The sequence below is a fragment of the Adiantum capillus-veneris genome, chromosome 22 (assembly GCF_014529385.1).
Source record: "Adiantum capillus-veneris isolate H3 chromosome 22, ASM1452938v2, whole genome shotgun sequence".
Taxonomy (NCBI): domain Eukaryota; kingdom Viridiplantae; phylum Streptophyta; class Polypodiopsida; order Polypodiales; family Pteridaceae; genus Adiantum; species Adiantum capillus-veneris.
In genome coordinates this window covers 57,290,480-57,434,658 of record NC_140952.1, presented here as the reverse complement: position 1 = coordinate 57,434,658, position 144,179 = coordinate 57,290,480, and the positions used below count along the sequence as shown (strand labels likewise).

The following is a 144,179-nucleotide window of genomic DNA, read 5'->3' as shown; positions in this document are numbered from 1 at the left end:
GCTAGCTACACCCTCCTTTTATAGCAATTTTGAAGGCTAGGGTTACTCCTCTAATCATGGTTGGGTTAGATTTTCAGCAATTTACCTAATTTCTTTTGCTTGGAATTATCAAGAAGTTGGTGGGGAAAGAGAGAGGAGAGAAATGGAGGTGATAGGACTTTTCATAGTGGGTTAGTGTTAGTAGAGTTAGTATTAATTTACAAATGGAATTGGATATTTACAATGGGAGTATCCATGTAGGATACAAATAAGGAAGAAAAGCTCTTAAGAGGTAAGAAAAGGTGGATTTCTTACAAGGTTGATGCTCCAAGTGTCTTGAGTAGGGCCAATTTTGACGCTTGTTGACGGTCCACTAGCTTTGACGGTACATTTTTTCTCCACTCTTGACCTTCCTTGAGAGACAAGGTAATTGAAGCTGAGTAATCAACCACCATGATGCTGTCTTTTAAGAGAAGAGGCTGAATTTTGTGGTTTTTTGATAGATATGGGTAATTTGGAGGAGGAAAAATGAGACTAGGTGGTCAATTTTGGAATGGAATTGTGTGTGGGAGGTATGAGTTCACCATGGTTTCTCTTATTCTTCAAGGTTGAGGAGAAGGTGAGTAGGGTGCAGAGAGGAGTGGTGAGAGAGGTGGGGATGATGAGTGGAGAAGTGTGTGTGAAAGAGGAAAATGATAAAGTGGAAGAGAGAGTGTGGCTGCATAGCATGGGAAAAATGGGGTCCACTAATAAAATCATAGCTCACAGCTCGTAGCTCAAAAAAATATGAAAAAATTTGAGGCAAAACTTCAGCCCACGAGCTACAAATTTTGTTTGTATCACCTTTTCAAATTCGGAGAACAAGTGAACTTTAACAATTCAGCAAAACCGACCGTTTTTTTCCACTGCACAAAGTCCTTGTGGGGTCCTTCTTTGGATGATTCTTTTGAATACCTCCAAGAGTGAGCCCTCCATAGTGCATGTATGCATGCCACCTACCCTTGACCTTATTTGTTAGGTCTATAATTGAAGATATTGTTGAGATCATGATATAAGTGAATAGTACAACTAAGAAAATCAAATATTGAGGGGTCTAAAAAATATGTACATGTCAAATATAAATAATATAAGTGGAAAAAATATAAAGGGGTCAAAAGAAATCTCTCTCATTATGAGGCTACCATAAAAAGATAAATATTTTTGGTGTTCTAATTTTTTAGAAAAAAAACAAAATAGATGTAGGAAGGGAAAAATCACAATAGTGAAAAAATATACACATAAATAAAACTAGTTTTTTTGGATTTTTGTTGGGGTGGAGTTACACCAAATATAAGAGAAGCTTACATGAAAATATTTCTATATGGAACAAAGAGTATGAAAAATGGTAAGAAAAATTGTGGTAATGGTGAGGCAATGTACAGAGCATAAATAGCACACACCTAAGTAGAAATATTTAAATAAATACCAAAATAATTATGAAAAAATATTTTATTTAGGCCCTATATACAAAGAAATATTTACATACGCATGGGCCATAATATACTTATTTTTTTTATTTTTTTTATTTTTTTGGCTCAACTAGCCCAATGACTAGCTAATTGAGGGTTTTTTATTTCAGTAAGGAGATATGGGAAAAGTCCCCTAACTCACACGCACCTATATACAGTGAAAGGGTGAGGGTAACCAGAGTGTTTGAGTGATTTGATAGGGTGAGATAACTCACTATGGCAATTACAGAGAGCCGAAAAACGGCTATCACCAGCATATTTCAATTTCTTCTTTTCATTACGTACCCCGTACATAAGAACTTTATCACCAACCTTGATGTCTTTATCCTTTAAATGGCTATCAAACCACTTCTTTCTCCTATCCTTCTTCACTAGAGCATTTCACACAGCTAATTGCCTCTCTTCATCTAGCCTTTCCAGGATATATAATCGCTCAACTAAGGGGTTACCATCCCAACGTTCTTGAGAAGCTACTCGAAGACTAGGAATGACAAACTCCCATGGCATAACTGCTTCTTGGCCATACACCATCTTAAACAGTGTGCAATTAATAGCAACTTTATACGCAGTACGATAAGCCCATAAAGCTGATGTAAGCTTTAGGTCCCAATCAGTGCGATGAGCCTCCACTGTCTTTGTCAAAATGGACATGAGAGTTTTGTTGGTACTCTCAGCTTGGCCATTTGCTTGGGGATAATAGGGTGTAGACTTGTGGTGAGATATCATGAAGTTTGATGTGAGTTCTTTTATTACTTCATTTATAAAATGAGTTCCATTGTCGCTCACAAGTTCAAAGGGGCATCCAAAACGTGTGATAATGTTATCAAAGAGAAACTTAGCTGTTGTTTTTACATCCGCCTTTTGTGTTGCTTTTGCTTCAGCCCATTTGGTTACATAGTCGGTAGCCACAATGATATATCGTGATTGCGTGTTACAGTAGTCGGACTAATCGGTCCTACAAAGTCTAAGCCCCACTGTTCAAATGGTTGGGTTACCTTGATGGGATGTAGAGGCATCCTATCCCTTCTTTGTGGCTTCTTGAAGCGTTGGCATTCATCACATCCCTTTGCAAAAAGTGATGCATCCTTAAACAGAGTGGGCCACCAATAGCCTGACTGTAAGATCTTTCGGGAAGTCAACTTTCCTGAAAAGTGACCACCAGCTACGCCCATGTGTGCCTCTTGTAGAATATATAAATACTCATCCTCGCGGGCACAGCGTCTAAGAACATCATCTTTTCCTCTCTTATAGAGAGTTCCAGCCAGTAAGCAATAGGGTTCGCATTCCTTGATTAATTTTCGAGCTATATCTTTTCACAGCTCTTTGGGTGGAAAACCATTAACTAAGAAGTTAACAATCTTTTCTCTCCATTCAGGCATTGTCTCAACAATGAACAAAGGAGTATCGGGCAATTCATCATCAACCCCCGTAGGAGCTTCGCCATTAGGGATACGAGATAAATGATCCACCATGACATGTTTCCTCCCAGGCCTCACAACAACAGTGAAGTCAAACTCAAGAAGAATTAACAACCATCGTGTAATTCGACCTGTGGAACACGGCTTGTTTACCAAATATAGCAATGCTTGATGATCAACATAAAACACAAACTTGGTAGCAAGAAGGTAATAGCGAAATTTCTTTACTGCGTAAATCATAGCTAGACCTTTGCGCTCTGTAGTAGTGTAGTTGATCTCCGCATCATTTAATTGGCGACTTGCAAAGCTAATAGGATAGTCCAATTTATGTTCTCTTGGTTGAGTTAGAACACACCCAATAGCAAATTTTGATGCATCAATATGCACATGAAAAGGTACATTCCAATCAGGTGTTCGCAGGATTGGAGCACTTGTTAGGGCCTTCTTTAATAACTCATAAGATTGATGACATTCTTACGTCCAGTGAAACTCAATAAGAAGCTTGTACAATGGACATCATCTGTGGATATCTCGTTCTTGGATACTCTCATCTGTGGATATCTCGTTCTTGGACACTATATGCCCTAGAATGACTCCATGCTTAACCCAAAATTGGCATTTGAAAGGGTTCAATGAGATGCGATAAAATCTGCACCTTTCAAATATTTTTCGTAGATATAACAAATGCTTCTCCCAAGAAGAATAAACACAAAGGTCGTCTAGGAAAGCTTCCCAAAACTCCCTTAGAAATTCTTTAAACGCAGTGTTTATTAATCGTTGGAATGTAGCAGGGGCATTTGTTAAGCCAAAAGCCATAACACGAAATGCAAACACTCCAAACTCTGTGATAAAAGCAGTTTTAGCTTGGTCCTCTAATGCAATTGTGATTTGATTGTAACCAGAGTACCCATCTAAAAAGCTATAAGCTTCCTTGCCCGCAACTCTTTCAAGCACATGTTCTGAATATGGCAAGGGATAATGATCTCTCCTAGTAGCTGCATTAACTTTCTTGAGGTCCACACACACTCTTAGTTTCCCATTCTTTTTTGGCACAATGACTATTGGAGAAGCCCATTCTGAGTGCTCAATAGGGTATATGAATCCACATTGGATAAGTTTTTCAATCTCCTCTTGTACAATTTTGGCGTACTTAGGATTCACTGGATAGGGTCATTGCTGGACGGGTTTAGCAATGTTGATCATGGGAATTGTATGTTGCGCCACAGAAGGTGGAACGCCCTTCATGTCATGATATGTCCAAGCAAAGATATCCTTGTATTCCTTGAGAAGCTCCTTAAGTACAGCCTCTTCAGTTTCGGTAAGGTCTTGAGCAATAAAGACTGGTTTAGACTCCTCACCTGGTTCTGCTAATTCTATCTCTTTAACTACCGTTGGACCATCATAGACTCCACTGCTTCCATTGGTAGGTATTCGTTGGGCTTTGGCATACACAACCTTTCGCTCCCCCGTGGTATAAGATTTAGAATGTTCAGGAGTCGTATGTAAGTCAGCAGGCTCTTGTCCTGACAGAGACCTTTCTTTTAGTTCTGCCTCCTTTTGTTGTTGTGCTAACTCTCGGTTTTGACATCTTCCTATAGTTCGACTCAATTTCGGCTCTGTAACCTCCAATTGAGCGAGGTCAATGGGTCGCAGGCTGCACCACATGACGCTCTGGAGATGTTCACCCCAATTGTCTACTAGCTTTCGATGAGCATCACATGCCCCTAGATAGCTAAGCCATTCTGCAGTAGATCTTTCCTTGTTTATCCTAGCTCTCACATTTTCTCGATATCGTCGTCTCTTATATCACCTTTGTTTCTTGTTAAGGTTTTGATTTTGGTAAATGTTTGAACTCGACTCGCCTGATAGGTCTTCGCTTGTATCTTCTTCACTCTCATATAAATTACCATAGATGGTCGTACTAGGCCTTGAGTGTTTAGTTTCTATACTTGGTTCACTCGATGTTTCCTCAGGTTCTGAATCCATTTCTCCTTGAGATTCCGTTTCTGATGTGTATTGGCCTGAAGCCTTTGAGGAATCATCGGTTTCACTCTCAGGTATGTGTGCCTCTTTCTTATCATCGGATGTTACATGCGCTACACCTAACATGTTTACTGGTGCAATGTGTGGTATCTCTTCCCCATCTGGTGTTACCCAGGTTGTTCCTCTAGCTCCCCATGTATCTATAGTTGCCGCTAGGTGTACCCAATCGACATTGTCTGACTCAGCCATTCCGGGTAGGATATCCATATAAGGAGAGTTCTCCCCAATATCCATGTCTTCGTTACACGTGTAACAATACTGTAATGGAGCTAAGTATATTGTTGTGTCTGATCGATTATCAATGATGAATTTATTTCCTAGAGGATGCGTTAGACCACTTAAAAGATCAACTCGAATGACAGAGTCTTGGAACTGTAAGTAGACGTGGTTTTTGGACCAGTCATGCACCATTTTTGCTTCCCTCATGAATGGACACCCTAAGATCATCTCAAATGACATAGGATGCTTGGAAAAATCCATAACAATGAAAGTCTGCCTTACCTTGTGTCCCAAGACCTTGATCCTGAGATCCTTTAGCATTCCAATAGGCGTAACAATAGATCCATTATCCATTTTTACCACTACGCTTGTGGCTTCAAGGTGAGGTCTCCCCATAGACTCCCAACAACTCTTTGTCATCATGCTGACTCCCGCACCACCGTCAAGGACCCCCTTTACAGTTAATCCTTTAGTAGTGATTGGTAGAGTAGCATTAGATTCATCACCTTCAAAGTATTGCCCCAACTTGTTTACGGGTATTTCAATTACAGATTCATGTCCCGCTAGGTTAGATGGTGGTGCTAAATGTTCCTCATCATTCATTACCGAGTCAGGTTTGTTCATATGTGCAAACTGTGGTAATCCAGCTTGTAATTCTCCATTGAGGAAGGCTCGAAGAGCTGAGACTAGCTCGGGGTCTTTATATAGTTTGGACATGATGGTGGTTCTAACTTCTGAAGACATGAAATCCATCAATTTGGCAATGTTTAACGTCACCTTTTGGCCTTGAGTCCCTTGACGTGGGGAAGATGGGATCTCCATTTCTTTGATAGGATCAGGTAGTCCCTCTGTAAACATTCTTTCCATCAAGAAGTGAGTACGCCCACTTTCCCATGACTTTAAGTCACTTTCTTCTTGGATGACACTATGTATGTCCAAGGGTCTATGGACTTATTGAGGTTGTTGTTGTGTAGGGAACACGGTGTCTGTAATCTGGATCTTCCTAGGTGCTGGTTCTAGATCCCTTTGGGTATCTTCTACCAAACTCCTTAAATGCTTGACTCGCTCAATCTCCTCTGTAGGGTTTGGGTAAGTTCCTATCTTCTTTTTGGATCCTGGCCATTGTGGCTCATGAAGATCTTCCTTGTTGGTTTCTATGTTAGTGGTCGTTTTGGTCTCCATGCTTTCACCTGAATAAGAATCTTCTTCAGCGTCGTTCATATATACGGGGTCATCACCAGCCCCTATGTTGGTCTTTGAGCTGGGGTCTGACTTCGCTGCTTTTTGCGATCTCTTTCTTCGTGTTTTCTTCTTTTTCTAAGATTGGGCAATTGATGCCGTGTCTCTTTCCTCAAGAATATAATTTTGTTTTTGGAGCATCGATCGTGTGAGTGCGTTTACTAGTACTATGTTTATAGTTGGTGGTGTCCCATCAACAATCTCTATTAAGTTCAATGGTGTGATTTTCGGTACGTTTGGATTGTTAGGACACTGTGCGATCAAATGATCTATGCCACAACGATTACAAGTGAGTATTGGCATTGTCAATGCACTCCCTTGACTTGTTTGCATTAGTGCAGCATTCTTTTGCATTCTAATGGGGCACTCAGCTACTCGATGTGGTCCACCACATTCGTAGCACTGAAGAGGTGGTCTCCTGGCAAAACTATTAATGTTTTGGCCTCTTGTTGCTAGCGCAGTAGCTTGATATACTGGTTTGATTTGTCCCCAATGGTCTTCCATATAGTACATGGGACACTCCTCAAGCATGTCGACTCCATAGGTGATACTAGAGTCTATGTCCTCTTCGCAATCTACATAAGTACTAGATGACTCGCAACCTATTTGGTTCATAGGTGTAACTCTTGGATGAGGGGGTTGCGGTCCTAGCACTGGAGGTGGCAACGGTGTGGTTTGGACCACATTTTGGGTTCTAGGGACCATGTGCTGTAATGGCAACCGTTGCTCCATGGGTGGGGTAGGCATCAATGCAGGAACTCGAGGTGAGTGTGCCCAAGCTATAGGCGGACTATTTTCCATGATGCGTTTAAGCATTAGGCAATCCTTCGCTTGATGGCCATACCTACCACACGCGTTACAAGTCCCGTTCAACTTTACTCTGAAAGTAGGGAATTCACTCGTAGTATGTGGGCCCAAGCAAATTGAGCACCATTGTTGCTCCCTTCTTGGATACATATGAGTGTTTTGTGGAGCACGATTACCCCTAAGGCTTTCTTGGATGGCCTTGGTGAGATCTGCTAAAGTCATCTCAGATATCGTTTGCTCTTTCACGATTGGCTTTATCTTCATTGGCTCATGCCCTGACGCTTGCGAGCTACTAGACTTCGGCTCGACAGACACACTTTCTCCTGCAATCATTAAATTATCCTCCAATTGGATTGCATTCATGGTGACTGCTTCCCAAGTAGTGACACCTCTAATGACTAGGCCATTATAAATACTTTCATGTCGTAGTCCCCTAATGAATCTATCGAGCAATTGGTTGTTGTTGAATCGCTCGTTTGGATTGCATCGAGAATTCAAATTCTTTAGGCGACTAATGAAGTCTCTCACGGATTCACCTTCTTCTCGTTGGGCTTTCTAGAGCTGAGAGGCTACACCCCAAAGTACTCCCTCTCGTATGTGCTCTTTCAAGAACAATCTCCTAAGAGTAGAGTAGATCGTTTTCTCTTCTACTCTTAAGGTTCTATACCAATCTCCAGCCTTTCCGCTTAGGGTCAAACTCAAAGCCTTACACTTATGTAGCTCATTGTGCCCTTCCAAGGAATCGCACACACGTTCAAAGACTTCCATATGCTTTCTAGCATCTCCGTCTCCACTGAATTTTTGTGTGAGCTTAGCTACTTGAACTGCCTTGCTCCTAGGCTCTCTATCAGGTGCACTACGCATGGTTTCCGCAATAGAGCGACCGATAGTTTGAGCAAATGCTGCGAAGTCTCCTATTTGAGCAGGTATAATGGGTGTATGTGCTCCTGGAGCCACATGTGAGATGGGAGTTGGCCTTGGCCTTGGCATACGCATGGCTCTTGGGTCCCATATTTCGTATGGTGGTGTACCAGACGGTGGTCCAAAGTTTACAGGCGTGGCCCTAGGCATAGGGGGTGCCTGATATGGCATGTTATTATTAAATGGCATGGCTCCACTTGTATAAGAGCTTGGATAATGCCATTGTGGATTGTAAGCTCTTGGAATATTCGGAGGTGTAGGAGCTACATGAGGCTGAGGTACGACAGGTGCACATGATTGATACATACATGTAGGTATAGTTGGGGGCACTGTGCTACTAGGCATCGGCGCAGTGTTAACAAATCAACTCCATGGTGTACTTCTTGTCATGCTCACCACTGGGATATGCATGGTAGCCGTAGTGTCATTAAGAGAAAGATGAGCTAGATCTGGGAAGGTAAAGTTGCCACTTGTGGGCTCAGATTGTACTGAGGCTCCTGGCAAAACAACATATGGAGGATCAATGGGGCTCACTGAGGGAGTCTCCGTTTGTGACAGGTTTGGTTGGTTGGCCTTTCCCATATCCAAGAATCTCATTAGGCCTGTTGAAGGCATGTTGATCCCTGTGTTCTGTCTTTCTAACTCGACAATCCTATGGAGGACATCACAGACTTTCTGTTGTTGCTCATCTATGCTAGTAGCACCCGATGTGGATTGTAGAAAATCTAACCAACCCACATGATAGGTGTGTCCTGTGTACCGATCAGTTAAAGCTTCTGCTTGTAGGTCATACTCCCAATTTTCGTTTAGGAATATCCCATCTACGCCTGGCGTGCTGGAGGTATCCCTCGAAGTGGAAGCATTATTTCTCCCCATTGCTTGCCCCTACGTGACTGCTACCTTGGGAGCACTCGGTTGCTCGGCTGGCATAATTGTTGTCATAGGAGCCTTTGCTTTTAGGGCTCGACTTTGTTCTAGCCTTCGTAGGTTCTCAATTTCCCTCTCCCTTGTTGCTTGCATATAGCGTTCGATCTCTTGTACTTCGGCAAGACTCCTACCAACGGGTAGTAAAACCTCAGAGAGAGATAGTCCTAAAGGATCAGGAGGTACAGTGGATGGAACATTCACATGCACACTCTCAAGAAGCATAGGGTCTATTTTTGGCATGAATGAAGAATTTACTTCCCCACTCCCTTCATTTATTTTATTAATCGCATGATCGGAGCGAGTAGCCCTACTAAGGGTCTCTTTTAAGCGCCTAAACACGCTGGACCCGGGCCGTGGGCCCATGGCATGCATGTCTTGACTTGAACTATCAGGGTTTGGTGTGGGATACCCCTCCATGACTTCGTAGTCAGAGGAAGAATCACTAGACGCGATATGAGGATCTTGGGTCGCGCTACCTTGAGTCCCGGCCGAAGGTCCAGAACCTAGTGTGGAGGAATAATGGGTGCCCGCGTAAATGGAGGCACTACCAATATGATCGTGCTCTAACACTCGTCCAGATTGTAGGTTCATATGACTTGGATCCCCTAGAAGTGTCAGTGAGTGCCCGTGAAGGCTGCTCACCTAGTATTTTTGGGTGTTTTGCAACGCAAGTATTTTCTTTTTTTTCTTTTTTTTGGTCCTTTTTTTCTGACCCAGCTATAGAATAGAACGTATGATAGCTCAAAACGAGCGTCTCGGTCATAGGGACGTGCCGTGCTTTACAGCCCTCCGTTTGGTTACTTTATGCCCTCGGAATCCCTAAAACTGTCAATTTCTAGTAGGGGACTAGGCCCAAATTAGAAAGTCTAAGGGTGCAAGTGGGAAGAGAAGGGAGGAGAGTGGAGGACTTGCCCCACATGCTCTCATTCCCTCTTGAGGGGGTAGGTTATATATATAAGAGTGAGTCTAGTATATATCATAAGATTGAGGACTGAGGCCTGGGCCTGGGCTTGGGCTTGGGGAAATGATCCCGATCAAAATTTTAGTGTAGCCCCCCAGTCACTCACGCTTAAATATTTTCGGTTTTTGTTTTTTGTTTTTTGTTTTTTTGTTTTTTTTAAAGGCCACGATCGCGCGCGGTTTAGGTGACCCTTTCTTGGCCACACACACTGTCAACACCTACCTAACCTCTCTGTCAACAGCTCAGAGCTCACTACCTTATCTACTTACTAACAGTGCTGCTAACCACTAACTAATCTACTAACTAATCTGTTAACCACTCTGCTAACTGCTTACTGACAGTGAGCTAACTGTCCACCTACTTCCTCTCTCACTACCTTACTGTGCAAAGACTGTGTGCAGGCAAACCTTAACAGAAAACTGTGTACAGACTGTGCGGAAACAGAAATTGCTAACTGTCTACCTTCTTATTCATTCACTGCGAACAAGCTAACGACTACTAATTGTGCAAAGACTGTGTGCAAACAGAAAACACAAGATTATGCAGAAATCACAGAACTTGCAGACAATACACAAATTAACAACTTGCCAAAAAAATAACTCATTCCTCTTCCTCTTCTTTCCTACTACAAACACCTCATAGAAGAAGCACAAAGTGTCTCTTGGGCTTAGTGCAGGGCGATTCCCCGGCAGCGGCGCCAAAAATGTGCGCTCCTTGCCGCACTGTCAAAGCAAGGGACTTGCCTAACACTGTGTGCGAGCCACAGACGGCTCCAAGCACACAACTAGCTTAACTAGTAAGCTCAAAAGAGGGCAATGGTGTGTCACTCACCGCTCTATGCTCCTGCCGTGGAGGATTCCTCACCGCAAAGAAGAAGGAGACGCCGCTACGCCGCGCTCAACTGCTTCACCGCCGTCGTGCCTTCGTAATGCTCGATTGCACACACACACACACACTCTCTCTCTCTCACATACACACACACACAAGGAGGTGAAGAAGAAGAAGATGGAGATGGAGATGGAGATGGAGCAAGAGCACTCTTCTATTGCACAAATGAGAGAATGAGTGAATTTTAGGTTTAGTTGACTTTTATATGAGCTCACCCCATTCACACTTGGGCGCCCATGCTTAGCCAACTAATCCCTTGAATGTCCCAGTTAGAGTTCGCCTCTCATCAGCGATCACTCTTACCCTTTTCTTATTGGACCGACAAGCCTGGTACCTGACTCTACCAAATAAATAATACAATGTCCGCCGTAGGTTACAACGTCCGTCGTAGGTAATAGGGTGTCCGTGAGCCGTGAGGGTTAACAGCATGGTAGAGGAGATGAGCATGCCATTGAATCTTGGCTCTTGGTTGGATTTGCATTCCATAGCCAAGAGTTGTTGGTGTAGGCCTCTACTTCACAATGCTTGGAGAAGGAGATAAAGTTCTACAACACATAACTTGTGTGTGTGTGTGTGTGTATGTGTAGCAAAGTGTGAAAGACTAAAAAGGTCAAGCTTTCTCTCTCTTGGTCGACCCCTCTTGTTTTTTGCTCATGCTGACCTCTCATTGGCTCTTGCAAAGCCTAGCCAATCACAAATTAGAAGCATAATTGATAGCCTTGTTACATGTGTCCCCCTTTTCCCTTTTGTGAGAGATTTAGGTAATTAAATAATTCATCTAAACTCTCATTGGACGTTTTTGTCTTCTGGCCAATAGGAATCAGGCAAGCCATTGGGATGCTGGATGCTCATTGGACCCCTTGGTAGATTGTCCAATAGTCTTCTAGAAAGATTAATTTCTATTGGTTCTTTTATCAAGCATTTTTAAATTGATTAGACTATATTTACTCTAGCCTAATTCTCATTAGTCCTCTATGGCCATGAGGGGAGATTGGTAGCACTTGGGCTAGGAGCCTGACATGTGTCTTGTATTCCCTTTGTGTAAAGGGGGAGCTTTGGAGAGAGAGTGTGTGTGTGTGTGTGTGTTTCTCTCTCATCCCCTACAGTAAGGGCTCGCCCCCTCCTTCCTAGGGATGTGGGAATACTTTTTAGTCTTCCCATGACCATCCAATATTTCCCCTACTTTGGCCTTTGGACAATACAATTAAAACTAGGAGCTTTAGCATATGGAAGTCTTAATGGGGTTGAACCTTAGGTCTTTTAAGCCCCATTGAAGCACATTGCTCTCTTGCAGACTGTCCCCCTTTGGATCCCTATTTTCCCTCCTTCTAATCCCTGACAAAGACCAGTCTGGCAACCTTACCAATATTCTAGGTTTTACTCCCCTGGTACTTCCCCATATTAAATGATCAGTTTAACATGAGAAAATCATTTGGGAGTATTAGATATAAGTTTTTATGACATAGCTTATCATGCTTTAAGCAAAAAATTTAGATAGATTATCACACTTGACAATGTGTATATAGTGAGAAGAAGAAAAAGAGAAGAGAAATTGTAATCTCTTAAGCAAGATATTTAGATAGATTATCACACTTGAAGAAAAAGAGAAGAGAAATTGTAATCTCGAGAGGCCTTGAAGATCTATCCGATGAGCCTTGAACTTAGGACCTGATATTCTAGAGGGAACATGGATAACCAATCTACCACATTTGAGTGAATAGAAAGAGCAAAGAAGAAGAGAAGAGAAGAGAAATTGCAATTCCAAGAGGCCTCAAAGAGACGAGTCTTGAAGTCAAAACTTGATATTCTAGAGGGAACTTGGATAACCAATCTACCACACTTGAGTGAATAGAAAGGTTGAGTAAGATACACATTATTAATATGCAACACACGCTTTTGAGAAAATGGTCAATCACAAAGGAATTTCCCAATGTACAAAGTCAATAAACAACACGGTGATGATCCGATAGTTGCAAGGTGTAGTCCATCATACAAAATCATCATACTGCTATCAATTGAGCACATACCAGCGACCCAGACGTGTGAGATAAGAGGAACGAGTAGCATGCTAAAATGTAAATCTTGAGACATCTGGATGCAGATAGCACCATAAATCAAGCATGTGTGCAGAAGCAAGAAGATGATCCTATGCTTGCCTCTCTGCGAGCAACATGTGTGAATTGCATGTGGTGATGTCATGCATATTTGGAGTATTATTGAAATCACCACAAAGGAATGCATTGGAGATCCAGGGATAAGAAGGGATGTCTCGCCATAAGGTGCCCCTTTTTGTGGAGGCTATGTATGCATAGATGCCTCCAAATTCATAGATTTGACCATTCAACAAGCATTGCAAAATCATCCAATGGCCACATGGATCGTTACTCACAAGAACTGGTTGAAGCTCATGAGGAACCATCATCAATAATCTCGAGTAACCATGCAAGCTAGCATACACAATCCATTAAACTGCAAAATAGGAACAATGACTAGCAAACTCATGCTAATTGTGTTCTTGAAAAAGAACTATATTTTTCCTACATGTATTTACATAGTGCCAGATTAGTCTCCATTTATCAAGGTTACATAACCCATGCACATATATTGTATAAGATGCATTTAATGTGATTTTTCATGGGAGATCATATGTACAAGTGGCAAGAGAACGTAAGGAATTAAGTAGAAGTGCCCATGGGCACATCTTTATCCACCACATCCGTGCTAGATCTGATCCATTGATACAGTGCAGGGAATTTCCATAAAATTTACATGAGAGGTGGAAGCCTTACCAATGAGTACATCCTTGTAGGAATGCATCACTTTTTTGCGTGTGTCAATCAACGTGCTATTGTCATTAATGGAAGTTTCTTGAACGATGCATTCTTATTAGCATTGACAAGTGGATCATAATTACGAGAGGAGGGTAGTGCAAATATTCACTGTCTTTTTAGCTCTCAAAGACCGTGTTTCGCACAACGTTTGGTCTTTATGAATATCTAGTCATGTCTTTTGGCTTGACTAATGCACCAGCTACGTTCAATCGTCTAATGGAGAAATTTTTTAGACCTTATCATAAATTCATTGGAGTGTTCTTTGATGATATCATCATCTACTCCAAGTCTTTGGAGGAACATAAATAACATCTCCAAGTGATTTTTCAAGCGTTGAGGGAAAACAAGCTTTATCTCAACCAAAAGAAAAGCGAATTTTTTCTTCAAGAGATTCAATACCTAGGTCATATTATCTCTCAAGATGGTATTTGTATGGATCTATCAAAGTTAAGAGGTAATAAAATAATGGCCTAATCCAAGGAATCTACATGAGCTAAGAAGCTTTATTGGTATATGTGCATACTATAGATGCTTCATAGCAAAATTCTCACAAATAGCAGGAACACTACATGACTTAACTAAGAAGAACGTTAAGTATGTATGGACTGCTAAGGAGAAAAATGATTTTGATAAGCTCAAGGAGAAGCTTACCTCCCAACCAGTTATCATGCTTCTAGATCTCTTAAAGCCATTTGAGGCCCAATGTATGCATGTGGTGACTGCCTTGGAGCAGTTTTGCTTCAAGAAGGGCATGCCATATATGGCCTATGAGAGACGAAGGCTAAATACGGATGAACGATTCTTGGGCATTTATGAGAAAGAGCTTTTAGCTGTTCTACATGCCCTAGACACATGGAAGCACTACCTATTGGGGACTCCATTCATTCTACGCATTGACCACCAAAGTGGGACAACCGTTCTTGCTAAGTTTCAAATATGTAGGCAATGGAATACTCAAAGTCTTCCCCTTATGCATGTGAAACGATCAAGAACTTTTTGCACATAAGTTACCACCAAGCAACCACCTTTTATGTAGCCATGGACCGGGCTTTTCAGACCCTCTAGTAGTGTATTATGTTATTGGCTGGGCTTGTTGGTTAGGTAGGAATGGTTAAGAGTGATCGCCGATGAGAGGTGCACTCTAAAACTAGAACCTATAATGTCTGGGTAATATTGGCTAAGTGGGGGCGCCCAAATGTGAATGGGCAAGCCCGTATAAAAGTCAATCTAAACCTAAAATACCTTATTCTCTCATTTGTGCAATGCAAGAAGAGTGCTCTTCCTCCATCTCCTTCTCCGTCTCCTTCGTGTACTAGTGTGTGTGTGTGTGCTTGAGAGAGAGAGAGAGAGAGAGAGAGAGAGAGAGAGAGAGAGAGAGAGTCATCAAGCATTACTGCGACACGACATCAGCGAGGTGGTTGAGCGCGGCGCAGTGGTGGCTCCCTCTTCTTCGCAGCAAGGAATCCTCCACGATAGCAAGCATAGAGTGGTGAGTGACACACCATTGTCATCTTTGAGCTTACTAGTTTCGTCTAGTTGCATGCTTGGAGCCATCTGTGGCTCGTACACAGTGTTAGGCAAGTCCCTTGCTTCAATACGTGTGGAAGAAGCCCACATTTTTTGCACCACTGCTGGGGAATCGCCCTGCACTAAGCTCAAGAGGCACTCTGTGCTTCTTCTGTGAGTGTTTGTGCTAGGAAGGAAGAGGAGGAAGAAGAAGTTTTTTTCTGCAAGTTTTTATTTCCTGTAGACCAAGAGCGACTAGCAATGAGAGAGCACCCTATCAGATCCTACACATAAGTCCAAATTCACCATGTCACATGAAGTAGCACAAAAAAACAACTCTTATGTTTTAAGGACCTAACCAAATCTATCTGTATTCTCAGAGATGGCTAGTTCACCAAAGGCATGCGCTTCTATTTTTTATGAAAGGTACCCTTTTTATTTTTCTCAAGTGTTTCACATCTGCTACCCCGTACTTTCTTGCAAATGGGATTTGGTAGAGAGACTTGCATGTGAGAGAAATTTTGAGGAGTTAGAATGGATGATAAGTCTATGGTTAACTAGTGATCCCTACCCAGTAGCAAATGTTTCTCCAATGGCACATGCTTATTCTTTTGCACAAGATGAGTATCCACTCATAGCAAGGTTTTTAATTAATACGCTTGCCCAAGAGGATGATGAAGAAGAAATAATAGAGACTGAGGAAGACTATGGCCTCACAAAAAATGATTTCGTTTATCTAGATGATGAGGATAGAGGCCTAGCCTTAGGGATGGAGAGACTTGCCCATCTTTAGGCTTTCCCAGGATTCCCAAACGTGCATGTTAGAATTGTCCCTCTAAATTTCATTTTGAATTGGAACAACACCGCTTCTCTGAAATTGAAGTTTGTCCAGTGTCGGGGGATATGTGTTCGCTACGAGAGCCGGGCAGGCGTCGGGCCTCTGGCTGTGGGAGGTGTGAAAGAGAGAGAACAAGAGACACTGACAGCTCTGACAATCAGCGCAATCATCAATTAATTGAATATTACTTTGGGTACAACTTAGTCCTTAGCCAAGGTAGGTTGTTAATAGCACCATCACTTGGATCATCTGCTTACTAGGAGTTTAAGCTCTCGCTTACAGGATTAACCTGGCCGTTAACGACACCGGACTTAACAAAATTCAATCTCTAATGGATGACGGTGATGGAAATTCCCTCATGTCGCTTCATCTGCTTTGGTTGCCCCGTGGATCCTGCAGGCTTCAATTCCTTACTTGCTTTAATCCTTGACAAGCTTCTTCTCAAGCTTCGACCTCCATCTTCCTTTCTCGACCAAGCTCGTCCGGTGAATCTCCTTCTTCTCCTTTGCCAAGCTTGTTCAAGCTTGAGAGCACCAGAACTTGGAGCTATTGTCCTCCTTTGATCGTTTGAGCACGAGGGAGAGAGAGCAAGGTAGCCCCTTGTGAAAACTTGAGAGAGAGAGAGAGAGAGTTCTTGCTTAATTCGAGAGACAGAAGCTTTGCCTTGTTTACCTTGCCGAGCATGAGAGCGAGAGAGAGGGAGCTTGCTCCTCGCTACGACCCCTCTCCCCCTTCCTCTTCTTTGCCTTTCGACTCCCCTTGAGCTTTTCCGCCTCTTTCACATTTTTCTTCCCTTCTTTATCTTGCCCTCGTTGATCTACAATTCCCTTTCTTGCATGCCATGGAATCCTTCTTGCCCTTCGACTCCCCTCCTTGCTTACTCGTTCTCCTCCTGTAAACCCTTCAAGAGCTTTCAATTATCCTCCTCAAGGTCGAGATTGAGAGAGAGAGAGAGAGAGAGAGAGAGAGAGAGAGAGAGAGAGAGAGAGAGAGAGAGAGAGAGAGAGAGAGAGAGAGAGAGAGAGATGCTTGCCCTTTCGGTATGCAAGCCCTCTTCCTTACCCTCCTCTCCTCACAACCCTACTCGTCAAAAACGTTGCATCCTTCTCCTTCCACGCTGCCGCTGCTCGCTGCTCTCCATACTTCTCTTTTTTATTTGCTTGCTTAAACACTAAAGCCTTATGGGCGGTCACTTCCTTACCCAATTAAGCGGCCACTAGTCGGGCGGCCTTTGAGCCTCATTGTGGGCGGGCTGCCTTTGTAAGGGCATCACATTTGGGCATACATGCAGGCCAAGGAAATACCAAGCACAACATTTTTCTCCAGCAAGCCTTGACTAACAATATCTTTGTGAATCTTATTGCCCATATTAGCATCCCGATTAATGCCAAAATTACCCAGCTCGCAGTGCCGACAATTGTCATTGGCCTCAAGCCTTATTATCTGATTAAGCGGAAATCTGTCTGACGAGCCGTAAATCCCTGTAGACCTCTCAAGCTGCATAAAATGCATACAAACCCTGCTGAGGCTATAAAGTTCCCGTATGGCACTCCAATCGAGCGGACGGAACTGGTGCGGAGCCGGCCCCTAGTGAATCTTTAACAGCTAATATCTTGGCGACCGAGATTCCGATCACTGATCTAAAAAGATCGACGCGCTCCACGAAGTGAGCACTTCAGGCCCGTGCATTCGTTTCAATTCTGGCACCTCAGCTGCAGTTGCCCAATCCGGTACGGATCTGCAATCGATTTGAACTTTAAAGTGCCATAACTTCTTCACCGTAGCTCCAATCGACGAGCCATAAAGACAGGCCGGTAGAGCACTTCAAGCACTGCAGTTTTAGGTCATAATATACGATCTATGCTCACCCTAAGCATAATCGTTTTTGGCATCATTAAGGCATCAGTTGGCCCTTTAAAGACGCATCTAGCATACATTTATAATTAAACTTGGTCTTTTAACAAGCCCTCATTACTGACCATTAATCAAGTAGGCTTTCAATAAGATTCATATGCATCTTCTTGGCATATTTCTTAGCATGGGAGCGGAGCTGCATGACATCCACCCCCTCTGAACCTGCACAGCCTCTGGTCTGTGCCAGCAGCACTTCAATCTGCATTTGCTAAAAGTACCTTAGGCTCTTCCCATCATCAGACTCATGTAACTAGTAACTATATGAAAAATAAATAAAGGCTTATACCCTATAATCAATGTTTTAGCTAAATCATTAGATAGCTGCCCATCAGAAATCTTTGAACTATATCTACCGTATCTCCAAGGCACTCAATTATGGAAACCTGTTTAGTGAACCCCGCCAGACCCAAGTGCTCCAGTTAATGATGCACACGGCTTGACCATTAAGCTCTCTTTAAGGAACCCTGTCAAGCTCAAGTATGTCTTACTCTATCTGCACACAGAATGGCCGTCAAGTCCTTAGTACCTCAAGTTCTGGTAATAGAATCAACTCAAAACATGTGAAGACACTTCATCAATTGTCCAAAGAAGTCAGTTGGAAGCCAGCCATGTAATCTTATTGAATGCATAACCAAAACTATTCTGACTTAGCATAATCTAGAAAACAAAACCTTGTACCATGCAACCTGCTACATCAGATAGCTGGTACTCTTCAAATCTGCAACTGGTAATTTAGTAGCCCCCAGGATCAAACGGAAACCCAATCATCTGCCCCACTGTGTGTAAAGAAAGAGGATGCAAGACAGCTACACAAGACAAGCACAAAGCACACAGAGATGGAAAGCTTCTTCTTCTTCTCACAGAAAAGAGAGTACAAAATGACTAAGTGCTAAAACTGAAAAGTAGCACATATGTACATGCGGTCACTAAGTGTGAACTCGCTAGAAGCGTACTAGGCTGGCACTATAAGTGTAGTACAGTTGTAGAATCACTGGCAGAGATCCTCCGTGTCGGTCACCTAACGCGCCAGTGAGTAAATGCCGTAAGCGGCCAAGACCCATAGTGGATGCCAGCTCAAGATGTAGAGCTCGACATCTCAACACTCCCCCTCGAGCTCTGCATGTCGCAGAGTCCAAGCATAGTCCGGAAACGTCGAAGCTTCTCAGCTCCGAGGGCCTTGGTAAAGATATCCGCTATCTGCTCCTCTGTGTTGACGTAGACCAAGTCGATGTCGCCCGCCAACACTCGCTCTCGAACGTAGTGGTAATGGACCTCTATGTGCTTGGTCCTGGCATGGAACACTGGGTTCCTAGCCAACTGCATGCTGCTGAGGTTGTCACAATGGATGACAATCTGATGATCCACCTACACTCCCAAGTCCTCAAGTAATGTGCGTAGCCAAGCTACCTCGCACGCCGCAACTGTTGCACCTCTATACTCGGCCTCTGTGCTCGATAAAGCAACCGTAGGTTGCTTTTTGCTGCTCCAAGTAACAGCAACACTCCCAAAAGATAACATGAAGCCACTCGTAGATCTCCTATCAACAATGCTACCTGCCCAATCTGTATCTATATACCCATACAATGCTAATGGGGCATCTGCTGCATAGAACAATGCATAGTCAAGAGTCCCTTGCACATACCGAAGTGTGCATCGTACTCCATCCAAATGTGGCTTCCTCGGAAGCTGCATGAACTGACTCTCCAAGCCTACTGTGTAGCTCAAGTCTGGCCTCGTGATAGTCAAGTATATTAGACTACCCACAATCTTCCTGTACATCTTGACATCCTCAACAACATCACCCTTCTCTGCACTCAGCTTTGCATTCACATCCAAGGGAATAGAAATTGGCTTACAATCAGCCATACCATACTTTGACAACATGTCCAAATCATATTGTCTCTGTGACAGCCATACACCCTCTGGAGTCCTGATCACCTCAATGCCAAGAAAGTAGCGCAACTCGCCCAAATCTTTCATTTCAAACTCCTGTTTGAGAAGACCCTTCACATGGTCAATCTCCATAGCATTGTCACCCACAATAATAAGGTCATCTACATATATGGTAATGACCACAATCCCCACATCACTCTCACGTACATAGAGTGCATGATCATCATGAGCTCTCCTAAAACCAATACTGACAAGATACTTGGCAATCCTGTCATACCATGCTCTAGAGCCCTGCTTCAAACCATACAAAGCTTTGAGAAGCCTGCATACATAATCTGGGTAACCTGGATCGACATAACCAGGTGGTTGATCCATATACACTTCCTCTTGCAACTCACCATTCAAGAAGGAATTCTTTACATCCATTTGATGCATAATCCATCCTCTAGATGCAGCCACTGCTATGACAGCTCTCACAGTCATCATCTTTGCCACTGGAGCAAAGGTCTCCTCATAGTCTATGCCATACGTCTGTGCATAACCCTTTGCGACCAGCCTTGCCTTGTGATGCTCAATGTTACCATCAGCCTTATGCTTGGTTTTATACACCCATTTACAGCCAATAGCTTTCTTGCCACTTGGCAATGGCACCAACTCCCATGTGTCGTTTGCTTCCAATGCAACCATCTCTTCATTAGCAAAAAATCTGAAAAATCATTGGAGAAGTACTCTCCTCCTCCATCTGACCTCAATGTCTTGATTTGCATATCTGTCTCCTTCTCAATCATGACTTTGAAGTCCGGAAAGTGACCAAAGACTTCACTTTTGTTACGCATGAAGTAGACCCATACTTTCCTTGTATGGTCATCAATGAAAGAGACATAATACCTGCAACCATGTATACTTGCAGTATCGATTGGACCCCAAACATCTGTGTGCACCACCTCAAGTGGCTTTTTACATACATTGCGTTCATGTGGAAATGAGCCCTTTTACTGTTTTCCAAACTGGCATGCGGCACACACTTTATGCATACCATCCACCTTGAATTTGGGAAAACCTTTTACAATCTATTTTGATTGCATGCTGCGCAATCTCTGCTCATTGACATGGCCAATGCGTTTGTGCCAAATGTCAACATCAGCCACAACACCTGTGCCTTGTGCAAATAATGCAGCTTTTACCTCAGGCATGTCTACATTCAACGTAAACATTCAGCCCACACATTTGCCCTCTGTGATCAACTTACAGCCATTCTGGAAATCTTCTACATAACAACCATTTGGATTGAAGCGAACCTGCAAACCCTGCTCAACCATTTGTCCAACAGAAACAAGATTCTTTGTAATGTTTGGGACATGAAGTACATCTGCTAAGTACTTTGATTCCCCACTCTTCGTATTTAGAGGTATGTCCCCTACATGAGCAATGGGGTGAGATGTGTCATCTCCTGTCTGCACATAGCCTGACACATCTGGTTTGCGTATATCTCTAAACCACTCGCCACGAGACGTCATGTGATTAGAGGCACCTGAATCCACATACCAAACATCATCTTGGGTGGAATTCTCTGCAGTCATTGTATTCATTACATGCTGCATAACAAACATGCGCTCGTTTTTGTTGTCATCTGTATCTCTGCTAGTAGATGCATAGTTGCCCTGTTCTCTCTTTCCACTTGCTTTTCCCTTTGGACAGTCACGTGACATGTGACCTCTTTCACCACAAGTCCAACATTCTCTGCTATCTGGAGTATGTTGCTGCCTACATGATCCTGCACCACGACCTCTTTGACTCCCCCTGCCTTGAGACTGGTTTCCCCTGCCACTTGTATTGTTTTGATTTGGTTGACCTTCTTGAAATTGGCCCCTGCAACCACTTGGGTCTCAACCATGACCTCTACCTCTACCTCTACCTTTGCTGGAGTTAGAATAGAAGGCCTGTTCAGACCTATTTCTGCCACGAGAAGAAGATGTGTCAAGATCAAGGTTCTTCTCCTCAAGAATAAGCATAGAAATCAAATCTTGGAACATGGGGATGTCGTCTCTTGTATTCATGGAAGACCTGAAATGTACATACTCATCTCCTAGACCATCCAAGCATGCACGGACAATGTCATCGTCTTCCACTGAGACTTTAATAGATCCAAGAGCCTCAATGATACTCTTGATCTTCAAGGCATAATCATTGATGGAGAGGTTGTTCCTCTTAACCTGATTTGGCTCCGACTTTAGTTGAAGCTTCGTGGCCTTGGTGTTCACCTCGAACACTCTACCTAAGTTTTTCCATGCAATGGCGGGGGTTTCAGCATCCTGTAGATAGCCCATCATGCCATCTGTGATGCTCATAGAAATCCAATACATCACTTTGCTCTGGCCTTGTTGCCAGTCCCTCAAAGATTTTCTTTGTTCTGTTGTAGCATTTGCCTCGGGAATCTCTGGTTCCCTTTCATTGTCTCCTTCTACATAGTCCCAATAAGCTTTTCCTTTTAGGAAATTTGTTATTATGAACTTCCATGCAGGGTAGTTATTTTTCTCAAGATTCTCAGTGACAATCTGACTGAAACCGTCAGATATCTTGAAGCACTAAGACAAAATAGTTGCAATCTGCAAAAATCTACAAATCTGTTGAACCTGCTATCGTGGTACCTGTAACGCTTTCTACACTCAACGAGTGTCCACAATCAATCATACATACAACCACTGTACTTGTACAGTAAATCTCTGTGTACTGCACTTTGGAGACCTGTTCAGAAACTTGTATGAAAAACCCCTAAAAAATTTTCCGTTGCGCGGGGCCCCTTCGGCTACTGGTCGTGGATTGCGAACGAAGGGATTGTGATGCTCTTTCTCTCTTAGCCTCTCTTGCCTGCACCAGGCTCTGATACCATGTAAAGAAAGAGGATGCAAGAGAGCTACACAAGACAAGCACAAAGCACACAGAGATGGAAAGCTTCTTCTTCTTCTCACAGAAAAGAGAGTACAAAATGACTAAGTGCTAAAACTGAAAAGTAGCACATATGAACATGCGGTCACTAAGTGTGAACTCGCTAGAAGCGTACTAGGCTGGCACTATAAGTGTAGTCCAGCTGTAGAATCACTGGCAGAGATCCTCCGTGTCGGTCACCTAACGCGCCAGTGAGTAAATGCCGTAAGCGGCCAAGACCCGTAGTGGATGCCAGCTCAAGATGTAGAGCTCGACATCTCAACACTGTGATCATTCCTTTAAAAAAATTTGCACCATCCTCTAGGATCATAGGGAAAATACAATAATTTCCAAGCATTACAGCATAAACATAGATTAGTCCACAAATCTTCGTACAAACCGCCTGGATCATATGGTATATAAGTCAATTGCCTAGGACCATATGGTATATAAGTCAATTGCCTAGGACCATGCATATATATGTCACCTCCTGGATCAAAAGCTAGCTCAAAATCCCCTACATCATAGGGTAGCATCAGATTCCATATAGCATCATGTAGCACCAGATACTGCCATATCCCCTGTGCAACTGGCTCATCCAATTGTCGATCATCAATCATCACAGGTAAAATCATTGGCAGTGCACCTTCACTCTCACTAGTATTGAAATTCCGATCATGCATATCTGAATACATCAAGTCTCTGATAAAATCCTCTTCATTAGGCTCAAAAGATGCATCTGAAAACATTTCTCTATCTCGTAGAGGCTCAAAATCAAGTAGTGCATCATCTAACAACTACATAAGTTCATCGTCTGCTGAATCTGAACAAACTTGCTCATGCATGATTCTGAATTGATTGGTATCCTTAGCATCTGTGTTTGAGAACCCTTCCAAATCTTCATCCAATAAGAACATAAGATCTAGGTCCACCGCTTGAGAAGGTCCCTCCATCTTGCACATCTCAGGCTGCTCTAAACTAAGATTTCCATATGTGACATGCATATTAAATGCTTATGCTGTAAATTTCTCTTTAAGTCTTTCACCCTCATCCGGATATCTTTGCACTTCTGTAGCACAAAGTTCAGCATGCACATTGAAAATTTCATCTACTGCTCTCTCTGTATCATCGGCACAATGAAACCAATCATATTCATCAACAAGAGATTGCACTTCACTATGCACCCCCTCTGAATCAGCATCATCAAGTTCATGATTATTCTCCCATAGTGTGAGCCTTGTGCCAGAAATTCTCAATAGAGAAGAAGTTTGCTCCTTCTCTAAATCACCATCATCAAATTCAGGATTAGGCTGCCAGATTGGTAGCTCTAGGTCACAGAAGCGTGTCAAAGGAGTCTGCACCCCCTCTGATTCATTATCATCGCATTCAATATCAATTTTCCACTTTTGTAGCTATGCTTCACAAAAACTTGTCAATGAAGGAGTCTGCACCCCCTTTGAATCAACATTTTGCAGATCTTCAAGCACGTACTCTTGCTTAGTCAAGTCCTCAAAATCTGGTACATCCAAATTCGGTAAATTTGGCATACCAAAATCCATGGTCCTGTTGCTCTCAACAGCAGCCCTGCTTTGACCTATGGCATCTGTATCATTAATCAACTCTTTGGCAAAATCTGTACCAGTACCATCAATCAACTCTATGGTAGAATCTGTACCAGAAAAATTTTGCTCTAATTCTGGTTCAGTAGCAAAAGTATCAACTTCAATTGAATCTTCCCGCATGTCTACCTGAATACGATTGCACTCATTCACCTGCACATCTTCCTGAGCTTTAGCCAATTTATTGTCTTGATCCCATGATTTCTTTTCTTCATGTACTGCATGTATAGGTTCTTTGCAAAATTTACCATGTATATCTTGAAGCTGTAAAGCCTCACCTTCAAAGACTTCTACTTCATGCAAGGTATCTACAAACCCCAACTTTTCATACACAGCTTTGACTATGTCTTCATCATTAGCATGTAAGAAGGTAGCATCCTGCACAATAAACTCATCAATCACAGCTTCTAACTTTGATCGTACTTGTCCTCGAATATCTGCGTAGTCTGGTAGACTTGAACTTTGTTCTTGATAGCTTTCATATTGCTCATAACGTACTTGCACAATAGCTTCTTTGAAATACTCCCAGTCATCGTTGCAAGCTTTGGTAACTTCTTGAATCTGCTCCTTCACATCTGAACTCACTAACTGCTCAAAAGATTTGATCATCAATTCTTCTGGTATCCCTCTTACCTTGGTCTCCAGCTCATAGCACTCTAGGTAGCCCTCTGGATCGTATCCATCAAAAAGTCGTCTCTCGTCGTATACTGCATCTAAAGCTACATCCAAAGCTTCATCCATTTGATTTTTCTTCTTTATGGTCTCTATTTCAAGTAGTGATCCTTGAACCAATTGAAGCATCTTCGAAAAATCTGGAACTGTTGACTTGTCATCAAAAACGTTTGCACTTAATTCTGCAATCATCTTCATCATCTGCTCTAAATTCTCCATCTTTACCTCCCACCCTGGCTCATTTTGCGTCGGGTTCACCAAAGATGTCGGGGGATATGTGTTCACTACGTGAGCCGTGCAGCCGTCGGGCCTCTAGCTGTGGGAGGTGTGAAAGAGAGAGAACAAGAGACACTGATAGCTCTGGCAATCAGTGCAATCATCAATTAATTGAATATTACTTTGGGTACAACTTAGTCCTTAGCCAAGGCATGCTGTTAACAACACCATCACTTGGATCATCTGCTTACTAGGAGTTTAAGCTCCCGCTTACAGGATTAACCAGGCCGTTAACGACACCGGACTTAACAAAATTCAATCTCTAATGGATGACGGTGATGGAAATTCCCTCATGTCGCTTCATCTGCTTTGGTTGCCCCGTGGATCCTGCAGGCTTCAGTTCCTTACTTGCTTTAATCCTTGACAAGCTTCTTCTCAAGATTCGACCTCCATCTTCCTTTCTCAACCAAGCTCGTCCGGTGAATCTCCTTCTTCTCCTTTGCCAATCTTGCCCTTGTTCAAGCTTGAGAGCACCAGAATTTGGAGCTATTTTCCTCCTTTGATCGATTGAGCACGAGGGAGAGAGAGCAAGGTTGCCCCTTGTGAAAACTTGAGAGAGAGAGAGAGAGAGAGAGAGAGAGAGTTCTTTCTTCAGTCGCAAGACAGAAGCTTTGCCATGTTTACCTTGCTGAGCATGAGAGCGAGAAAGAGGGAGCTTGCTCCTCGCTACGACCCCTCTCCGTCTTCCTCTTCTTTGCCTTTCGACTCCCCTTGAGCTCTTCTGCCTCTTTCACGTTTTTCTTCCCTCGACGCGGTGACTAATGTGGCATGAGAAGCTATACTTAATGACGTGGTAGCGACGGACGCAACTGCACCAAATCTGGCGAGTATGGAGCCAAATTTGAACGCCTCCGGCTACTGAGAATTTTTGTCTTCTTGGTCTGGCTCATTCGAGCTACCTACAGCGCACCGCGAGTGCATCCTTCTCCTTCCACACTGCCGCTGCTCGCTACTCTCCATGCTTCTCTTTTTTATTTCCTTACTACAAACTAAAGCCCTATGGACGGCCACTTCCTTACCCAATTAAGCGGCCACTAGTCGGGCAGCCTTAGAGCCTCATTGTGGGCGGGCTGCCTTTGTAAGGGCATCACATTTGGGCATACATGCTGGCCAAGGCAATACCAAGCACAACATTTTTCTCCAACAAGCCTTGACTAACAATATCTTTGTGAATCTTATTGCCCATAATAGCATCCCGATTAATGCCAAAATTACCCAGCTCACACTGCCGACAATTGTCATTGGCCTCAAGCCTTATTATCTGATTAAGCGGGACTCTGTCTAACAAGCCGTAAATCCTTGTAGACCTCTCAAGCTGTATAAAATGCATACAAACCCTGCTGAGGCTATAAAAATCCCAGATGGCACTCCGATCGCGTAGACCAAACTGGTACGGAGCCGGCCCCCGGTGAATCTTTAACGGCTAATATCTTGGCGATCGGGACTCCGATCACTGATCTGAAAAGACCGACGCGCTCCACAAAGTGAGCACTTCAGGCCCGTGCATTCGTTTCAATTCTGTCACCTCAGTTGCAGTTGCCCAATCTGGTACGGATCCGCAATCGACTTGAACTTTAAAGTGCCATAACTTCTTCACCGTAGCTCCAATCGACGAGCCGTAAAGACAGGCTGGTAGAGCACTTCAAGCACTGCAGTTTTAGGTCATAATATACCATTTATGCTCACTCTAAGAATACTCCTTTTTGGCATCATTAAGGCATCAGTTGGCCCTTTAAAGCCTCCTCTTGCATACATTTATAGTTAAACTTGGCCTGTTAACAAGCCCTCATCACTGACCATTAATCAAGGAGGCTTTCAATAAGCTTCACATGCATCTTCTTGGCATATTTCTTAGCATGGGAGCGGAGCTGCACGACACCAGGTTTTATATTCATGCAGATAGAAAGGGTGGATATTTCTCTGTAAAAGCTTGGAACTCGCTTGGCCCAAAAGTAATTGTTGGTAAAGGCTCTGAGGATTCATTTTGCTGATAGTTTCTTTGATAGGTATTCAAGGTTTAGAATGCCTAGTCCTCCTGTCTCTTTGGAAGACAACATGTGTCCCAGTTCACCTTGGAGAGTCTTGTTCTGTTCTCATCTCAAAGGAATCCCGTTGCTAGCTCGAGGAATTTTTTAATCTTTGTTTTGGATGGTTTCCAACATGCCAAGAAATATATCAAAGAAGACAAAAGGTAGTGGTTAAGTACAAAGACTCTAGCAAAGAGATTAGGTAGCATGTTTTTCCAAAGAAAAAATTCATATCTGAGTCTATTGATCATCAAGTCAAATCTTTGGGATAGGCTTACCTAGAAACCCATGGGGATGCCCAGGAGTATACAGATCTTTCCATTTTCAAGTTGTTTACATCCAGCCTGTCTCACCAGTGGGGTATGGAGTTGTTGCTAGTTTTGAATCCTATTTTTTCATGATTGATATGGGAGCCACTTGCTAGGTAGAATTCATTAAGACAGTTCCAAAAATTCTTGATGGATTCCTCCTCATTCCTGAGAAGACTATCGGTGCCATATGCAAATTGTGAAGACAGAGCTCGTCCATGCCACGTATTGAGATTCCTTTAATGAGTTTTTTGCTTAACCCATCTTGAACTAGCCATCCAAGAGCATCATATGTTATAGCAAAGAGCAAGATAAATGAGATCTCCATTTAGTGAAATTTTTGCTACTACATTTCCAAAAGGCACATGCACAAATCTGCTGAATGTGTCAGCCAAAGATTGAAGAATGAACTCCCACTCCATCCTGTCATAGTCCTTATCGAAATCAATTTTAAAGAAAATAAAGTCATGTCTTGTTTCAATTATAGCATGTTCAATGGCTTCCCATAAAGTGATTATAGCATCTAGAATGTATCTTCCCTTAATGAAACCCTTTTGTTCCTAAAGAATAATTTTCTCCATGTGTGGGCTGATCCTTCTAGCTATGGATAATGCAAAGATCTTGTATGCTGAAGTCAAACAGGAGATAGGTCTCCAATTAGGCAGATCCTCCTTAGGTCCCCTTTAATGGAATAGCTTAATGACCCCTGTGTTTATGTTGGTAGGAAGAGCTCCTAGTCTAACAGCTTATTGCCAGAATTTGAGAAGTAGGAGATGATAAAATCCTAATATGATTCGAAAAACTCATTGGGAATACTATCTATTCCTGGAGTTTTTCCATCTTTGAAAGCCTTAGTGGTCTCTCTGAGCTCCCCTTTTGAAATAGTGTATCCATACTTCTGGCCAGATCCTTATGTAAGTTTTTCTTCTTGATCTGAGTTTTTTGAGCTGTAGCATTCCTTGTAGCCTCATTTCTCAAGGGGGAGCCAAAGAATACATGAGCCAATTCCAGATTTTCTTTATGGTTAGAAGCGTTTGTCCCTGTTGGACTGTAATGGAAATGGCCTATGAACTTTGAGAGTAGCGGAATTAGGAAATTAGATAAAGCACTTTTGTGAGATTACTTTTGTGAGCATAGCGGGTGAACTTAATTGATGGTAGCAACATAAACAGGGTACTTAGTTAACTTGGCATGAACAATACTTTTTCAAGAGAGAGATTTTAGAGACCATGCCAACAATTGAGGACCGGATTCATACGGAGCCAGTCCCCCCTCCAATAGGCATTTGTATTATAGTTTCTCCCATCAAGAGAGACTTGGTACAATACAATCTTTGTGTTCCTTGTGACCTTGGTGATGCAATGAATATGGAAAGCTTCATGTATCACAAGCATAAGATAAACTTTGTAGAAAGCATTAACTATCCCAAGCCTCGTTCCCAAGTCCTCAAACACCTTCGAAGGTGGAGAGAGCTAGCGGGGAATGAGGATAGGGAAGAGGAAGAAGAAACATTCCATATGAGAAAGAAATAGTTCCTCACTTATCAACACTCTTCTTGTTAGCATACATAATAGCACAGTAATGAAGATGGAGAAGATGGCAAGCTTAATCATTGAAGCATGGCTCTTGGTTGGATTTGTATTCCATAGCCAAGAGTGTTGGTGTAGGCTCTTACTTCTCACAAGCTTGGAGAAGGAGGTGGAGTTCCTCAACTTTCACCAACTGAGAATGAATCCACAAAATGAGTGTGTGTGTGTGTGTGTGTGTGTGTATCGCCCTAGCACCCCCCTTGCTTGCTTGGGCAATTTGTAACTTTTCCACATGCTGCAAGCTCATTGGACCCCTCTCCCTCTAGCCAATCACATGCTGCATGCACATGGGTAGTCTTTTGACAAGTGTCCTCCTTACCCCTTAGAGAGAGAGAGAGAGAGAGAGAGAGAGCTTGAAAATATCTAGATATTTTTTGTATGGACTAGAAGCTCATTGGACCCCTCTTTACCCCAACCAATAGCATTCAAGCACACCATGTGGTTAAGCATAGAGAGAGTCTGACATGTGTCCATGTGCCTTTTGAAAAAGGGGTGTCCTTTGGGAGAGTGGAAAGCTAAGTCAAAGATTTTCCTAACTTTGGGACTTTCATGCATAGGAAGCTTCTCAAGCACCTTCCTCATTAAGTTTGTAGGGCCTCTTTTTGACTCAAGCACCTTAACCCCCATTAAGTATGACAAGCACCTCAAGTACCTTAGTCATCACCCATGACAAGCACCTCAAGCACCTTAGTCATCAAGCACGCACCTTAGTCATCAAGCACGACAAGCACCTCAAGCTTAGGTCGGGTTCCCACCTCAAGCTCAGCCCTAGCGTGCCGAAGGTCAAAGGACTTTTAACACTAACCATTGGAGGTCTTTAATGAAGCTAACCCTAAGGTCTTTTAAGCTCCATTAGATGCACATTGCTCTTTGATAGACTACCTCCTTTTCGACCCTTATTGAGATGTAACCATCTCTCCTCTTGGTCCCCTGTTGAGGTAAGTCTAGAAGCACTTATTGCACATTGCTCTTTGATAGACCATCTCCTTTTGGACCCCTATTGAGATGCAACCATCTCTCCTTTTGGTCCCGTGTTGAGATAGGTCTAGAAGCACATGTCTCTATTCTAACTCTTGTTCCCGTTTATTCTCCCACATTAAATGATCAGTTTAATATGAGAAAATCATTTGGTAAAGTTAGATATTATATTTTATGACATGGACTATTGAGAAAAGTTATGAAATCTCTGGCTTTTTTCTTTTTGGGCAGATTGAACTTGTTACACTTATAAATCTTTCCAGCCCAAAAGTTTCTAGTCTAAGCTAGGGAACTGTTAGCAACAAGGAGCTCTTCTTGCCTAAGGGACTCTTTGAGGTCTATAAGTTCTTGGGAGGAGGATCTGAAGGGGATAATTTATTCTCTAGAAATGATATTTTGTCCCTAATCTTCAGTCTTCTACAACATCTAATTCCCTAGCCCTTTTTCTACAGTCAGTGAAAAGTCTTTGCAATTTTCCGACTGATGTGTCCCAAACCTTGAAGCTGGAAGCTTCTTTCTCAAAAGATTCTTGTAGAACTTCTTTAACCTTGTTTTGAACTAACTGAAGCTTAAGCAAAGATTGATCTAGGTGAGCCCATCCTCCTTTATATTCACAATCACACTCATCCAAAGTAGCAATGATAGGCATGTGATCATAAAGAAGAATAGAATTTTCTGTTTGAAATTAATGAACCGATGAAGTTGCATTAGATCAACAGACATAAAAAGCCTATCCAATCTAGTTGCTCTCTAGCACTTACTTGACTATTTTTTATTCCAAGAGAATCTTGTGGTTTCAGAGATGTCTAAGATTCTCCACCATACTATCCCATTGGATTTTTTTCTTTTCCACACATTATTTGTCCTTGGCTTTTGTATCTATCCTACAGAGATTTTACATTATTGAAGTCACCAGTCAACAAAACAAGGTTAGTCAAAAGACTCATTTCTTCCCAGGTACTAGCTCTCTCAGAAATGGAATTGGTAACATAGAGGCTGATAACTGCACAATTGAAAATATCAAAGACCTCTATACCAACCCAACTACCTCTTGGAGAATGAAGGATTTGATTGACACAACCAAAATATTTTTCATGGATTCCAATGGCAGCTCCTGCTTTGCCTTGTTGATGATTTGTGGTAAACCAAGTAAATTCACATCCCAACCTTTTAAAATTAAATTACAGATCATTTTCTACGCTTAGACAGCAGAGGTGGAGGCACGGAGAGCCCTGCAAAATATACAAATAGCACATAATCGACAATAAATTCAATGGATCCACATACCTACACAATCGTGTATGCAAGGAATCCATAGCAAGTTTGGTGAGAGAGAGAGAGAGAGAGAGAGAGAGAGAGAGAGAGAGAGAGAGAGAGAGAGAGAGAGAGAGAGAGAGAGAGAGAGAGAGAGAGAGCAAGTGCAGATGCACCTCCTAGAGCGGAGTGCTACACCGACACGACGAGGATCGAAAGAAGAGAGGAGAAGAGAGAAGAATAGACATGTGCACTGGGTGCAATCTCCCCCCATGCAAGAGTGAGCATTTTCCTCTTACACGTATTTATTTATAGATTTTTTGAATGCTCAAAGTGAGTACAGATTGCCTGACCAGACACAATAATGTTTATATCTTATAAAGAGCACTTGAATAATAAAATGTATATTCATTTGCATAGTACATAGCTTGGTTAGCTTTTACCACCTATCAATTGTAGGAAATATCAATATATCAATATTCATTACATACATCTTCCTTAGAAAGCAATTGTCCTTAATTGCAAAGATAAGAATCTGCAAACCATACTTGCCAAAAACAATGGTTAGTATTTTATATCAAAAGTATCATATGTTAAAAAAATTCAAAAATTTAAACAGCAATGCTTATGCTTTCCATCATCCACATACTGCATATTCTAATGTCCCATACCATTAGAATAAGCAGTATATGTCATACCCTGATGAATCAGGATATCATTGGTCACACTCATTGTTCAATAAATCAATTCTCATAAATCTCTACTCCATTTTCATAAGGACTGTCGCGACAAGAAATCACCATTCACCAATTCCAAATCCAAAATATAAAACCAAATCCAAATATCTTTCATTTTATATACCCAGGTAACAAAATTATCATAGGGGAAGTAGTGGCCAACCACTACAACATGATTTTGTGATCGGTGTTGCTTAAATTGGCGAATCTACACCAATAAGATGTGTTATCTAAAGCAGAAAATTTGCACTAATGATGTCTACACCGGCGAATAGCATTGTTTAGAATAGTGAATCTATAGTTTGTTGGTATGCTACCTAAATCGGCGAATCTATACTCATGCTACCTAAATTAATGTATATGCACGTAGGAAAATCTACACCAGAATGAGTATGGACACACCGCCTAAATCGGTAAATCTATGAGTATGTGACCAATGGACGAGACAAAACATTAAAAAAAACCAAAAAATTTGGTACCATAGTGGAATAGGGTAGAATGTTGAAGCATATACCAAATGTTGACGATTATCCCCAAATCAACTAAGCTCATAAAAGTAGTTGTATGACAAGTTATCTCATTAAAGATTCCAAGCAAAGTAAGTAAAATCCATGAAGTTAGAAACGATGGATTTTTCAACACAATGTAAACAAGTTAAAGAAGTTTTGTCTAAAAGTATCTGGCTGTTAACCCTCATGCACATTCCTATCACCTACGACGGACGCTGTAGTATTTATTTGGTAAAGTCGGGTACCGGGCTTGTCGGTCCAATAGGAAAAGGATAAGAGTGATAGCCAATGAGAGGTGCACTCTAACTGGAACATTCAAGGGATTAGTTGGCTAAGCATGGGTGCCCAAGTGGGAATGGGGCGAGCTCATATAAAAGTCAACTAAACCTAAAATTCACTCATTCTCTCATTTGTGCAATTGAAGAGTGCTCTTGCTCCATCTCCATCTTCTTCTTCTTCATCTCCTTGTGTGTGTGTATGTGTGTATACGTGAGAGAGAGAGAGAGAGAGAGTGCGATCGAGTATTGCGGTGGCACAACGGCGGCGAGGCGGTTGAGTGCGGCATAGCGGCGTCTCCCTCTTCTTCGCGACGAGGAATCCACCATGACAGCAAGCGTAGAGCGGTGAATGACACACCATCGTCTTCTTTGAGCTTACTAGTTTATGCTAGTTGCATGCTTGGAGCCATCTGTGGCTCGCACACAGTGTATTGGCAAGTTCCTTGCATTGACATGTGCGACAGACGTGCATATTTTTGGCACTGTTGCTGGGGAATGCCATACACTAAGCTTGAATGGCACTCTGTGCTTATTTTGTGGTGCAATTTCAATTGTAGGAAAGGTGTGTGTGTTGAGAAGAAGGATTTTGTTTTTGCTACTATGTGTTTCTATGTTAATGAAGTTTTGAAAGGTATTGTGTTTTGTTTTCTCTGTGATAAGGTCTTAGTATTAAGGTTGTTAGTTCTGTGTAATGTAAAGTACAGTAAGTAGGAAGTAAATCTGTGAGAGCTAATGAAGTGTGTTAGTGTGTAACAGTAGGTGTATTAGTTGTAAGTAGGTAGGTAGAGTGTGTGTGTGTGTACTCACGCGCAGGCCGCGGCGACCTTATCCCAAAAAAGAAAACCAAAAAAAAAAGGTAGGACCGGGATCGGGAATATCTCCCAGACCCAAGCCTAGACCCAAGCCCAAGCTCACGCTCAGGCTCAGGCCTCAATCGCCCTTTAAAATTACTGAGGGATTAACTAAGAAGGGAATCCTTGATGGTGGCACAATTTGTTCCACCTAGCTCAGGAACAGGGAAATCAAATGAAGCTTCTTGCTCTTCGTGTAGTTCCTATACGGAAATAGAAGCTTCGACACAACCTCCACCTACCATTGTACATATCCATACAAGCAAGAAAGAGTTTTCATCTCCCGTTGTAAGTTCACCACCTAAAACAATGTTACAAATAAATCATGGGAGAGTACCTTACCACCCTTGCAACTAGATGAAACACATAGGGCGGTCGAAAACTATTGGTTAAAGCCTTCACCCATAACAACTTGGAACAATTGGTTGCAAAAGGTGACGACATCATTCCAAAAGGTATGATCTACCCAAGGAAGGGGGGATTGTTTGCTGACATCCATCATTCACTTGCTTCCCTCTCAACCTTCCTCCCTGACCTCTTAATCTCCAATCTTAGGGAATGTATATATAAAGCCTTATACTCACAAAAACAATATTAAAAAGTAAAAGAGCAAGAGCCATAACACAAAAACATAAAAACACATTATGCACAAGAACACGACCCTTATAATATTTGCACTCTAACCATCATCTATTTGTGTGTACAGATATGGCTAGTACACTAGAGTCATCCACTCCTGCCTTGGGTGAGAGGTACCCTCGTTACTTTTCACAAATTTTTCACATGGTCTTTCCGGTGCTTGCCTGTGAATGGGATTTGGTAGGTACGCTATCATGTGAGAGAAATTTCGAGGAGTTACAATGGCTGATACGTTTCTTGACCACAACTGATCCATACTTAGTAGAGAGTGTATCTCCCATTGCACAAGCCTATTCTTTTGACCAAGATGACTATAGGCGTCTAGTTACCTTCTTAGTAAACATTGGTGCCTCTGATGATGAAGAAGCCTATTTACATGATTATACGGATGGCACATATGGTCTCACGGATGATGACTTTGTTTTTCTCGACGACGAGGATAGGGGTTTAGCCCTAGGGTTTCCCCCCAATATCTACAATATCCTATTTCCTTGACTCTCTAGAGGGAGTGCAAATAATTAGGTTAGGGTTCCTTATGTTCTTTTAATTGTGTTCAATAAGTGTTGGTACCTTTTCCCACTGATGTGCCTCCTAGAGGTATTCTTTGTGTTTCCTCGTGTGTACAGGAACGTGTTGCTATGGTTAGGATTTGGACCTTCATGGAATCTTTCTCTCATCCACTTTTCAAATCAAGCACGACCATCAACACAAACAGGTGTTTCTTGTCCATTAGCATTGCCCCCTTATCTTTTTGCATCTATGTTTGTCTGCTTTAATTGTGATTGATAGCATAATATTCAACACATTTGCTTAGTATCAAACATTAAATTCAATGTAATTTTTTGTCATAATCACTTGTCTAGGTTTAAAAATCAAGCAGTCTAACTAAGCTAGTTTGACCAAGCTAGGCGTTAGAGATCTTCTCTTAATACCATGGGGAATGCCTTCCTAATTATCAATGGTTACTTAGGTTCTTAATCCGATTTAAGCAACATTGTATGAAATGTACTAGGGCTTTCTAGTGGGCTTAGTCCCTATTGACCTTTAGCTTAAGTATTATAAAGGGATTTTAATAGCGTGATAAGCCTGGGGAGGGTAACAATGTTATATGACCTCCCAAAGTTACAAAATTAAAATACTGAAAACGTACAAAAAATAAAATAAAAATCAAAGTGCCACAATGTAAAATCTTAAGCTGGAAGAGAAATCTCAGCTTGATTTGGTACTCCACTCACATGTATCGCCTATGGTACTAGAGCCCTAGAGGTTCCCAGTGTGGGCGCTTTTCCTTGAAAAGCAAAAAATCCAAGGCATACAAAATAAGCACACAACATCAAAATTGAAACAATGTGAAAAGACTTTGGGGGGTAAAAGAAAAGGAAATAAGTCAGCGATGATTTCATGAGAAATTCCTTTTATCATAGCTTAACTACAAGGTCTTTTAGGTGTAGCCTCTAGTCAGCCCTCAAACATGGAATACTTGGCTCTCGCGATTAAACAACTTAATTGACCAGAGAAAATTAAGAAGCTTACCCATGGTATTAATAGTCGATCTTTAGTGCCTTTCGATCGTTGAATTAGTTGTTAAGTATGGAGCCTGATTTACCCTTGTAATTTTCTGTGGTAAAAGTGCACATTTGTAAGGCCCCCATTATGAGAAGAAGCCATCGTGCGTGAAGGAAAATCACTCACCGAAAACCAAAATTTTCACGGACAAGAATCAGGGGCAACTTTAAAGGCCGGAATATTATGGCCGGACGGCGGCCGGAAAGTGGTCGGAAAACAACCGGTCGGTTGGCCGGTGGCCGGTAGTCAATGGCCGATGGCCGGTGGTCGGAAGTCAATGGCCGGTGGCCGATAGTCAATGGCCGAATTCAAAAGCGGACTTGTCTTCTCAAGGGCGGCCACACATGGGCGGATTGGAGGGTCCGATTTGGACTTATTCGTACAAGGGCGGCTACACATGGCTTTCTCTCATAAGAGAGAGCAGCCCTTTTGGCCTATAAAAGGAGGCCATTTCTACACATATTTCATAGTGTGAAGTTGATGCAACAAGGTGAGTGTGAGGTGGTGAGAGTGAAGCAAGGCGGGAGCTCCATTAAGGGTATAATCCCTTTGTAAACTACTTCTTGTTTTGAAGTACTAAAGCCATTGAGTGGCTGCTTTCCCGTGGACGTAGCCCACATTGGGTGAACCGCGTATATCGTGTGTACTCTCTCTCTCTCTCTCTCTCTCTCTCTCTCTCTCTCTCTCTCTCTCTCTCTCTCTCTCTACTCTACTCTATAATCTCGTGTATATAAATCTGTCTCTCTCCATTAAGTAATCTACTCAATTATCTATTTAGCTACGTCTTATTTTCTTAACATTAGCGACCCCAAACTTGTTTAGTTTTTTACCTTCCCAACTGTTTATACATTTGATTATATTGCAATTTAATGTTCATTGCTGACAAATGGTTTAGAATTATGCTACCAATCAATTTGTCTGCCTAAAACTACATATGCTTTTTAATTGTATATGAGAATGCAATTACTGTGCCAATGTTGTTTGATTTTGCAATGACTGAAGAAGGCTAAGGACATTCATCTCAAATTCTCTTCCACCTCAACAAACGAGCTTCAACTCAATAGCTTCCGAGGACGGAATCTACATCAGGAAGAGGGGCATGTTAATCCTCACGCACATTCCTATCACCTACGACGGACGCTGTAGTATTTATTTGGTAGAGTCAGGTATCGGACTTGTCGGTCCAATAGGAAAAGGGTAAGAGTGATCGCCGATGAGAGGCGCACTCTGACTGGAACATTCAAGGGATTATTTGGCTAAGCATGGGCGCCCAAGTGTAAATGGGGCGAGCTCATATGAAAGTCAACTAAACCTAAAATTCACTCATTCTCTCATGTGTGCAATTGAAGAGTGCTCTTGCTCCATCTCCATCTTCTTCTTCTTCATCTCCTTGTGTGTGTGTGTGTGTGTGTGTGTGTGTGTGTGTGTGTGTGTGTGTGTGTGTGTGTGTGTGTGTGTGTGTATGCGTGAGAGAGAGAGAGAGTGCAATCGAGCATTGCGATGGCACGACGGCGGCGAGGCGGTTGAGCACAGTGTAGCAGCGTCTCCCTGTTCTTTGCGGTGAGGAATCGTCCACGACAGCAAGCGTAGAGCGGTGAGTGACACACCATCGTCTTCTTTGAGCTTACTAGTTTAGGCTAGTTGCGTGCTTGGAGCCATCTGTGGCTCGCACACACTGTATTGGCAAGTTCCTTGCATTGACACGTGCAACAGACGCGCACACTGGCATAAGTCTTGCCTGCTACAAAGTTTCTTGGGTATAGCCTTGTGAAAATATCTGGAGGGGGTCTCTTAGTGTTTCTTAAAGACAAATCTCTATAGATGATTTTTTTTCTTTTTAGTGAATTTCGACAACAATTTAGCTACACACTAAATACATTAACACTTTAAAAGTTTGTCATGACAAAATTGTTGATAAGTTGGGGTTAATCATGCTAAAAAATAGTACTAATAATAATAGTGGTTAAATTTGAATTAGAAATATAGAGAGTTGTTTGCAAGGCAGGGAGGGTGGTCAGTAGAGATCAGTGTTGTGTAAAAGCAATACAAAGGTCGAATGATAATTAAAAATGAAAAACTAATCATGGTCTTTGTATTTAAACAATTGCCCAAAAAAAATTCATTCCTAGTACATAACCTTATATTCATAATGAAAACCTTAGCCATCTATAGCAGACTATGAGAAACAATAGCAAAAATGTCAGGCGAGAGAGAAGAGAGGAAAAGTGAGAAGAATAGACACAGGCACTGGGTGCAATCTCCTCCCGTGCAAGAGCAAGCATTTTTCTCTTGCACGTATTTATTTATAGATTTCCTGAATGCTCAAAGTGAGTACAGGTTTTTCGATCGAACACAATAATGTTCACAGCTCACAAAGAGCACTTGAATAATAAAATGTACATAAAATGTATATCCATTTACATAGTCCATAGCTTGGTCATTTTTTTCCACCTGTCAGCTGTAGGAAATAACAATATATCAATATTCATTACATAGACATATAATATCAGCATATAAAGAAATGTCATGCATCCATTCCTTGATACCTGTAGGTTTAGAGGGATCAGTTATCCCTATGCAATCGTAACCTAGAACTGTTTATTTTTCGAATCTTTATTTTTTACTAGATGTAGCTAGTTTGGAAAGGACAACAAAAGCTTTGTTAAGATCAAGGTTTTTCTCTTTCTTTCTCTTGGATTTACCTTTGTCTTGGGTGGGAAGGGTTTCTTCTTCAATTGTTGTCATATCAGTGTCCTCAGAAGGGCCAGGAGAGCTAGCAAGCTTGGTCTTCTCCTTGTTTCCTCTATTTCTAGCTCTCTTTCAAAAGTTGATTGAGATTCTTCCACGTGTATCACTAGTATTTTGGTATTAGGGATGGCCTCCTCTTCACTTTCAGAGGAGGAGTCTTGTGAGGCTATACCCCTACTCAAGTCTCCAGGGCTTGGGGGCAGTTCTTGATCCATTGGAACATTCAAATCCTGACTGTGAAGGTGAGTTTGGTTACCCTTTTCTTCATCAAGCTATGGGGACTCGGGGTTTCTTGATCTAGCATTTCCTTGTTGTTGACAAGAATGTCATAGTTAAAAGGGTCAAAAACATCTTCCAGTAGAGCATGGAAAGCTTGGGAGGTCTATAGGAGGGTTTTTTTGGACTTGTTGGAAAGGCTTCTCCACTTCATTTGGGTTAGCTTTCTCAGGTTCTTTTGGAGCTAGATCTAGGTAGTTCTTTATCAAATGGCCATGCTTCATTCAGAGGAAGCAAGCATTAGAAAGATTCATGTAGAAGACCCTCTGGTTTCCTGTGAAGTCTTTGATAGGGATTTCAAACATGAGCTCCTGTTTAGTGTCTACTTCAATAAGAAGTTGAGGATCCCATTTAGGGATCATAGGGGCAAAGAGAGAGAGAGAGAGAGAGAGAGAGAGAGAGGTCAAGGGAGGGTGGAGAGTCCACAGAGTAGGCTGCCAAGAGGGCTATTGCACAGAGGGCAGAGGGGACCATAGAGGGCACGAAGGGAGTGATAATTGTTTAATATTTGGCATTTCAGTAGTGTTGGGTGAAGGCCATGCTAGGAGAAGTAAGCGAGGAAGGCTAAGAGTGGACATGGCAGCCTGTCGCGCAGGAGGTCAAGGGATAACGGGTGCGACAGAGAGGGTATGAGGGTGATGCCCTGCCTTTGGCATGTAATGGGTTGCATTTTCTTGCGAGCATTGATAGAGCAGAAGAATAAAAGATTTTTTAAGGAATCTTTGAATTAGGAACACCTTTTAATAATTTTGAAGCCATTAGGAATACCTTTTATTATTTGTTTATGGAATATATAAGCAATATGAAAAGGAAATCACAAAATCGAAAGTAAAAATTTGCTTTCTAAAAAACTCTTAATCTACTCTGTATATGTATGAATCAATTCTAATCTTTTTGTGTGATGTTTCAACGTAAGCAAACAATTTATAAAAGAGCTTTTCTATCCAATCTTGGATCTACGTTTTACATATAAATTAAACCTTTTATGCTACACAAAAACAATTAACGTCTCTTATGTGATTAGGGACCTTATGTCATACAAACAAATCAAACTTTTTTGTTATACAAAAACCAAAGGGTCCACTTTTCAAAAATACCTATAGCATCCGCGTGGGTTCAAGAGGCATCTAAAAACCCACTACACACACAAGCACATTTTATGAATCAAAGATCCTTTTTGTTTCATAAATTTGTATCCTTTTTTATAACTTTTATTTTTTGCTCCGTTTTGTACATATAATTCTATCACCCTTCAAAATATTGAAAACCCCTTTGGGTGAACCCATGGGCTATACTTTTACGTTTTGAGGTGGATCCCCAGAGCACAAAAAGTAGTAGCATCTCTTATGAAATTTGGAATTTATGTTAAATATGCAAATGAAACTTTTTTCTGTTACATGAAAAAAAAATTGGATATTCAAACCCCAAAAAGATAGCTTATATGAATCTTAATATATTTTCTACATAAAGATTTCTCATGTGTAGCATCAATCTACTTTATATATATATATATATATATATATATATATATCTATATATATATATGTGTGTGTGTGTGTGTGTGTGTATATCTACTAACATAATATGACGGAAGCACTAACCCTTTACACGTGTCCGCATATCTGAGCTTGAGCTTTTGGGGGGAGAGAGAGAGAGAGAGAGAGAGAGATGCGACAAAATGTGGGGGACTGGTTTGCTGGCCCAGTTGTCAGAAGTTCGCGTTGGGCACTTGCAGAGAGGTTCGAATCATTTTCTCTCTCTCTCTCTCTCTCTCTCTCTCTCTCTCTCTCTCTCTCTCCTTCGAGCTGCACAGTGCAACCTCCCTCTTTGAGCTCTCTCTCTCTCTCTCCCTCCTGCGAGTTGCACAATGCAACCTCTCTCTCTCTCTCTCTCTCTCTCTCTCTCTCTCTCTCTCTCTCAACCTATGCGGTGGCTAGCTGCCAACCCGTCTCCGCCCTTCAACCTGTGCGATGGCTCTCTCTTTGGGATAGTTTCCTACGGTCATGCGAGCTTCACAGTGCAACCTCTCTCTCTCTCTCTCTCTCTCTCTCTCTCTCTCTCTCTCTCTCTCTCTCTCTCTCTCCGACCTGTGCGGTGGCTAGTTGCCAACCCTTCTCCCGTCAACCTGTGCGATGGCTCTCTCTCTTGGGATAGTTTCCTAAGAGGTTAAAACTCTCTTCTTCTTCCTCTCTCTCTCTCTCTCTCTCTCTCTCTCTCTCTCTCTCTCTCTCTCTCTCTCTCTCTCTCTCAGTGCAGCCGTTTTTTGACCTAGTAGACAGCAGTCCACTCTTTTGATCATAACTTCTTCATCCGAACTCCGATTTGGGTGATCTATAGCCTCAATTGAAGAGCACGAAGTCCTCTACGCATTGATGTAAAGATAGAAATTTTCAGAGTTATGGAAGGCGTTTCTGTAGCAGCATTTCCAAAGTGAACAGGTTCAACAAAATTGATTCTCATCTCCTATTTTACATACAATGTCTTCCGGCACTCGCAAGGGTTCTTCTTCTTCAACAAGGTCCACAACCATTGTGGAAAATGATCCAAAATCTCCTAAGTGTGGAGATAGCAACACAACCACCCAACCAACGACATCGAAAACCATGATCATGGCGTACTTGGTATCATTGCAAGAGACCGTAAACAAACAAGGCGAAGACTTACGAGCACTTGCAATGGAGAATGGCACACTAAGGGTACTTGTGGTTGAGAATGAGAATCTCAAAAGGACACTTGAGATGCAAACAACACGTTTGATGCAACTTGAAGAGGAAGTCAAGGAATGTAAACGCTCTCTTGTGGACTTGAATGCTTTGAAGGAGCGGATGAGCAAAGTAGAGCATGACCATGTATTGAAAGAGGAGAAATTTGACACTATGAGTCGGGATGTATGCGACATGAAAAATGTATGCACAAACAAGTCTTGGGCTGATGTATGTGGTAGCAATGTGGTTTCTAATTCCTCACTCATGCAAGCTATGGTTCAAACAAAGAATGTTGAGAATGTGGATGTAGAGGAGTTGAAGGAACGGGAGCGACGTTCCAAGAACATTGTTATTCGTGGAATTCCCGAAGAGAAGTTAGAGACACCTCCTTCTCTTGCCATTGTTATTGAAGATTTCTTCAAAACCCACTTTGGCATGTCCGGAGTTATGGTCTATGGAGCACATAGAGTGGGGAAGCAAGGAGCTCCTCGCTCGGGAGAACGGCCAATTGTATGCACCATGCCGGATGAGACCAAGAGAAAGATTATCCTTGATAATAGTTGGATCTATTTGAGGGATACAAAATGTTTTCTATGTGAAGATCGCACTATTAAGCAACAAAATATGCGTCGCAAGGCATATGAGGAAAAGAATAATAAAAACAAGGAGATCTCTCATGAAGAAAATGTGCCCAAGGAGGAGGCAAGTCTCTCAAGCAAATAGGGATACGTGACCTATGAGACCGAGTTACAATTGAAAATATGCTTTTGGAATTGTAATGGATACCCATGGAATGCGGGGGTTGGCATTGATGAACTAACAAGCAAAGCGGATGTTGTACTTCTTGTTGAAACTTGGGAGCATGATACACAAAGGATTAACGGCTTGGAGGATTACAATGTACATTCATTGATGTGGTCAAAGAATCTCAAGCAACGAAGAGGACAAGGAGGGTTAGCATGTATGGTTAAGAAAGGATTGGAAGATTTTGTATCAATTGTGAAAGATGACAAGTACAAACGTTATGTATGGCTGAAAATTATGACACCAAAAAGAGCACCCATTTTTGTAGCCGGTTGCTACATTCCTCATCATGATTCTCCCTTTTATGCTTGCATGGATAGAGATCAACCATTTTCTGATTTGGAAGAGGACATTGCTTATTTCAAAGGTGAAGGTGATGTTATTGTATTTGGGGATATGAATGCTCGCACAAAAACATTGCAACATGATACTCAACAATTTGATATGCCATACATTTCAAGGGAGTTGGAGGAAGTTCACTTGTATGATCGTACTTCAATGGATGAGAAAGAGCCGGATCACTATGGAAAGTTACTTTTACACATGTGTAATAGCACGGGTATGCTCATTGCCAATGGTGTATCTTTGTGGAGTGGAACCAATGGATTTACATGTAGAAGACATAATGGGGATAGTGTGATTGACTATATGCTACTCTCTGAAGCCATCATGTATCGCATAAAGAGTTTTATGTTTGGTCAATGGACCCCGGAATCCGACCATCGCACCTTATGTATTGACCTTTCATGTGGAGAAGCAACTAAGCATGATAATCTCAGCCAAAGGAAAGAGAAGTTATCACTATGTATGGATTTCAAACGGGCACCAATGTACATTGAAATGGTTGAGCAAAAATTATAAATGACAAAGCTTCAATGTGATGCACCATTGGAAACTAAATGGGAAGCCTTCAAGAAAGCTATTTGTTCTTGTGCGGAAGAATGCTTTGCCATAAAGCATCTCCATGGTATCAACAAAGATAGATTACGCAAAAGGTGGTTTGATAACGAATGTCAAGATGCTCGAAAGTCGTTGATAAAGCTTGATGCAACTATGGACAAAGACAACTATCAAAGTCATTTGCATACATACAAGGCATTGATTCAAAAGAAGAGAAGAAGATGGGAAGTAAAGCAACAAGAATTTCAAGTCCAAGAAAAGGCACATGCATGTGGAAGATTTTGGAGAAACTTGAGAGGCAAGCGGGTTGAGAATTTTGGTAACTTGAGTCTAGTGGATATGTACACACATTGTAGGCAATTATATGAGCAAGAAAATACTGAAAAAATGCCATTTTATGGTTCACTCCCATGTATGCCATCTTTTTTTACTATTGAGGATGTATGCGGTGGGCTTGAAAAGCTGGCCACTCGCAAAGCGGGAGATCTTCAAGGTATCAAGCCGGAGATGATCAAATGGACGGGAGATTTTACCCATGAGTGGATGTGTGATATGTTCAACCTTGCACTTCAACATGGTATGCCTTATGATTGGAGTACTAATTGGGTTAAGCCTTTGCATAAAGGAGGGGATGTAAAGAATGTAAGCAACTACCGGACTATAATGATTGGGTCTCTTCTGGCAAAGTTGTTTGGGTGCATAATGGAGATGAAATTGAGTGATTGGGCTGAAGAGAATGACAAGCGAGCAAAGGGACAAGCGGGTTTTCGTCGATGCCATAGCACCATTGATCATCTTGTCACTCTTCGTGTTCTCATGGAGGAAAGTCGGTTGAAAGACAAGCGATTGTATTGTTGTTATGTAGACTTTAAGAAAGCCTTTGATATGATTCCACGTAACAATTTGTGGAGAAGGATGGAAGAACTCCAAGTGCCAAGTGAGTTTATGCTTGCGGTTTCTCGAATCTATGAGAAGGTGATTTGTCAATTGCGCATGGGAAGAGAAATTTCAGAAATTTTTGTAAGCACTATTGGGGTTAAACAAGGATGTCCATTGTCACCAACTCTCTTTGGTCTATGCATCGATCAATTGGAACAAATGGTACTTGACTTTATGCAAGAAGAAGGCATTGAAGAGGTCACTATTTGCAATGCGGTAATCATGCTTTTGTTGTATGCGGATGATGTAGTGCTTCTAGCACACACTTTAGAAGATGCACAAAAGCTTATGGTTGTCCTTGAGAACTTTTGCTTGCATAGTGGGCTGATTGTAAATGAATCCAAAACAAAGGTTATGCTTGTGAAAACCAACCATAAGGAGAAGCCATGCATTGTGTACAACAACGAGACACTTGAAGTTGTTGAGAGCTTTAAGTACCTTGGCCTTGAGGTTCCATCCAATCACAAGTGGCATGAATGTGCTATGAGTCGTTTGGAAGCGGGAAAGAGAGCATATTATGCATTTGAGAACATGTGTAATGCGGGAAACATCAAGTGTTGGGTTCTCAAGAAGTATCTTTTTGATGCATTGGTGACACCGGTTCTTCTTTATGGAGTTGAAGTGTGGGGCGGGAGCATCTCAAAGTCTACTTGGAAAGAGTTTGAGAATGTCCAAAAGCGTTTTCTTACAAACTTTCTCCAAGTTAAGACACAAACACCATATATGCTCCTACTTCTTGAGTCGGGATCTCTTCCAATTGAGGTTATGGGCATGGAAAGGGTTGTGGAGTACATGATAAAGATGCGTCAAAACCCCTCACATCGACTTCCTACAATTGCATGGGAAGCAAGCAAAAAAGTTCAAAAGACACATAAAAGCAAGATCTTGAGCACGGGATGGATGCAAGACATAAAGAAGTGGTTTGGGAGATGGGATGCATTACACTTGCTACATGATGCTTCAATTGACTCTCAAGTGAATGAAGCTTTTCTACAACGCCAATGTATTACGGCTTGGGAGAAATCCGGTGGGTCACGCTTCATACATTACACCACCTATATTGCCCCCAACTACAAAACCATGTTCTTCGCTGAGAGAGGAAACCGTACTCACACTTACATGCTTGAGCCTATTCCCTTGTCCGCGATACGCACTATCGCAGCAATTCGGCTTAGCTCCCATTTCCTTCGATGCGAGATAGGGCGTTGGGGCAATGGAGAAGAGTCAAATCGATTGTGCACATTATGCTCACTGCAAGTTCGAGAGTCTGAGTACCACACACTACTAGAGTGCTCAGCTTTTGATCACATCCGAACTTGCTTCTCTCACATTTTCAGCCATAACTTAGACCTACACACTTTCCTCTCCCAGCCAAAGTGTGGGCTCTCCATTGCGACTCTCATCACTACAATTTTGGAGCATCGAGAGTCACTCATCAGTCATACACATACTACATCACATGTAACTTTGGTCCCATAGGTCATATTTGACCTCCGAGGACGATAATAAAATCTATCTATCTATCTATCTCTCTCTCTCTCTCTCTCTCTCTCTCTCTCTCTCTCTCTCTCTCTCTCTCTCTCTCTCTCTCTCTCTCTCTCTCTCTCTAAACCTGTAGAGCAGCAACACCTTCGTTTCGATAGCGCTGCTGCATTTGATAAGCTTAATTAAGGTTTTAGTTTGCCTTCGTTTTGAGCATAATTAAGTTTCTAAGATGAAGCTCTATATTGTTTTCAGCTTTCCAAATTCCTATGGAGCCAAGTCATGCAAGCAGAGGTAAAGAGAGAGAGAGAGAGAGAGAGAGAGAGAGAGAGAGAGAGAGAGATTAATCATTTCTTTTTTGATCCTTGGAGATTTTGAACTTTTTTCCTTGGAAGATTCGTCAGCTGGTGAAGTAGCCTTGCCTCCTCGGGCTACAGTTTTCCTCCTTGCGAAGTGGGCAAAGCTTCCCTGCCTCGAGATGTAGGTGCTTGCGCTCCCATGAATGGGTAGAAAGAAAGCCTTCGTACCTTCCCTTGCTTGCTCACAATATGTGGATTGCCGCAGCACATGCAAAATTCTCTCTCTCTCTCTCTCTCTCTCTCTCTCTCTCTCTCTCTCTCTCTCTCTCTCTCTCTCTCTCTCTCTCTCTCTCACACACACACACACACACACACACAACTAGCTCCTCTGCACCCCCTTCTTGCTATTGAGCCCCTTCCCCTGCTTGCTCGCAGGTGGACTGCCTTAGAAGGTAAAAAATTTACAGGTTTCGGCCGCTTTGATGGAGGTAGAGAGGCAGCAAATGTTATTGATGTTGAGGGCACGCAGTACGAAGCCCACCATACATGGATTGGGATTCCGTTTTGGATGCATCAAAGGGCTTGGGTTTGAGAAAGACTTCACTCGAACTAGGCAGGATGTGCCGACACTGCTGTCATTCCGAGGTGATGCAGCTTTATATGGAAACAATTCTGGAAAGTTGTTCAATCTCGCAGTTGACTCCCACACACACAACTAGCTCCTTAGCATCCCCTTCTCAGAGCCCACATGGGTGCCAGTTTCTTGCACTGGCTACTATCAACACTTGGCTTTTCTGGCATCCCCAACAAGCGAGGTAGTGCTATTGAGGTATAGTAGTTGGACAGTTACACAATTAACGTTCATTAATTCTTTTGTAATTCTTACCATTAGAGCTCTCATTTATAGCAAAAACGACGATGGTTTATTGCCGCAAAGTCGCAGCACGATGAAAAGGCGGCTATGGTGTATTAGTCCGATGCAGCCACCCGAAGTCATTCCCCAACATAGCCACCATAAAATAGTACCATTATTATACTTTGTATTATATGATACAACACAGCTAGAGCTACAGACATGGTTGGGGTTCTATGTATTTTAAATAATTCAGAGTGCCTTCATTATTGTATTGGAATGTCATCGATGCCTCTACAAGCAATTGAGAAAGTGTTTGACCATTTTGGAGTTTCTGTTTGTGTGTGTGTGTGTGTGTGTGTGTGTGTGTGTGTGTGTGTGTGTGTGTGTGTGTGTGTGTGTGTGTGTGTGTGTGTGTGTGTGTGAGAGAGAGAGAGAGAGAGAGAGAGAGAGAGAGATTATCCAACTATAGTGAGCAAGTAACAGGTTATGTGAGGGTCGTACCCAAAACAATTCTATGCTTTAAATTCTCGAAATTTCCAGGAGCTTTTGGGTCAATTATAACATTTTTGCTTCATTCAACTTGATGGGTGTTTATCTTTGATTGTCATTTTGTATCTCATTAAGTACAAATATTTCGCTTAAGGCCTCAATTTACACTTTGACTCATCCCATTGTTTTTTTTGGGGTGCAAAAGCAAGATCCAACTTTGACTGAGGGTTTATGTAGATAGTGTTGGCAATCTCGGGTTTATGTAGATAGTGTTGCAATCTCTGTTGCATCCGGTGCCTTTAGGGGTGTGCATTAGACACGGCGAGACAGTGAGTCCGGTACCTTCAGGGAAGTGTATTGTACACACACACACACACACACAGAGTTTCTCAATGGCCACATGTCTAGGTTTCCTTGCATGTGCTTGGGAGAGGTGAGAGAGAGTTGCACGCAACGGAAACTGTGCGGATTGCCAAGTTGCAGAAGGCAGGCCATCCCCAACGGTCAATAGAGGGAGAGAGTCTGAATTTTGAACTAAAATAGATCTGCAAGTGGTCGCAGCTATCACTCATCTCCTCTCACTCTTCTGACCACACACACACACACACACACACACACACATGACACTTAGAGCTCGGTTGGCCTGCAACGAAGGTGCACAAGCAAAATTGATGTGTGTGTGTGTGTGTGATGAGAGAGAGAAAAAGGTGCGTGTTGGAGGTTTTTGTGTTTTTTTTTCGGGGCGAGTGGGGGGGGGGGGGGGGGGGGGGGAGGTGTTATAAAATGTGTGGTGGGGGGATGGCAATAGCACAGAGAAAGCCAACTAGACGGGGTTGACACGCAGGGACAGGCTGCCAATCTCGATAGATCCCATGAGGGGAGTGAGAGAAAATCCAAGGAAATGGGAAGGCAAGGGGCGTGTGCTTTCTGGCCCTAGGCAAGAGAAAATGAGAGGCGGGGCCTGGGCGGGATCTTGAGGAGGAATCCAAGTTGAGGGGATTCATGTTGAGCAAGACGAACATGCCAGTGCAGGGAACATGATAGTTGCAGGTGATTATATGGGAGGATTGGAATTTTTTTGTTGTATGTGGGCTACTGCAGGAAGCAATGATCTCTCTCTCTCTCTCTCTCTCTCTCTCTCTCTCTCTCTCTCTCTCTCTCTCTGTGTACATCTCTGTGTCGAGAGGGTGGACTGACGTCAACAGGAGTTGGAAGTGGGGCATAGATTTTTTGTGCAGCAATGCATGAGGAGAAGTAAGTTTTTTATTGTTGTGGTCGACGTTAGTGCGCTGCTCTATTCCCAACTGCAATCACGATGTCCCTCGACTTGCACCGCTGGAGGCAAAAGCACGAAGGGATGCACAAGAAGGGCAGGAGGTGGAGCGTGTGAGCAAGACGTAAGGCTCCGTGTTCTCTCTCTCTCTCTCTCTCTCTCTCTCTCTCTCTCTCTCTCTCTCTCTCTCTCTCTCTCTCTTCCCGTCGCAATGATAACAACAAGGAAGGGTTGGGAGCGATGGACACAAGGGGTGCAGGGACGTGGCGGAGGCGTGCAGGGGGGGGGGGGGGTAGGAGCATACACTTGCACCTTCAATACACAAGATTTTTTGTGTAGCAATGCATGAGGAGAAGCAATTTTTTTATTGTTGTGGTCGACGTTAGTGCGTTGCTCTATTCATATCTGCAATCACGGTGTCCCTCGACTTGCGTCATTGGAGAAAAAAGCACGGAGGGCTGCACGGGAGGGCAGGAGGTGGAGCATTTGTGCAAGACGTAAAAAGCCCTGTTCTCTCTCTCTCTCTCTCTCTCTCTCTCTCTTCGCGTTGCAATGATGACAACAGGGGAGGGTTGGGAGCGATGGACACGAGGGGTGCAGGGATGGGGCGGGGGGGCGGTAGGAGCACCACTAGAGGTGCCACCGCCGAAGGCAACGCCATTGTACATGGGTCAAAAAGTATCCATAGGTTATTGGTGATAGTGTTGATCGTGTGTGTGTCGTTTTAAGAGCGAACGAAACCCGCCGATAGGCGTCGCGCGAGCTAGTATATATATATATGTATATAGACTAAACGTCATGAGTCAGATATAAAAATTAAACTTTATGTAACGCATAAAACGCAATTGGAAGAGTTAGAATTAAAACCTCTCTTTTTCACATTCCAACTACTTTATATATACAACACAAAAAGAAATTTGAAGATTCACAACAAGAAATACAAGAATTTATAGAGATGAAACCACTTGTATTTTGCTTTTTTTGTTTTGATACGTACATAAATAATCAACAATTCATCGTATATCACTACAAAGAGTTCCATGCATCTATCATAACAAACAGCTCGAGAATGCCCCTAAACCTTAAGAATGCCTCTCCAAACACTTAATATTAGTCTCTATCATAAAGTTATGCGATTTACGTCTTACTCAATTGCATATGTGAAAAGCCGCATGAGGCCAAAACACCATATTTTTATGAAGAAGAGGGGACCTAGAGGCTATTAATAAAGCAATTGTGTATATAGCTTAAGAGAAAGTACTCCCTTGTAAAGTTACAAGGTTGAGAGTGTGGTAGTTACTACACCAAGACAAGCCCTGCAACGTAGTCATCACTATCAATCTAGTAGCGACTTTCCTCTTGATCAAACTGGCATCTCTACTAGTAGTAGCTACCATGTGATCACTCCTCAAGCGGCTTGGTCATTGATTTTCTTGATCAATGGCATATGCCTGACCCTTCGAGATTTCACACCATTGCAATGTGAGAGACCATTTGTTCATGACATCAATGCCTCCTTAAGAGTAACCGTCTTTCACATGTGCCTCTTCTTTATCATAATCCTTACAATTGAATGAAACTACTTTGAATTGCATCAAGTACACCTCATCCCACCAGCCATGGAATCGAGCGCACGATTGGGCTGCAATCTCGAGGAGATCAAATGGCGACCAAAAATCAAGAGAGAGAGAGAGAGAGAGAGAGAGAGAGAGAGAGAAGAAAGCGAAATGAAAGGAATACCCATACAAGCACATAGGGGGTAGTTGTTCCATTAGTATTTGAGCTTATCGACTTCATGACACCAATCTTGATTGGTACTAAAGATGCAGAAACCAGCTCCAAGATAAAGCCTAATTGATGAGAGTTATATTCTAATTGAAAACATACCCACATCGGGTAGCTTATGCTCTTTTTAAAGTGCCTCCACACTGATTTTTACTCATTGACATGTATACTACTCATTGACAATTGGAGAGGATAAAAAGATACTCCTTGTGGGTGGTGTTACTCTTATTCCAAGCCTGCTTAGAGGCACTGGTGAAGGAAGCACTTAAACAACTGGTTTGGAAGACGTCACAGTTGACATTGGAGCTATATTCTCCACTAGGGGTACATATAGTTGCGGCGCTGTCTTGCCCGGAGAAGACAAAAACGGCGTGGAAGTTCTCCCCTAGTGAAAGAGAATACTGTTTCTTGCTTTGTAAAAGATTGCTATCGGTAAAATGTATGAAATTGTGTGCATGATTCAGTCGAAGTGGCTAGCAACATGGATCTCTTTCGTGGTAGCCATTAGTCACAATTAAGGATGCATTATTTACACAGAATTAAGGATTAGTCTGATTTGAGATCCATATGCCACTCCGCACGCCACCTCTCTGGCACCATGTGGATTCTGTTCACATTCCATCCTGAAGCATGGAGCTTTGAAGGCACACAAATACCCATATCTCAATGTCACCTCCTTAGCTAATCAACGGACGAAAATTGATGCACATTACCTCAGATAAGAAGACAGGATAGTTGCTCTCCATCCAGACACAGCTGCTATTCTCTGACTCATCGGCATCAAAACTTTGCAGAAGACTTGCAGCAACAAGCGCATGTACGTAAGATTTCAAATGATCCTCTCTTGTCGCATACCGATGTAAAATCACAAAAATTATTCCTCTATGTGGGTAAATCATATAACTTCCTGTAAGCAGACAAGATCAACCAAAAAGGGTTCATTTTGTGTTGGAAGCAAGGCTCAGGAAAAATATTTCTAGAGCCAATTTTAGATCCGTCTCACTCACACATGAGCAGGTTAATTGCAATGTTGAGAAGGAAAATTACAAATAAATTAAAGACATGTATATCTAAAGCAAGCATCATTTGAACCAATTTTTGTTCCTTCTCACCCAAATTTAAGCCGACCATGTCTTATGTTGAATAGGCTTTGGATGAAGCAAACCTATCTTTTCCTGAGCACTGGTTGGAAGAGGAGACCGAGGATGTTTATCTTGTTACCACGAACTACCTCCTTTACTCACCCTCTGACAATTCCTTTCCCCTCTTTCCTTAAAAACTCATCATTCCACAGCTCAACCTCACAGAGTGCAAGCAGCCTAAACTCCTTAACACATTCCATATGACTAAAGAAGAGGAGACCGAGGATGTTTATTCCTGTTACCGCGAACTACCTCCTTCACCCTCTGACAATTCATTTCCCCTCTTTCCTTAAAAACTCATCATTCCACAGCTCAGCCTCACAGAGTTCAAGCAGCTTAAATCCTTAACACATTCCATATGACTAAAAATTTCAAACACGAGAAGTTCTTACGCTTGCCTGTGCTTTCACTGAATGAACATTAACCCTTCCCTATGCTTTCGTAATGGGTCTCTTGAGTACCATAAATATGTACATTCATAAATGGTATAAAATAGGATAAAATAATCCTGACATGATTCAGAGCGAAAAGTTTCCACCTGAAAACATTGGCCTTTTTGTTTTGGTCACAATCTTTTAAAGGAGGGAATAACAGGTAAGCAGGATTGTTGACTGGGCCACATTTAATTTGGCAGGCATCGTTAGGTATCAACATTGATAAGGGAACGTATGGAGGCGCCTAATTGCTGCAATGAGGGACTTACTCGCTTGAGCTCATTAGCTGCAGCTTGAATCTCTAGTTTAAAAAAGAGCTAACTGAATGTAGAGCAGGCTGACAAAAAAACCCTGAAGTCTTTGAACCACTGGACATACGACTCTAGCAAACAGAAAACCGTTTCGCTTTAAGCTCTTGGGGTCACATATTCTGAGAAGCAAGGGTGACAGGGCCAAAGTTTTTCTCAAGCTGATTCTTGAACCAACAAGGACAAAACAGGCACTGCGGCAATTTTGAGGAGGAAAATAAGACTGGACAGAATTCTTTTAATGATGTTTTCCTTCATTTCTGGTATGTTTGTGTTCTGTATAATGATTAGAGCTAAGAAGTTCAATGCCTGTGGGTTTCCTAATGTAAGTGTTTGTTCTCAAATAGTGCTTGTTCTTAAACAAGATCTGCATGTGTACAATTATCACCCTAGTGCTATAGGCAAATACACTTTAAATCTTCACCCCACACGTGCATGTGCATGCTGAATACAGCATCTAGGTTTGTAACACATTATAACGATCCATGTGCCCACAAATAAAAATAATCAATATAGCTTTAGCCCATGATCCACCTCCCTTAACCTTTGGAGAGCACCCACACACATGGACTGCAAACATGAGGACTTTAGCAACCCACCTTTGGCATAGCGTCGCACCATCTGAGGAAACCTTTGCCACCTGTTAAGTCATTCATCAAGGACAACAGGAACCTTCATTATAATAAATTGACCTCAAGTATAAATACAATTATCGGATCTAAGATTAGCGCATATAGCATACCCTTCATAATCAATTGTTGATATTTTTGCCCCCATTACAACACCTTGATGACTGCAAAAATGCTTGATTGTTGAAAACTGAGGCAGAAGTACTTCTCTTGATGATACATCTGAAGGAGTAAGCACTGCCAGAATACATGAAAAAAAAGTTGCAAACAAGGAAACTTCCAATTTATCTCTTATAAAGGAAAAAGGAAAATCACAATGCCTGAACCAAAGCAAAGTCTAGAACAATAATAACTTAGGCCAGAGCTGAGATTATAACAAGTTCAGTCTGACTGATAGAAACTTCCTTAATAAATCCCGACTAATTCACTCTTCGAAGACACGTCTGTCGTTGAAGACACCACATGCAAACTGTTGCGAGTACTGGAATTTTTGCAAGACTGGGAATACCCCGTCCCTCTAATTATGCAAGATTCTTGGAGGGGAAAACATACTAGAAAGCATAAAATGCCCCTAAATAGTGCCCATTAAGTCATGGACGACCTATCTAGCCATGTTGCTGATATTGACAATCATGTTCTTTCACCTGAATAAAAATCCAAACAATCATTACAGGGGCAGACTCAAATTGAAAAAGACAAGTTCACTTTAGAGGCAATTCTTTTATGAAGCTTGTGAAGTGTGTAAACTCATAAGCATGTAGTAGAAATGCATTACTCCATGTGTGCAGAGTACAAGTAGTATAATGCAACTCAATAATACAACTAGGAAAGGAATGTGGAAGCATATTAGTGAGATGACATCGAGAGCCTCACCTCTTCCAGTTGCTAAATATGCCTGCAGAACAATCTTAATTCTATCCTGGTTCAAGCTTGTCAAACACAGGCATCGTACGGCCTTGTAGTTGGCTAGAATAAAACAGAGAGTTAAATGGAGTAAGAACTACTGAGCACCTAACCTGAGACACAAAGAAACCAAATGTTTCCTCAAGCAATATTGAGACATTCGACTTTACATACATTGTTGAAAGGATGTTGAAAAACTACGATGATTAGCACAAAAGATTTATGACCAGCATGTCATGTAGCCCGTCTCTGAGCGAAAACGAATTGAACTTTGCTTCTTGTGAAAGCAATGCCACTACACACACCCAATAAGAGATAAAACTAAGTTATGTCCTTGCTAACAATGCAAATGGTCTGTGCGTCAGACTTGACGCATTGCAATGCAACATGATTGCGACTATGGCGAATTTGATCCATTTATTATAGATCGTTGTTGTTGTTGTTGCTAACCACAATTCGTCAGTATGTTTGGGCCAAAGCACTATGAGCCACTCAAATAGAGAATAGGGCACCCATGCCTGAATCGCCTTTGAGTTGGGAAACTGAAGGAGGCGATCAACACCCCCCGGATGAGGAGTGTTTGAGGCAGAGATTGATGAGATGATTGCCACAATCATGGGCACCTTGCATATGATGACATGAAGTGTGAGGCCAACTCTCCACAATATGAGGGAGCGAGGGTGTCCAGATTGAAGATGCTCCTCGTGCTCTAAACATGCAAGCCAGCATCTAGGATATTTCGGGGCATACTTTTCTACACATCATTTCATGCTTGGTGGCTTATTAAAGCATTAATTCTTGACAAAAACAAAGGGGTATCAAAAAAAGAGCTATTTTGGCTTTGCTCATTAACAGCACAAAAAACAGTCCCCCACAGATTTATGCATGATTGCTTGAAGATAGTTACCAAACATGTGGAACCCTGTCAATGTCAAAAAGCACAACCAAATAGCACCCGTGTGACCAGATGATACTTCTGCCAAAAGCATTCCCATGAGCATTCCCACCAAGGTTGCAGCTGTTTCTTGGCTTCCTTCCTACATGTTAAATTACATCCCTGTTAAGTGGACTAAAATTCTCTGTTCACCCACATTAATCCAGCAGGTGAAACCTTTGACAACCACTGCAGAAATTACCCAGCATACACCTTGACAAGGATTACCTTGGCACTAATATCTGCAGCATTTTGCTGCAATGCAAAGTGTTGTGTCAAAGCAGCTCTTGTTGCCCCACTTGCAACACCAGCTGCAAAAGAAACACTTGAGAATTTCAGTGAAAATTGGGAAAGTATATCCATTAATGAAATGTGTTTAATTTGCCTACTTACTCACTGAACGTGCCAAACTGCCCAAACAAAGTATGCTAATGAACAACCTAGGAAAGAGCGGTGAAATCAGGTCCATTAGCATGCCTGCAGTGTCCAGAAAAAATTCAGGGCAGTTAGCTTTGGATATAAAGGAATTGTTTGACAGAAATTATTAGACAATGCTTGAGTATAGGTTGTAAAAAGGGTTACTCTCAACTACAAGAAGAAATCTAAAAGATCATAAGAACACTTGAAAAATCTGCACATTAACAAACAAGAAAAAAAGGAGGAGCATTTCAGGAAAAGGAGAACACTCACTTTTCTGTTGTATCATTTCAGCCTCAAAACTTGCCGAAACACATTTCATGCAGGGAGGTGGATGTCGTGACCCTTCACGTCCATAGTTGCACGAAATGCCGTTTCGGACCCATCCAAAATGGCAAAATGTTTCCTGCCATGTCTGCTTTTCAGAAACGTGTTTCAGGCCATCTAATTGTTGGTGGTCTTTTTCTACAGCGATTTGATTAATAAGCAACTGTTCAACTTCCAAATCGTGGGGTTCAGCCAGAGACCTGCTCGACCCAGCTTTTGGCACCTATTTATGCAAGCCTTGGGGCACCAGTAGAGGGCAGAGGAGCAGAAGTAAGTGCCTCTCAAGAAGCACCAGCAGGACCAGCGTCTTTGCACCAGCAAAAGCCAGCATTCTCCCATTAGTCACCAGCGTTTTCAGCCACCAAAACGCCAGCAGCCCCTCAGCGTTTTTGGTCAGTTTTCAGCCCTTTCGTCATTGCCAGCAGTTCCCCCATCGCAGCAGATTTCAGCCTTCAGCCCATTAGTATCACCAGCGATTTCAGTTTTCAGCCCGTCGCCGTCCCTAGCAATAGCAGATCAGCCCACAACCTTGTCGTCGTTAGCATCTCAGCATTTAGTCATTGTATCAGCATTTGTGCAAGTAATAAAGCAAGTACTTGCTCTGGCAACAGAGCAAGGGGGCCCTTGATGGTGGTTGGGACCCGACATGCCGTGTCGTCTCTCCTTTCTCTCTCTATCTCACTCCTTCAATGTGTTCATTCAGTTTCTCTTTCAAGTGAAGTAAAGTAACCTTGTGTTTGTGCGGAGTACTAGATCCAAGCTAAATCCTTAAACACTTCCGCTGCACCTAACAATTTGAGCTCGTTGAGAGGTATTTAAAGGGAAAATTTCAGCTACATTTTGCAAATAATACTTGCACATTGGCTTAAAGGGTTTTGTGCATGTTTGGGATGACAAATCTTTGGACAAATTGGATATATAGTCTGTGGATGGGATTTGTGTATGCTTGAGATTCACGTTGTTTTTCAGAGCACTGCCATGAAGACGATGCTTGGACGATTAGGACTTGGCACTATTCAGGTTTTTAGGCACCCCTTTGGCCGCTCAAATGGGCATCAGTTGACATTAGTTTTTTTGGCACAGTGATTGCTCCACAAATTTGGGAATCCCCATCACTTAATCGGCTCGACATTGAGATCTTTAGACACTGCTTGGTTATGTATATTTGAAATGAAGAATTTACGGGGTACTGTGTTGGGCCTTAGGCATCAACTCAATGGGCACTAATTGAGGTTGTGGCCACTTAAATTGGAACATCCTATTCTAGGGGAGCTCACTAATATATTGACAGAGACACTACAGGATGCAGCAACAGAGGTATACCCACACACTAAGCCTAAACCAAGGTTATGGTGTTTAACGCCACACCACAATGGGTCAAGAGGTCAACACCCACTTTTACATGGCGAGGAGACGGTGGAGTGTACAGATGCATACACCTATCTTGGGGTAGTCTTCAGTGGACTGGTGTTTTCATTGAGGAGAGCAGCAGAAACTAGATTGATGAGAGCTTATGCAGCCCTAGGAGGACTGGAGAAGACGTGTTTGCAGGTTCAATTTTAGGAACCTCGAACAAAGGTGTGGCTTTTTGACACTCTAGTGGCTTCAACTATGCTCTATGGGTTCAAATTAGGAGACCCTTGGTGGACCATCATGGCAGGTCTGGTAGCACTGATGGATGGAGATGTATGGAGAGGCTTCTAGTCTCTATGATCTCTCGGATGATTCGGGCTAAGGCCTCAGTGCCACATGAGATTATTCGAGCCAAGCTACCTGCCCCTCCTCTCGTGGTCGAGGCCCTTACTAGATCAGTATCCTTCATGCACAATTTATGGGACCTTCCCAGAGATAGATATGCTCGGCTAGCCCTAGAGTCATCTCGACACCTGGCGCTACAAGGGGACACAGCATGCTGGTATGGGCAGATGACGTCATGGTTTCAGTCACATGGCTTCAGCATGGATAGACTGCCTCCGTTCCAGTACTCCTTGTTTGCACCCTCCCTATCTCTCGCATGGACAGAGATCACTAGACTCATCCATCAGGATTTGATTTCAGCAAGATACCAAGAGCGCATGGATACAACCGACACAGGAGTTGGGCACAAAGATGGCTTTCTATAGAGAGCATCTTCTCCAACTAACAGAAGATGGATGTGATCAGAGCGGCCTATATGGACACTCATTTATCCTATGGGATACGATGTGCTATTGGTCAGATGCGCACATCATCGCATCAGCTAGAGATTGAGATTGGCACATTTAGGAGAGTACCAGCAGAGGCCAGGATATGCCAGTTGTGTCATATAGAGCCAGAGGTAGAGTTACATCACATTTGTCATTGTCCAATGTACTATGAGATACGAGGCTGCTTTCATTGTCTATTCACAGAGGGCTTTGGACCACTGTCTAGAGTCGTGAGATATCAGAATCAGAGATGCCTCGGGTTGTTTTTGCTAGAGCTACACAAACATAGGGAGAGTCTCTTGAGGAGGTCGGGCAATGGGAGACATTCACAGAGGGAGATTACTGACTTCTTTAGAGCAAGGACTCAGCAACCAAATGAGCATGCTCCACAGCAGACTTCACAGCCCACTTATACCAGAGGTATATTAGTTGACAGAGTCATTGAGCTCGGGAGAGCTAGACGCCCACGTCTACGAGGGCAGCCACGACATCGACGATGGCTCCATCACACGATCAGGACTATTGTAGCACGACATGGGAGACACCCAATACGACTATTTATAGAGGTGGACATTGACGAAGCTCTTCAGCTACCGATGCAATACTTTCTCGGACGACGCGGTACAAGGAAGGAAGACGACCTTCACACGCCCTTTCTCATGCTCTCTCGATGACGGGAGCATCCCACTCTCTTTCTGGCTCTTGGACAAGGATACGACAAAAGTTATCAGTACTGATTTGGTTGATTGATTGTACACAGTCTTGGATTTTTGTTAATTAATACAACGCTTATTTACGACGTCAAGCATCCTCTCTCTCTCTCTCTCTCTCTCTCTCTCTCTCTCTCTCTCTCTCTCTCTCTCTCTCTCTCTCTTCCCACAGCCAAGTGGCAAGAACCTCGTGCTTTCCCACCTCGCCCCTAACAACACAAATCCACGACAGCATCAAACAAGACCATGAGAAAGTGAGAGTGCTCGCAAATACACAGACATCCAGATTGGAAGAAATACCCGATGAAATCAATGAGGAGGAACACATAAGATAGAGACTCAGAGAATAGGGTTGATTGAGATGGGTAAAACTATTAGTGGATGTTACAATTTGAAAGCTCCACATATGGGTGAGGTTCAAAGCTTGGAGAGATTCCTCTAATGGGTTGATAATAGCACTTTAGTTCGGATCCATTGTAGTTAATTGCACTTTAGTTAATTGCATCGCCCATTGTGGTAAAATCTCTTGCAAAACTTTGGCCAACGAAGATGACGACCATGCCACGCTTAGCGACGAAGTTGCTCTGCTTGGAGACACATGAAGCTAACATCCTACTTTCTTTTACATGGACAGCCCATAGAGATAGGCAGACACACTACCAAGCTCTACACGAAGGCTGTCCACCCTAGGTGATCCTGAGTTGAATTCAAAAGGCACAATGGCTTCTAGGCCAAAAGCCATCTGAAAGAGGGTTTGGTTGGTTGTTGCTTTGAAAGAAGTGCGATATGCCCACAGGGTGCCAAGGATTTTCTAAGCCGGATGCAAATGGCACGCTTTTCAAAGGAGTGCAATGAGAACCTTGTTGGTGATTTCGGCTTTGCCCGTTTGCTCTAAGTTAGTACGAGCAAGACTAGCAATGGAAAATTCTGTAGGTGGACAGCATTGGAGAGATTAGCTCATTTACGAAGTGACTGCCTCGATCACTGGTGATCTCAAGTGTGCAACCAAATCTACAAAATTATTCTTGTACAAGAAGTTTGTCATTGTCTTCACTATACAGTCAATGGTGGCCAGTAACTCCGCCCAATATGTGGCGTAATCTGTAGCTACTAGAAGATACTTCTTATTGCCAAGTTGTGCAGATGGAGAAACGGGACCAACAAAGTTACATCCCCATCTTTCAAAGGGAAACCATGCAACTAAAACTTGCAAAAGGACGGTTAGTCCGCCAGCTCAGTTTAGGCGCATAATGCTGAAAGACATCGCATACCTTCACATGAGCAATTACATCCCTAAACACATAAGGCCACCATAACCCACTTTGTAATGTGACCGAAGTAATGACCACCAGTGGAGCCACTATGGGCATCTTCTAAAATATGCTGTCACAAACTGCTGACGTGTCAAGCCACTGTGCAGATCCCGGCTGAGGGGCCTAAACCCTAAGAATAAGCAGACGAAGAAGAAAAAGTTCCTACCAACTTATGGGACCCCGTCCGATGGGGCCCAACTGACACAAGAGAATAAAATAAAGCAGGACAAACACACACGCACATGGAGCTGATGACGTGGCAAAATTGTAAGAATCTCCACATTTTGCGTTGGCTGTGCTGACGTGGCAAAACTGTACGGATTTTCAAATTTTGCGCTGCTAATGTGGCAGATGTACAGATTTCCACAAAACGAGCTAGCAGATTTTTGACACTTTTGGACCAGTTGCTTTTGAGTTTAAAGCTTTTCATGTAAACTGCTTTTAATGGCCAAGGGCCTTTAAATAAGGGCTAGGGCACATTCTCTGGCACTCTTCTAGGAGAAGGTGCAGAGCGTGGAGTACAAGCTTGTATTGTGTTGATGCAATATAAAGAAATATCGAAAGGGGCCCCAAGGTTTGGGGCCAATACTCTTTGGGGTGGAGTTCCGCCACTCCGTGTTGCGTGTCGTCTCTCTCTCTATTTTAGTTTAGTTGTTATTGAAGTGCTAAAAGTTTGTTCATCTGTTCTTTTCTATTGGCACGTAATGCCCGTCTTGTGATAGTGGTATCAGGATTCAGAGCATCAAGCGTGTGCTTTTCTGAATGTATACTGGTCATACAAAAGAGCAGACAGAGCAATCCAGAGACTACTCGAATTTTATTTGAAGCATCTTCGGGTCCCGATCCCAGACTTATTAGTTACTCCCACCCTTACTTCATCGCGCATCGAGCGCGCTCCCGTCTTCACTGCTCGTGTCTTCCAGGGCATAAGCCATAAAGATCACTTGCAAGAGAAGGATCCAAGATTTGTTTTGACATCTTCCTGTGGAATGCAACTTTTGGCAAAGTGGGGTATCCTGAAATGCTTTCCATGGAAACCCTAGAAGATTATAACTTAAACTTTCTCGACATCTCTCAGTAGGTGTCTCTTTTCAAGCTAAAACCCTTGGAGGTGCAGTGTGATTGCCAAATCTTGGGACTACCATCACCGCCACAGGAACATTGCTTGTCAAGGCTTGTTTCGACTATTCAAGAGTTTGTGGATCATGCTGCGGTTGACTACGACCTTATGGAAGGAACCTAACCCTAATTTTTGGTGCAGGTTTCAGGATGGAAAGTTAGTTGACTTTTCGAGCTCGACTGATGTCGAGATTGCTTTTTAAGTTTGAGTTCTCTTTGGAACTTGTTTGGTGATCCTGTTTGGAATTTGTTTGAAATGGATGGTATCTGTTTTAAATCTGTCTTGGTGCCGATTTGAATTGTTTGACTCTGGTTTTAATACTGGTTTCAATGATTGGTGATTTTATTCTCGGGTGTAGTAGTAAGAAATGCTGTTTTGGTATTATTTGAACCTCGCAACGATGCAAACGGGATGTCTGGGAAGTGCTTCATTGTGTGCTTGAAAACCTCGGAACGACGCAAACGGGATGTCTGGGGAACGTTTTGTTGTATGCTTGAAAACCTCGAAACGACGCAGACGGGATGTCTGGGGAGCGTTTCATTGTATGCTTGAACCTCCAAGTGACGCAGGCTGCAGTCTGGGGAGCGTTTGGTTGTACAGTCATCTGAGCTCATGGCTCGGACCTTTTTAGGTTATTTGCCGGGGGAGTGAGGAGGTAGTCGTTGAGTAGCTTCATACCGCAGACCGTTTCTCTCAGGGGAGTGCTCAGCAGCGTTGTTCGTTGTGTCTTGTAACATGCATATGTGAGCATTCGTGTTGCATTGTGATGTGCCAACCACTGAATATTCCTAATTGGATGAGATTGCCAGGGTATGTAATTTTAGTGCATCAAGATACCCGTGGAAGAGTAGTGCGGTCTCGATGTGATGGCTAACTTTATTATGCCAGAATATCAAGAGTTCCGATCTGGACGAAAGGAGAAGCCAACTCCTTAACAAAAAAAAAAGATCAAACTGATTGTTTCTCAGGATGACCCTCCGAAATTTTTGAGCTAACTTGGGTTGTTTTGCAAATATGGAGTAATCGCGAACGGTTACTTTCTTTCAAGAAGGGGGGATGTCACAAACTGCTGACATGTCAAGGCACTAAAGAACGGAGCCGGCTGAGGGCCTAAACCCTAAGAATAAGCAGACGAAGAAGAAAAAGTTCCTACCAACTTATGGGACCCCGTCTGTAACAAACTTGGACACCCCAAGTCAAGATTCTACCGCGACACAACAGAGATTCACTTCAAAACAGTCCACAAAGATGACACGGCCTGGCATAGTTCCGTGCCCAGAGCGTCGCAGGCGCTCACTCTCAGACTCTGCGTCCAGATGCTGAAGTAATGAGGCCTAGCCCACTTATTTATTGGTAGAAGGGATGCCCAAAAGCAGAGCCCCAAAATCATTTAAAATTAAAAGCTTCAACTCAAAAGCATTATGCCCAAAAGCTGCTAGTGAAAATCAGCCAGCGTAATTTGCCGAGATCCGTACAATGTACGGACTGCCACGTCATCAACGTAAACTGCGACGCAAAATCTGGCACGTTTTTCGACGATCCGTACAACCTGCCACATGTGAGCCAACCTATTGACACAATATCGGCGACTGAGCCAGCAGGTGTGTCTGTGTGTCCAGGGGCTAGACACGTCACCAGTTTGTGACATACCCCCCTCTTGAAAGAATTGTAATCGCCCTCGATTACGCCTGCAAAAACAGACAGAGGCCATAAACTGTCTTAGTAGACACTGACTGTTAGTACCGACACACTAGACACAACACATCTAGCACTTGTACAAATGGACAATCACATCACCGGACATCACAGGACATCACTTGACATCACACGACAAATCACATTCAAATTCATTCCAAATCTCAGAGCACGATTAATCAGCAACGTATTTAGTAATCGCATCTAGATCGAGTCGAGACCTCACAAATGCTCGATTAACTAATCCTTATTGCAATCATGTCTATAGAGATTTATGAGACCGAAATGCTACAGTCATTTCGTCGTCTAGTTCCTGCACTCAAACAAGTTGAGTACAAATCAATCAATATCATTTTCATTTTCGAGAATTCCAGTTTATAAAATCATACAGCAAAATTGTCAACCCAGTAATATCCCTGAAACCCAAAGGGACATCAATGACTCTATATCAAAATCGGAGTAATCTGTTGACAAAGGAGCGGAGTGACTCCCCTCTTGGGCAAGCCCGCTGCACTAGATTCACCCATGCTGAGATAGGGGTTCTATCGCAGTAGACTATGCTAAACCGAATGCTTCAAGGTAAAGTTCCAAATCTGAGGAGTATCTTCTAGGTCCTCCTCCTCCATCCACTTCGCATCCAATGCAAGATAGTTCTTAAATTTAACCAAGAACCGCCTACTAATCACTTTATCTTTGTGTGCCAATATCTGTTCTGGAACGAGGATCTCCTCGCTTTCCTCCACTTCGGGTTGCTCATCGGGCACATCGCCTTTAAAAGGCTTCAAGAGACTCATATGAAAAGCATTGTGAATCTTCTAAGTATCGGGCAGCTTCAGTCTGAAGGAGATATCATTTATCTTTTCTTTTATCTGGAAAGGTCCATAGTATCTCATGCTAAGCTTTGGAAAAGGCCGCTCCTTTCCTTTTTTCTTTCTTAGGCGTGCCAAAGACAGGTGTAATGGCTATGTCCCGTGCGGGTGCCGCCAGAACTGCCTTTGCTGGTGGTCCCATCCGATCGGGTGTAATCTCGAGCCGCGCCGCCAATTCACGTGAAATGAAGTTGGCCTTGGCTCCTCCATCAAAGAAAATCACGGCTTCTTGATCTATCACTTTGCCCCAAGCTCGGCAAAGTTCTGTACTTCTATCAATCGTGTTTGGGTCAGTACCCATGCAATCTAGAACCAGTCATGCTTTCATCTTGCCTTTTCTGCCACGTTCCTCAGCTGCTCTCGAACTCTCTAGCTTGTCTTCATTCTGTTCTTGATGTGCCTTTTTGGGGCACTTCGCGGAGACGTGCCCATGTTCCCCGCATCCAAAACACTTCCCTTCTTTGATGTAACTCGCCCTCTCTCCGAAGAGTGAGCCGGGGTCGTGTATCCTTGTCTTTCTTTTCTTGGGAACTCTTTCTCTTTCTACTTTCATTGCTAGAAGTCTGTTGGGTTCTCTAAGTCAAGATCTCATCAGTGGGGTAAGTCAAATTTCCTGAATGTATCGCAAAATCTCGTTTCGCATGACCCATCAATTCTTGAATAGAATTAGACTTTTGTTCCAGGCAGTACTCTCGGATCTCTGTAGGAAGTCCACAGCAAAACCGCTCAATCTGTTCCTTAAATGGGACCTTAAATGAATTTTGGTAGAAGAGAGTTCCAAAATCTCTCGGAATAAAATCCCAATAGCTCTGCTTGCTCTTTTGTAGGACCGGTATGCTTTCAGAAAAGCACACGCCTGATGCTCTGATACCACTGTCACAAGACGGGCACCACGTGCCGATAGAAAAGAACAGACTGAATAAACTTTTAGCACTTCAATAACAACTGAACTGAAAGAGAGAGAGACGACACGCGACACAAAGTGGCAGAATTCCACCCCAGAGAGTATTGGCCCCAAACCTTGGCGCCCCTTTCGGTATTTCTTTATATTACTGCCGATTTACAAAGTACAACAGCCGAGGAGCATCTGCTTTGCAATCTGCGCGCTAAAAAGTGCCAGAGAGGGCCCCCAAGGCTCATATTTAAAGGCCCAAAGCCTAAAAGCATCAAATATGAAAAGCTGACCCCAAAAAATCACTTTCCTAAAATTTTGGGATTTTCCTAAAAATCCGGCGCGAATTCCGAGACGTCCGTACAAGTGCCACATCATCATATTTTGATGTGCAAAGTCTTTTGAGTGTGTTCTACTTTATTTTTAATGCCTTTATGTCACTTCGGGCCCCATCGGACGGGGTCCCCATAAGTTGGTAGAACTTCTTCTTCTGTTACTTGTTCTTCTTAGGGTTTCTAGAATTAGGGTTTGCAGGTTTTAGGGTTAGGGTTTCCAGAATTAGGGTTTCAACAATTAACACAGGTACAAACTACAGCAACATGGCCCTTCCTGCACAAATAAAGCAGCAGCAAGGAAGATCAATGAAGATTACTCACTGCAAGATTTCTTTCCGATAAATAGTCGGGAGAGAAATGAATCGCAGAGGATTCTTCACTAAGGATGGATAAAGAACCATCCTAATGGAGATTGTGTGATTCTCATCTTTGGGTCTTACAACATTGCCAACCACAAACCCCATATATATCTATCAATTTCATTTACATATGGAGCATATTCCGGAAGAAGACCTAGAAATCTAGCTATAACTGAGATTCCACCATCAAATCCATTGAGATCCATCCCTTGTGTCTATCTGGCGAGAAAACCTATGGCAAAATGAAAGTCCATAGGGCTCTGCTAAGACCTCCATGGCTTGATCTGTAGACTTGAACTGCACTCTGAAGAACCCTTTGCCGAGAGGGGAGACATTCACAATCTTGAAATTGATACACAATAGAAAAGCCTGAAAATAGTCCTCAAATAGCCTAGCAGAACATGTAGAAGCGGAAAGGGGTTCGGAGGGCCTTCGTTGGGTCTCTTGAAGTGGTTCCTTGAAGAGGAACACCCGCTTTTGCTGCATTCTTCTCCTTCACCTTCAAACTTTCCATCTCCAAGCACCCACCAAGAAAAAAAAAAGGGAGGAGAGATGCGCAGGGGGGGGCGCGGAAGGGGGGGGGGGGGGGGGGTGTGATTTTGGGGGGAGGGGTTGCTTTGCTTCACACGTGAGTTCCCCGAGCACCAATCCAGAGGTGGCTACTTCTATTTCACGAGTTCGATTTGGAGATAGTCCTTCGCCCCACAAGCATCATATCATGGCTACAAGAGTTAAAGATGACTTCTCGGATAGCAGTCTCTTCAAGGTAGACACAACCCCGAAATGGTATGGTGATGTCTTGCATTTGTTGTCGTACTCTACTGTTGAAGTCCAAGCCCTTTACCTTGATTGGAGACTAGCTCTAAAGGTCTGGACGAGATGGTGTGTTGCGCACATGTGTCTCCCCTCATGAAGTAGAGCATGTCACAAGACGGGCACCATGTGCCAATAGGAAAGAACAGACTGAACAAACTTTTGGCACTTCAATAACAACTGAATTGAAAGAGAGACGACACACGACACGGAGTGGCGAATTCCACCCCAGAGAGTATTGGCCTCAAACCTTGGCGCCCCTTTCGGTATTTCTTTATATTGCATCAACACAGTACAAGACGGTACTCCATGCCGGCACCTTCTCCTAGAAGAGTGCCAAAGAATGAGCCCTAGCCTCATATTTGAAGGCCCTTGGACATTAAAAGCAATTTACATGAAAAGCTTTAAACTCAAAAGCCAAAAGTGCCAAAATCTGCTAGTGCGATTTGTGGAAATCCATACAACTGCCACGTCAGCACAGCCAGTGCAAAATCCGGAAATTTGTACAATTCTGCCACGTCATCAACTCCACATGTGAGTGTGTGTGTGTGGGTCCTGCTTTATTTTATTCTCTTCTATCACTTGGGTCCCATCGGACGGGTCACGGCGTCACAAACTGGTGACGTGGCTAGCCCCTGGACACACACACACACACACACACACACACACACACACTTGTTGGCTCAGTCCCGGATATTGAGTCGATAGGCTGGCTGACACGTGGCAGGCCATACGGATCGCCGAAAAACGCGCCGGATTTTGCGGCACAGTTTACGTTGATGACGTGGCAATCCGTACACTGTATGGATCTCCACAAATTACGCTAGCTGATTTTCACTAGCAGCTTTTTGGCATAATGCTTTTGAGTTGAAGCTTTTAATTTTAAAAGATTTTGGGGCTCTGCTTTTGGGCATCCCTTGTACCAATAAATAAGTGGGTTAGGCTCATTAGTTAGAGCATCTGGACGCAGAGTCTGAGAGTGAGCACCTACCGACTCTCATGTACTTTGAACACAGATTAATATAAAAAGAAATACCGAAAGGGGCGCTAGTCTTTGGGGCCAATACCTTTGGGCATGGAACTATGCCGGGCCATGTCGTCTTTGTGAACTGTTTTGAAGTGAATCGTTGTTGTGTCACGATAGAATCTTGACTTGGGGTGTCCAAGTTTGTTACATTGGTATCAGAACGCGGGCACAATGATACCTCCTCCTTGCAGCTTCTCTAACTCTAGTTTGACAGCTTCTGCATACTTCAGATTGAGCTTGTAGGCTCAGTCTCTAACTAATTTAGCCCCACTAACCAGAGGGATAGTGTGGACTCCTTGCTCTGGTGGTATCCCTTCCAAATCTTGGTAAGACCAAGCCAAACCATGCGGCCAAAAGAATGAGCTGAGGGTTGGCAGAGTCATCAAGGTTGACTTCCTTTACAAAGTCAAGAGGGGGTACTGGTGAGGTGGTCTCTGTAGATATAGACAACACCGCTTCTTGGAGCACAAAGACATCATGAGCTGGTGTTTGATCTATATTGAAATCGGCATATGCTTCTTGTAGCCAACCTGGGGAAGCTCGTCGAAGGGTAATTCATCAAACATAGAGGTGAGTTTTGCCTTGGCTGAAGAGTTAGACGCAGAGGAGGCGGGGGTTTGGGCGAACTTCTGTAGAGTAGCTTCTTTCCCCTTCTATGGTCCTTCATCGGCTCACCAAGCCCACTATAGAAGCATCTGAGTCATTAGCCTCTATGACCTCGAAACCTATTTCTGGGCTAGGCTGCACACTTGAGCCAGCTACTGTATGGACATTGGAAGGTGGGGTATCCTCAAGCAAAGATTGAATAGAGACCACATGACAAGGCATAGACGTGGTAGCTTCCAACCATTCAAGCAGGTCTTCCTCTGGGCCATCCGGTGGAGGCTGTTCTAGTTCAGGGTTGGACTCTACTGACAGAGAACTATGATGAACCATTGGATTCACCCCCCCTTCAAGGCGAATGGGTTTCGTTGGGGTTCCAGGAGTATGAATCCACATCGTGTCATTCCCCCAATCATGTAGCGCTTTAGTGTGATGTAACCACGATCTGCCAATGAGCAAGGCCCTCAACCTGGGGAAGGTAAGCTGAAGGTGAAGTCTTGTACCTACAGAGGCACCTTGTCCACTATAAACACATGGTGAGATTATCACGTGGTGTAACCAAAACTCGCAAATCTAGAATGAACCAAGGATGATATCTTGAAGCAGCTCAGGCCACTTTTTTAAGGAGGGCTGTTGGAGGACTGCAAGATGAAAAAATCAAGCCAGAGGACAAATAAGGGAAGCAAAGAAAGCATGCTGATGAGGACTTTGCTGCAGAGGACTTAGAAGAGAGCCACCGAGCCACCCCTGAAAGTAGAGGACAAAGAGCCCAACAAGCACAATTTTAAAAAAACACACAAAAGGCTCACGTCATACCAACCAAGCAGAGGAGACCAAAATGCAGGAATCTCAACTAACTGTGAGATAGCCGAGCCAAGGAAGAACTTGTAGAGAGCCAAAATGTTGCAACAGAACGCGTTCTCCAGCTATAAAATTTACCTCTATTGCATCCTTACTCGGCACAGTTTTTTTGCGGCTAAAAGTTATCAAGGGGCTCCCCACTCAAGAAAATTGCAGCAGGTTGATCTTGAACTCAAACCATTGTTAACACAATCCTTGATATTAACAGACAGGTAATCCATCTGGTAGGTCCACCAGTTGGAGTCCAACGGCTTTTTCAGGTCAACATCTGTTTGATTAAGGTGGCTTCTTCACTAGAGGGCGAAGTGTGGCCATATTGAAAAAACTCTCAACAACATCCCAGTTTTTAAAGAGTAGTTAACCTCTTTCCTTATAGATCAATTAGCATAATCCTGCTTGAATGAAAATGATGCACATTCTCACACATAGTAGAAGAAATGGCAATGTTTGATCCTTCTTATCTGAAACAATGCAGTGTTCCCACACCTAGTGTGAAGAGTAGGAGGACACCACGATCAATCACCTATGTCATTCATAAAATCTGCAGCCAGGCGCCACTGTTTTGCTTTGCAATCCAGGTTCGAGCCCTGTACCAACAATAATAATTTGACCAACTTCAGCAATTGCTTACAGGGGTCACATATCACTTGAAAGAGTAACCACAAGAAATAACTATTCCTTGCATCAAACATTGAGTAGATTCAAGAATACAAATTTCAGGCTAGCACAACGTTTCCTCTTTTTGCATCCTGTCATCCTCATCCTTCAGCTCATAAATACGGCATTCACTTTCTGTCTAAGTATTACATCTTGCAAATCCACACTTCCACAAGGTTTTCAACCGTTCTTGCATGCAGCAAAATTCCAGCACTAATTGCACTCTTGGAAGTAGCTGAATCAAATGCTTTGTGCTCTTTGCTATCTGCTTAGGTCCCTCAGAACTACCATTCCCAACACTGTGTTGTTTCCTTCATTATGAGATGTCAATCCATAATATAGACGTAGCTTGCACATACCAGACTAAGCACAGCCCTGACACATACTGAACCAGGCAGATAGTTTTTGCAAGTTATGTGGAGAACCCCGGTTGAATAACAAAAAGGTTATGACATTCTAAAAACTGAGTCATGTCATCAAATGAAAACAGACCTGATAGATTGTAAAGACGACACCTCCAAGCATTCCAGTGAAATCTCGCAAGAACCACTTCAAATCATCAAAAACGCTGTAGTCAGAGCTACAAGTGTTTGTACATACTTTTTCTTGCTATACAATTGATGCATTTCATATATTCTTCTAACAAGTAGAGAATGCATATCTTTACCAGCGCTTGTTTAAAAACAAAAATACATATTGAAGTCCAGACTCATGAAATTCTCAGATAATTTCTAGTGGATGTACCATGTTCCACTGCAGTAAATTGAATATAATGAATTACCTGAAAAGTCGCACCAATTACTGTGGCTGAGGTTTTCCCTACCCCAATGCCACTAAGGAGTGCCTGTAAGATCATCAACATTGAGGAGACACACAATATGGTTCGGAGAACACAGATTTTAGCAACTGCTTACATTGGTCGAAAGCATGCTGCGGATGTATGTAGATAAGCCCTGTCAATATCAGCCTACTAATTGATGCACTGATGAAAAAACTAGCAAACCTAACAAGTGAAAATAAAGCATAACAAAACACGTCTACCTAGAGCCTAATCTAACTACTTGCCAATCAAACTGAACAGAGTACCTGCAGTGTATCCCAAAACTGGAACCCCAAGTAATCTGAAGTGACACTGTCAGGATAGCCCTATGTTGGATAGAAATCAAGATCAGAACAGGACACGTCCAAAGCAACAAACAAAAGACAGTGCATACATCGAATTAGCAAGACATGGTGACAATTTTGAAACGATTTTGATGCAATTTAACCAGTGTCAACTTTGAAAGAGAACCCCCACCTTCTCCCCCACCCCGTGCTGTAACGGGACGGCATCACGTGCCCACGGAAACGAAGACTTAAGATGCTTCAAAACAACTGAACTGAGAGAGAGACACTTCACACGAGACACGGAATGGTAGAGTTCCACCTCCAGAGTGCACTGACCCCAAACTGTGACGCCCCTTTCCATATTTCTTTATATTGCTTCAACAAGGTACAACACTAGTTTACATAAAAGCATCAAGTCTAAGAGCATTTGGTCCCAAAAGCCTGCACCAAAAAAAGCCAGCACGATTTGCAAAGATCCCTACAACTGCCACATCAGCATGTGAGCCAAAAACGCGGACATTCGTACAGCAAGTTGCCACGTCATCAATTTGTACGCCATGTCTTTAGTGGGTGTGTGTCTTTATTTTAGGCCCGGGTCCCATAAGTTGTTGGGGGTTTGGATTTTAATCCTTACCCATTTTAATAATAGGCCACTCGGCGAGAATCTGTAAGTTGGCGAGGACTTCATCTTCTTCTGCATTGGCTAGGGTTTGAGCTCCTTGGCTGGGATCTGCAAGTTGGCTAGGGTTAGGACTAGGGAGTCCTAACCCTCTAGGTCTTCAGTGGATTGACACATCAGCAATTTGTGACATCCCCCCTTCTTGAAAGAAGAGTAATCGTCCGCAGTTATATCTGCAAAACAACTCAAGTTAGGGGGGAAAAAAAACTGAGGGTCATTCAGTTTTCTCATTCCATATCGGAGCTCTTGATTTTCTCGCATAGCAAAATTAGCCATCACACCTAGACCCTCTTGATCTGTAACGGGTGTCTCGATGCATTGAAGTTACATACCCAAGAAATTTCACCCAATTAAGGTGGCACATCACGATGCAACACAGATGCTTACATATGCATGTTACAAGACAATATATAGTCGCCAATGAACACTCCCCTCGCAAATAACCATCCAGATCCGAGCCACGAACTGTTCAATGACTCCCTCATCACCTCCCGCAAAGAACCTAAAAAGGTCTGAGCCATGAGATATAGAGGCCTTTTACAACCAAACTTTTCCCAAACCAAAGCCTGTGTCGCTTGGAAGTTCCAGGAGTAAATAGTTCTCAGACTGGTTCCAATTTCCTTTTTAATACTCCTCCCGCAAATAAGCAACAAGGTCTGGGCCATTAGTAAAGCACCACTTTGCAATCATTGAATACTCCTCCCATAAATAACCAACAAGGTCTAAGCCATGAGAATATTCAAACATTATCAAGCATCAACTCTTCTCTTCAAATCCTCTCGAGAAAGCCCGAGCCATGAGTATCTAACAATTTTCCGAGAGTATTGAAACCAACTCAAACCAGAATCAAGCAATCTCAAAACGGCACCAATACAGGTTCAAAACCGAGAAGACCCATTCAAACAGTATTTTCAAAAAAAGTTTAAAAAGTATTTAGATACAAAGCAATTATAAAATTCATTCAAGCCCAAGCCATGAGTATCTAACAGTTTTCCGAGATCTTAGTTTATGGTCATCACCCGAAGCGAAATGGATACTTTGCGTGAAGGTGATGAGAATGGAGGTGGTGACGAAGAATTTTCTCCACCAAGAGGTTTTTCCGACCTCCCCCTTCCCCATCTACGCCACGGGTTGTACCAAATCCTATGGAGGCTTTGGTCAAGTCAATGATGAACATGATGCTACAACAAGAGGCGCAACGCGCCACCTTTGATCGCGAGCACGCTTGGCGGCCGAAGAAAGAAGGGTAGCATTGGAGCGTGAGCGTGACCAAGCGCGCATGGCGGCCGAAGAAAGACGAGCGGCCTTGGAATTAGAACATGAGGCGCAGAGAGATCAACGCATGCAAGAGTTGGTCCTACAGGTACTCACCTCGAAGTCCGAGCCACTCAAAGAATCATCAGGTAACACAAGTCGAGAAGCGGATTCAAGCAACCCCGTCTTCTTGCTTGGTAAATAAAGTATTTAATCCCAAAAAGCTACTCTCTCTCTCTCTTGTGTAGAGTTCAGTCCTAGATTGCGTTGAATAAAGTTGATTTCCGTATGCTGCTGCCACGTCATCTGTCCGTACTGTTTTTTCCGCAAAACGTGCCGCAATCTACGGTGGTCTGTACGACAACGCCACATCAGTATTTTTCGGGAATGTTCCATGCCAAGGGGAGGGTGTGTATGTGTGTACTAGCTGCCACGTCACTGGTTTGTGACATACCCCCCTCTTGAAAGCATTGTAATCGCCCTCGATTACGCCTGCAAAACAAACAGAGACCATAAACTGTCTTAGCAAACATTGATTGTTTGTACCGACGCACTAGGAACACACATCTAGCACATGTACCAATCGACAGTCACATCACAAGACATCACTTGACATCACAGGACATCACATGACAAATCACATTCAAAATTCATTCGAATCTCAGACGATGATTAATCGGAAACGTATTTAGCAATCGCATCTAGATCCACTCGGGACCTCATAGATGCCCAATTAACTAATCCTTATTGCAATCACGTCTATTGAGATCTTTCAGACCGAAATGCTGCAGTCATTTCGTCTATCAATTCCTGCACTTAGACGAGTCAAGAACAAATCAATATCATATTATCAGGAATTCCAATTCATAAAGTCATACAGCAGAATACTGTCAGCTCACAGTATCCCTCAAACTCAAAAGAGACATCAGTGACTTTAGTATCAAAATCGAGGCAATTTGTTGACAAAGGAGTGAAGCGACTCTCCTCTTGTGCATACCCACTGCACCAAATTCCGCCCAGCTGAGTTCAGGGTCCAATTTTGGAATAGACTATGCTAAACCAAATGCTTCAAGGTAAAGGTTCACAATATGAGGAGTATCTGCCTGGTCCTCCTGCTCCATCCACTTCGCATCCAATGCAGGATAGTTGTCACAAGGCGGGCACCACGTGCCAATAGAAAAGAACAGACTGAATACGCTTTTAGCACTTCAATAACAACTGAACTGAAAGAGAGAGAGACGACACGTGACATGGAGTGGCGGAATTCCACCCCAGAGAGTATTGGCCCCAAACCTTGGCGCCCCTTTCGGTATTTCTTTATATTGCATCAACATAGTACAAGCCGGTATTCCAAACTCTGCACCTTCGCTAGGAAGCATGTCAGAGAATGAGACCTAACCTCATATTTAAAGGCCCTTGGCCTAAAAAGCAATTACAGTGAAAAGCCTTCAAACTCAAAAGCATCTGGTCCAAAAGCAAAGCCAAAAAGCTGCCAGCGTAATTTACGGAAATCCGTACAGCTTGCCACGTCATCAGCCAACGTAAAACGAAAAAATCTCCCTTAGGGTTTTTGCAGTTTTAGGGTTTTTGGCAACAGAATTAGGGTTTGCACGTTTTAGGGCTAGGTTTCCAAAATTGGGGTTTACATGTTTTAGAATTAGGGTTTTCTAGAATTAGGTTTCAGCAATTAGGGTTTTTGGTAGAAATTAGGGTTAGGGTTTCTGCTCTCGAGCAACCACGTCATCACTTTGTGACAGTTTAGGCCCTCGGTCACATCTGTAAGTTGGCTCCATTCTTTAGGCTTTGACACGTCAGCAATTTGTTACAATAGTTCTTGAATTTAACCAAGAACCGCCTTATCATTTTACCTTTTACTTTTCTTTCTTTATGTGCCAAAAGTTGTTCTGAAACGAGTAACTCCTCGTTTTCCTCTACTTCGGGTTGCTCATCAGGCTCCCCATCATTGGGCACGTCGCCTTTAAAAGGCTTCAGGAGACTCACATAAAAAGCATTGTGAATCCTCCAAGTATCGGGCAGCTTCAGTCGAAAGGAGACATCATTTATCTTTTCGAAAATCTGGAAAGGTCCATAGTATCTCATGCTAAGCTTTGGAAAATGTCGCTCCTTTCCCTTTTCTTTTTCAAGCGTGCCTTCTCAAAACGTAAGAGCACCCAATCGTTCTCCTTTAATTTCAAATCGCGACGATGTTGATCTGTTGCCTTTTTGTGTCTTTCTTGAGATTTCTGCAAAGCCTCCCCGACCTTGGCAAAAGCCGTGTCCAAGTCCCGTGTGTACTCGTCGGCTTCAAAAATCTTATCTTTCGTGCTTAGGAAGGATGGAATCTTCGTAGCACCTTCAATAATCTCAAAGGGCACCTTCCCCATCGAAGAGTGTATCGTGTTATTGTAGGCAAATTCCACCAAAGGTAAATACTTTTCCCATTGAGTTTTCTGATCCGAGATGTAAGACTTCAATAAATCTAGTACCACTGAATTAGCAATCTTTTATTGCCCGTCAGTCTGCGGGTGGAAAGATGACGAGAATTGCAACCGCGTGCCAATGTTCTCCCAAATAGCCTTCCAAAACAAACTCGTGAATCTGGGGTCTCTGTTGGAGACAATCGTCTCAGGCATCCCATGTAATTTGAAGATCTGGGCCACAAACAGTCTCGCTAAGTGATCCAGCTTGACTGTTTTCTTCACTGGAATGAAATGAGCTTGCTTGCTAAATCTGTCAATAACAGTCCAAATACCATCGTGACCACTCTGTGTTCTCGGGAGATCAAAAATGAAATCCATTGCAATACTTTCCCAAGCATGGGTGGGTATGGGTAAAGGCTGTAACAATCCCTGTGCTTTATGCCTGTCAAACTTGACCTTTTGGCATACCAAGCAACTGCGTACAAAATCGTCCACGTCCTTCTTGAGTCCCCGCCAAAAAGAAGTATCTCTCCACACCTCTCAAGGTGGTAGCAATGCCGCGGTGACCCGTTGTTGCGCGCATTTTGAGAACCCCGTTTTTTGTAAATTTGTACATATGGACATGACACCCGATGTCAAAAGTGTGTGTGGGCTTTCTTTTTGTGGGGTTTTTAGAGCAAGCACATATACATACACTGCAAGTCGCTAGTCTAGTGACAGATGTCGGGCTACTGTAAGTGCTCATGAGTGAGTGTTTTGAAGGGAGACTTGTATATAACTTAAACTCATGTACAAACTTTAAAAAGTTCAGCCAAAGTTCAGAATTTTGCAGGTTTGAGCTTGTTCTGGCTTCTTGATGCCTTTGGATGCAGTTTTTTGCCCTCGACTAGCTCTCTCTACACGTAGTCTTCCTGCTACAGCATCATGTTCGCGTTGATTTTGCACATAGTTGTGCATGGGTTCGATTTGAAGGATTTCAGCACTTTGGTTGCAGAGTTTGCAGAGATTTTTTGAAGTTTGGAATCATTTCTTTTGGAGTTGGGGTTTTGGAGTTATGGTATGTTCTCTGCAGCCTACAATGTATGGCAGCTTTGGGGCAAAACTATGTAGGTTGAGTTGTGGAAACCCATACGTCTTGTGGGTGATGTATGCTTTGAAGCGGGACTTTTAAAATGGTTTTTGATGAAGGGGAAAGCTTTGTTTTCAAGAGCATTGGTAGGCGACGTCCGTAATTCCATGCCTAAACAGCTTTCTTCCTTCTTTGTGGCATAGTCTCTTGGGTGGACGATGGCCAATAAATTCCCAAGGGGACTACTCCTGTTGGATTTGTGGTGTTTCAAAGGGGTTTCCCAAAGCTTTTGGTGTTCTTTTAGTGCTCTTTCAACGCTCTTGGGTGACATCGCTATAGAGGTGTTTCAGTTTTCTTGTTTCCCAACAGTGTTTCGGTGCCCGCCACCGAGGATCTTTTTCAAGTGACCTTCAATTGACATCATTGATGGCTATGGTGACAGAGTTTCCAAGGTTCTATGGTCATGTAGGTGAGGATGCTGATGCATTCATTGAGAAGATGGAATTTTCTTGTTTGATTGCAAATAAGGAAGATCCAATGATTATGCTCAAGATTTTGTTCTTTTGCTTGAAAGACGATACAAGGACATGGTATGATGAGTATGAGTCTTGGTGGAAATCATCTCAACCTTCACAAGTGATGACTTATCATGAGGTCAAGAAGGTTTTCCTTGAGAGCTTTAGTAAGGTAGAGGACCCAACGGATGTATGGTACTCCATTGAAGGACTTGTGCAATGTGATGATCAAAGTGTAGATGCCTTTGTCAAGGAGTTCAAATTTCAATGCTTTGTGGCGAAGATGATGTGTTGCTTTGGGAAGTGATGCTCCTCTGATGCTTAAGAAGTGTATGTTTATGCAAAGTTTGAGGGCTGATTTGAAGTTACAGTTTGAGCTTAAAAGGCCACTTACATTTGATGATGCAGTAAGGATTGCAAAGCATAAGGAATGGAAGCGAGAGTGAGGCAGCTTGGATTGCAGTGTGATATGGAGCCAAAGGTTTGTTTGTGCATTGATGTAGATACAAAGAGTGCCTCTAATGCAATATTGTATGATGATGGTTCTATTGGGAAAGAGAAAAAAGCATATAATGAAGAGAAAGGCGCTAAGATGAATGTACACATCATGCCATCCTTGCTGTTTATGCCTCTCAATGGTGTTTCACATGCAAAAGATGATGTTTCTACAAATGTAAAAGTTTATGAGAAGGAAAAGGATGCAATAAATGAAGTATTAAAGAATGCTCATGATAAGAATCAAGGAGATGCCATTGTTGATATGTTTAATGTGCATACACGGTAGGATGAGCATGTGTGTGATGCGAAAGTGGATATTGAGTATCCCTCTTTGTTGTGTGAAGTCATTGAGAACGATTTACGAGTCAATGAGGATACTTATATGGAAGTGAATGATTTGAATGAAGAGATCTCTCAAATGTATGCTAGTGTTGAACCTTTTCCAATAAATGATGATGCTATTGAGCATGTTGTGGACCTTGCTAATGAGGAGATTTTCAATGAGGACTCTCGTGCTTGTATCTATGATGATGTATGTAGCCATGCCTTGATCAAGAAGGAAAATTTGGAGGTGTTTGAGGATGTGGAAAGCCATGAAAATGTAATATGGATGTAGAGCGAAGAGGTGTGACCAATCATCAAGGAGTGTGGCTTTTCACGAAGAGGCACGTCTCTTGAGCGAAGGGTTGTGACCATCCAAGTGCAGGGGTCCTCCTTGGCATGGCACTTCGCGTATCTGCAACTAGGAGTAGATGTAATGCTGTTAACATAGTCACAATTGTGACAGTCGTAAATAAGCCAAGTAGTGCGCACCAAGTTTCTCATGATCATCTAGATGAGTCTCTCATTAAGTGTTATGGTCATATGAATAGTGAGTGCATAGTGATCTTACTTGATTCTGGCAATATGCATGATGTCATTAGTGACTCTCTTGTGAAGAGCGCACGCTTAGTTGCTATTCGAGCAGATCTCATTGCGGTTTCTGGATTTGCACTTTGCATGCACTCTTCCATCACGCATGAATGTCCTAATGTGACAATTTGTGTTCAGCAAAGATGTTTTCGTCGCAAGTTTGTTGTTTCTCCTTTGTTTGGATGTGATATGATTTTTGGCATTAAGTGGTTTCATGAGATTGATCCACAAGTTAATTAGAAAGAAACACTCTCACCATCACTCTCGAGGGTTCTTCTCCCGTGATCATTCCTGGTGTGCAGAGCATCCCTTCTTTGTCATTAATCTCTCGCTCTCATATTTTGGAAGAGGATAAAACACACAGTCCAATAGCATCTCTCAGTACACAGTCCCATGGTTTAGAAAAGACTCAATTATTGCATGATAAGGAACTTCTCTCTATCATTCATTCTCCTAAGCATGACACACATCTTTTACATAGTAGAGATTTAATTGTTTGTAAGAATGATCAAGCCTTCAAGTGGCTCTAGTCTATACTGAGTACACCTTGGAGTGATTGTCAAGCTAAATGGTTCCAATCTTGTGAGCAATTTGGTGGTTTGATTGATTATGTTGTTAGTAAAAGTAACCCAATTGCAGATACGATAAGCCACGCAGATAGATCTTGGTACTTGAATCGAGGTCCACAGAATACATTCAAGAAGTATCTCGTGATAGCATAAATAGTTAGTATGCATTTTCCGAGTCTCCCAATGGTGATAGTCTCTTGTATTTTCGTCTCCGTCTTTGTGTGTTACCTTCTTATAGGAAAGCTATATTGCACAATGGATATGATTCACTCTCGGATGAGCACAGAAGCATGAAGATAACTTTAGGAAAGATAGAAACTTTGCATTCAAGGAATACCCAATGTTTCACCATCGTAGATCTTGTTAATAAATCTTGCATGCTCATTCCTTGGCAAGACACAGTCACAACAGAAGCTTTTACACGATTGTTCATCAAGCACTGGTATTCCCTTTGTGGTTTGCCAGTGTCGATAGTTTCAAGTAGAAAGATCAAGTTTAGATCACGTTGTAGGCAAGCACTTTGTGGAAAGTTTGGCACTCCGTCACATTTTTCATCTGCATTCCATCCACAATCTTTTAGGAAGCATAGTCCATTCTGTCATAAAAAAGAATACAAGATGTGTCTATGAATTTGCAGTAGCCTAACTCATGGTCAATGCACACCACGTTCTATGTTTTTTGGTTCACGTTGTTTCAAGGAGATCCCCTAATGCAGATTCTTGAAGAGGATGAACCCGAGATCTTAGAAGTTGAAGACATGGAGCCGGAGCAGATTATTCTGCATCACTTTCGATGCGGCTTAAAGAAGCGAGTACTACAATCCCTTTTGAAGTTCAAGTACAGCGGAACCCACGCAAAGAGTGGGCCGGCGAAGATTTCTTCACAAATTCCTTGGAGTTGTTGGTAGACTACAAGGAAGCCATGCAACTCTGTACTAGCAACCTCACGTTAAAAAGGGGGGGATGTCACGTACACATCTAACCCTCTATGCATGTGGACAAGTTGTAACTCGTACTTATAAGGTTTAGACTAGCCTAGGGAGGATTATGACACCTTTGTGAACCTGTATGCATGACATGCATGCCCAACACTTTAGATTAGTTGCATACCCTCTGATTGCACATGAGCACAACCAGTGTCTGTCGGGTGTAGGCATTGGGAAGTGTTCCCATATTGTTGCATTAGTACCTAGCCTAGGTATTTATCTGCATGTGAAGCACCTCGTATTAGTAGTTCATTGTAACAGACTTGGACACTCCAATTCGAGAATCTACCGCGACAGCACAAATAACCACTTCAAAACAGTTCATAGTTCACAGTTCACAATTGATTCGACATTGGTCCAGTGAGTTTCGTACCTAGAGATATTGGCCCCAAAGACTGGCGCCCCTTTCAGTATTTCTTTTTATATTAATCTGCAACTCAAAGTACAAGCGAGCCTTCGGGTCTCACTTTCAGACTCTGCGTCCAGATGCTCTGCAGAGGGGGAGCCCAAAGACCAATTTAAAGAATTTACAAGGGATGCTAAAAGCAGAGCCCCAAAAGCTGAAAATCAAAAGCTTTTTTAAAAGCAAAAGCTCTCTGTCTCTCACAAGCTCTCTCTCTTTCTTTTTTTAGTAAAAATAAAGCAGAGCTTCTCTCTCTCTCTCTCTCTCTCTCTCTCTCTCTCTCTCTCTCTCTCTCTCTCTCTCTCTCTCTCTCTCTCTCTCTCTCTCTTTTTTGCATAGCCAAAATAAAGCAAAACCATCAAAAAGCTGCTAGTTTTTTTGCACGTAAAATCTGCCACGTCAGCAGTACGGAATCCCGTGATATACGGACCTGCCACGTCAGCAAAACACGCAATTTTCGGAAAACTGTCACTGCTGCATTTATTTCTCTGGCCCGCCAGTCGGGGGGGGGGGGGGTGTATACACATGGGCAGCCACGTGATCACATTTGTGACATACCCCCCTCTTGAAAGCATTGCAATCGCCCTCGATTACGCCTGCAAAACAGACAGAAGCCATGAACTGTCTTAGCAATCACTGACTGTTAGTACCTACGCACTAGGAACACACATCTAGCACATGTACCAATCGATAGTCACATCACACGACATCACCGGACATCACTTGACATCACAAGACATCACATGACATTCAGCATTCATTCGGATCTTAGACCATGATTTATCGGCAATGTAACTAGCAATCGCATCTAGATCCAATCGGGACCTCATAGACGTCCGATTGACTAACCCCTATTGCAACCATGTTTATTCGAGATCAGTTAGACCAAAATGTTGCAGTCATTTCGTCTATCATTTCCTGCACTTAAAAACAAGTCAAGAACAAATCAGTTTCATATTCAAGAATCCATTTCATAAAGTCATCCAGCAGAATACCGTCAACTCTCAGCATCCCTGAAGCTCAAAGAGACATCTGTGACTCTAGTTATCCAAAAATCGAGGCATCTTTTGACAAAGGAGCGGAGTAACTCCCCTCTTGTGCAAACCCACTACACCAGATCTCCGGCCAAGCTGAATTATGGGTTCCATTTGGAATAGCTATGCTAAACCAAAAGCTTCAAGGTAAAGATTCATATTCTGAGGAATATCGGCTAGGTCTTCCTCCTCCATTCGCTTCGCATCCATTGCAAAGTAGGTCTTGAATTTAACCAAGAACCGTCAGTTCGCTTTACCTTCTTTCTTTCTTTCTGTGCCAATTTCTGTTCTGGAACGAGTATCTGCTCATTTTCGTCCAATTTGGGTTGCATCTCTCGCTTCCCATCATCGGGCGCATCGCCTTCAACAAAAGGCTTTAAGAGACTCGCATGAAAAACATTGTAAATTCTCCAAGTATTCTGGCAACTTCAGTCCAAAGGAGATATCATTTATCTTTTCGGAAAATCTGAAAAGGTCCACGCTATCTCATGATAAGCTTTCAAAGAAGCCGCTCTTTTTTCTTTTTTTTCTTTCTCGGGCGTGTCTTCCCATAATGTAAGAGCACCCAATCAATCTCCTTCAATTTCAAATCGCGCCAATGGCGATCTACTGCCTTTTTCTGTCTTTCCTGAAATTTCTGCAAAGCCTTCCGGACCAAGTCCCTCGTGAACAGGTCGGCTTCAAAGAAAAAACTTATCTTTCGTGCTAAGGAAGGGTGGAACCTTCGAGCAAATACAAGAATCTCAAATGGCACCTTCCCCATCAAAGAGTTAATCGTGTTTCACTGAATTAGCAATCTCTGATTGCCCGTTAGTCTGCGGGTGGAACGATGTCGAGAACTGCAACGGCATGCCTATGTTCTCCCAAATAGCCGTCCAAAACAAACTCGTGAACCTCGGGTCTTGCCGGAGACAATCGTCTCAGGCATGCCACGTAATCTGAAGACCTGGGCAATAAACAATCGTGCCCACGTTGTGTTCTCGGGAGATGAAATCCATTGCAATACTTTCCCAGGGGCGGGTGGGTATGGGTAAAAGGCTGTAACAATCCCTATGCTTTATGCCTGTCAAAACTTGACCTTCTAGCATACCAAGCAATTGGGCACAAACTCGTCCACATCCTTCTAGAGTCTCGGCCAAAAGAAGTATCGCTCTACCCCTTTCAAGATGGTAGCAATGCCGCAGTGACCCGTAAAAAGGCGGACAGTGGCATTCGGTTAGAACCTTTCCCTCAACGGCTATGTAACGCACAACATGGTTTTCTTCATCAAGTAGCCATCCCGAATGGAATATTCCGCTACTATCTCCCCTTTCTGTATTCAACTGAATACATCTGCAAAATCTGTATCTGTGGCGTTCTGACCGACCATATCCTCAAAGTTTCTATGATGTATCGTAGAAATAGCCAAAACCAACGGCTCTCGAGACAAAGTATTTGCCACCAATTTCTTTTGTCCCTCCACATGGACAATCCGGAAGTAAGTTGTGACAAGATGTTTGCCCACCGCATCTGCTTTTCTGATAGCTGCTTCTATGACAAGGAGCGTAAATTCCCATCATCGGTGAAAACCGTAAAAACGGCTCCAAGTAGGTAATGTCGCCATTGAATAAGAGCGTGGATAGCCACCAACAGCTCTTTCTCATAAATTTGTGTTGTCAATTTCCGGCCTTGAGAACAATCAGCTCTCGTAGGCAATGACATGGTCTTCTTGCATTAAGACCGCACCCAGACTACGACCACAAGCATCACAATATACTTTAAATGACTTCTGCAAGTTCGGCAAAGTCAAAACTGGTCCCGTAGTCAATTTCTCTTTCAATGTCTGAAAGACAGTCACCTCTGTGGGTCCCCACGAGAAAGTGACTCCTTTCTGTGTCAAGATATGCAAAGGGGAAGCAACCTCTGCAAACTTTCGAATGAACCGCCTGCAGTACGAACGCAGTCCCAAGAAGCTTCTAACTTCATTGACATTCTGCAAATCGGGCCAATCACGGATAGTCTCTATCTTGGCCGGATCCATTTGCACTCCTGCTGCTGACACAATGTGTCCCAAAAAGTGTATCTCTGGTAGGAAAAATTCACTTTTCTTCGCATTAATCACTAACTTGTGATCTCGTAATGCCTCAAAGACCTAAAGCAGATGATCTCTATGTTCTGCCTCATTCTTGGAGAAAACAATGATATCGTCAAAGAAAGTACAAACAAATAGCCTGTACTCTCGGAAAATCCTGTCCATCATCCTGTTAAATGTCGCAGGAGCATTGGTTAGGCCAAAAGACATCACCAAAAATACTCAAATAACCCAAAAGTCGTTCAAAAGGCTGTCTTGTAGACATCTCCCAACGCGATTCTGATCTAATGATATCCACTCTTCAAATCAATCCTGCTAAAGCACGAGGATCCCTATAATCTGTCGAGTATATCATCGATCCTAGGAATCGGAAATCTGTTCTTGATGGTGATAATGTTGAGAGCTCTATAATCGATGCACATTCTCCAAGATCCGTCTTTCTTCAAAACCAACAACACTGAAGAGCAATACGGTGAAGTACTAGGCTGGACAAGACCCTTTTCCAAGAGGTCTTTCACTTGGTTCATAATCTCTTCGTTCTGGGCTCGGCTCACACGGTAAAGTGGCTGGTTCGGTGGTGTGCTTCCAGGTATCAGATCAATAGTATGATCTTCAGGACGAGCGGGTGGTAACTCGCCTCGCAGGCCCTTTGAAAATCAATCGGCATGAGTGTGGAGAAAATCTTGGCGTTCTTTTGTTCAAGTCAAAACATATTCGACCTTCATCCATCGTTCAGTTCTCTCCCATAAAAAAAAGTGAGTAAAGAAACTGAAGTTCATCAAGTACAATCTCTAAGCCCTTCATTTGTCAAAGTCGCATTCTTGGCCCGGTAGTCAACCACGACGTTGTTCTTGTGGTACCAAGGGATTTCGAGTAGAACGTCACAACCTTTCAAGGCAATTACGTAAAATTCCGCGTGCCCTAAACACCCCTGTCATTGCAAACGAAGTTTGCCAATGCTCGCTGTAATGGCAACATCCCATCCGGATGCCACTCGAACTACCTCCGCCTATGGCCTCAACCTGTCGGGCATAATTCCAAATCGAGCCATCAATCCAAGAAGTTGGCCTTGTCTCCTTCATCAGAGGGCTTCCTGATCCTTCACTTTGCCCTAAAAGCGGCAAAGTTTGTACTTTCATTCATTTGATTCTGTCTGGGCCCCACGCAATGTGGTACCAGTTCTGTTTTCGTCTGCCTTTCTGCCACATACCTCTGCTGCTCTAGAACTCTTTGGCTTGTCTTCAATCTGTTCTTGTTGTGCCTTTGTGGGACACTTTGCGGAGATGTGCCCATGTTGTTAGGTCCAGCGAAATGAATGTTTGCGCTTTGCTCAAGATGAGTGCTCCGAACTGTGCTCAAGGTTCCTTTTGTTCTTATGGAAGGGAGAGCCTTCCGTTCTTAATGAGAGAGTGCTATGATCACAAACAAAGTGAATGGACATTGTGCGTCCAAGTGTAAGAGACTGAGAGATAGAGAGAGAAGAGAGATACGACACCAGAGACGTTGTAAAACCTTCCTCCGAAGGCGCCACTCTCGTCGGCGAGAGTGGTCTACTTATGATTGCACAAACCGGTACAAACTGAATGCAAATGATCGATGCAAGTCTAGGCTATGTCGACGATGACGACGGGGATGATGAAGTCGACCTAAGGGCTGAAATCTGCAATCTTCCTACTGCTGTCCAAAAACGCTATGGGCTGAAATCTGCTACGGATCCAAAAACGCTGATTTTTGGGGTTGTTTCTGTGGGTCTTTGTCATTGAAATTCTGCAGATTTAGGGCTGAAAACAGAGGTTCCTAAAGGCTGAAAACTGAGGTTCTTACCGGGCTGAATCTGCTACACTTTAGCCTGAATCTTGTTGGTCTTCTACTGCCGGAGTCGCTAGACTGAAGACTGCAATGGGCCGCAATGTGCAAACGCTGGATCTTCAAAAAACACTAGGATTGAAGTTTCCAAAAACGCTAGCTTGTTGTCTTGTCAAAAACGTTAGGAGTTGTGATCTGCTTGCGAGGACAAACTGATGCAAACGCTAGGCAATGCTGGGTATGGCGATGATGTGCTGGTGCAAAACGCCAATGCTGAGGATGGCTAGCGATGGTTCTTGTTGAAAACGCTAAGGGAGGTCCTTCTTGCTTGGTGGGGGAAACCAATAAGGTCTTTGTTTTGCTGAGAAGTTTCCTGCTGAGCTTGGCTCCTGTTGCCTCTTCTGCCAAATAGTGCTAGCTCTAGTTTGCTTATATACAAGCTTAGCAAAATTGCCCTACCTACTTTCCAACAAAAGTCACTTAAAAATAATAAGTGAAAAATGTCAAAAATAGGTAAAATAGGCTAAATGCACTAGAAAATTCCCTTGAAGGATTCTGATGGGAATGCTTATGATCGTGCTGTGTGCAACCAGAGGATATGCATCTACACTAAGTGACTGGGCGTGCAAGGTCTATGAATAGACTCACAAAAGTGCCAGATCACTTCATATTCTAGACTGACTTGACTGAACTGAACCCTGATCATGCTATAGCTTGTCCACGGACACATAGGGTTGGATGTGTCACGTGACATCCCCTCCTTTTCAAAGTGAGGTAGTGGTACCGAACTGTATGGATTCGAGGGAGATCGCCAACAGAATCAAGAATCCCGGAAGGGACTCTTCGCCGACCCACTCTGATGTGTGGGTCATGCGGTACTTGAACTTCATAAAGGTCTGCAAAGCTTGCTTCTTTGGGCCGCGCCGAAAGCGACACAAAGTCTTTTGTGGCTCCTTCGATGCTTCAACTTTGTCGATAGTCATGCTTCTTTCGTCTTCAAGAATCTCCATGGCTGAAAATTCCTGAAACCATTTCCAACACAAAACCATGAACATATCTATTCCATGTAAAGTGATTGGAAAAAAGCTTGTCTTCCTCAAAGACTGTGCATGCAATGTAGATGAACAAATAGACGGAGTGCCAAACCGTTCACCACACACACGCAAACAATGAGATCGAATCTTTCTCTTATGATCTAGAGCAATCAACTGTGGCAATTCACAACGGAAATGTCCATGCTTGGTGCTCATACTTTCATGTGCCCTTTCTACGAATGTGTCGTGCCAAGGAAGAGACATGGAATGTGACGTCCTTGAATGCATACTTTTCAGCTTTTCATGAAGAATCCGCATACACTCGTGCTCATTCATGAGTGAAACGAGCTCAACGTACAATATGTCATGCCTAGTAAAAGGGATCACATAAAGATGCTGACGAGAATACAGGCAACGATCACGAATGAAACACTCGATCAATGCGTGCGTATCAATCATGCGAACACATAATACTTCATGTGAGGGTTCTTTGGACCTAGGCTCGAGACCCAAGATCGATTCTTCCTGATTGATCGAATCGTCTTGTGGGGGTTCTTTGGACCTCGACTGTTAGGTGCAGCAGAATGATTGTTTGCGCTTTGCTCAAGATGAGTGCTCCGAACTGTGCTCAAGGTTCCTTTTAGTTCTTATGGAAGGGAGAGCCTTCCGTTCTTAATGGAAAGTGTTAAGATCACAAACAAAGTGAATGAACATTGTGCGTGCAAGTGTATGAGACTGAGAGATAGAGAGAGAAGAGAGATACGACACCAGAGACGTTGTAAAACCCTCCTCCGAAGGCCCCACTCTCGTCGGCGAGAGTAGTCTACATATTGATTGCACAAAGTGATACAATGACGATGCAATGGACTGATGCAACCTAGGACTATGTCGGTGACGACAACGGTGATGACGACGACGACTTTAGGGCTGAAATCTGTGGTCTTCTAACTGCTGAATTTCGAGACTGTTTCGGTGGCTGAAAATGGCTGTTTTGGCTGCGTTTTCGAGGGCTGAATTTAGGGATCCTCTGCAACCAACTAGGGCTGAATCTGTTGTCGTGTGGAATGCTGAAAAACGTTGAACATCTGCAGCAAAGGGGGACTAAAACCAAAACGCTGGCTGCCTTCCTAGCGTTAGTGAAAACGCTATGCAAATCTGATGTGCTGACGATGAGGGAAATCTGCAAATGCTAGGGAACTGGAAATGATGGCGATCATGGGAATGCTGAAAACGCCAAGTGAGGGAAATGCCCGGCGATGAAGGAAAACCAAAAACCCTGAGGGTACTGATGGGGTTCTTGCTGAGAAGGTGTCTGTTGAGCGGGAAGCTTTTCTGCCTCTTCTGCTAGAAAGTGCTAACTTGGGTTTGCTTATATATTAACTTAGCAAAATTGCCCTACCTACTTTTGTTGGGAAGTCACTTAAAAATAATAAGTGGAAAATACCAAAAATAGGGAAAATAGGCTAAATGCACTGGAAAATTCCCCTATCTAAATCTGATGGATTCTGAAGGGAATACTGATGATCACATTAGGAAAAAATATGGACTCTCTTTGGGCCTTTTTGATTAGTGAAGGCTTAAAGGAGAACCAATGAGAGGGCTCTTGGGATATCACCTAGAGGGGGAGGAATGGTAGGGGTGCAGCCTAATTGTCTCACTCTTCAATGTTTGGTTCTTAGAGAGTGGTGAGGGGGGGGGGGGGGGGGGGGTAAAAGGAGGAAAGAGGTGTCATAAAAGAGGAAGGGACCCCTTAAAAAAAAATGCGCAGCCTTAAAAACAAAAAATGAAATTTTTTTAAAAGTGTCAAAATTGACTCATTTGATTCCAAAACTGTCCCAAAACATATACTAACTTCAAAAAGTCAATTTCTCCCCCCAAAATCCACTTTTCTCTCCCTCCCTCACTACTTTTCTCTCCCACGCTCTCCCTCTTCTCCCTCCTCCCATTCTCTCTCTACAGTCAAGGCAACCATAGCCAAAACCTTTCCACCACTCTCTTCCTCTCTCCATAGCTCCCCCTTCTCTCACACCTCCATCAACCCTCTACAGTCCCACACCCCATAACCCACAACTCCACTATCCTCTCTACCTCTCACTCCTCCCCTCTTTCTCTATCTCTATTGTCAAAGCCACCATAGGCAACTCACCTCACCCTCCCCTCAGCTCCTCATTCTCTCTCCACAGTACCCACACACAATAGCGCACAGCCTTGTCCACTTCTCTCCCTCACCTTCCTCCCACCCATTCCCAATCCCTTCCTAAGCCAAACTTCCCAAGCATGTCCACCGCTACCACGCATAAACGGCCCAAACCAGAGATACAGGAGATTGTGTTGCACAACACAAAAAATTCAAAGGGGGAATGGATCCCACAGGTATTCAAGAAGGGTTCATGGATCTACATGCAACCGTCCAGTGCTGGACCTCATCGCGTACGATGTCGAGGCGTATTGGAACGCCATTGGAAGGGAAGACTATTGGCATTCAAAGAAACCAAGTCCGGAATGGTGGCCATCGTGCAACACATGTACAATGTAGCTGAGATCCACCTGAAGAGAGTTTCAACTCAATTTGCACCTCATTGTAAGTCCTCATGGTTTAGCTATCCCATGCATATATCATGTTTACGTGCATGCGATCATTATGTTTGACTAAGGGCATTTATAAAGATGTTTTTCCATCCAGCTTAGTTGAGGAGCAGCCGCTTGAGTGCCTCTCAGGCACGTTCATGGTTGTGCATGCTCACATTGGGGAGCTTATGTTTCCTAATGTCTCGTCGAAAAAACTTATCGAGCAGCGAATATTCATGTACTTCCACAAGTACGTGGTGCAGAAGTCAAGCCAAAGCTATGGTAGGTTAGAAGCCGTGGAGACACCCTCATTACAGAGTGCAGAATGGCCAACTCCAGACCATTGGGCCTTGCTTTCTTTCAAGTGCAAGGTGCTGCAAGATTTCCAAGGGTCCTTAAAGTTTGGTAAGGCAACCAGATCGGTGGGTCTCAGTTGGCATTGTCCCATTTATTTGTTTATGCATCCATTCCGCTCTCTGCCGATTGTGAAAACACCAACAATGTTTGTTTGCAAAGAAGTTGACATAGATGCAATGGACACCATTCTAGGTGTCAATTGGGGCTATGTTGACGGTTTGCAAGATGGTGACCGTTACAAGTGCAATGTGTCCCCCACACAGCTTTGCCTTCGATATTGGAAGGCAGGGTGCACCTTGTATGCACGGTTTAGCTACGAAAGGTGGATGCACAAACGTGGCAAATGGATACCCGTACAGCTAACAGCCGAAGAGGTTCAATCCTTTGAAATTCGTGTCCGCATGTCCAATAATGAGGTGGAGGTGGTTGCAGTGAATCCGCATTGGACTCTTGCAAATCTTCGGGACACTTTGTCATAATGGGATTCGAGGATGTCGGCAATGCAAGTTTCAAACTGAAACAACGCAAGGTCTGCTTTGTGCTTTATTAGCTACCTTTTCTTAATTTTTGTGGGTATTTGTATCTTGATTGCCCATTTTTTGGTTGTGTAGATTGGAAGGCGGATGGAGGCAACTATGCTTGTTTACAAAGATTGGGCTACAGACGAAGTCATCTTGTTTAAGTGAATTCCCTTGTAACTTTAATCATTTATATATTGGATACTTTATTAAAGATCTTGAAAATTTTTAAGGTGTTGTACTTGATTTTGTACTTGAGTTTGAAGGTGTTGTGTAATTTTATTTTTAAAATGCATATTTTTTATTTTTTTCGAGATAGAATATGTCTATATAAGGGGGACCACCTCCTCATTTGACCATTTTCATCCCAGCATTGCAGAGAGACCTAGCATACCCAATCACGCAAAGAGAAGACATGGCTGCTACTAGTGCTTTAGATGCATTCCTTACTGAGGCTGGGCATGCAAATCGCCCTGAGCTCCATGCATTTTCACAACCCAACCCGATTTGGAAACCACCTTGACCCTCCACTCTCAATCTCTTGAGCACATCACTTCATACATTTCCACGTGCATGGGGAGATTCATTGTTGAGTTACCAAACCCGCAAGGACAATGGGTCCCTGAGGGCCTTCTGCACCACATCTACAAAGAGGACAGGCCATTTCATCAGCGGCTTGCACGCTTTGCCACCATAGCACAACCCGCCGGACAATATGTGTGGCTTGAAGATGATGATGTGCGAGCAATGCGTAGGGGAAAGTCGGAAACACTTTTTTCTCTGTCCAGGCCATAATGATCTTCCTCCTTCACGAGTGCCCAGCAGGCCTTGACGTAGTGCTACCACACTTGCAAATCGGCGGGGTACTGGCTATATGAAGGACCCCAAGCCCGCGGCCATTGACACATCCGCAGAGGAGAGGACGCTTGCCTTGACCTACCCTGTAGGGATTCAAGGCCTCTTGGAGGCCTCTCCATCTGTCGGTTCATCCTCGGGGCCGCCAGAAGGAACAAGCATTCGGGATGCCATCCCTGAGGTAGAGATTACCCGTTTCTCCTCCATTGTGGTGGGTGGGGAGGAGTTTGTGTTTTTGCACGATCTGGAGAAATCCTTTAAGCTTCGCATGGATGAGTGTTTCGCCATCCTCGATGCCCATGGCAAGTTTGAGGTTGATACCACCACCTCCCATGACGATGATCTCCTACTGCCCATGGGGAATACTTTGGCGGACACAGTGGCGATCGCACAAGCCGAGGTGGAAGCGGCCGAGCAGGCCAAGGTCTCTGAGGAGGAGTTTGCGGCCGTGCAAGCCATGTGTTTGGCTAAACGCGCAAGAGTGGATTCACTGTTTTGCTTGATCCAAAGGGGAAGTCAAGTGTGGATCTTTACTTGCACCCGGATGCTGATGAGGAGGATCGTAGACAAGAGGTATAGATGCTCACTTACATTTGATTGTTACAAATGATTTTGTTAATGTTATCATAATTCTCTGTCATATTTCTCACAAAACCTATGTTTTGCAGGATGTTTTGGAGGTTGACGCCTGGGCGCAACGATCAGGGAGGAGGAGGACGCCGTTCGGACCTCAAGAGGCACTTGCTCACTACCTCGGCACACTTCCGACTAGTGTCGTGGTGTTTGTGCATGCCGACTACTCTCCCAATGGTCGCTACAACATTTTTGCCCTCCGTTCACTCTCCAAGGCGTTGTGCTTAACAACCCTTGCCCAATCGGCCAACCTTGTAGTGCTTGTAAAGAACGATTTTGCAATATCCACTTTCGGCGTTAACTTTAGCGGGCGCCTGATCGCCCATGTCGGCATGAACCAAGCTGTAGGGGTTAATGACACCCAAGAAATCACAACCACTTTACTTAACAGGGAGCCACCCCAAAAGGCCAAGCGCCAGAAAATTGTAATTCGAAAGATCCTAAAGCAAAAGCCGGATATCATGTAAAGCATTGATTTCTTTAATGAAACTACTTTTTGGTGTCTACGACTCTCTTACTTGCAAGTTTTTGAATTTGTTATATGTTTGGCTTCCATTGTGTATAAGAAGCACCATAATTTCTGATATATGTACTAAAGGGTTTGGCAAGCCTTAAAATTATTAATATGCATACTTTGTTATATGTTTGGCTTGCAAAGTTATTGATTTGCCTACTGAAGGGCTTGGAAGGCCCCAAAATGGGCTGCCACAAGGGCGCGCATTTGGGCCTTCCATCAGCAAATGAAAGGGGCAAATACGCGCCCTTGTGGCAGCTCATTTTGGAGCATGGAAAGCCCATTTTGGAGCATACCTAGGTACTTTACAGTTGCAAAACCAAAAGACAAGAGAGAACCATGTTGTGGCAGCTCATTTTGGAGCATCTCAGGCCCATTTTGGAGCAGACCCAGATACTTAAAGTTGCAATACCAAATCACAAGAGAAAACCATGTGGCAGCTCATTTTGGAGCATCTCAAGCCCATTTTGGAGCATACCCAGATCCTTTATAGTTGCAATACCCAGGTCCCAATCACAAGAGGTTACCATACTTCTAAAATTCTATGCTACAGGGACTAAGTGGGGCATGATTTCCAAATGCATCTATGCTATGTGAAGCATTGAAGCAAATGAGATATCCCTATTGCTTGTTAAAATTTTCTGGAAACCCTTGGAAAGGGCTTGGAATGCCCTAAGAAAGGCTGCCACAAGGGCGCGCATTTTGTCCATCCATCTGCCTCTGGAAGCCCCAAATACGCGTCCTTGTGGCAGCCACTTTGGGGGCATTCCAAGCCATTTTCAAGGCTTTCTAGATGCTTTTTCCATGCAATAGTGAGTTTTCCCTTGCTTCAATGCTTCACATAGCATGGATGCATCAGGAAGTGCATGCCCCACTTAGCCAAGGTGCTTAACGTAGGCAAGTTTTCACAATAACAAGCTAATGGCTACATACATACAAAAGAAGGTAGACAAAACATGGACCAGTGCTAAATCACATGGTACAGAATTAAAGCAATACAATGCACAGAGTGGGGTATACAATCAAAAGACGCTTATATTCAAATTCTTCCCAATCTTGGAAGTTCCGTAAATACAAAAAGGTTTGATGTCTAATTACAAGCTATTGCTCATGGCGCAAACGGCGAGCAAGCTGCATATTCTTGGGCATAATCGTTACACGCTTTGCATGGATGGCACATAGGTTCGCATCCTAGAATATGCTAGTTAGATATTGCTTTGCTGCCTCTTGGACTGCCTCTATGGCCACGGCGCCCATCTGAAACTGAGTGTTGTACAATTGCAAAACCTCCGTGCAAAGCCTTGCAAAAGGGGCCCTCCGAATCAAGAGCTCGGTGCTCTTCTGATAGTGGCGAATCTCCGCAAAAGCACGGCTGCGCTTTCGCACCTTCTGAGGTCGACGGGGAGGTGCATTTGTTGCACGAGTTGGGGCAGCTTGCTTCCTCTTCTTGTAGACAATGCTTTTTCTCTTTTTTGGCCGCACAGGCACTTCCAACACCTCATAATCTAATTCCACCCACTCTCCATCTAATTCGTGCTCGTCACTATTGAGCGGATGTGATGGTGTAGGTCCACTCCCTTTAGGGAGTGTCTTACCCCCAATAGACATGTGAGCCTCATAAGTTTGTATTTGGACGCCAACCCATGGGGGATCTTCATTTGTTTGCGTCTCTTCGGAGCCTTCTCACGGCTGCTTTTCGTTGTTTGTTTCTTTGCCTTGGTCGCTCTCATCCGCCGTGTTGCCATCAGAATCGTTGGAGTCCGATGAATAGACAAGGCAATGCTTCCTTCTCTCTTTTGCTGCTGTAGAGGACTGGCCATGCTGATTTGGAGCTCCAGCTTCTTCTGTGTGGACCTCACCTTGAGCTTGTGAAGTTTCAGCTTCTGTTGCTGTACCTTTGAGTCGTTGGCCATCCGGCCCCTCTGGATATGCAATCCTTGCCGTTTGTTTTGTTCTTGCCATGGTATGGAAAATGACAAAATGAGCGCCTTCAACCTTTAAATAGGGTTTTTTGGGATTTGGGCCCTTTCACACTATGCGGCCAATTAAGTGAAACTCAAATAAACCAATGAATTTAACAAGTAAACCTGGATCATGCAGACGGCTGACGTGACCAAACGCTGCCTTTTCGATAATTAGTTGCACGCCAAGCTTCATGGCCTCGCGAGCGTTTCCACTTCTCGGATGCTGCAGTACGGGAGGCCTTGCGTAACTCCTTTGCTAACATCGACTCTCTTGCTTTCTCAATAGTGCGAGTTCTCCTGAAGGTGTGCCTAAAAAACCAGCTAAATATCTCTTAAAGGTAGTTGGAGTGTGAACCACCACCACCATGCCGAGTATTCTTGAAGTAGACTCCTTTTGCTCGATAGTGGGACTTCTCCATGCCTTGTGTACTCCATATATCAAGCGAACCATAGCGGTCCATGAAGTATGCACCATGCGCATAGAGAATGTGCTAAAACAACCAAAAAGGAGATAAGCCAATAGAAAAGTTGCATTTTCAAACAATGCATATGTATTAAGCCCGTTAAAACAAACCATGTAGTGTGTAATCTTGCTTTCAGAGCATCCGTCCTTAGCATTGTAGGATGGAGAGATGGAGCTTGAAGGATGGAGAGATGGGTGTGTAGGTGCAATTGCAGGCGCAAGTGCAAGGGGGATGGGTGTAGGAGAGGAGCTTAGATTAGAAGGGAAGGTGGTCAATTTAGGGGGGAATTTCCTAAAAGTTTTGGAGGGAGTCAAAAATTGATGAATTATGAGTAATTTAGCTTTAAAAACTTTTTTTTAATATGTATATATGTTGGGGCTACTTTTTAGGGGGAAATAGAGTTTATTTGAAAGTTTTTGAAAAAAGTCACTTTTTTAACCTCTTTGACCCACGGATTTGATTAGGTGGCATGGGAGAGTTAAGAGGCCACTTACAAGTTGGCCAAAAAGCTAGAGAGAGAAGACCCCCTACCCCCCTACTTTTCAAATGGTTTACCTCCCCTCCCCCCCCCCCCCCCCCCTTCCCTACTTTTTAAATGGTTACCCCCCTTCCCCCTACCTTTTTAGGGGTCAAAGGTGGAGGAGACCCTATCAAAATAGCCCCATTCAAAGCCTTTGTCCCCCTTAATCTTGGCAGGCTTCCTTGAAATTAGGGATTCTTACAAGGCCCATGGAGAGTCCATATTTTTCCTAATGATGCTGTGTGCAACCAGAGGATATGCATCTATGCTAAGTGACTGGGCATGCACGGTCTACGAATAGACTCACAAAAGTACCAGATCACTTCTAATCTAGACTGACTGGACTGATTGAACCCTGATCATGCTGTAGCTTGTCCACGGACACATAGGGTTGGATGTGTCACGTGACATTGACTCGAAAGCCAAGATCGGTTCTTCGTGATGGATTGAATCTACAACGAGGTTAGCTTCGCTAGAAATCCCTTGGCGGCCTTGCGCTCACCAAGGTTGCTTTTTCCCACCTCACGTCGATTGACCGGCCGCTAAGTGCACAGTCCGCTCTCAATGAGTGAAAAGAGACACAAGGGGGGCCTGGACAAGCCCTTCTTTCTTGGGATTTCTGTCACTCTTTAAAAACACGATAGGAATCGACACGCCCAAGCGAACTTGGGTTCGTGCGACCGCAACAAGCAAAAAAATTTCTTCTGATTCTTGTGGTTCTTTCCTTGAGTGATACAGAACACTGCCAAAGCTCTGATACCAATGTTAGGTGCAACGGAATGAATGTTTGCGCTTTGCTCAAGATGAGTGCTCCGAATTGTGCTCAAGGTTCCTTTTGTTCTTATGGAAGGGAGAGCCTTCCGTTCTTAATGAGAGAGTGCTATGATCACAAACAAAGTGAATGGACACTGTGCGTGCAAGTGTATGAGACTGAGAGATAGAGAGAGAAGAGAGATACGACACCAAAGATGTAACACCCTCCTCCGAAGGCCCCACTCTCGTCGGCGAGAGTGGTCTACTTATGATTGCACAAACTGGTACAAACTGAATGCAAATGATCGATGCAAGTCTAGGCTATGTCAACGATGACGACGGGGATGACGAAGTCGACCTAAGGGCTGAAATCTGCAATCTTCCTACTGCTGTCCAAAAATGCTATGGGCTGAAATCTGCTGCAGGTCCAAAAACGCTGATTTTTGGGGCTGTTTCTGTGGGTCTTTGTCGCTGAAATTCTGCAGGTTTAGGGCTGAAAACAGAGGTTCCTAAAGGCTGAAAACTGAAGTTCTTACCGGGCTGAATCTGCTACACTTTAGCCTGAATCTTGTTGGTCTTCTACTGCCGAAGTCGCTAGACTAAAGACTGCAATGGGCCGCAATCTGCAAACGCTGGATCTTCAAAAAACGCTAGGGTTGAAGTTTCCAAAAACGCTAGCTTGTTATCTTGTCAAAAACGATAGGAGTTGTGATCTGCTTGCGAGGACAAACTGATGCAAACGCTAGGCAATGCTGGGTATGGCGATGATGTGCTGGTGCAAAACGCCAATGCTGAGGATGGCTAGTGATGGTTCTTGTTGAAAACGCTAAGGGAGGTCCTTCTTGCTTGGTGGGGGAAACCGCCAAGGTCTTTGTCTTGCTGAGAAGTTGCCTGCTGAGCTTGGCTCCTGTTGCCTCTTCTGCCAAATAGTGCTAGCTCTAGTTTGCTTATATACAAACTTAGCAAAATTGCCCTACCTACTTTCCAACAAAAGTCACTTAAAAATAATAAGTGAAAAATGTCAAAAATAGGTAAAATAGGCTAAAATGCACTAGAAAATTCCCCTGAAGGATTCTGATGGATTCTGATGGGAATGCTTATGATCATGTTGTGTGCAACCAAAGGATATGCATCTACACTAAGTGACTGGGCGTGCACGGTCTACGAATAGACTCACAAAAGTGCCAGATCACTTCATATTCTAGACTGACTTGACTGAATTGAACCTTGATCATGCTGTAGCTTGTCCACGGACACATAGGGTTGAATGTGTCACGTGACACATGTTTTCCGCATCCAAAACATTTCCCCTCTTTGAGATAGATAACCCTTTCTCTAAGAGTCTATCGGGGATGTGTATCATTCTTTTCTTTGTTCTGGGAACTCTTTCTCTTTCTACTTTCATTATGAGAGGTCTGTTGGGTTCTCTGAGTCAAGATCTCATCAGTGGGGTTTGTTAGTGTATCACAAAACCCTGGTTCCCATGACCCATCAATTCTTGAATAGAATTCAACTTTTGTTCCAAGCAGTAGTCTCAGATCTCTATAGGAAAATCCGCAGGAAAACCGCTCAATCTATTCAACAAGACCTTCGTAAATGAAGAGGCTGGGTTTGAAAATTTGTCGCAGTAAGCATCCGAAGAATCTTCCTTGGTCATCTGAGGATGATTCCAAGCAGTTCGTATATCTCGTTCGTACTCCCTAGTCAGCCAAGAATTAAAAGCCTTTCAACCATTCAACCGGAGCTTCCTTTCTCAGTAGAAGAGTGGACCACCATGTTCGAGCATCTCACAAAGGATTCAAATCGAGTGTCCACCTTCTATAAATTCTTTTACTTTCTTGCTTTTATCCTCGAGGAAGTCATACTGGTTGGCTTTATAGAAATCTTCTTCTTTGCATAAAATATGTGATCGTCGGAGTCCAAACTATCCGAAGACAAGCCCTCTGTTGTAGAACTGTCAGAAACTGGGTGAAACTTAGGCTTCTTTGCCTTTTTCTTGCCCTTTCCGAAGCTTTGCTTTTTGCTTCGCTTGTCCATGTCTTTCTGCGAGTACAGGTTCTGCTTTCCTGCACTCGTCTGTCTTTTCGGCTTTACTCCCTACCTGAGAGGAGAACCAATGGCCACACACCATCTCGAGTAAATCGTATCAATTGGGTAATTCTTCAGGTATATTACCAATCTCGGGTTCTTAATGTACTTAATCAATCTGTCCACACATATGCCAATCTGCAGTCGACGTTTGTACTCCTTTTCTGGCAAACTTTACCGGAAAAAAAATTGCCCAAAATCTTCATTTTTTTCTTCAATTCCCGCGCCGGATCTTCAACCTTTCTTTGCCTTCCAACTGAGAAGTGTCATCTCTCTCAGATTCTTCACCAGAACCCATGTGTAATCTATGATTTTTAATGGCTTTATGCCCTGTAAGACAGAGCCATGAAGACGGGAGCGCACCCAATGCGAAATGTATGAAGGGTGGGAGTGGCTAATAAGTCCGAGGTCGGACTTATTAGCCACTCCCGAGGTCGGACACAGAGATTCTCTGTGTCCGAGGTCGGACACAGAGATTCTTTCTTAAAAGCTATGTGCGCTTGAAAAAGGGATTGGATCCTCCGTAGAAGAAGAATCTGTCTGCGCTCTGATACCACTGTAACAGACTTGGACACTCCAAGTCGAGAATCTACCACGACAGCACAAATAACCACTTCAAAACAGTTCACAATTCACAATTCACAATTGATTCGACATTGGCCAGACGGAGTTTCGTGCCTAGAGATATTGGCCCCATAGATTGGCGTCCCTTTCGGTATTTCTTTTTATATTAATCTGCAACTCAAAGTACAAGCAAGCCTTCGGGTCTCACTCTCAGACTCTGCGTCCAGATGCTCTGCAAAGTGGGAGCCCAAAGACCAATTTAAAGAATTTACAAGGGATGCTAAAAGCAGAGCCCCAAAAGCTGAAAATCAAAAGCTTTTTTTTTTAAGCAAAAGCTCTGTGTCTCTCACAAGCTCTCTCTCTCTCTCTCTCTCTCTCTCTCTCTCTCTCTCTCTCACAGGTCTTGAGTTCAACTCCTCGTCGGCTAGATCTTTAAGGTCTCTTGGGATAGTTTCCTACGACGTTAAAACTCTCTTCTTCTTCTTCTTCTTTTCTCTCTCTCTCTCTCTCTCTCTCTCTCTCTCTCTCTCTCTCTCTCTCTCTCTCTCTCTCTCTCTCTCTCTCTCTCTCTCTCTCTCTCTCTCTCTCTCTCTCTCTCTCTCCTCTTTTGCGTAGCCAAAATAAAGCAATGCCACCAAAAAGCTGCCAATTTTTCCGTACGTAAAACCTGCCACGTTAGCAGTAGAGAATCCCGTGATATGCGCCGCAATTTCCGGGACTCTCCGTACTGACCTACCACGTCAGCAAAACAACGCAATTTTCGGAAAACTGCCACGTGTCACTGCTGCATTTATTTCTCGGGCCCGCCAATCGGGGTGTGTGTTTGTACACATGGGCAGCCACGTCATCACATTTGTGACATTCAGCAACTTATTAATAAGTGACATTTTAGCCAACAATTACCAAATTGTGGATTTTTATTGCCATGGCCCATTGCCCAATCCAACCCTGTTGTGAGGGCACCAAGAATTCCGAAAGGATGAGATGTCTGCACAACGATCTAGGTGCATCAAGAGTTCTGGATGGGATGAGATGGCTAGATGTTCAGTATGAAGTTGTGAACTAAGTGTGTGATTTTGTGAAGAGCCTGCTTTGTGAATGTACTGTCTTGTGGGAATAGTCATGGGCATTTAGGACTCGTGACATGCATAACCGTCTATGCTCTATCTACATCCGTGTGAGGTAGGGTCCCTCGCTAGTGTGCATAGGATCACCCTTGTCCGCTTAAAACTGTCCCGCGCTCTCTCATTGTGGAATTGTGAGATGAGAGCCCTCTTCTTGGTTGTGTCCTTGCCGGCCCTCTGAGGGGGGGTGGGAGTGGGAGTGTGTGTGTGTGTGTGTGTGTGTGTGTGTGGGGGGGGGGGGGGGGGGGGGGGGGGGGGGGGGGGGGGGAAGGGGGGGGTTTCCTTGTAGCAATCTTCTTGAGACTTGCATAATGGCTTTCCTTCCTCCTCGGGGTTGGAGTCCCCTTGTTCGGCGATGTAGGGAACACATATGTTGAGGCGATGTGGATGCCTCATCTTCTCTTTCTCCATGTTCATGTGAACAATTTGCATCGCTTTTTATGACTCCTCTCTTACCTCTTTGAGGAGGTTGTTTTTTCCCCCCTCTACCTATTTGTGTTGCAGCCAGAGAGCTCATTGCTTTGTGTGGCTCTCCATTCTGCCAGACAGTGCTTTTTGACCATCCCCTATTTCATTGGGCATTACTACTCAGACTTGTTGGGTTGCATGCCGTAGGTCTGATCAGAAGGTTCAAAGTTCAATGTGTTTGGACTTTGGAGGGCACAATGTTGACAAAGTAACAAATATGGATTGAGATCATTTACATAGAGATCGGTCTCTTCAATGGGCTTTGAAAGAGCCCTCACAAGACTGAAGAAAATGACCTGCCTCAATTTACCTTGAAATAATGTAGGGCCCTGCCTGGATACCTCATTTGAATAGACCACTTGTTCTGTTCATGCATTTTTGTTGGCTTCTTGCTGTGTCATGATTCTCTTTCTCTTGGGATTAGTTTGCTATAATTTTGGTGTTAACTAATCAATTCCGTTTCCTATTGAGCATTGTTTATTGTCAGTCGCAGTCAAACCATGAGCTAATAGAATCTGAATTGGTGTACAACTCGTGCAGACATTTTTCTTTGTTCTTTCTTTCTTCCATATTTTATTACAAAAAGATTGATGCTTGTCTAAAAAGTAGGAGTTTAAGCTCCCCTTTACAAGATTAATCGGACCGTTAACGGCTCTATGAATTATCAATCATGATAAACAAAACTTACATTGATGATGATGATGAAGCTTCTCTCCGTGTCGTTTCAATTGCCCTCATGAGCTTCGCAAAGCTCCTTCTCTGATTGCCAAAAAACAGCCTCCTTCAGTTGCCTCCAAGAGCTCCGCAAAGCTCCTGCTCTCTGACAACCCACCATAGTGAGCACATTTGAGGTTCCTCCTATTGTTAAAAGCAATTTGAAAAGTTATGGCGTGGGTGGGAGACCCCCTCTTGCCGAGGCTAATAAAAGTCTTTTTGGAAAATCTAAGCATCGTTAATTGAAGGATTGTTGAAAGCTCGGTGAGTGCAACACAACGAAAGGTTGGCCACTAGGGCTAGTGTGAGCACAAGCACAATGGCGTTGGTAGGTTGGAGCATAAGCACGAGGAAAAACAGATGTGGTCGGGTAGTGTGAGCAAGCGAGAACGCTGATCGGAGGCCAAAGGGGGCGGCCAACGTGAGCTTAACTTTGGTTTGTTGAAGTTGTGTGAAATCAAGACACCTGGTGCTTTTGGATCTCCCAGATCAGCCAGCGTTTTCAGATCCCAGCACTTAGCACTTTTTGCAGACTTGCAGATCAGGCCTAGCGTTTTGCAAACTTGCAGAACTGCCTAGCGTTTTCAGTCTCCAGCATTCCGACCCAGTAGAACTTGCCAACGTTTTTGGTTTTCAGCCATCGACACTTGCAGATCAGACCATAGCTTTGCAGATCTCACCCTTCCCGCAACAAATCAGCATCATCCCTTCAGATCAGCCAGCAGATTTCGGATTTCAGCACATAGCGTTTTGCTAGCCACCGTCGTCGTCGCCGACATAGTCCCACTTTCCCACAGCAGATCAACCTTTCCAGATTTCTACATATCAGCCCTAGCGTTCTTCGGTTTTCAGCCCGTCCTCATGGTCGCCTCCATTGTCGTCGACATCGTCAGCAAAGTCCATTGCATCCAGACCATTGTACAAATTTGTGCAATCTATAGCATAGACCTCTCTCGCCATAGAGAGGGGGGCCCTTGGAGGAGGGTTTCAAAATCGTCTGGTGTCGTATTAATCAAAGAAAAATTATGTATGTTGTCTTTCCGATTGAAAGGTTACATTATTGGGCATGTGTTCTTGTGTTTATGGAACCATGATTGATTAGATATACTTCTATTCCTAAGTGGGGAAGTATGAATGGCCATTGACATGCTTGAAAAGCATGAAGCTATATCCTCTTACCTCATTGGAAGGGAGATATAGATGGATACAAGTGTATGGAACGGTTGGAATCTACACTAGGCACACACACATGCATGGTGACTTGCATTGAGTGCTGTTTTGAAAAATGCTTGAGCATTAAGTATTCTACTCGAAAAGAGCTTTCATTTGATTCCCATATTTTTGTTATCAGCTTTCCACCCATTCTAGAATGTTCCAAAAGCTTCTAGTCAAGGGCTACAAGAATCTAAAAGGTTCATATGCAAAGGCTCGTGACAAGCATGCTTGTGTCCTAACTCCAATCCTTTGGTACCAACCAAAACACAATCCACGCGAATTCAAAATGACAAGAGAACTGCGCAAATTCTCTTCAATTTTGAGTTGTACCTTGAAACTTTTGAATTATTAGTAGTGTCTATTCCGAAAGTTACCAATGAATCAGCAAGTTGAATCTAGTGCGGTGCGGACTGCACAAGAGGGGCGCCACTCCACTCGTTTGCCACATATTGCTTAGATTGGATAAAGTCACTAATTTCTTTTTGAGATTTTAGGGATACTGTCAATCTAACAGTATGACTTAATGAAAATATGTACATTGAATTGGAAATTTCCTTGATTGATTTGAAGGCATGTGCTTTTCATGAGTGTATTGTTAGAGACATGTAGAGAAAGATGAAATGTCTGCAACATTTTATCTGATGAATGATTTGAACTTAGTGCATCTAGACATCTGTTAAAGATCGGCAAGATTTGAATGTGATGGCTAAATGAATGTGAAATGTATGAGATTCTAGTGCATCAATCTGGATGAGATGACTAGATACTCTTGTGAGTGCATCAAGAGTTCCGAAAGGATGAGATGGTTGCACACGGGTCTAGGTGCATCAAGATATCTGGACGAGATGAGATGGCTAGATTGAATGATTGAAACACAGTGTTCAGTGTTAACTAAGTGTGTGATTTTGTGAACGGCATGCTCTGTGAATGTACTGTCTAGTGAGGATGCTCAGGGGCATGGTTTGCTTGAAATGTGAAAAGAAAGAATATGAATCTGATAGCAACGAGATTTAGTAGATTACGACATCATCAAAGATCAACGCGTTCTAGATGTGATTGCTAAATGGTTGCAATGACCATGATTTGTATATGAGACCCTCGATAGAAATGTGATTATCAATGACAGATGTCTTTGTAGAAGTATTGGATTTGTGGAGTCTAGTGCACGAGTACATAGAGTCAATGTCTACTGAAGAAGTTTTTTGTCCTTTGGCTGTTTTATAGGCATAATCAAGGGCGATTACAATTCTTTCAAGAGGGAGAAATGTCATGAGTTAGTGACGTGGTGTGCCCAAATGGAAAGAATTGGTTGAGAGGACAAGAGGAACTAAGCCCAGAAAGTGTGGCCAAGGCGCCTAAAGGGGTTAGGGTTTTAAAATAAAAACCTAACCTCTACCACTTTGAAGAGCGCTGGCCGAGGGGCCTAACCTCTAAAAACTCCAAAGCAAAAGCTGGCAGCTAATTTCCATAGTTGCCTACGGATTTCTGCAAATTGTATCGGCTGGTTTCGGCAGCTTTTCGCGTGACCTTTTGAGAACAGATGCTTTTGGGGTCGGAAGCTTTTAGAACTAATGCTTTTGGGGCTCTACTTTTAGGCATCCCTTGAACTATTTATAAGGACCCTTGGGGCCTCACTCTAGAGAGCATTTGGACGCAAAGCATAGTTACAAGGGACAGGGGGGACGGGCCCTAGGGCCGCGGGACGGCCGTAACCGGGCTAGGGACGGAAGGGGACGCCTTGGGACGGCCGGATCTCTGGCCAGACGGGCGGGTCGCAGGGGGACGGACCAAGGACGGCCGGATCAGACGGGGTTGGACGGGGTCGACCGGGAACGACAGCAGTCAGGCGGGCTAAAAGTAGCCGTTTATGACCGTTTTAAACGGCTCTTTGCAGCCCAACTGCCACATTTTGGGGGGCCTTGGCCCTTGGGAGGCTATAAAAGGCTCCCTTGGGCCTCTTAATACTCATAGTCTCATTCCAATTGGCAATTTCCCTCAAGCTCAAGCTTTCCTCTCTACTCAATGCTCATTGCTCAAGCCTCATAGAGTCATTGCTCAAGGCTCAAGCATGACCATTGACTACTCTACACTCTAGTATCTACCCTTGAAAGTTGAGTCTCCACTCTCAAGTCTCTCCCTCTTCTACCCACTTTGAAGTTTGAAGCTCTCCTCTCCCTCTTCTACCCACTTTGAAGCTCTCCTCTACTCTCTCTCCACACAAGCTCTCCTCTCCCTCTTCTACCCACTTTGAAGCTCTCCTCTACTCTCTCCACACAAGCTCTCCTCTAACTCCTCTAACTTCTAAGCTCTACTCTCTCGAGTCTCTCCACCATCATGTCATCTCAAGCCAACTCCACTTCTCAAGCCGGTTCTTCTCGAAGGAGGCCCGCCGTGCAAACGTGGTCGTGGTGGGATGAAGTCGACTTTAGCACGCGTGGCAAAGGTGGCGATGCAAGACCATGGACATGCAAGCTATGCCCATACAAGAGAACGGGTGGTTCAAACAAAGTGCGAGCCCATCTTCTTCATGAACCCGGTCACGAGGTGAAGTTTTGCCCTCATGTAGCTCCCGAGAAGAGATTGGATCTTCTTGAGAAACTCACGGTGTATGAGGTTGCGGAAGCGGCCAAGAGGGGCCGTTTTGTTGCCGTTGATCCCTCCGCCACGGCGACACCACGAGAGCAAAGGGAAGCCAACCTTGACGACATCTCTCGAAGCTTCAAGAGCCATGCATCTACACCGTCCTCTTCCGTTCCGCATCACCAAAGCACTCTCAACGAAAATTGGAATCCTAAATTGAAGGAAGAGGTGGATAGGTCGGTTGCCCGATTCTTCTTCCACGACCACATTGCCTTCCATGCTTCGCGGTGAGTTTCCCTTGGCATATGCACATTGCAATCTTCCATTTTGTATTCATAATGGGTTATAACTTCTCGACTCTCGACTCTCCATACTAACACAACATGCTCTATTTTGTGTGGATAGGTCTCCATACTTTTGAACCATGGTTACGAAAATAGGGGAATATGGCTCCTCTTATGTGCCACCTTCATCGGAGAGGCTTCCCACCACCCTCCTTGACAAAGAGAAGCTTGCCGTGGAGCAAGCGGCCCAAGCAACAAAGGATTTGTGGGAGATCAATGGCGTCTCTCTCCTTGTAGATGGATGGAGCGACACCCGCAAGCGGTCCATCCACAGGGTGGTGGCCTACTCTCGGGGGGAGATGTACTTTGTGGAGTCACATGATGCATCCGATAGTGGCAAGGCCGCCGAGATGCTTGTTGCGGAGTGGACAAGCACCATAGAGATCACCGGCCCGGAGAATGTTCTTTGTATGGTTGCAGATGGAGAGGCGTCAAATAGGGCAGCCGGAGCTATCATTGAGGGCATGTATCCCAGCATTCATGTCACATTTTGCATGGCGCATTGCCTCAATAACCTCCTCAAGGACATAGGGAACTTGTCATGGATTTCACCCACCATTGGTGACGCCTCTCGAATTGTCTCCTTTGTGCTCAACCATCAAAAAGTGTGCCATGAATTCTCAAAGAGGAGCCACTTGTCCTTGCTCAAATATTCAGAGACAAGATTTGCATTCAATTGGCTTATGCTAGGCCGCTTGTCTACATGTGGCGGAGCCTTAAGGGGCCTCTTTCTCAGTGATGAGTTCCAAGCCATGCCGAAGTCTACATCAGCAGTAGGATTGAAATGCCGAGAATGGACCGACGACGCCGCTTGGTGGGAGGAGGTGAAGACTCTTGACACCATGGTCAAGCCTATTCTACACCTACTTCGAGTGGTGGATGGCTTGCAGCCATGCATTGGCAAAGTCTACGAAGCCATGGATCGGATGATAGAGACACTTGAGAAGCTTGTGCCTGACCCTGTTCAGTATGCGGAGATTCATGGCTTGTGTGAGTCGAGGTGGAATGGATACTACTCTCCACTTCATGCGGCAGCTTATGTGCTTGACCCTGAGTTTCAGGGAAGGCGTCAAGAGACCGACAAGGAGGTGAGCAAAGGATGGCGGCTTGCATTGGAGCGCCTTGAGCCTAGCAATGACATTAGGCGCAAGATTAGAGACGAGCTACTCAACTACAGGCAAAAGAAGGGCTCCTATGGATGTGTAGATACACAGCTTGATCGCAACAAGATTGGCTCGGTTTTGTGGTGGGAGGACTATGGAGGAGATGGCCCACATTTGCAGCGCTTGGCTGTTCGTGTCCTTAGCCAAGCATGTACCACTAGTTGCTTAGAGCAACTATGGAGTGTGTGCAGCCACATTGCCTCTAAGAAGAGGAATCGCCTTGGGGTTCAGAGGGCCAATGATTTGGTGTTTGTGAGCGCTAACTTGCGCATGCTTGCCAAGAGCGTCACACACAAGGCAGATCCTTTCACTGAGTGGGAGATGGCACAAGAGAATCCATCTATGGCCGATACTCTTTTGGAGGAGCTAGAGGAGGACTTCGAGCCTCAATGCGAGCCTCCCGAGCCCTCATACGTCGCTGACGACCTCGGCTACGACGACGATATGGAGATTCAGCAGGCGAGCACTTCTTGAGTTTGATGATCATTGATCACTCGACTCTCGAGTCTAGACTCTTGAGTCTACGACTCTACCTACAGGCTACTACATAGCCCTTTGTACTTTTTGTTATCCTTGAGGCCTCAGGCTTGTCCTAAGTCCTTTAGGCTTTTTGACTCTTGAGCCCTTGTGGCATGCACTTCTCGTTTTGTATCCATCGATCATCGATGTTTTATTAGCACATTTCAGCCTATATGACTCGTGTTCTTTGGTCTATTTAGTGTAAATTTATGGTCAAAGTGATGCTTATGTGTGTGGCATGTGTGTAGGTCAAAAAATGCCAAAAAAACTCTCTTTTTCTTTTGCCGTTCCGACCCTCGTCCCCGTTTCCTGACTTTTGCCGTCCCGTCCTCGTTCCCGACCCCGACCCGCCGTCCCATGTAACTATGACGCAAAGTGTCAAAGAAAAGGACCTCTAGAGTTGTAACTTTGCAAAGCAATAATAAAGAAATACCGAAAGGGGCACTAGTCTCTGGGGCCAGTGCAGAACTCCACCAATCTCTCTCTCTCTCTCTCTCTCTCTCTCTCTCTCTCTCTTTCTCTCTCTCTCTCTCTCTCTCTCTCTCTCTCTCTCTCTCTCTCTCTCTCTCTCTCTCTCTCTCTCTCTTCAAGTTCAATTATTTGCACATTTTGTTCGTGTGTTGCTATTGATTTCTCACCTAAAGTGTCCAAGCCTGTAACACTATTTCTCGTCTCAAGTGCGAAGCCCTTCAAGTTCAAGTATTTGAAGTGTTGCAGCTTTGTGTCGGATTTTCTTCCGATTACAAAATACAAGGGGTGCTACTCGCCAATATTGGAGCTAATGACTACAAGGAGCTCTCTATGTAGCGGTCCCAAAGTGAAACATCTTTTTTTTGTTGTGTTGAAGTTTGGCTTTCTAAAACAAGTCTTAATAAAGTTAAAAGAAGTGAGATAGGTGTACATTGTAATATTTATTATTTTTCATATTTAATGGACCTACTGGCAGCTGGTACATTTTATTCAAACATTATCAAGATTCCTCGTAATTCCATCCTTTCCTCTCATGAATAAAACTCAACATGTAATCGTTCCGAGCCCCAGGTACCTTTTATTCAAACATTATCAAGATTATTCATGATTCCATCCTTTCCTCTCATGAATAAAACTCAATATGTAATCGTTCTGAGTCCCTAGTGGCATTTGGTACATTCTATTCAAACATTATCAAGATTCCTCGTGATTCCATCCTTGCCTCTCTCAAATTTCGACTCTCTTACCTTTACAAAAGGGACAACAGAGATTTGAATTTTGAACCCTCACCAAAGCAAACAATCACTTTGTGCTCCCGCGGCACGACGTGCTTCTGCTGCCTCTGCCTTGTTAGCGTGGAATCAGTTGTCGAGCACGCGTCCCTCGTCACTACCTCACTCTACCAGAGGGTATCAATGCAGATTCGTACTGTTTTTCGATTTTTCTCCAGCTGGTACCCCCTACTTCGCCGTGAAGCATTGAAATTATCTTTGTTTGTTTGCTTTGAGAGTGCAAAGGACTCCTAAACACTTAATGTGCCATTTGACCAAACACATTTAATGTGCCATTTGACTTTCTGTTGTTTTGAAATTCCCATGTGAGTCCCCCCTTTGTTTCTAAGTTGAGGGCTTGCACATTTTATGGGCGATCCACCTCTCATGGAAGTGCTGACTGCCAGTTTTATTGTGAAGTTGCAGCCTCTCAATTTGTGTGTTCTTCTCAAGGATTTTGCCTGTGTGCACGCACATTTGGTAGAGTTGAAGCTCTCTGCTCCTTGGTGTCTTTCCATAGGCTTCTAGCATGGGAGAAGCACTCTGAGATGACAAAGGGAAAATGTGCTGACAATGTTCATGGTAGAAGTGAGATTATACAAAGCCCATAAGGTTATTTGTTCACAATAGGGCCCCATGAACTCCGTTGATATTAACTTCAGAGTACAATATACTCCAAAAGAGTTCGTACCTCAGGGAGGAAACCAGAAGTCAAGCTCGCCCAAAACCTACGAGGATGGCTGCCCCTCTCCCTGCATGCGCATCCAAAATGCAAAAGACTGTGAAATTGAACCCCTTAATAATACTTCGTCATGAGCATTCTATAAACTGTAATGCCACAAAACTCTCTCTCTCTCTCTCTCTCTCTCTCTCTCTCTCTCTCTCTCTCTCTCTCTCTCTCTCTCTCTCTCTCTCTCTCTCTCTGTGCATATCATGCATACCCCAGGCACCCACGCATAATGCACAAATGTAAGGTAAGATTCATTGTGGATGAGTAACATGATCTACCCATCTAGCTCTCTCCCCCACAATGACTTGTATGGGAGCCTTACCGTAGTAAGCGGAACGTGGAGCCGTCAGTAGACAGAGTGGCTGTGCGAAGGGGCTTGCCATGGGTAAAATCAAGCTCCTCCCACACAACATGCGGCATCCTGCTCTCTCTCTCTCTCTCTCTCTCTCTCCCCGCAAATGGTTAGCTCACTTATGCCTGCTAGACTCAGAGCTGGGTTGTGGACTTTTGAATTCACCGAGGAAGGATTGGTGTTTATGGGCCTTGCCTTTTCCTTCTCTTAAACTGAAAGGATCGGTGGAGATACTAGGGAACCAGCTAGCAGTTTGGGCAGTCCACGTGTGAGGGGGGATTTTGAAATCGTGGGAGTTGGTGGCCGCTTGTCTGCGGTTAGCGAGGAAGCCATCGCCACTCTCTCTCTCTCTACCTTGATGTCTTTCTATCTCTCTAGACGTCTCCAGGAACGCCTGTCCTTATGGAAACATGTCTTGTCAGACGATGTGTGTGTGTTTTTTGGTTTGGCCATGGAGGAGATGGAGGTGAGCATCAAGGAGCATATATGAGGCTATGAGCACCTATGGGAGGCTATCTTGCCAGCCGGTGAATGTGTGTGTGTGTGTGGGGAAAATCAAGGAACTTCGAGCAGAAGTGTCAGGTGGGGAGGGCGGATGGGAGTAGTCGACAACCAATATAGTTGCAGGGCAGTTATGTGACTCAGGCTATAGTGTACAGGACGGAGAGGGGACAGGGGCAACAAGCGTGTAGGGGAGCAAGGCTGCCATTGGATTTTCTCTTTCTTGTTTTTCTCTTTTTTTTTGTTTTTTTGGGGGGGATCCCTAGAAATTTATGTGTTTCCAAAATTGAGCAATTAGGTCTCCCCGATCTCTAAAAAATAAAAAGCCTTTCAAAACATCTTTTTTTTTTTTAATAGCAAAACTCACAATTGTGAGTGAATTATATTGATCATAAGTGAAGGGTGAGTTTAAGGAATGAAAATATCCATGAAAGTGGAAATTCAAGACTTTTTGTGTCCATGTAAAGAAGACATGATTGAGTGAGCATTCATACATCTGTGTTTTCCTTTTGCTTGTTTTCTCTTTAGAGTTTACTTCTCTTCAAAGTGTCCTGCACCATATAGGTGGTGAATCTATATTTTTTGAAGCCATTAGGTATACCTTTTAGTTTGAGCAAGTAAATAATGTAGCCATGGTTTTGAGAAAATAGTGAGAAGAGAATAAATCTCTCTCTCTCTCTCTCTCTCTCTCTCTCTCTCTCTCTCACACACACACACACACACACACACATAACAAGTCTTGACTTCAACTCTTCTTGTCAGATAGATCTTTAAGGTCCCTTGGGATAGTTTCGTACGACATTAAAATACTCTTCTTCTTCTTCTTCTTCTTCCTCTCTCTCTCTCTCTCTCTCTCTCTCTCTCTCTCTCACACACACACACACACACACACACACAAACAAGTGTGTACTTGATTACTAGACTTTGATGCAAGATTTGAAAAAATAGTCGTGGATTTATAAATGTGAAATAGTTGACAATAGGGTTGTTTTGAAAGTAGAATTTATTTCATGAAGTTTAAAACACGCATGAGAACAAAATGATACAATATCTGAAAGAATGAAAACAATATCGTACTTGTGAAATTCGATTGTATTGCTGAGAACAAGCCCTCTGTGCAATGTCAAATCCTCATGACATTATATGCAAAAAAAAGACCTACTATTAGTGTTTGAAAGATTCGGGGAGGAAATTTATGTAAAAACAATGTGATGCAGTCGCATGCAAGTCGTGCCCAGTATGCTATGCCCGTCAAAAACAAGGAAAAATCCATACAACATATGGTGTGGTTGGTTTAAATTAATCCCATCAGGAATGTGCCCCTCCCGTGTCGCTTTATGCATCTTCAGTGTTAGAGCTTATCCTCCAAAGTTGGAGCAGACATTTGATGCAAGTAGTAGTTTAGGAAAAGAGTACAATTACCTATAATCGATACTCTTGAATCAATCTCAATTGATTTAAAATCCAATGACTCTCAAAAATGTGATAATGATCGACGTGTAGTTTGGATTTTACAACGAAACAATATTGTCAATACTAATAAGGATAATCAATAAAAAAACATTTGCCATATGACACAATGCACAATGCTTGGATGGACATGCATGATCTGATGAATAAAACTAGGCTCCATTCCAATGAGGTCATGACTTTCGAAGGATCACGCTTGTTAATGTGCTCCGAATTGGGTGCCAACGACGCACCTAAATACCTTGAGATAGGGGGTGACGAGATGGCGTCCATTACTGCTATGAATGAGGCCACAAAGACCCCAAAAACCCATTGTAAGGTCAATGACTCTTGTTCAATGCATTATGAAAGATACACTTCCATACTATTCACTTGGATGCCAATTTTGTCGAGCCCATGCATCTTGATATGTCTTTGCAACTCATTCATGCTATGTTGACTCAGACTCTTAACCTCTTGCTTACCACTTGCAAACTTTTCTCTGTTAGGATGGCCTTGCTATCTCCCATGCTACACCATAGTATTCAGCCATGGTATTGGGGATCTCACCTTTCTTCAAGAAAATGTCACGTGGATATAGGACTAGTCTACCTAGTCTCCTCCCATCTTGCACCTACGCATAGAGATGCAAACTTGATGGGTTTGTAACGCATTACAAAACCCGCTTCGTAGATTGAGGTTTTAGGAGTTCATGACACTCATATGTTCTTGCCCATCTTGCACATGATAAAGAAAAGTCAGCTTTCATAGGTTGCTTGGCTACACACACCTTACAACCAAATTGAACATTATCACTAGGTTGTCTAATTTCATGAGTGGCCCTTTCTTCATGAGGAAGAACCTCAGCTACCTATCAATGCTTCACCATGGTGTTGTTAACCATACTAACACGAATACATGTCCCTAGCTCTGCTAAAGCAAGCATAAGTCATTGCACCTTGACAAAGGCTTCAGCCTCGCATCAGATTAAAACAGCTTAAAGCCTTCTTGTCACAAAGTCCTTGCCCTAGGCATATTGGGCACGATGCAATGAAATCAATCAAGGCTTGTTGATTGCATCGCTTGCTCCAACTTATCATCTATTTGCATGGCTTCTTGGAAATAAGACAATTCCCCGTAGTCATTCAACATAAGAAAATATAGACCTAGCTAAAAACACTCAAGTGGATTTGAGGCTCGAGTAGAGCATTTCAATCCTTGACTAATGATCTTGGCTGTCTCTTGAGTTGCTAGTGGAAGGCTCCTGATCACTTGAATTTTGAGTTTAGAGTGAATCTGAGGCAACATCCTCGAATGTGACTCTCTTGTACTCTACGTTTTTGTAGGCTTCTTATACATCTTGGACTCATTGAATATGACATTCAAACTTCTAAAGATCTTACGAGATTCCGGGTGCCAGAGATAATAGCCCATCTCTTCACCTGCACCATAACCAATGAAGATACATTTGTGTGACTTTCAGTCAAGATTTCGTGTCTAATCTTTTTTGGTACATGTGTATGTCTTGCTTCCAAAGATGCATAAATGACCATAGTGTGGTTTCTCGCCATACCACAACTCCTCTAGAATTTGGTCATATTAGGTGATCTTTTTACAAATATGAACGGTTGTCAAATTAGCCTTGGCCCAAAAACCTTGAGTCAAGTTTGCCATAAAAAGCATAGTTGTGACCCTTTCCTGAATCTTGCGATTCATTCTTTTAGCTACTCCATTTTGTGAAGTGTTTAAGGCGCACTAAATTGCTATCAAATCCATCTTCTAGAACAAAAATTTGCCGACTCCTTGGAGGCATATTCTTCAAAGTTATCAATCCTTAAGATTTTGAGTTTCTTGCTTGACTAGTTTTTGACTAATATGAGAAACTTTTGAAATGCATAGGAAAATTTGTCCTTATGTTTCAAGAGATATGCCCACACCTTCCTAGTAGAATCATCTATGAATGTCACAAAATAGCTAGATCTTCCTAGAGACTTGGTTGGCATAGGACCACAAACATTGCTATGTACAAGTTCTAGTAACTCAAGCCGTTTTCTATCCAATGGCAAGTGTACGTACCTAGTTTGTTTTCCATAAATGCAATGCTCACATATAGAAAAATCATTGAAACTCAACACAAGTAATAGAGCCTTCATTCCCTTTTGGCGCATATGGCCAAGTATGCCACAACTCAATAGATAACAACTTGGCTATAGAGATATTATCATCTTTTACATAAGACACGTGCATGGAGTAAAGATTGATACCATGCTTATGAACTTTGAAAACCACAAGAGTATTCTTCTTGATCATCCAAGATCTGTTCCCAAAGACTGTAGTGTACCCCAAATCAAGAAGTTATGTAGCCGATATCAAGCTCTTTGCTAGCTTGGGTACATGTTTGATGTTGCATGGTATAAACTATGTGCCATTATGCCATGCCAATTTGCTGTCTCCAACACCAACTATATCAAGCATATAAGAGTCTCCAAGCTTCATTATGCCTTGAATCTTTGCATAAGTAGAGAGCCGATCTCTATGTCGTATAAAGTGGAAGCTTGCACCACAATCAATGACCCGATTCTATGTGAAATTGGCATCCTATGGGACAAGAGCATTCATGCTAAGATATATTGTGAATATCCATTTATTTAAACATTGGTCTTCGCAGACTCAACCACATTGATCTCCTAAAGCTTAGCTTTTGCCTTTTGTGTCATTGTTAGACTTCTTCTTGTCTCTCTTCCATGATCTACAATCCTTCTTCAAATTCCCTTTCTTATGGCAATAATATGATTCTACATTGCACATGGAACCATGAGATTTACTGTGGGAATTATTACAATCCTTAGACTTGGCATGATCATAAGTGTGACCTCGCTGCTTCTATGAGCTAGCAACATATGCATCACCACTTTGTGTAGGCTCAATGGATTTCTTGTGAATTTCTTCAATGAGTAGACTACATACTACCTCATTGTAGACCAACTTGCCCTTCCATGCAAAGTTAATTATAGCTGTGCAAAAAGTGTCCCATGAGAAAGATAGAGAGCATAATAAAAAGATAGACTACACCTTTTGTCAAAATCAATTCCCTGTGATGTCAATTGGTTGAAGAATATGTTGAACTCATTTAAATGTCCTAAAACAATGCTACCTTCTTTCATACAAAGCTCATGTAGCTTCTTCTTAATTAGTGTCATGTGTAAGGCCCATAGACTTGTGGCATCTTCTTCTCCTCTCAACTCCTCCCTATATAGGCCTTGGCCCTAGAGACCCTTGAATATGCCATGTGGGCTCATAGCGCCTTGCCCATGTCCCAGACCCTCACACTACTCCTCCCTTAGAGACATCTTGATGCACCTAATAAAAAGAACAGTAGGTGAAGACTACCAATGAGAATTACTACCCTATGAAGTTGGTGTGATTTTATTTCTTCCCACTTTTACAGGTAGTATCATAATTATATATAGATAGAAATCCTTGTCCATGTAATTGTCTAAATAGAGATTGCCTTAAGGATCCTCATAGAATGAGAGTAATCAGCACCTTAGGACCAATCTTCACACATATGAAAGTATGGCACTGGTGTCATAGTCCATGAGAAATCATACTCTCCACATGTGGAATATAAATGATATCTATACATGGACCCTTCATTTTAGTCTCTTATGTAGTAAAAGAGAATTTGTATTTATATGGTTGAACTAAAATTTATGAGTAGACCATATTTTCCATGCGACACATAATAAGTGCCATTTATTAGAAATGTACCCTTGTAGTCAAAGATGGGTGTACCTACACTCCTTGTCCCACAAAATCCTAGCATCATAAACACCACCAATCCTATAGTACCACCATCGGATAGGTGGTCATAAATTTTTGGTTTAGGACCCTTGCCCTTAGCATAAATCACCATGTAGCATTGCATTTATCCACCAATAGAGTATAGAAGTAGAATCCTTGATTGAAAAATGATAACGAATAGGCAAAAGAGATACCACTTGAGTGATTTTCTATGGTTCATAACCATGCTAACCAAGAAGAAAGAGCTTCATATGTTATATGAAAATAATAATAAGAAGAATCGAGCATAAATGAATCATTGTGCATCCAAAAGGCAACCTAAATGCCTATAAGAAAATGTCCATGCCCCAAACATGATAGAAAATTACTATAGGGAAAAATAAATGCCAATAAAAAAATGAGCCTGGGTGTATTAAAAGCTTGTAAAAAGGGTGTATAAATTATTGGTACCCGCCACATGGAAAATGCTTTTACTAATAATTTATACATCTTATATCTACTAAATATATTGAATGCAAGGAATTTTATACATTGAATGCAAGGAATTTAGTAGATATTTTATTGAATGCAAGGAATTTTATACATTGAATTCCTTGCATGTTATGATAAAATACTTAGTCTTCATCGGTTGTACATCTTATATCTACTAAATATATTGAATGAACACCAAAAATATTTACTTTTTTCCTTTGCCAAAATTGATTCATCCAAAATTTTATAGCTAAAGAGCACTTTTCGATGAAAAGAAAAATAAATTAACACCCATCTGTAATTGTCAATCTAGACCTTGTCAAGTGTTGTATGTTGTAGAGAAAGCGTTAAAAAATCTACTTTGTACCTTGAGTTCCAAAATCCCAAACCCATTTTGTAAGCCCTGTGTGTTTCCTTTCCTATCCCTTAGTGTGGTAAATTTCCTTGAAATCTGCCACCACCATCACGAGCCTTGCTCCTTGAGAGGGTACAAAGTATTCTATCAGCTTAGAGAACTTTGTATATGTGAGCCTTGCTCCTTTGGGATTCGACTAGATTTTGTCACAATAATTGCTTGATAGAGATTTGTTGTGCAGGCATGCCATGAATACATGCATGGTAGTTTGCGGCATAAAAAACCTTGTATCTTGTTTTTGGGGAATTTTTAAGGTATTATTTATTTTTATGAAAATTTTAGCCTTTTATTAAATTTTTGTGGTTTTTAAGATTTTTGTAAAAAAATTTAATTTATTTGTGTAATTTTCTTGTTTTATTTTTTCATGAATTTTCCTTTTTCTTCTTTTTTCCTTTTTCTTGATTTTTAATGCTTTTTTAATTTTAATTTTTGAAATTTTGAATTATTCTTTTTTTCTTTCTTTTTAAAAAAAATCCTTTTTAAAAAATTTGACTTAAGGACAAAACAAACTTAACTTAATAAATAATTAAAAAAATAACTTAAATTACCTTACCTTCGCTTACTTGGAGGGTGTTGGCGGCAACGTGCAAGCGGTTGTGACGACGAGGACCATGTGTAGCAGGGAGAAAGGGAGTAGACAATGCCGCGGCGCGCAGAGGAGCGGAGGGAAAGAGAATGTTTGTGAGGGTGCGCAACGCAAGCAACAGAGGTGATGGCGGGCCCGATGGAGAGCAAAGGGAGGGTGGGAGAGCGAGTAGTCCACGTGGATGAAGGGAGTAAAGAAGAGGCAGTGCGCAAGGCGGGCATAGGAGAAGAGAGAGTGGGTCCGCAGGTCCGTGGCACACAGAGAGAAAAAAGAGAAAGAGTGAGAGAAAGAACTAGTGGGTGCTGCTCCTTGCTAGCGCATCATTTGCAGAGAGAGAGAGAGAGAGAGAGAGAGAGAGAGAGAGAGAGAGAGAGAGAGAGAGAGAGTTGACTTTAATATATTAAAAAAGCCTCGTTTATTGCGCCTAAAGGCAAAGAGAGAGGAGTGAGTGTGAGAGAGAGTTTATTGGTGGGTCCCACAAGTGACCAACAAGGAAAGAGGGAGAGTGGGGTGGGGATGAGAGAGAAATAGAGAGAGTATCAGCACACCCAAGATGGCTAGGGTAGGGGTCTCTTTTTTTTGACTTATTTAACCCTTAATAGCAATAAGAAGGGGTTCTCACCAATATAAACCGTCAAAGTCGAATTTTTGCGTCAAAGCTAACTTAACCATCAAGTCCACATGATCGCTGAAAATTTCCTAGAGTGTACACCAATGCTCATGATCAACCGTCGACGCTCGTCGTAACTAATTTTTTACTTTTTATTTTTCAAATGCTCAAAAACACCAAAATTAGCTAGAAAGTTAGCCGAAAACGCTAAAAATTCCAAAAAGTTGCCCAAAAATTTTCATAAATCTGAAAAAATCATTGGTGATCACACAAGTAAGTGAGAAAACCTATCTGATTATGCCATAATTACACTAGCATAGGGCATTTCTCCCGGCAGCGGCACCAAATGTCGGGGGTAGATTGTAGCATAGCTCTAATGACCAACAATAATTGTCTATCCGAACTAGGGCATGGAAACACTCAGATGATTAGTGAGCTAATCATGGCAACACGAATGGAAAATCTATGAGGTGAGCTTCTCGGCCTATGGAGGAGCTAAGCCACGATGTCTATCAATCTCCATATCCACTTCTCTTCACCTCAAATCAAACCAGTCACACACACTAATGATTGCAACGACTCACACATCACTAATCCTATCATGAAACACACTAATCACAAGCGCACACACATAAATCCATTGAGCATCCGCATTCCAATCAAACCTACATGCACACATAAAGAATAGAGGACAATCACACAAGATTAGAGCGGGACTAGACTTTAATTAGTTAAGACTAGTTAATCAAAGCATCATAGACAATCATAGAGAGTATGAGAGAGGCATAATGAAAGAGAATTAAGCATTGATTAGTGTTAATTAAGTCACATGAGCAAGGAACAGCTCAAGGACTCCATAGCCACACACCTCATGAGCTCTCACTAAAGAGTGGTCTCGAGAACCTTCATTTCGTTTACACACTGTCTTATATACCTTGGGAAAAAATATGCATTGTCTCACTATTGTCCGAGTGCCCAAGGCCTTTAGGGCTCCACAACTTACTAAATCTACAACATAGACACACTAATTGTCATGTTCTGTCCAGCTTGGAACTCCCATTGAGCCCATAACACATTACAAATATTACAATGGCTTGAAATAACTCGAGAAATTAGAATACATGGCCATTTTAAAAAAAATGTGAAACTTCAATCTTGACTACTTCTTTGTATATGTCTTTGATGTGCATTCGTAAGGCTTGGACCTTTAGCAGCTTCTGCTAACTGATGTCGGCTCAGTTAACACTTTTCTATGTTCATCTTTTGACACTTTCATTCATGTGAACATTGTATGTATGGTAAGCATGTTAGATCAACCTGCTCTAGTCTATCAAACAACAAGAATCTTGAGAAGTTAGATCTAGTGCATTTAGATGTGTGTGGGCCTCATAGCCTAGCAAAATGCACTAAAGATTTTGTGACACATTTCCCATAGAGCAAAAGTTGAAACAAGAGCAAAAAGATTCAACCGAGTAGTCCAATCTTTTGAAGCTAACTACCACCACGAGTAACCATGTTGAGGATGAAAATCATCTGGGGTGGGGGAGTGTTTGTAAATACTATTGAAGATGCCCCTTCTGGTTTAAAAATCCCTTCTTTTCAAATGCTAGACTGTATAAAGATATTTAAGGAGCTCTCAAATTTGAGTTATAGTTATATCTGTCCTTTTCACATTGTTGTGCTTGTAATATATCCATGGGAATTCGAGCTTAGAGCTTACATTCTAGAATCCCTAGGTCTTGAGGATGACTTTTGTATAAGCTATGTATGGGTGAAGAACAACTCTTTTGTTATCTACATATCTTTTACTCTAGTAATGCAAATTGAATTTTAACAAGTGCAATGTGTTCCTTTCCTCTTGCTCTTTCTATTGAGCTTATTCATTTATAGCTTGATGAAGGTTCACGTCTATGCTGTGCGAGTCAAAAATTGCTATTTTGTATTTCTATTTTTTAAATAGGAGATTATCCATGGCCTTAAGGGGGACTATTATGTTGATTTTGTTCATGTTTTGGTGGCTTGTGAAATGATGGGTCATGATTCATGTACCTTTAAGAATTAGGATTTTATTGTCTAGACCTTGCTTGTAGTCTCATCCTAAAGTTTTAAAGCGTTTCAAGCTTCTTTAGTCGGGAAACCATAAATTGATTAGTTGGAGCAAGGAATGAACATTTTCCCATTGAATGAATGAATGCATCTTTTAGCAATAGTTATGATTAATAGCCCAATGCATCTATGTGCCCCATCTCGATTGCTTCCCTAAATATTGATGTGAGAGTATGCTAGTGCTAGATAGATATGCTAAATACATCAATTGCGATGATAAACTAATAAGGGGGCAAGTAACCTCCTTATATGTATAGAAATAAGCAGTCTAGAGAAGATGAGAGAGTAAGGATGAAGATTGATGGAAGGAGTAGATAGCAATCAAAGAGCCAAAAGTGTAGCTTCTGAAATATATGTTTGATGAAACTTTTGGGGGCTTCGTTGGCTTCAAAAGGGGGCTAAAATAGTTGGTCTCTAGGTCAATTGAGATCACTTGGTCATGATTCTCCCGGATCACTCATTTTCCTTGTGGAGTTTTTTAAAACATGATTGTTGTGAGAATGGCCACACACATGTTGAGCGTAATTTTGAGAGTGCTTTATCTCATGTGTTTCCTTCCATAATTTTGAGAATGCTTAACTTTTTGTAGTTCCTTTCAAATGCAAAAATTAACTTGCTTTTCTTATACCATGTGAGTGCAAGGAACTTGGGCAAGGATCTATGAGCCCACATGGCATGTGAATAGGGGTCTCTAGGGACAAAGGCCTACATAAGGAGCGATTGGGAGGAGAATAGGATGTCATAAGTCTTGAGGACTTACACTAGTATCAAAGCTCAGAGTCTCTCTCTCTCTCTCTCTCTCTCTCTCTCTCTCCACCCACCCCCTTGAGGATGGAGGAAGGAGACGGGTGAGTGGCACGGGCAAGAAGCACAAAGGGAATAAGAACACAACCCACTTGCACAAAACACAGTGCAACCAACGGCTGAACATGATCACCTCTTGGCATGAGTATTGATTTCTCCTTCTTCAACATGAGCCAAAATGGCCTCTATAAGTGCATGCAAGTTTTTTCTTTGCCCCTACATTGTTTGCATGTTTCCACTATGGATGAGCTCTTCTTTTCATACATAGGGTGCCCCATCTTGGGCACCTTCTTCAATTTGTGAGGGATCACACATTGCCAATAGAGCTTGCATGGATGATGCATGCATAGGGCTTCTACGCAAAGGTGCCATGAATTTTTAAAAATCAAAGCTACACTTGCATATTTGCAGAGTTGTGAGGTCTCAAGGATCAGAAATATCCCATGTTTGAGGCTTCAAAGCTTTAGAAAGCTTGCTGAAAGCATAAATTGAGGCTTGGATGAACTTAAGAGGCTTTCAAATCATGTGCCAAGTGAGAAGATGGCCACAAATCCTCACAAAACAAGGCTTCGGATGAGGTTGATGATGAAAAGAGCCCATGACAGCTTACGGAGGGAGGGGGTGACAAATAAGGTACAAACATTTTCAATTTCAAAGTTTTCCCTAAATATTTGAGTAAACCAAATAAGTCATTGAAGTGCGGTAAGTTTGGCTTGAGTAAGGCTATCATGGCTTGGACCCTTGAGGTAAAAAAATCAACGAAAACTTCAATACGGAGCAAATAAGTCGATGGAGTGCAGTAAGCTTGGCTCGACTAAGGCTATCATAGCCTTGACCCTTGACCCTTGAGGTAAAAAGACCAAGGAAAACTTCAATACGGAGCCATGCAATGTGCCATGAAAGTATAAATAAAAAAAGTCACTGAAAAATCACAAGAATTTTTTATATATAAAAACTCAAAAAATCCATTAAAATAAAAATTTCCCAAAAAGTAAAAAAAATCACAAAATACCAAATAAATAAATAAATAAATATATATTTTAAAAACCACAAAAATAATAAAATAGAAAAAAGAAGGGGAAGTGCTTAAAACACAAAAAAGACAAAAAAGCAAAAAATCCACTGAGGTGATCACCCCGCGAGCGAGTTGAGCAGCCAGAGCAATGTCAAAGAAAAGGGGAGAAAGTAGTCAAACCAAAACAAGAAAGCCATGACAGTCGAAAAAAAAATTGAATTTGTAAAAAAAGAGCAGAAACAAAATCGTGTGTAATCGAGAGATTGAAACTGCATTAAAAGCCGACCGGCTAGGAAACCTCCACACAAAACTCAATTTAAAACAGGTTTTTAGTAAAACCCCACCTTTTGGGCAGAGTTCACGAGTTGAATTTGTGAGTCGGGGTCAAGATTTTGAGCTTGATTTGAAAAACTTGGCAAAATTTGAGTTGTAAAACTCACCAAAGCTCAAAACTTGGCCTAGAAAGTTGGAAGAATCTCCCAAAGAGGTCTTTAACCCTTTGGTAGAAAACATCAATGTTCCAACCTAGTTTTGGAAAGGTATTGTCAACCCGAGCATGATAAATTCTGTTGAGCAACATTGTCACCTGCTAGAGAGTTTTTATAGATCAAGCCAACATGGAATTAATTTTAGCCAAGGATTCAAGTGAACTAAATGTTGAGATGTCGAGCTCTACACCTTGAGCTGGCATCCACTACGGGTCTTGGCCGCTTACGGCATTTACTCACTAGCGCGTTAGGTGACCGACACGGAGGATCTCTGCCAGTGATTCTACAGCTGGACTACACTTATAGTGCCAGCCTAGTACGCTTCTAGCGAGTTCACACTTAGTGACCGCATGTACATATGTGCTACTTTTCAGCTTTAGCACTAAGTCATTTTTGTACTCTCTTTTCTGTAAAGAAGAAGAAGAAGCTTTCCATCTCTGTGTGCTTTGTGCTTGTCTTGTGTAGCTCTCTTGCATCCTCATTCTTTACATGGTATCAGAGCCTGGTGCAGGCAAGAGAGGCTAAGAGAGCAAGAGTATCACAATCCCTTCGTTCGCAATCCACGACCAGATGCCGAAGGCGCCTCGCGCAGCGAAAAATTTTTTAGGGGTTTTTCGCACAAGTTTCTGAACAGGTTTCCAAAGTGCAGTATACAGAGATTTACTGTACAAGTACAGTGGTTGTGAAACGCTTGATTGTGGACACTCGTTGAGTGTAGAAAGCGTTACAGGAACCACGATAGCAGGTTCAGCAGATTTGCAAGTTTTTGCAGATTGCAGCTATTTTGTCTTAGTGCTTCAAGATGTCTGACGGTTTCAGTCAGATTGTTACTGAGAAGCTTGAGAAAAATAACTACCCTGCATGGAAGTTCAGAATAACAAATTTCCTAAAAGGAAAAGGTTATTGGGACTATGTAGAAGGAGACAATGAAAAGGAACCAGAGATTCCCGAGGCAAATGCTACAGCAGAACAAAGGAAAGCTTTGAGGGACTGGCAACAAGGCCAGAGCAAAGTGATGTATTGGCTGTCTATGAGCATCACAGATGGCATGATGGGCTATCTACAGGATGCTGAAACCCCCGCCATTGCATGGAGAAACTTAGGCAGAGTGTTCGAGGTGAACACCAAGGCCAGGAAGCTTCAACTAAAGTCGGAGCTAAATCAGGTTAAGAGGAACAACCTCTCGATCAATGATTATGCTTTGAAGATCAAGAGTATCATTGAAGCTCTTGGATCTATTAAAGTCTCAGTGGAAGACGATGACATTGTCCGTGCATGCTTGGATGGTCTAGGAGATGAGTATGTACATTTTAGGTCTTCCATGAATACAAGAGACGACATCCCCGTGTTCCAAGATTTGATTTCTATGCTTATTCTTGAGGAGAAGAACCTTGACACATCTTCTTCTCATGGCAGAAATAATTCTGAACAGGCCTTCTATTCTAACTCCAACAGAGGTAGAGGTAGAGGTCGTGGTCGAGGCCCAAGGGGTTGCAGGGGCCAATTTCTGGAAGGTCAATCAAATCAAAACAATACAGGTGGCAGGGGAAACCAGTCTCAAGGCAGGGGGAGTCAAAGAGGTCGTGGTGCAGGATCAAGCAGGCAGCAACATACTCCAGATAGTAGAGAATGTTGGACTTGTGGTGAAAGAGGTCACATGTCACGTGACTGCCCAAAGGGAAAAGCAAGTAGAAAGAGAGAACAGGGCAACTATGCATCTACTAGCAGAGATGCAGATGACAGCAAAAACGAGCGCATGTTTGTTATGCAGCATGTAATGAATACAATGACTGCAGAGAAATCCACCCAAGATGATGTTTGGTATGTGGACTCAGGTGCCTCTAATCACATGACGTCTCGTGGAGAGTGGTTTAGAGATATGCGCAAACCAGATGTGTCAGGCTATGTGCAGACAGGAGATGACACAGCTCACCCCATTGCTCATGTAGGGGACATACCTCTAAATACGAAGAGTGGGAAATCAAAGTACTTAGCAGATGTACTTCATGTCCCAAACATTACAAAGAATCTTGTTTCTGTTGGACAAATGGTTGAGCAGGGTTTGCAGGTTCGCTTCAATCCAAATGGCTGTTATGTAGAAGATTTCCAGAATGGCTGTAAGCTGATCACAGAGGGCAAATGTGTGGACAGAATGTTTACGCTGAATGTAGACATGCCTGAGGTAAAAGCTGCATTATTTGCACAGGGCACAGGTGTTGTGGCTGATGTTAACATTTGGCACAAACGAATTGGCCATGTCAATGAGCAGAGATTGCGCAGCATGCAATCAAAACAGATTGTAAAAGGTTTGCCCAAATTCAAGGTGGATGGTATGCATAAAGTGTGTGCAGCATGCCAGTTTGGAAAACAGTCAAAGGGCTCATTTCCACATGAGCGCAATGTATGTAAAAGGCCACTTGAGGTGGTGCACACAGATGTTTGGGGTCCAACCGATACTGCAAGTATACATGGTTGCAGGTATTATGTCTCTTTCATTGATGACCATACAAGGAAAGTATGGGTCTACTTCATGCGTAACAAAAGTGAAGTGTTTGGTCACTTTCAGGACTTCAAAGTCATGATTGAGAAGGAGACAGATATGCAAATCAATACATTGAGGTCAGATGGAGGGGGAGAGTACTTCTCCAATGATTTTTCAGATTTTCTGCGAATGCATGGTATACACAGGCAGTTTACATGCAGATATACTCCACAGCAGAATGGGGTCGCAGAAAGGAAAAACAGGCACATTGCAGAGGTTGCACGTGCATTGATGAATGAGAAGAACATGCCTCATCATTTCTGGGCTGAAGCCGTAAATACAGCTGTGTACATTATGAACAGGACACCTACAGCTGCGGTGCATGATGTAACACCTGAGGAAAAGTTTACAGGTACAAAGCCTGATTTGGCACACTTGAAAGTGTTTGGCTGCATAGCTTACGTGCATGTACCAGATGAGTTGCGTAGGAAATTGGATCCTAAAGCAGAGAAATGTATTCTTGTGGGATATTCCCTTGAACAAAAGGGGTAGAGATGCTACAATCCTACTACACGAGAATTACGAGTGAGCAGAGATGTAGTCTTTGATGAGATGAGCAGCTGGTACAGTAATGAACATGGCACTATTGGGGCTGATGTAAAAGATGATGTGGTTGTACAAAATGTGAGGCCACAGTCACAGGTTTTGAGTGGACCACAAGAGTCCTCTTCTCGTGGCTCTGTTGAGAAACCATGGAATGGTAGACTACGTACGCAGGTTACTCCACCAACAGGTACAGGGAATGTATCACGAAAAGGAAAGGAAAAGGTTGATGAACCTCCCTTTATGGTTGATGCATCATCAGGTTTTTCACATGTAGACATGGATTCAAATGGTTCTGAACAAAGTCTTGATGAGGAATTTGGAATTCCGGCTGTCAGGACACCTGGTGTAAGGAAAGTACAAGAAGATGCTAGAGGGCAAAGGAGTGACCCAGAACCGCGCAGATCTAATAGAGTCAGAAATCCAGTTCAGAAATTGACTTATGATGGGTATCTAGCGCATCACCAAGCCTACATGGCTAAGGTGATACAGGATGTGGAGCCCACATGTTTTGAGGATGCAGTTGGAAATGTGCATTGGGATGATGCAATGAATGAAGAGATGGCTGCATTGGAAGCAAATGACACATGGGAGTTGGTGCCATTGCCAAGTGGCAAGAAAGCTATTGGCTGCAAATGGGTGTATAAAACCAAGCACAAGGCTGATGGTAACATTGAGCGTCACAAGGCAAGGCTGGTCGCAAAGGGTTATGCACAGACGTATGGCATAGACTATGAGGAGACCTTTGCTCCAGTGGCAAAGATGACGACTGTGAGAGCTGTCATAGCAGTGGCTGCATCTAGAGGATGGATTATGCATCAAATGGATGTAAAGAATGCCTTCTTGAATGGTGAGTTGCAAGAGGAAGTGTATATGGATCAGCCACCTGGTTATGTCGATCCAGGTTACCCAGATTATGTATGCAAACTTCTCAAAGCTTTGTATGGTTTGAAGCAGGGCTCTAGAGCATGGTATGACAGGATTGCCAAGTATCTTGTCAGTATTGGTTTTAGGAGAGCTCATGCTGATCATTCACTCTATGTACGTGAGAGTGATGTGGGGATTGTGGTCATTACCATATATGTAGATGACCTTATTATTGTTGGTGACAATGCTATGGAGATTGACCATGTGAAGGGTCTTCTCAAACAGGAGTTTGAAATGAAAGATTTAGGCGAGTTGCGCTACTTTCTTGGCATTGAAGTGATCAAGACTCCAGAGGGTGTATGGCTATCACAAAGACAGTATGCTTTGGACATGTTGTCAAAGTATGGTATGGTTGATTGTAAGCCAATTTCTATTCCCTTGGATGTGAATGCAAAGCTGAGTGCAGAGAAGGGTGATGTTGTTGAGGATGTCAACATGTACAGGAAGATTGTGGGTAGTCTAATCTACTTGACTATCACGAGGCCAGACTTGAGCTACACAGTAGGCTTGGAGAGTCAGTTCATGCAACTTCCGAGGAAGCCACATTTGGATGGAGTACGACGCACACTTAGGTATGTGCAAGGTACTCTTGACTACGCATTGTTCTATGCAGCAGATGCACCATTAGCATTGTATGGGTATACAGATGCAGATTGGGCAGGTAGCATTGTTGATAGGAGATCTACGAGTGGCTTCATGTTCTCTTTTGGGAGTGCTGTTGTTACTTGGAGCAGCAAAAAGCAGCCTACGGTTGCTTTATCGAGCACAGAGGCCGAGTACAGAGGTGCAGCAGTTGCGGCGTGCGAGGTAGCTTGGCTACGCACATTACTTGAGGACTTGGGAGTGCATGTGGACCAGCAGATTTTCATCCATTGTGACAACCTCAGCAGCATGCAGTTGGCTAGGAACCCAGTGTTCCATGCCAGGACCAAACACATAGAGGTCCATTACCACTACGTTCGAGAGCGAGTGTTGGCGGGCGACATCGACTTGGACTACGTCAGCACAGAGGAGCAGATAGCGGATATCTTTACCAAGGCCCTCGGAGCTGAGAAGCTTCGACGTTTTCGGACTATGCTTGGACTCTGCGACATGCAGAGCTCGAGGGGGAGTGTTGAGATGTCGAGCTCTACACCTTGAGCTGGCATCCACTACGGGTCTTGGCCGCTTACGGCATTTACTCACTGGCGCGTTAGGTGACCGACACGGAGGATCTCTGCCAGTGATTCTACAGCTGGACTACACTTATAGTGCCAGCCTAGTACGCTTCTAGCGAGTTCACACTTAGTGACCGCATGTACATATGTGCTACTTTTCAGCTTTAGCACTAAGTCATTTTTGTACTCTCTTTTCTGTAAAGAAGAAGAAGAAGCTTTCCATCTCTGTGTGCTTTGTGCTTGTCTTGTGTAGCTCTCTTGCATCCTCATTCTTTACACTAAAGCCAACCAGTAGCAATGGTAGCACATGCGCAAGTGCAACAGAGAAAATCTTACAGCTCTATGGTTACAATGGAGACAAAATCTAGTATGCAGATTCAAAAGGCCATAGGTACCTTATGAGTAGTAAAAGCAACACATGAGCCAAGATATTATTGATAAAAGTGAAGCCAGATCTAGAGAACTCTCAGATGTTTACAGATTTCAATGGAGCCAGGTATTGCAAGCTCAAAGATGAGGTGTGGATAGAAGTTCAAAAAATTGATCCAAGTGGCTATTCAGACATCTGCAGAAGTCAACAAACCATCCAGTTGGTGCATATGCAATCAGGACCATTGTACATGGACTATAATGGTCAAATCTACACTCGAGAGCCACAAATGGAAGATCCAACAAATCAGTCAATAGAAGCCAATTTAATCAGAGAACCAAGTCAAAAGCAATACAAAGATCAAGACTGAGCAATCTACCGCTTGATGCTCAATGTTCTAAAAGAAGATACTTACAAGTTAGCAACCATCAAAGCAGAAACTTATCAGCAAGATCTTGAGATGACATAACCAATTGATAAACCACCAGTCATGGTATACTGCTTAGATTGTGGAAGAAAAGGTAAACATTTTCTAGAGCATTGTCCAAGAAATCCAAATAATAGGGACACAACAATCGCAAAGAAAAGTATGGAGCAAGCTGGAACTACAAATCTCGATGTAAGTGCATCTAACTCATCAATTTTGAAAAGCTTAAATTGGAAGTGCTCAACAATAAATTCTTGCGTGAATTTAATCAAAGTCTCCAATTATCACCAAAGGTCGAAAAGAGTGTTAGGTTTGCAAACGATTCTGCATCCACAATCACTAGTATGCAATCATTCATGAGTCTAAGGGACACATAAAAGAGAATGTTGTTAGCATTGTACGGCACCCATAATTCATATGCACAATGTTTAGACCGAGAAGGGAAACTATACAAAAAGAGTCGACCAGTGTTTGAATGGCCTACATACCAGCTCATAGAATTGTGCCTAGTGATAGATCGGGAAGGATGGTTCATTTCAAAGAAAAGAATCTATTATAGCCCATCCTCACTAGGTTTGCAGATGCAAAACATTGACAATGCTACACATAGTATGCCTTCACAGCCCCAAAAGGTGAGATCAAACTAGAGCCAAATAGTCTTGAGCCCATCTCATAGAGAAATCTTTAATGATCACCTTAGGAAGGGGGGAGCTGCAAATCCATCAAACTCAAAAATTGTACCAAGAAATGCGACACTAGTTAGAATCCCTAAAACTTCTAGCTAGAACCCTTCAAAGAAGAAGCCTTTAAAGGATCATATGGTCATTAGAGATTTTCAATCGACCCAAATTTCATCAGAATCGACTGACAAATGCTTCTATGAAGATCATCAAGGACAAAGGTTCCAGTTGACCTCCACAAGTCAAAGTCAAAAGCCAACAAATCCCATAGTGTTCAAGCAATTGCATTTGACCAAGCTCACATATGCATATTAAGATGCAGATGGCAACAAATACCAACAAATCCATGACCTTGCACAAACCCCTATGGATGGTAAGACTGAAGTCAAAGACTATCTCAAGTTGATGGAGAACCTCAAGTTACCAGAATAGGTGAAGCATAGCTCAAATTTGACAAAAGCTAGAGCTCAAAATGCTACACAAAAGTCATCACAAAAATCTCCTCCGAAGAGACAGATTCTAGCAGAAAGTACAGTGGGTCTTTTAAGATAAAAATTTAACCAAGTGCACACAGATAATTGGCAATAGTTGCAAGCAAAAGATGCAGTATTACAATGAAACGAACCAACATCGATTGAAGAAAATGGTCAAAGCAACAAAGATGCAAACAAAGATTGACCCAAGGACACCACCATAGCAAAATCAGTGTGTACAAAAAGAGATCCTGAGAGGATCAAGTGCAACATTACTGGTGAACATGAACAAAAGCTCTCAAGGGAAGTAAAGCTAAATTTTCAATTGGATAAGAACCCTCATGTATTTTTGCACTTGGAAAAAATGCGGCCAACCTGGAAGATGCTCCTAGATTTATTAGCATACTTGAAAACAAAAGAGAAAAATGACGGGGAATCATTTCCATCTCCATTAAAATAGGTTCAAAGACCATCATAGCCCAATTCCATGTGATCACAGTCAAAGATGTACTAGACGACATTATATTGGGAATGCCATTGGCCCAAAAGGTTTTAGAGATACATAGTTCAAAAAAGATGTAGTCTTCAAAGACAACAAAGAGTGAAGACCAGGAATGGTCACCCATGGAAGACAACACAAAATCCTCAAGTAAAGTTAAAAAGGAGACCGATGCCAAAGAAAAGCTTATTGAAGATGATTCATCTCCAACCTCCGAAGAGCTTAAAGCAGATTAAGCAATAGCAAGTGCATATCAAATAGAGCAAACAACAACCATGAAAGCTATTGAGCAAAAAATTCCATCAAAGCCAAAAGCTAATAAGATTGAGGTTGCAAAAAACAAGGAAGAAATAGGAAGTCCAAAGGCTAGTCAATCATTTCTAGTTGAATCAACAGATGTAAGTCATTGTGGAAAACAAAGTATCAAATCACCTTCCATAGAAACCAAGCTAGATCAGGACAAGACTATGGCAAAATAAGGACAAGGATCTTCAATAGAAGCACCAATGAGAATAGCTATAGTCCTTAACAGGACAAACAGAGCAAGTGTCAAATGTAATGCTCTATTGGATAAAGAAGCATAGTGCAATACAATATGGTTACAGATAGCATCCAAAGAATACTTGAGATTAATCCATACAAACAGGATAGCAAAGTAATTCTAGGTGAGGCTACAAGTAAAAAGGAAATGGTTGCTACTCTTAGCACTCAGAAGCATGAATAGCAAGTAAAGTTTCAAGTAAAGCATTCAAGAGAAATGTTTGTAGATGTCATCCTTGGAAATCAGTGGTTAGACCAATATAAGGCCTATAGAGAAGACATAATGCTATCACTCTCTTTTCAAAGAGGTAGCAAGCAACATTTACAAGTACTGCTATTGTTGGATTCATAGTTCCCAATGGCACTAGAATCATGGACAAATTTTGTAGACAAAGGTAAAGCTAAAGTGGACCTACAACCGACTAGCACAAAAGGTTTGACATCATATGCCTCTACATCAAAGAGTCCTCATGGATCAGCTTCTTCAAGCAAATTAGGCTACAGAAACTCCAAGTGAAACCTCTAGGGAGCCACCCAAAAAAGCAAAAGTATGTTAGCCTAAGTACTCATCACTAAAACAAAAGAAAGAGAAGCAAGTGTTTGTTCCGAGCAGTTTAGTAAAAGTCAACGATCCAGTGTGGATTGAGGATGGAAGATCAACACAGAAAGACAAAAACATGGGATGGATAGCATCACAATGGAGTTTAAAAGGACAATACAATAGAGATAACAAATAGATATGGGTACCAAAACCAAAGTTCAGGGCATATGAAGTGCAATCAAGACCCTTCTAGAGTAGAATGTCAAATGGGTATCAATCTTGACAATATCCTGGGATACCTAAGAAGCGGTTAAATAATAGAATAACATCAAATGCTACTCAAGTCTACCAAAACCCTCAAGAGGATACAAAACAGAGATGGACTAGAAAGAATCTTCTTCTTGCACAAAGATTCTACACAAGCTTTACAAAGATCTGGCTACCAGTCAATCAAAATCCAACTGCAACTACAACAAAACTGCATGAAGATCTCAAGAGTTTAACAAGACCTAGAGCTAGGCAAAGCAAACAAAAGAGATGCAAAGGTATTAGAGAGATTTGGATTCCTAAGTCTTCCAATGCTCTGAGTCAAAATCCAGATGCCAACAGCCAACAAAGGCCTACAACAACATCAAAGACTCCTTTCAACATGCCTAATTGGAGAATCAAAGAGACAATGGAGTCTTCACGCTACCAAATGACAATGGAGTTGTTGTTAGATACACTGTACCGACCAAGACACATGAGAGTGAGAACTTGTGCCATTTACAACCTATTATGAGGAGCCTAATGAGGCTTATGGAGTAGCTCTAGAGACTATTTCATATAGGGGAGAATCCTACTCTCCATGGAAAAATACTGAACCAAATAGCCGGCCATCATATTTTCCTAAGCCTACAAGAGATCACTACTTGATGAGGGGTGATAATATTTTGATTTTCCTAGCCAATCCAAACTAAAAACCAAAGACGTATCCACACAGACAAGGAAAGCCATTGCCACCACCACAATAACTTCAACAAGCATGACCATGCTATGAAGGTGAAGGTGATCATTGGGCTAGAAATTGTCCCCACAAGAAAATAGCAAGAATATTTGGGCTTTTTTTAGAGTGTGGCAAGACATATCTCATTCAAGATTGTCAAAAATGTCATGTTAAAGCATGGAAAACACCTATAATATGATTGAGACTCTACCTAGTTCAAGTGGGTTGAATTCAGAGTGAATTGCTTCAGTTTTACGAGGTAACAAGGGCTCAAGCTTAAGATGCCATTAATAATAAGAGTGATGAAGAACAAAACCTTGAACTAAACCAAACTCAAATAGATTGAAATTCCAAGGAATCAATGCAAATCTTGAAAAGCCAAAGAGGAAAAAACAAATTAAAACAAGAACGTAAGCAAGCAGCTATGACATCAGGGCTCTCTCAAGCTCAAGGGCACGTGAAACAACACCAAGAGAAATATGCTTCCTTAGTTGAGGACAATAGACCCTCTACAATTAGTTCAGGAAGATCCGTGTTGTTAGATAAAGTTTTGGAGCCATTAGAAGCTTTATTGCAAGCCTATGAGGCCAAACCAAGCAAGTTGACCTATCCTCATCCAGAAGTAGAACAACAAAGGTTGGAGATGTGTAGAAATTTGATTGAATCCATACCAGCCATTGCAACTCTTGATAAAAAATGGTAGATGTTTGAACTTGAAACACCTTAGGAAAAGGCTATTGAAACACCTCCTCAGACTTATCCTAAACCAAACATGCAACGAGATGACCATGTGGTTACCAACAACACAAATGACTCAAGATCACATTCTATGGCACCTATTTCAGAGATAGAGGAGCCATGGCCAAATGAACTATGGGAAGTGATTGGAATGGCAAAGGAAGTAAGTGCAACATATGAGTCCACTCCCATCATTGAGATAAACCTAGATCATGAGCACCAAATCCTAGAGTTTTAGTCATTTTATGGTGATATTAATCAATAGTTTCCATAGAGAGCAACCCGTACACATTGAAGACTCTAGCATCATATATGTGAGAGTATGAAGCCAAATTGGAAATGAGGGTTGTACCATTACAATGGAAAACAATGCAGAGAATGATTGACTCAAGGAGTGTACAAGAGTTTTTATAAACTCATATCCCAGGACTATAACCTTAGTAGAATTGCTAAAAATCAAGCGACATGTAAAGGCTGAAGTGGGAAAAAACTTGGAAAGGGTGGGTATCAAATTTTCATTCAATGATATGGAATCAAAAACCACAAAAACAAAACAAACAAGGAAGAACAGAGAGCCCATTATCTATTATGAGGGCAAAGGAGAAAACACAACCTCGACCATCATGGAATACAAAGACCTAAAAACTTTGGCTATTATTGATAGTGAAGACTCGAGAGTGGTAGCTGTTGCTACAAAGGAAACTTGGAAAAAATAGTGAAAACTAGCTCTACATAAGACACAAATGAAACTGAAATTAGGAGATGGCTATGTGAAAAAGCGTACGGGAATACTAGAGCAAATAATAGTGACATCATGTGGAATTGAGTATGAATATACATTTGCAATAGTAGACTCTAGGAAAGACAACAATTATGGATGCTATTTTGGGACTTCCATTCATGAAACAACTTAAAAGGGTTCAATATTGGGATTATCACTTTATCTACTCGTGTCATAAGGAAACAACTACAAGAGTGAGCCTAAAGGATCATAGTTATAGATCCAGAACCTTTTCCAAATGATTTTTTGAAACTTCTAGAAAGGATTTAGATACTAGCTGTAATGGATGTATGTGTGAATGAAGTCACCCCTCCCAAATTTTGAGATAAGGAGGGCTATGGAATTATTCCCTTCTGAAGAAAAGTGTCGTCCTTAGTGTTGATATAAGGAGAAACCAATCCAAGGGGAGTCTTGTGATCATATTGAATCTTGTGGATGTTGCACAATAAGTCTTGAGAGAAGGATCTTGAATGCTATCATTGAGGCAAAAAGGGTCACATCAATAAAATTTGCTTTAAGTGGATAGAAGAGAAGAAGAAGAAAAAGCATGAGGATGACAAGAAAGAGGACAAAGGCAAAGCAAAGATACAAGAGATCAATGTTGTTAGTAGTCATGATGGTGACATTTTAATTGCATCTTGTTAACATGCATGTTATTTGACGAGCAAAGTGGATAATTTAGCTAAGATTGGATCTTGGATTCTGGTGCATACTTTCATGTTACTTCTCATACAGAGTGGTTTTCTACCTATGATGTCAGCAGACATAGGTGCGTACATTTATGCCTTTGCTTTTTCTGATATAGTTGGTGCAAGTGACATATATTTGGGGCTTGCTCTCAACTTGATAATTTTATCCGTTTGTGCTCAAGACTGTGAAACACATGCCTACCCTCACAAAGATTTTTTTTTTTGGAAAGTTAGATGATTGTGGCTATCACACATGCTTTGATAACAACACATCAAAGATTCAAATGGAATATTTAGTCTTGGCTAGAGGAATGAAAGCCTTTCTTGTTTGCATTACTTGTTGTTGGGGGTACCATCGTAGCATAGCTCCAATGATCAACAATAATTGTCAATCCAAAGAGATGAGCTACCCAGATAGGACATGGAAACACTCACACAATTAGTGAGCTAATCATGGAAACACGAATGAAAACTCTATGGGGTGAGCTTCTCGGCCTATGGAGGAGCTAAGACACGATGTCTGGCAATCTCCACATCCACTTCTTTTCACCTCAAATCAACCTAATCACACACGCTAACAATTGCAATGATGCACACATCATTAATCCCATGATGCATCACACTAATCACAAGCGCACACACATAGATCCATTGAGCACCTACACTTTAATCAAACCTACATGCACACACAAAGAATAGAGGGCAATCACACAACACTAACAATTGCAATGATGCACACATCATTAATCCCATCATGGAACACACTAATCACAAGCGCACACACATAGATCCATTGAGCACCCACACTCCAATCAAACCTACATGCACACAAAAAGAATAGAGGGAAATCACACAAGATTAGAGCCAGATTAGCCACTAATTAGTTAAGATCTAACTAATCAAAATATCATAAACAATCATAGAGAGTATGAGAGAGGCATAATGAAAGAGAATTAAGCATTGATAAGTGTAAGAAGTTTTTGAGATGAAGAAAAAACAAGGGAACATCGTGAATCAAAAGGCGAAGAAGAAGACAAGTTCTATGACTTCATAGAGCACTTGGAGCTTCAAGACAATGCCAAAAATGGAAATCTAGACAACTTAGCAAGTGACATGGACGACACTTTAACTAATGCACAGTTTTTTGATTGTCCAAATCTAGGACCTAGGAACCAGTGTCAACGCTATAAGAATAAAGTGGATCAGAAGTGGATTCCAAAATCCCTAGTGGTGACATAATTTCAACAAGAATTCTCATACACGGCTCCTATACAGGAAGAAAAGACTCAACCAAGAAGAAGACGGCCATGTCAATGAGCTCGCAACTCTCTAATCAATTGGCTTGAAAAGTCATACCAAAAACAACCATCCAAGAGCAAAGAGGAATTCAACCTTGCTGAGGATAGTAGCAACAGTGATGATTCTTATGACATCACCTACCAAGAACTCAAGTCATCACTATCATTAGCTACTTCTATAACAACCAAAGAAGGAGAAAAGCAAGGAACAACAAGTCACAGCTGTTGGCGGATACGCCGCGACACACATCAACATAGAGAGAACTCACCTAACATATAATGTCAACTGAGGACGGAGCTCGACCCGCAGGCGCGTGGAAGCAAGCAAAGAGTATCAACCTCTACTCGACCGACTAATGACTACTTCCTACAGAGATATCAAATCTACATGCCATCGGTTCTGTGAATGTGAGAGTCTCCTATGATGCTACGGCACGCCAAAAGCCCATTAGATGTTCTCAAAATGTTACGAAACTTGAGGGGTATCCTATCAACACCAATAGGCCACTCTCTCTAAGGTCCGTGACCCAAAACCCTACCCAAAAACACCCGATGCAGAATCATGTAGGATGTCTGACAGGTTTTTGCACGTCGACATTTCCAAAAACTAAGATGCCTAATGCGTAGCTCTACTCGCTCTGATCGCGTGGATATGCTGAAATGCAAAAATGGACAACGTTTACTCACCAAAACTCCAAAAGTAGCTCGCGGGTGAATCTGCCAAAACACAGACCAACGCGCGTGATGTAAGCATCAACGCGTAGCTCTCCTCGTGGGCAACACGCTGCTGCTCTCCGTTTGCGATTCTGACCACCGTAGCTCTTGTAGCGCACACACACACACACACACACACACACACACACACACACACACTCTCTCTCTCTCTCATAGTCTCCCGGTTGATACAGAAGATAAGATTATTAGAAGTCCCTTTACAACGCTTTAAATTTTGGTTTATATACTAAGCCTTAGAAAACCTAATGTTCGGCCAAAATGACCTGATTTGTCCCTAGGCTTCTATGGAGCTTAATTACAACACCGTGAGCTGGATTTGCTCATCCAACAAGCATCTGCAGCCAAAATACAATTGCCGACTTAAAATATGAAGTTCCTGTAAACATTACAAAAGTGACCGTAATGGCTCAAAATGATAATAACGGGATATTCGATGATGTCCATGAGCTTGTATCTTCACATTACAGCATCCATCTTCATCTTCATCACTTCATCAGCATCTTCATATGGAATCTTTAGAGAATCTTTGAGGAATCTTCATGGAATCTTTGTGGAAGCGTTGTTGAAAGGTTGGCCTGTCAACACTCTCCCCCTCCGAATTCTTGTCGTCCCCGACAAGACCCTATGTCCGCAGTGGCCTTGACGAGTGCTTCATGTTTTGGTGTTGGTTGAAGATTTTGTTGTTGCAGTTGCTTCTACTAGATGCTTTGTATGTTGTAGAGTTACCTTTTTCTTATACATGTAGTGTAGTTGAAGCCATAGCTCTCCCCCTCCGATTGGTTATTGTATCGTGAATAGGTTGAGTGAGGTTTGTTGTTGCAGCAAGTCTTTATCTTGACAGCTCTGTGTTGTTTGTTCTTTGGATGTCATCCTGCATGTGTACCTGTAAACTTGAAGCCTTTTTGAAATTTTTCTGGGCTTCTCCCCTTGATTTTCTAGTTGATGAGCATGTAGTTGTTTATTGATGTAGTTGGTCTACATTTCTGTGTTTAAAAAATAAAATGTGGCGTATATTACAAAATGAAGGTCTTGGATACCTGGATAGAGCTAAAGGGAAAAACCCAGTGGGAAAAAAATGCCTTTAGTCACATTTAAATGTAAGGCTATATGTACTTATGTTTTGATGTAACCGAGTCTTGTTGAGTTAAAGTACTTATGGCCGTATGGCTACTATTATTGACTGGATATACATTGGATAACTGTTAGTAGCTTGAAGTCAGAGTTGTCGTTGTTGAGCAAATACTTATGAAACTTGTTACCGCTTCGTCATCGTCATTTTGTTGTGTGAGTGCATGGGTGGAACACAAATTGTGTCAAATGCAAATGTCCAATGATGGGAAATTATATATGCTTGCATGGGAAACAATATGTTGTGCGAGAAGAGTTTGAATGGGTGCTTCCAGGAGTCAACGTAGCTAGAGAAGCAAAAATATATGACTTCAAGAGCTGCCATTATTCACAAGAAGGGCTGTTGATGCTCAAGGTTTTTTCACTCTCCTCACTGTGTACATGTGTGTGAGCTACTTGCCGCATTGTCGAAGCAAGGGACTTGCCAATACACCGTGTGCGAGCCACAAATGGCTCCAAGCACACAACAAGCCTAAACTAGCAAGCTCAAGAAAACAAAGGGTGTGTCACTCACCGCTCTACGCTCGCCTTCGTGGTGGATTCCTCGCCGCGATGAAGAAGAAGCTGCAGTCGTGCCGCGCTCAACCGCTTCGCCGCCGTCGTGCCTTCGTAATGCTCGATCGCACACACACTCTCCCTCTCTCTCTCTCTCTCACACACACACACACAAGGAGGTGAAGAAGAAGAAGATGGAGATGGAGCAAGAGCACTCTTCAATTGCACAAATGAGAGAATGAGTAAAAATTAGGTTTAGTTGGCTTTTATAGGAGCTCATCCCATTCACACTTGGGCGCCCATGCTTAGCCAACTAATCCCTTGAATATTCGTGTTAGAGTGCGCCTCTCATCGACGATCACTCTACCTTTCCCTATTGGACCGACAAGCCCGGTACCTGACTCTACCAAATACATAATACACGTCCGTCGTAGGTGATGGGGTGTCCGTGAGCCGTGAGGGTTAACATGCCCCCCTTCCTGATGTAGATTCCGTCCTCGGAAGCTATTGAGTTGAAGCTGGTTCGTCGAGGTGGAAGAGCATTTGAGATGAATGTCCTTAGCCTTCTTCAGTCACTGCAAAATCAAACAACATTGGCACAGTAATTGCATTCTCTTAAAAAGCATATGCAGTTTTAGATAGAAAAATTGATTGGTCAAAGAATTTCAAACAATTTGTTAGCAATGAACATTAAATTGCAATGTAATCAAATGCATAAACAGATGTAAAGGTAAAAAATTAAACAAGTCTGGGGTCACTAATTTGACGGTCGAAAGGCACTAGAGATCAAGTATTAATACCATGGGTAAGCTTCTTAATTTTCTGTGGTCAATTAAGTTGTTTAATCGCGAGAGCCAAGTATTCATGTTCGAGGGCTGACTAGAGGCTATATCTAGAAAACCTTGTAGTTAAGCTACCATAAAAGGAATTTCTCATGAAATCATCGCCTGACTGATTACTTTTTCTTTGACCCCTCAAAGTCTTTTCACATTGATTCAATTATGATGTGTGTGCTTATTTTGTATGCCTTGGGTTTTTTGCTTTTCAAGGAAAAGCGCCCACACTGGGAACCTCTAGGGCTCTAGTACCATAGGCAATACATGTGAGTGAAGTACCAAATCAAGCTGAGATTTCTCTTCCAGCTTAAAATTTTACATTGTGGCACTTTGATTTTTTGCTTGTTCATTTTCAGCATTTAAATTTTGTAACTTTGGGGGGTCATATAACATTGTTACCCTCCCCAGGCTCATCACATTAGTAAACTCCCTTTATAATACTTAAGCTAAAGGTCAATAGGGTTAAGCCCACTAGAAAGCCCTAGTACATTTCACACAATGCTGCCTAAATCGGATTAAGAACCTAAGTAACCATTGCTTATTAGGAAGGCATTCCCCATGGTATTAAGAGAAGATTTCTAATACCTAGCTTGGTCAAACTAGCTTAGTTGGACTGCTTGATTTTTAAACCTAGACAAGTGACTATGACAAAACATTACATTGAATTAAATGTTTGATACTAAGCCAATGCGCTGAATATTATGCTACCAATCACAATCAAAGCAGACAATCATAGATGCAAAAAGATAACGGCAATGCTAATGGACAAGAAACACCTGTTTGTGTTGATGGTCGCGCTTGATTTGAAGGTTCCATGAAGGTCCAAATCCTATCAATAGCAACACGCTCCTGTACACACTAGGAAACAAAAGGAATACCTCCAGGAGGCACATCAGTGGGAAAAGAGAACTTTGCTAATCACTCAACTCTAAAACAGAAACACTCCTATCGTACTAATCTTACCTACCCTCCATCACTCAAGTGATGAGGATCAAAGGTGTTTTATGGCATAGGTTTCTGTTTCACTGTACCAGATGTGACATGTATAGGTCTGAGTCAATGTTTTGACTTTTAATGTGCATATTCGTTTGCTAATTGCTCTTGCTCTTTATTTTTTTTTTATTTTTTTTTGTGAGTATAAAGCTTTATATGTACATTCCCTAAGATTAGAATTGAGAGGCCAGGGAAAAAGGTTGAGAGGGAAACAAGTGAATAATGGATGTCCACAAACACTCCCCCCTTCCTTGGGTAGATCATACTGTTTGAAATGAGCTTGCCACCCTTTGAAACCAATTGTTCCAGTTGGTAATAGGTGAGGATTTTTGCCAGTAGTTTTCTATTACCCTAGGTGCCTTGTCAAGTTGCAACGGTGGTAAGGTACTCTCCCAGGATCGAACTTGAAGTGGTTCATTAGGTGATTCTTGAACACTGGGAGGTGTGGATTCTTTTGTAGCTTCATGGAGGTCCACTACTATAGATGGAGACTGTGTAGAAGCTTTTACCTCTATGGATGTATTACATGATGAGCTAGAATCTTCATGGGACTCTCCCCTTCCTGAGCTAGGTGGAACAAATCGTTCTTTCTTTGGTACCCAAACTAGCTCGGGAGCCGGTGTGTAGCATTCTGTGATTTTTTTCTTTTCACGATCATTGATTCGTTTTGGAGCTACAGGATTGGGCTCACTTGGGTCAGGTGATAGGTAAGAGCACAATCTACGTTTTGGCACCCAGATTTGATCATTTCCTTGATAGTAGCCTTGGGCTTCCAATAGTCGTTTAGGGATCCATCGCAACATTTTCTTACTTTTCTTGGAGTGAGTGGTACGGTTCTTACTAGGTTTTCGTTTTTTTACATCAACCATGCTCACTACAGAGGTTTTAGGGACCCACTTGTATGTTTTCTCTGTTATATTAGGATGGTTCTTGTGTGTCTCAAGCTTTCTTTCAACTACATCAGTTGAAGCTCTAGAGAGTTGGGCTATGGGGACATATGGTTCAACCTCCTGGACATGCAATGTCTTGGGTTTTATTTCCTTGGGCAATATCTCAGGGACTATGGCTTGAGTGGTAGGGCTAAGAGTTGGTTTTTGCGTTGTAACACCCCCAGTCCCCCAATCAATAGTGCATTTGGTGGCTATCATCCACGTGCGGCCTAGGTTTATATTACCCTCCATAGTTCCAGTAGGCATGACCAAAAAGTCTTGAGCTACCACCCCATTGTCATAACTGACAGAAGTGTGCCAGATTCCAAAAACCGTAGTTTTTTTCTTGTTGACACCCTTGACTTGGATAATACTCTCAGATAGAGGTGGCTTCCCTAACTGACACCACACCCCATAGGATAGCAGATTGTATTTAGCACCCGTGTCCAATAAGGCGTTATATAGCACTTTTCCATAGGCACTATTTAACTCAATGGGGTATCGTAGAGGTGTGTCAGAGTCCAACCCATCCTCTTCGATTTCCATGTGGAATGCATTTGTGACCCCAAGGTTAGCCTCTCGTTTTTGTCTTATACGTTGTTGTCGCTCCTTAGCCTCAGCTTGAGCTTGTATCTTGTTTAACTCGGTTTGTGCTTTGGCGGCCTTTTTTTGATGAATGGCCCGTAGTTCTTCTTGGCTTAAAGGATCATAATATCTTTTGAATTTACTCCCATTGAGGAATCCAATGGTTTCAACTCCATCAAGAGTTTCCACACGAAGGGTACCTTGTGGGGTAATTTCACATACTCTATATGGTCCTTTACCAGCATATTTCAACTTTCTCTTCTCTTTACGTACTCCATACATAAGGACTTTATCACCAACTTTGATGTCCTTGTCCTTCACATGGCGATCAAACCACTTCTTTCTCTTATCCTTTTCCACAAGAGCATTTTGCACAGCCAACTGTCTCTCTTCGTCTAGTTTTTCTAAGATAAACAAACGCTCGGTTAAGGGGTTACCATTCCATCCTTCTTGCGAAGCTACCCTAAGACTAGGAATGACAAACTCCCAAGGCATAACCGCTTCTTGGCCGTATACCATTTTGAATGGCGTACAATTAATAGCCACTTTATAAGCAGTACGATAAGCCCATAGAGCAGATGTCAACTTCAAATCCCAATCAGTGCGATGAGCTTCTACCGTCGTGGTTAAAATAGAGATTAGAGTCTTGTTGGTGCTCTCGGCTTGTCCATTAGCTTGCGGGTAATAAGGTGTAGACTTATGGTGGGATATCATAAAGGTCGTGGTAAGCTCTCTTATTACCTCATTTATAAAATGGGTACCATTATCACTAACAATTTCAAAAGGGCAACCAAATCTTGTGATAATGTTCTCAAAAAGAAACTTAGCTGTTGTCCTCGCGTCAGTTTTTTGTGAAGCCTTAGCTTCAGCCCACTTTGTTACATAGTCCGTAGCAACTAGAATATATCGAGATTGAGTGTTGCGAGCTGCGGGACTAATTGGACCTACAAAGTCTAAGCCCCATTTTTCAAATGGTTGGGTTACTTTAATAGGATGTAAGGGCATTCTGTCCTTGCACTGTGTGGTCTTGTAACGTTGGCACTCATCACACCCTTTTGTAAAAAGTGATGCATCCTTAAATAATGTTGGCCACCAATAGCCTGATTGCAGCACCTTTCTAGCAGTCAGGTCCCCTGAAAAATGTCCTCCTACTATGCCCATATGTGCTTCTTGCAAGATATACAAATATTCATCCTCGCGGGCACAACGCCTAAGAATATCGTCCTTGCCTAATCTATACAGGGTTCCGGCAATCAAACAATAGGGTTCACATTCTTTTACTAGCCTTCGAGCGATATCCTTACGAAGTTCCTTGGGTGGAAAACCATTAACTAAAAAGTTAACAATGTTCTCACTCCATTCAGGCATAGTCTCAACTATGAATAGGGAAGTATCGGGTAATTCATCATCAACTCCTGTAGGGGCTTCACCATTGGGTATGCGAGACAAATGATCAGCCATGACGTGCCTTTTACCGGGTCTCACTACAATCGTGAAATCAAACTCCAGAAGAATTAACAACCATCGTGTGATTCTTCCTGTGGAGCATGGCTTGTTTACCAGATACAGCAACGCTTGATGATCCACATAAAATACAAACTTGTTTGCCAGAAGGTAGTAGCGAAATTTCTTTACTGCATAAACCATTGCCAAACCTTCTCGCTCTGTAGTGGTGTAGTTCCTTTCAGCATCGTTCAATTGACGGCTTGCAAAGCTAATGGGATAGTCCAATTTATGTTCTCCTGGTTGAGTGAGAACACACCCAATAGCAAAGTTTGATGCATCAATATGCACACGGAAAATGACATCCCAGTTAGGTGTCCTTAAAATCGGAGCACTTGCTAGTGTTTTCTTCAATTGTTCATAGGCCTGGTCACACTCTTCAGTCCATTTAAATTCAATGAGAAGCTTGTACAAAGGACGTGCTGTCTCAACGAAAAATAAAATAAACCGTCGATAATAACCCACGTGTCCCATGAACCTTTGAACTCCCTTGTAATTGGTTGGTGGTGGTAACTCTAGAATCACTTTAATTTTGCTCTCATCGGTTGAGATACCATTCTTGGATACTATATGCCCTAAAATAACTCCATGCTTGACCCAAAATTGGCATTTGAACGGGTTCAATGAGATACGATATAACCTACATTTTTCAAACACCTTCCGCAAACATGATAGATGTTCTTTCCAAGAAGAGTAAACACAAAGGTCGTCTAAGAAAGCTTCACAAAACTCTCTCAAATATTCTTTAAAAGCAGTGTTTATTAATCGTTGGAATGTAGCAGGGGCATTTGTTAAGCCAAAAGCCATCACACGAAATGCAAACACGCCAAATTCTGTGATGAAGGCAGTTTTAGCTTGGTCCTCTAGCGCTATCGTGATTTGGTTGTAGCCTGAGTACCCATCTAGAAAGCTATAAGCTTCCTTGCCTGCAACTCTTTCGAGTACATGTTCGGAATATGGTAGGGGGTAATGGTCTCTTCTAGTAGCTGCATTAACTTTTTTGAGGTCCACGCACACCCTGAGTTTCCCATTCTTTTTTGGCACGATAACTATTGGCGACACCCATTCAGAGTGTTCAATAGGATATATGAACCCACATTTGATAAGCTTTTCTAGTTCTTCTTGAATGATCTTTGCGTAGTTAGGATTCATCGGGTAGGGTCTTTGTTGTACGGGCTTCGCAGTGCTAATCATAGGGATTGTATGTTGGACCACAGAAGGCGGAACACCTTTCATATCATGGTATGTCCAAGCGAATACGTCCTTGAATTCCTTGAGAAGCTCTTTGAGGACCGCCTCTTCAACTTCTGTGAGGTCTTGGGCAATAAAAACAGGTTTTGATTCTTCACCGGGGTCAGCTAATTCTATTTCTTTAACTATTGCCGGACCATCATAGATTCCATTATTCCCATCGATAGGTATTCTTTGGGCTTTTGTGTACACAACCTTTGCTTCCCCTGTGGTGTAAGATTTGACATGTTCTGGTGCAGGATGCAAGTCTGTGGATTCTGGTTGTGCGTTGGTTTGTGCTTCCATTTCTGCTTTCTTGTGTTGTCGAGCTAACTCTTGGTTTTGACGCCTCCTTGCAGTGCGGCTCAACTTTGGCTTGCCTATGATCTCTAATTGGGCTATGTCATGGGGTCGTGGTCTACACCACATAACATTTTGGAGATATTCACCCCAATTGTCTACCAATTTTCGATGAGCATCACATGCTCCTATATAACTGAGCCATTCTGCTGAGGATCTCTTCTTGTTTATCCTAGCACGTACATTGGCTCGATATCGACGCCTCTTAAGGTTTTTCTTTTTCTTATTTGAGACCTGCTTTTGATTTGCATTTAGATCTGGCTCACTAAAGGAGTCCTCGTTGGTGTCCTCTTCACTCTCGGAGGAGCTATCATCGGTTGATGTGCTCGGTCCTTCCGAATGTTTTGACTCTGAACTTGCTCCACTCTCTAATTCATGAGATTCAGAATCCGTTTCACTCTGGGAGTCAGTGTCCAAGTCGTGTTGGTCAAAGTCTTCTATTGAGCTATCGGTGTCACTGTCAGATTGGTCCACAATTGCCTTGCCCTTAGAAGATGCATGTATGGCACTTATCATGTTCAGAGGTGCAATTTGTGGTACCTCTTCCCCCTCTGGTGTGACCCAAGTGGTTCCTCTATTTCCCCAGGTATCTATGGTTGATGCTAGGTGGACCCAATCCACATTGTCTGATTCCGTCATACCCGGTAGCACATCCATGTAAGGAGAATCTTGGCCAATGTCTGTATCCTTGTTACAAGTGTAACAATATTGTAGTGGGGCCGAGTGAACCGTGGTGTCAGAGCGATGATCAATAATGGTTTTACTCCCTAAGGGGTGTACCTTACCAATCACCAAATCCACTCTAAGGACAGAGTCTTGGAATTGCAAATAGACATGATTTTTAGACCAATCGTGAACCATTTGTGCTTCCCTCATGAATGGTCGTCCTAAAATCATTTCATATGACATAAGGTGTTTAGAGAAATCCATTACAATGAACGTATGTCGTACCTTGTGTCCTAGAACTTTGATCTTAAGATCCTTGAGCATCCCCATAGGTTTGGCTATGGTACCATTTGCCATCTTTACCACAATGTTAGTAACACTGAGGCGGGGTTTTCCCATGGATTCCCAACAATCTTTTGTAACGATGCTAACTCCCGCACCACCATCAAGAATTCCCTTTATAGTTAATCCCTTGGTAGTGATGGGTAGGGTCGCATTAGACTCGTCGCCTTCAAAATACTGCCCTAATTAGTTAATGGGTACCTCGATCACAGACTCGTGTCCATCTAAGTCAAGTGATTGCACATGATTTTCCTCATCAATCATAATCGAGTCAGGCCTATTTGGTTACGCAAACTGCGGTAATCCCGTTCGTAGCTCTCCGTTAAGGAATGCTCGAAGTGCAAGGAATAACTCAGGATCTCCATACAGCTTTGCTATGATCGTGGTTCGGACCTCAGAAGACATGAAGTCCACTAGTTTGGCAACATTCATTGGTGTTTTGCAGGGTGTAGGTCCTTGACTAGGAACTGGTGAGGATGGAATCTCATATTCCTCAATGGGATCAGGTATTCCTTCGTTAAACATCCTTTCCAACAAGAAGGGTGTATGCTCACTTTCTGATGTCCTGTCCTCACTCCCTTCTTGGATGATACTAGATATGGCTAACGGTCTATGGTTCATGTGGGGTGGATGAACTTGCGTGGGAAACACTGTGTCATGAATTTTGACCTGCATGGGTTCTGGTTCTAGTTTCCTTTGAGTCTCCTCCACTAAACCTCTTAGATGTTTCACCTGCTCAATCTCGTCTACTGGGTTTGGGTACGTCCCAATCTTCTTTTTACGATTCTTCCCTTTTTGCCACTGCGGTTTATCTTGGGGGTCTTGGATTGGATTTGGAAACACTTGTGGTGTTTTCAGAGGCTCTTTATGGTTTTCTCTTATTCGGTTTTCATTTGGTTCCATGTTACGGTTTTCTTTGTCGGTCTTTCCCTTTGTGGTATTGGTTCTAGTCTCCATTGTCTCGACTGAATCTGAATCATCCTCGAGGTCATTCATATACATGGGGTCATCTCCTGTTCCTATGTTTGTTTTGGAACTTGGCTTTGAATTTTCCGTATTCTGCGACTTCTTCCTTCGTGTCTTCTTTTTCTTTGCTTGGATAACTGACGCGGTATCTCTCTCTT

General features: G+C 42.7%; 1 protein-coding gene and 1 pseudogene across 2 annotated transcripts; one reads left to right on the top strand and one right to left on the bottom strand.

The window, feature by feature from the left end:
* Positions 1–34,623: 34,623 nt before the first annotated feature.
* LOC147429410 (uncharacterized) lies at positions 34,624–35,330 on the top strand (annotated as a pseudogene).
* Positions 35,331–50,866: 15,536 nt separating this feature from the next.
* RUS3 (root UVB sensitive protein (Protein of unknown function, DUF647)) lies at positions 50,867–107,993 on the bottom strand. 2 transcript variants are annotated; one of them, XM_086495636.1, is made up of 15 exons: positions 107,785–107,992; positions 107,424–107,484; positions 70,297–70,356; positions 70,125–70,163; positions 69,992–70,054; positions 69,703–69,759; positions 69,077–69,140; positions 55,420–55,503; positions 55,255–55,337; positions 55,000–55,129; positions 54,063–54,155; positions 53,303–53,426; positions 53,160–53,200; positions 51,390–51,583; positions 50,867–51,312 (listed from the first exon to the last, which is right to left on the bottom strand). In XM_086495636.1, exons 1-15 carry the CDS (start codon positions 107,880–107,882, stop codon positions 51,223–51,225), a joined length of 1,281 nt encoding a protein of 426 aa, XP_086351762.1. In that variant the 5' UTR covers positions 107,883–107,992; the 3' UTR covers positions 50,867–51,222. The 2 variants fall into 2 exon arrangements, with proteins under 2 accessions (XP_086351762.1, XP_086351763.1); XM_086495637.1 differs by lacking the exon at positions 54,063–54,155 and having other exon boundaries at positions 107,785–107,993.
* Between the last annotated feature and the right edge of the window lie 36,186 nt (positions 107,994–144,179).

Excerpts from the sequence above, each read along its gene's own strand:
- RUS3 (XM_086495636.1), bottom strand. The coding sequence starts at position 107,882 with ATGCCGCATGTTGTGTGGGAGGAGCTTGATTTTACCCATGGCAAGCCC. Across the intron at positions 70,055-70,124 it reads GCAGCATGCTTTCGACCAAT|GCACTCCTTAGTGGCATTGG; the intron begins GTAAGCAGTTGC and ends ATGATCTTACAG. Across the intron at positions 53,427-54,062 it reads ATATTTAGCAACTGGAAGAG|TGCTTACTCCTTCAGATGTA; the intron begins GTGAGGCTCTCG and ends GTATTCTGGCAG.